Source organism: Setaria viridis, chromosome 1 (assembly GCF_005286985.2).
Source record: "Setaria viridis chromosome 1, Setaria_viridis_v4.0, whole genome shotgun sequence".
Lineage (NCBI taxonomy): Eukaryota > Viridiplantae > Streptophyta > Magnoliopsida > Poales > Poaceae > Setaria > Setaria viridis.
In genome coordinates, this window is record NC_048263.2 from 7,482,550 (window position 1) to 7,622,853 (window position 140,304).

At 46.4% G+C, this 140,304-nt stretch overlaps 11 protein-coding genes, 3 long non-coding RNA genes and 4 pseudogenes across 16 annotated transcripts; 9 read left to right on the top strand and 9 right to left on the bottom strand.

The window, feature by feature from the left end:
• Positions 1–3,454: 3,454 nt before the first annotated feature.
• On the bottom strand, positions 3,455–7,500 carry LOC117858646 (uncharacterized). Of its 2 annotated transcripts, XR_004641016.2 has the most exons (5): positions 7,235–7,500; positions 6,657–6,731; positions 4,443–6,569; positions 3,999–4,350; positions 3,455–3,889 (listed from the first exon to the last, which is right to left on the bottom strand). It is a non-coding gene; the product is annotated as an uncharacterized lncRNA (long non-coding RNA). The 2 variants fall into 2 exon arrangements; XR_004641015.2 differs by having other exon boundaries at positions 4,443–6,731.
• On the top strand, positions 4,340–14,666 carry LOC140222029 (tyrosine-sulfated glycopeptide receptor 1-like). The gene is made up of 2 exons (XM_072292035.1): positions 4,340–5,823; positions 11,327–14,666. Exons 1-2 carry the CDS (start codon positions 4,391–4,393, stop codon positions 14,394–14,396), a joined length of 4,503 nt encoding a protein of 1,500 aa, XP_072148136.1. The 5' UTR covers positions 4,340–4,390; the 3' UTR covers positions 14,397–14,666.
• LOC117851625 (uncharacterized) lies at positions 8,774–14,581 on the bottom strand. Of its 2 annotated transcripts, none has more exons than XR_004639607.2 (5): positions 14,443–14,581; positions 11,534–14,357; positions 11,275–11,446; positions 9,747–10,644; positions 8,774–9,661 (listed from the first exon to the last, which is right to left on the bottom strand). It is a non-coding gene; the product is annotated as an uncharacterized lncRNA (long non-coding RNA). The 2 variants fall into 2 exon arrangements; XR_004639608.2 differs by lacking the exon at positions 14,443–14,581 and having other exon boundaries at positions 8,895–9,661; positions 9,747–10,314; positions 10,388–10,644; positions 11,534–11,688.
• Positions 14,667–16,596: 1,930 nt separating the features above from the next.
• Positions 16,597–28,989, top strand: LOC140222027 (tyrosine-sulfated glycopeptide receptor 1-like). Its single transcript, XM_072292030.1, has 2 exons — positions 16,597–18,186; positions 25,671–28,989. The coding sequence occupies exons 1-2, from the start codon at positions 16,754–16,756 to the stop codon at positions 28,756–28,758; spliced, it is 4,521 nt and encodes a 1,506-aa protein (XP_072148131.1). The 5' UTR covers positions 16,597–16,753; the 3' UTR covers positions 28,759–28,989.
• A 2,534-nt stretch (positions 28,990–31,523) lies between these two features.
• Positions 31,524–35,153, top strand: LOC117842906 (tyrosine-sulfated glycopeptide receptor 1). The gene has a single exon (XM_034723463.2). The coding sequence runs from the start codon at positions 31,781–31,783 to the stop codon at positions 34,958–34,960; it is 3,180 nt and encodes a 1,059-aa protein (XP_034579354.2). The 5' UTR covers positions 31,524–31,780; the 3' UTR covers positions 34,961–35,153.
• A 2,069-nt stretch (positions 35,154–37,222) lies between these two features.
• On the top strand, positions 37,223–46,066 carry LOC117842994 (tyrosine-sulfated glycopeptide receptor 1). Its single transcript, XM_034723574.2, has 2 exons — positions 37,223–38,649; positions 42,361–46,066. Exons 1-2 carry the CDS (start codon positions 37,223–37,225, stop codon positions 45,416–45,418), a joined length of 4,485 nt encoding a protein of 1,494 aa, XP_034579465.1. The 3' UTR covers positions 45,419–46,066.
• Positions 45,249–46,325, bottom strand: LOC117843210 (uncharacterized). Its single transcript, XR_004637681.2, has 3 exons — positions 46,251–46,325; positions 45,983–46,103; positions 45,249–45,385 (listed from the first exon to the last, which is right to left on the bottom strand). It is a non-coding gene; the product is annotated as an uncharacterized lncRNA (long non-coding RNA).
• Positions 46,326–46,963: 638 nt separating this feature from the next.
• Positions 46,964–52,074, bottom strand: LOC117840507 (uncharacterized). Its single transcript, XM_034721022.2, has 12 exons — positions 51,571–52,074; positions 51,358–51,469; positions 50,835–50,918; positions 50,623–50,739; positions 50,305–50,502; positions 50,018–50,221; positions 49,447–49,934; positions 48,531–48,630; positions 48,303–48,362; positions 48,138–48,230; positions 47,938–48,057; positions 46,964–47,688 (listed from the first exon to the last, which is right to left on the bottom strand). The coding sequence occupies exons 1-12, from the start codon at positions 51,633–51,635 to the stop codon at positions 47,314–47,316; spliced, it is 2,016 nt and encodes a 671-aa protein (XP_034576913.1). The 5' UTR covers positions 51,636–52,074; the 3' UTR covers positions 46,964–47,313.
• Positions 52,075–54,416: 2,342 nt separating this feature from the next.
• Positions 54,417–57,429, top strand: LOC117845391 (protein YELLOW LEAF 1, choloroplastic). Its single transcript, XM_034726531.2, has 5 exons — positions 54,417–54,575; positions 54,701–54,816; positions 55,385–55,470; positions 56,608–56,695; positions 57,074–57,429. Exons 2-5 carry the CDS (start codon positions 54,741–54,743, stop codon positions 57,292–57,294), a joined length of 471 nt encoding a protein of 156 aa, XP_034582422.1. The 5' UTR covers positions 54,417–54,575; positions 54,701–54,740; the 3' UTR covers positions 57,295–57,429.
• A 4,148-nt stretch (positions 57,430–61,577) lies between these two features.
• LOC117848746 (DNA-directed RNA polymerase V subunit 1) lies at positions 61,578–76,373 on the top strand. Its single transcript, XM_034730273.2, has 19 exons — positions 61,578–61,826; positions 62,772–62,859; positions 63,255–63,381; positions 63,475–63,590; positions 63,728–63,787; positions 64,428–64,598; positions 64,704–64,862; positions 64,950–65,105; positions 65,229–66,956; positions 67,051–67,226; positions 67,751–67,826; positions 67,897–68,024; positions 69,020–69,186; positions 70,960–71,234; positions 72,905–73,078; positions 73,167–73,307; positions 73,478–75,144; positions 75,281–75,389; positions 75,519–76,373. Exons 2-19 carry the CDS (start codon positions 62,776–62,778, stop codon positions 76,119–76,121), a joined length of 6,117 nt encoding a protein of 2,038 aa, XP_034586164.1. The 5' UTR covers positions 61,578–61,826; positions 62,772–62,775; the 3' UTR covers positions 76,122–76,373.
• Positions 76,374–76,549: 176 nt separating this feature from the next.
• LOC117848761 (uncharacterized protein C23H3.12c) lies at positions 76,550–81,728 on the top strand. Its single transcript, XM_034730300.2, has 8 exons — positions 76,550–76,906; positions 77,025–77,089; positions 77,211–77,309; positions 79,202–79,249; positions 79,346–79,415; positions 79,831–79,902; positions 80,217–80,333; positions 81,129–81,728. Exons 1-8 carry the CDS (start codon positions 76,706–76,708, stop codon positions 81,270–81,272), a joined length of 816 nt encoding a protein of 271 aa, XP_034586191.1. The 5' UTR covers positions 76,550–76,705; the 3' UTR covers positions 81,273–81,728.
• A 675-nt stretch (positions 81,729–82,403) lies between these two features.
• Positions 82,404–85,500, top strand: LOC117848754 (polyubiquitin). Its single transcript, XM_034730287.2, has 2 exons — positions 82,404–82,621; positions 83,935–85,500. The coding sequence occupies exon 2, from the start codon at positions 83,935–83,937 to the stop codon at positions 85,306–85,308; it is 1,374 nt and encodes a 457-aa protein (XP_034586178.1). The 5' UTR covers positions 82,404–82,621; the 3' UTR covers positions 85,309–85,500.
• Positions 85,501–90,500: 5,000 nt separating this feature from the next.
• On the bottom strand, positions 90,501–92,781 carry LOC117846051 (receptor-like protein 2). Its single transcript, XM_034727155.2, has one exon. The coding sequence runs from the start codon at positions 92,706–92,708 to the stop codon at positions 90,516–90,518; it is 2,193 nt and encodes a 730-aa protein (XP_034583046.1). The 5' UTR covers positions 92,709–92,781; the 3' UTR covers positions 90,501–90,515.
• Positions 92,782–95,858: 3,077 nt separating this feature from the next.
• Positions 95,859–100,302, bottom strand: LOC117853490 (uncharacterized; annotated as a pseudogene).
• Positions 100,303–101,020: 718 nt separating this feature from the next.
• Positions 101,021–106,618, bottom strand: LOC117845658 (uncharacterized). Its single transcript, XM_034726725.2, has 4 exons — positions 105,822–106,618; positions 104,991–105,499; positions 102,950–103,191; positions 101,021–101,813 (listed from the first exon to the last, which is right to left on the bottom strand). Exons 1-4 carry the CDS (start codon positions 106,058–106,060, stop codon positions 101,214–101,216), a joined length of 1,590 nt encoding a protein of 529 aa, XP_034582616.1. The 5' UTR covers positions 106,061–106,618; the 3' UTR covers positions 101,021–101,213.
• Positions 106,619–117,012: 10,394 nt separating this feature from the next.
• LOC117853500 (uncharacterized) lies at positions 117,013–119,113 on the top strand (annotated as a pseudogene).
• An 11,291-nt stretch (positions 119,114–130,404) lies between these two features.
• LOC117853509 (uncharacterized) lies at positions 130,405–133,214 on the bottom strand (annotated as a pseudogene).
• A 1,169-nt stretch (positions 133,215–134,383) lies between these two features.
• On the bottom strand, positions 134,384–140,296 carry LOC117853516 (uncharacterized; annotated as a pseudogene).
• Between the last annotated feature and the right edge of the window lie 8 nt (positions 140,297–140,304).

Below are 140,304 nucleotides of genomic sequence, written 5' to 3' on the forward strand. Positions count from 1 at the left end.
TCTCTAATGAACTTTCTAGTTCATTTTGTGTTTTCTGTTATTTTCATCACATGCTTTATGTTCGTTGCTACAAACACAAATGTTTATGCTCCAATTTATACTATCATTTATGTCATATTTTATTCTCTATTTTAAATTAAAATAAACCGGAAAATATCTCTGACTCCAACAATCCGTACCTAAAACTTAAGGTAGGATCTTGTCGGTGAGCGATTGCAAGTCCTTTACTTGGGAGGGAGCAGAGCGGAGAGTTCGCCGAAGCCACCGGGCGCCATGCAAGAGCCGGTGCGCCTGCCGCCCCCCGCCCCCCCGGGCCATCGTGCGCCGGCGCGCGTGCGCATTTCTTCACCGCGCCGCCGCCCGCCGATGCTGCTGCTCCGCTTTGGGACTTGGGAGGCGCCTGTGTGTTGGGAGACGATGAACTTGGGACGGACCATGATCGGGGCGGGGGGACCCAGACTGGGCCGTTTTACATAGCATCTTTGTTCGGCCTTCGAGGCGAGTATTTTGGGCTGCTGGTGGTCTCTCGTTACGGACTGGGCCGCTTGCGGAGCAGTTTGGTCATGGGGTTCTTTCTTTCGTATTCTTTTTCCTTTTTCTGGGACCATTGGCCATCAAGCCTTCATGAGTATATATTATTTGATTTAGTACTTTTAATTTTTCTTCGAAACACATTACGGGTGAAGAAACTGATACACGCATCACTCGATCCCTACGACTGCATGCGCGCACACCTACCGTAATTTCGTCGTGCGCTGCGCCTTGCGTTTTAAACGTGACTCCAACGATTACACTAGCACCACCACGCAGGGTCCCATCGGAGGCGTGCGTGGCGATTTCCTCACGGGTTGCAAGAAAATTAGGTCCGGTATGGCTTCAACTTCACAAATTTTTACTCCAATTTCAAACTCTACCTGGAGCTTACTTCGAGTGGAGTTGAAGCTGTCTGTGTTTGTAGTGTTTGGTTAGAACGGTGCTCTCCACTTCAGAAAAGAGAATTTTGAGTTTGCTTTGCCATTCTTGCCCTTCGTTTGAGGGCCCACCTATCATTCTCTCCATCTCTATTTTTCCTTTTTTATTTTGTCTTTTTGCGCTCATCTTCTTCGTCGGGCCCTTTGAGGGTCGCACGCGACCCTGCTCCTGCAAGGCCTTGCTCGCTCCGCTAGGGGACAGGGTGGCGGCAGTGATGGGATGGGGATGCCGGCGGTGCAGGACGAGCTCGGCGGGAGGCAGCGCGGCTAGGGCACATCGGCGGGGGCGTCAGTGAGGTGAGGCAAGGCACGCGCCGACAAGCTTGGGGTGAGCGGAGTTGGGCAGCGACGGAGACGAGCTTGGGGCGAGCGGCGTCGGGCATGGGGACGACAAGCCTAGGGCAGGCGGAGTCGGGCAGGGCTTGATGAGCTTGGGGCGGCGGCGGGCAGCTGGATCTGGGCAGCGTCCAGGGTCCAGCCTGGGGCGGCGGCGGGCAGCTGGATCTGGGCAGCGTCCAGGGTCCAGCCTGGGGCGGAGAAGAGGTGGCTCCGCGGAGTCCCTGGTCCTCAGATGGGCGGCGGGGTAAGTGAGCGTCGGCTCGGGTGGCAGTCTGGCCGAACAGCATCCTAGCTGAGCGGCGGTCTGGCCAAACAGCGTCCTGGCCGAGCAGCGGTGCCCTTGCCCCATGCACGGTGAGTCGGGAGAGGCGAGGGGGCGGACGGGTGAGAGAGAAGGCGTCGGAAGAATAAAATTAGAACGAACCGGTACGACTGTGTAATGAGCTAGGATCATATTTGAGCGTTCTGGAGTTGCAAATAAGGTGCTCCACCAAAATAAACTAGAGCTCCAAAAATTTTATGAAGTTAGACTGCTCCAAAAAATGGTGGAGTTGACCTGTTTGCTGGCTCGATTCAACTCGGGGCTGAAGTTTGAAGTTAAAGTCATACCAAGCTGGCTTGATTCAACTCGGGGCTGAAGTTTGAAGTTAAAGTCATACCAAGCTAGCTTGATTCAACTCGGGGCTGAAGTCAAATAAGACCAACAGCCTGCTATGGAATGGAACTCCCACATTTTTAGACTGTTCAAAAAGTGATGGAGTTAACCTGTTTAGTTGGCTCCATTCAACTCCGGACTAAAATTCAAAGTTGGAGCCATACAAACAGCACATAGCCCCCCAATTTTTTTTGAAAATAGGAACTCCCACATTTCAAGCATGGCCTGTTAGCTGAAACGGTCCAACGCGTTGATCACACGTTCCAAACATGGGCGGAAGCCTGAAGATGTCCAAAGGTAGGGGCCCACATGTCAACAGCAGTCGTTCCGTTCGTCCGCCCGTGACCGGACGGGCCAAGCAGGCTACAGTTACGGACGGTGGTGCATTTGGATTTTCAGACTTGAGTCGTGCTGTCGCGTTGTGGTGGGGTCAAGTTTCTAAGGGGTGTTGGGAGGTACGGGTTAAATTTTAGCCCATATCACATCGGAGGTTTGGACACTAATTAGAAGTATTAAATATAGACTAATTACAAAACTAATTACACAACCTCTAGGCTAAATCGCGAGACAAATCTATTAAGCCTAATTAGTCCATGATTTGACAATGTGGTGCTACAATAATCATTCGCTAATGATAGATTAATTAGGCTTAATAGATTTGTCTCGCGATTTAGTCTAGGGGTTCTGCTATTAGTTTTATAATTACCTCATATTTAGTCTTCCTAATTAGCATCCGAATATTCGATATGACAAGGCTAAACTTTAGCCCCTGCTATCCAAATACCCCCTAAGTCTGAACCCATAATTATGGACGTCGCCACCTCGCTCTTCCCCATTTCCTAGGATGGATATGATGTCCGCATATCCGAATTATCATCTGCTAAGAATATCAATATGGATATCCATATTTGTATTCGTTTTTAATGTGAATGTGAAATGGATGTATCCGAATTCGGTGTTCAGTGTTTTTCTCTATCCGATTTTAGATTCATATTCGATAAAACTATGAAATATCCGACATTATCCGTATCCACAAAGAATAAAGTAGCCAATGAAACCATCTAAAACATATTTATATTACTAAATGCTAATTACAAATAATTTTAATTTTAATATTGCTAATAAAATAATTATTTACACCATTTAAACTATTAAAAAATGATAGAGTTTAATTAATTTTAATATGACTAATCATATTAAGTTTAAATACATTATATTATTTATTAAATGAATGAATCAACAATAAAAGTATTAATGAACTTATTTTTATTATTAAATGATATATATATATGTATGGAAATACTTATTTTTATATTTATTTTAATGTATTTAGTTATTTATTAATAAATATGTTATTTCAATAAAATATCTATAATGTACTACGCTTATAATTTACTCCCTACTTCTAAAATAATTTTTGATCAATTATAAAACCATCGGTGAAGCAATATTGATACTCGTTATGATACTATGATATAAGTCGAGCAAGTATCTAAATGCAAATTCGAACGATTCATTTGGTTGTATTGAACTTCTTAGCTATTGTTTTGAGGGGGTCCCTGCCCGCCTTATATAGTCAGGGGAGCAGAGTTGCAGGGTGAAGTCCTAGTCGAACATGGTTACAGAGTTCTACTCTTAATCGGTAGAGTAGTTTTCTTGTGTAACTAGTATTCAGGAGTCCGTGCAGATTATGTTACCCTGCGGTGTAGCCTCTCATGTTCTGATCACGTCCGAGTATATCCCTAGGCCGTACAAGATCTATCCGTGGGCCTATGGATGTACGCCGACAGAGGGAGCTGCACCTCGCGTTCCCATTTCTCGATGGGGAGGGGGCTAGCTCGTCGGGTCCGGACGCGTACGGCGCACGCTGCGTGCGCGACCTGCCTGCCTGTCCTGGCTGCAGTCTCTCTCGTTGGCTCTGAACCTGATAAGTGATAACAAATTTTATGTAAGTTATCGCATACTACAAATAGGTACTCTTCCATCGATTCTTGAATTCCGGTCAGCAAGAAGAGCCAAGGTCCATCACGAACCTGTGGAAGAACCGGGACCATGGAAGGCAGCTTGCGAGCGTACGCGTCACTGCATCAGCTGCAAGGATCAGCGGGAAGTAAACGCCTCAGGTCAAGACGAGGGCGATGACTCAGACGACGACTAGGGCGCCAGGTCACCCTCACCCACCACCTTCCATTACCCTGCGCCTTTTTCTTATTTTCTTGCTTCCACTTGCGCCTTCTATTTTTCCAAACAATGTCGACACTTTGACAGCGCCGATGATTGCTCAAAAGTATTGTACGCACCTCCCGGAAATGATACTCTCCAAATACTCTCTTGTCAATCTAATCTTGTAGATCTTCAGTTTCTTTCGAAAGTACCCGCCTTTTCCTGCTTCACCGGAAAGAGTAAATTAAGGCAGAGCACAGCCATGCAGCCACTCCAATTTACATGCAAGAAACACAGCAATAGACTACCCATACCTTTGCTTGGCTTTGCTGTTCTGCTGCTGATCTCCTTGGCCACCCCCACCAGTTGTTGCACAGAGCAGGAGAAGAACTCCCTCCTCCAGTTCCTTGCTGGGCTCTTGCAGGATGCCGGCCTTGCCAAGCTTTGGCAGGAAGGCAAAGACTGCTGCGAATGGGAAGGCATCGTCTGCGATGGAAACAGGACGGTCATTGAGGTCTCTCTGGAATATAGAGGCCTTGAAGGGTCCATCACACCATCTCTGGGCAACCTCACTGGCTTGCAGCGTCTTAATTTGTCCTACAACTTCCTCTACGGTGGCCTCCCTCTGGAGTTGGTGTCCTCCAGCAGCATCATTGTCCTCGATGTGAGCTTTAACCAGCTCAACGGAGACCTGCATGAGTTGCCTTCTTCAATCCCTGGACGGCCTCTACAGGTACTTAATATCTCAAGCAACTTGTTTGCTGGGCAGTTTGCATCCACTACATGGAAGGGGATGAAGAATTTGATTGCACTCAATGCCAGCAACAATAGCTTTACTGGGCATATTCCAAGTCATTTCTGTAACATATCACCATCCTTTAGTGTGCTTGAACTCTCTTACAACAAACTCAGTGGTAGCATCCCCCCAGGACTCGGTAATTGCTCCAAGCTCAGAGTGCTCAAGGCTGGGCACAATTACCTCAGCGGGACTCTCCCTGAAGAACTCTTCAAGGCTACCTTGTTGGAGCATCTTTCTTTTTCCAGCAATGGTTTACAAGGGATACTTGATAGCACACATATAGTCAAACTCGGAAAAATGGCCATCCTTGATCTTGGAGAAAACAAATTCAGCGGAATGATTCCGGACTCCATAGGTCAGCTCACGAGATTGCAGGAACTCCATTTGGATTATAACAGCATGTCTGGGGAGCTGCCATCAACCTTGAGCAACTGCACAAATCTCATAACACTTGACCTTAAGAGCAACAATTTCAGTGGTGAACTCAACAAGGTTGGTTTCTCCAACTTCCCCAATCTAAAAACCTTAGATCTTATGCGGAACAACTTCAGTGGCACAATTCCAGAAAGCATATACTCATGCAGAAACCTGATTGCACTACGGCTGTCTTCAAATAAGTTCCATGGACAGTTATCAAAAGGACTCGGCAATCTGAAATCCCTCTCCTTCTTGTCATTCGCAAACAACAGTTTTTCAAATATAACAAATGCACTTCAGATATTAAGAAGCTCCAAGAACCTCACCACCCTTCTTCTTGGGAGGAATTTCATGAACGAGACCATGCCAGACAATGCCAGAATTTATGGTTTTGAGAATCTTCGGGTTTTGGCCATTGAAGATTGCCTATTGTTGGGGGAAATACCTTTTTGGATATCAAAGCTAGCGAATTTGGAGATGTTGTTTTTGAACGGTAATCGACTCAGTGGACCAATACCAGCCTGGATCAACACATTGGAATACCTTTTCTATTTAGACATATCAAACAACAACCTTACAGGAGAAATTCCGACAACACTAATGGCTATGCCAATGCTAACTTCAGAGAAGACTGCAGCTCATTTGGACCCAAGGGTCTTTGATCTGCCAGTTTATCAAGGTCCACTTCAATACCGTATACCAATTGCTTATCCTAAAGCTCTAGACCTAAGCAGAAACAAATTTACGGGTGTGATTCCTCCAGAGATTGGTCAGTTGAAAGCCGTCATTTCACTCAATTTCAGCTTCAACAACTTGACAGGACCGATCCCCCCATCCATCTGCAATCTCACAAACCTGCAGGTGCTGGAATTGTCCAACAACCATCTGACAGGTGAAATCCCTGCTGCACTGGAGAACCTTCACTTCCTTTCTGTTTTCAACATCTCAAACAATGACATGGAAGGCCCTATTCCGACAGGAGGCCAGTTTTGTACATTTCCGAATTCTAGCTTTGCTGGGAACCCAAGGATGTGTGGGACTGGGCTTCATCACCATTGTACTTCGGTAGAGGTAGGTCTTGTGCCCACTGGCTCCAGAGGACTGTGTGGTGGCGACATCGTCTTCGCTGTATCCTTCAGTGTTTTCGTTGGAGTAGGAGTGCTATATGATCAGATGGTACTATCCAGATACTTCGGCTAGGAAAAACTTGCTTCAGCAATGTGTCCTGGATTGAAGAATGAATATAGGCACTGGATGTAATCATGCAACTGAAGCTCTCAGCAAACAACGGGAACTTTGTAATAGTTAATACCCATATAGAAACATGATGTGATCTCCAGCGTTTTTGCTTGAGCAAGTCCGACTTCGTTGCTCCAAAAACATAATCCTGCAAGCAAATTCAGGAATGGAGCGTTTACTGTCAGTAAACAGAGCAATATATGTATCGACATCTTTTCCAGAGCACGGTAAATATTTTCAAAGTTTACTGTCACATGTGTGAACACACGTGCTAATCAGATTGCTTATCGAGGTGAAAATAGTTGCTTTTTACAGTACACACTCAAAGAAATTAGTAGCTCAGATTGCTTGTTTGGGTGTAGACTACTAGCAGTAGCTTATAATCCAAACTTATCATCCTAATAATTTGTAGAGGCGTGAGATAACCAGCCGGTTTGGTGTTGATACTAGTGTGTCACTTAATCGTACCAAATTACCAATTATACGGGCAGGGCGAGCAAGATGGAAATTGACCTAAAACCAAATTCTTCCATTTGGCACGAGAATTTCAACAAATGGTCGGAAGCATCGCGCAGTAAACTACCAAACCGTAAATCTCCGTACGTAAAACTTAAGCTAGGATCTTGCCGGTGAGCGATTGCAATCCTTTACCTTGGGAGGGAGCAGAGCGGAGAGGTCGCCGAACGTACCACGCCATCGGGCGCCTTGCAAGAGCCGGTCCCCCCCCCCCCCCGGCTCCCCCTCCAGCCCTGGCCATCGCCCGCCGGCGCGCGTGCGCATTTCTTCACCGCGCCGCCGCCCGCCGATGCTGCTGCTCCGCTTTGGGACTTGGGAGGCGCCTGTGTGTTGGGACTTGGGAGACGATGATGAACTTGTGCCGGACCAAGATCGGGGCGGGGAACCCAGACTGGGCCGTTTTAGATAGCATCTTTGTTCGGCCTGCGAGGCGAGTATTTTGGGCTGCTGGTGGTCTCTCGTTACGGACTGGGCCCCTTGCGGAGCAGTTTGGTCATGAGGAGCTTTTCTTTCTTTCATATTCTTTTTCCTTTTTCTGGGACCATTGGCCATCAAGGCCTTGTTTAGTTCCATCCAAACTCCCAATTTTGACACTATGCAAAAAGAAGATTCCCCATCATATCAAACTTGCGGTACATGCATAGAGTAATAAATGTAGACGAAATCAAAAACTAATTGCACAATTTTGTTGTACTTTGCGAGACGAATCTTTTGAACCTAATTAGTCAATATTTGGACAATAATTCACAACTACAAACGAAACGCTACAATGTGCTACAGTGCTACAACAGTAATTTTGGACACCCAAATTCAGGGCAACTAACAAGGCCCAAGCCTTCATGAGTATATATTATTTGAAGCGTGACTTCAGCGATTATACTAGCGCCAAGAAACTATTCTTCTACCATGCAATGCACCGTGATCAAGAAACTAAAACAGTACTGCCTCCCACGGAACTCCACGTTTGAAACATGGCTCGTTAGCTGAACATAAAATACACTATTGTGCACGATATTAAAATGAACTAGCAGGAGAAAACCAAAACAGCACGTTTTAGTTCAAATGAACTAGCAGGAGAGTTAACTGTGGCGCTCTCAGCTCCATCTCCATCTGCACCGTTTCCCTCTCCTCCAGTTTTGTGGCGTCCGAGCCATGACCGATGCGCACCTCTCCTCCGCTCAGATGATGCACCCCTCTACTCCGCCTGGGCGACGTCCCTCTGCTCCGCCCGGCTGACACGCCTTCTGCTCCGCCCGACGGCTTTTTGCTGGCGTGGAGGAGCGTAGGGGAGGGGACGGGGCAAGCTCGGCCACGGCTCCTAGCCGGCGCGGAGGAGCGGGGGTGGGGGTGGGGCCGCAGGGGAGCTCCTCCACTCCAAATCTTTCCCACTGGCGCAGCACCCCTCCTCCCCGCCAAATCTCGCCCGCTGCCGCCCCTCCTCGGCCCCTCCGGCGCCCGGCGCTGCACCTTCGTAGGAGCGCGGAGGTCCCCGACGTCCCCTCCGCCGTCGGTCTCACCTCCAGCCGCTCCCACCCCTTCCCAACAGATCCGGCCGGCATACAAGGTTGAAGAAAAGTCTGACATGTGGACCCCGCAGAACAGACACTCCATCCCACCATTCCAAAAGCTAGGTTATCAAACAGTGTTAACTTTTTAAAAGCTAGCTTTCGGAAAACCACCCTTATAAGGAGCAAAAGCCAAAAGCTCTTTCTGGAAAGTTCGGGGCATAAGGGTGAGCTCCAATGGCCAAAACAGCAACCGGTCGCCAAAACACAGAAAACCGCGTACACCACGGTACAACACGTCGATCACGCATTCCAACACGTGGCCTGATGGAAGCTGGGCCGTAAAGGTTCCCTTTGCTTATTTTTAGCACGTGTCACATCGAATATTTAGATACTAATTAGAAGTATTAAACGTAGATTATTTACATAATCCATTACATAAGTGGAGACTATTTGCGTTGTGGTGGGGTCAAAAGTCTTGCGTTGTTCTCGAGTCGTGCTGTTGCGTTGCGGTGGGGGTCAAGCCTCGAAGTCTGAACCCGCAATTATGGACGTCGCCACCTCGCTCTTCCCCGTTTGCAGCCCGTTTTCAGAGCTCAGATTTTGAAGATGCGAGACGGAAAGGGAGAACGCCTTTTCTCCTTTTTATTTTCCTTCCCCGGAATCCTGAATCGACGAACACGACGGGAACCCCGAACGCGACACGGACAACGCGTCCGTCCGTCCGTCCCTCCTCGTCGCCGTCTGTTTGGCGTCGCCGGTTGGCGGTGTGAACCAAGACCGAGGCAGGCGGCTAGGCGCTGACCGCGTGGAGTGCGGGGCCCGCGTCCACGCGCACGCGCACGCGCACGCCGTCGCCGTCGCCGTTGCCGTGGCTGCTACCCGCCCGCCGCCTCGCGTTCTCCTCGTCGGGTCCGGACGCGTACGGCACACGCTGCGACTGACTGACCTCCTGGCTGGCTGCAGGAAGCAGAAGCCCAAGCCCACACGCCCTCACACTGTCTCTTGTCTCTTCGACTCTTCCATGCTTTTTGCTATGCTCCCGTTGGCTCCGAACCTGATATAAAATTGTGAACGACATATGGATTACGAATATTATTATGAGCGAAATAAACAAACAAGTGTGAAGGGAAGAAACGAACCGAGTCCTACTGTGCAGAAACAAACAGAGAGGGATACAACGCCAGTTCAGCAGCTTCGTCCCAGCGTATCAAACTTTTGCGATTTCGTTCTTCAGAGCCTGGACAGTGCTTAGTGCCACCCACTTTGCTGTTCTGCGATCAACGCCGCAAGGAACGTACAGACACGGAGACACCCGTGATGGCAGGCTATCATACAACCACCACTAAAAACCAATATGAAATGCGCAACTGCGCCCACTAAGCAAGTAGTAAGCACCATCAACATAAATCGCGACTAATAACTAGAATAAGACTACACACCAAAAAGAAGAAAACAGAGAGATTTTTAGCATCACTACCTGAATAAATCTGATTGATATGCCATCTTCACAGGATCAGACATTCAGGCTATCCACACCACTCTTCAAATCACAATCATCTTTATCTTTCCCCATCCACCAGAAATCACACGCTGTCCAGTACACTCTTCGATCGACTCTTGAATTCCGGTCAGCAAGAAGAGCCAAGGTCCATCACGCACCTGTGGAAGAACCGGGGCCATGGAAGGCAGCTGCGAGCGTACGCGTCACTGCATCAGCAGCAAGGATTAAGCACAAAGTAAACGCCTCGGGCCAAGGCGAAGTCGACGAATTGAATCAGACCACCAAGAATAGGGGCGCCAGGTCACCCTCACCCACCACCTTCCATTACCCTGCGCCTTTTTCTTATTTTCTTGCCTCCACTTGGGCCTTTCATTTTCCAAGCAATGTCCACACCTTGACCGCGACGCCGATGATTGCTCTAAAGTATTGTACGCACCTCCCGGAAATGATGCTCTCCGTGTACTGAATCTTGCAGATCTTCAGTTTCTTTCGAAAAATTCGCTCCTTTTCCTGTTCACCAAAAAGGGTGCATCATCCTACAAAATAAATAGTGCATCACAGAGTGATCCTTTGTCAGTACTAATACTATGGTTAAGACAACAGGTTCGTTAAGTGAACCTGGTAGGACAAGTGATGGCAGATCATGTGATCAGGTAAAATAAGGCAGGCTGTGCGTTATGTGTGAACATTGTAGGACAAGTGACGTCACTATATCAGATCAGGTAAATCACGGCAGTGATTCAACAAGGATTGATTCAAGGATGACTAGAAAAAGCAAATATTTCGTAGGGTCAGTTGGACTTCTTTTATGGATTATAGCAGGTAGCCACCAGTGAAGCATACTAGTGTGAACAACAAGCGGCTGCTTTGTCTATTCTATACTGCATTAAAAACGTACAATGATAATGAGGATTCTCCTATAGTAGCATATGATCCTTGACTTCATTTTTTCTTTGTAGTGACCACGACTAGAAGGGATCAGCAAAATGGAGGCAGGAGCCACCTCCTTCTTCTACCTTATGCTCTTCCCTGATTAGACTCAGAACATTGGTATCTCATCTAGACAGGAAACAAGTTAAGCGTCTGGTTTCCATGCTACTTTCGACAGGAAGCCATGCAGCCACTCCAATTTCCATACAAGAACTACAGCAGTAGGTTACCCATACCTTCCCTTGGCTTTTCTGCTCTGCTGCTGATCTCTTTGGCCACCCTCACCAGCTCTTGCACAGAGCAGGAGAAGAAATCCCTCCTCCAGTTCGTCTCTGGGCTCTCACAGGATGCTGGCCTTGCAAAGTTATGGCAGGAAGACACAGATTGCTGCAATTGGGAAGGCATCACCTGCAACGGAAACAAAACAGTTATTGATGTCTCTCTAGCATCTAGAGGCCTTGAGGGGCACATATCACAATCCCTTGGGAACCTCACCGGACTGCAGCAGGTTAACTTGTCCTACAATTCGCTGTCTGGTGGCCTGCCCCTGGGATTGGTGTCATCCAACAGCATCATTGTCCTCGATGTGAGCTTCAACCAGCTCAACGGAGACCTGCACGAGTTGCCTTCTTCAATCCCTGGACGGCCTCTACAGGTACTTAATATCTCGAGCAACTTGTTTACTGGGCAGTTTACATCCACTACATGGAAGGGGATGCAGAATTTGATTGCACTCAATGCCAGCAACAATAGCTTTACTGGGCATATTCCAAGTCATTTCTGTAACATATCACCATCCTTTAGTGTGCTTGAACTCTCTTACAACAAACTCAGTGGTAGCATCCCCCCAGGACTCGGTAATTGCTCCAAGCTCAGAGTGCTCAAGGCTGGGCACAATTACCTCAGTGGGACTCTCCCTGAAGAACTCTTCAAGGCTACCTTGTTGGAGCATCTTTCTTTTTCCAGCAATGGTTTACAAGGGATACTTGATAGCACACATATAGTCAAACTCGGAAAAATGGCCATCCTTGATCTTGGAGAAAACAAATTCAGCGGAATGATTCCGGACTCCATAGGTCAGCTCACGAGATTGCAGGAACTCCATTTGGATTATAACAGCATGTCTGGGGAGCTGCCATCAACCTTGAGCAACTGCACAAATCTCATAACACTTGACCTTAAGAGCAACAATTTCAGTGGTGAACTCAACAAGGTTGGTTTCTCCAACTTCCCCAATCTAAAAACCTTAGATCTTATGCGGAACAACTTCAGTGGCACAATTCCAGAAAGCATATACTCATGCAGAAACCTGATTGCACTACGGCTGTCTTCAAATAAGTTCCATGGACAGTTATCAAAAGGACTCGGCAATCTGAAATCCCTCTCCTTCTTGTCATTCGCAAACAACAGTTTTTCAAATATAACAAATGCACTTCAGATATTAAGAAGCTCCAAGAACCTCACCACCCTTCTTCTTGGGACAAATTTCATGAACGAGACCATGCCAGACAATGCCAGAATTTATGGTTTTGAGAATCTTCGGGTTTTGGCCATTGAAGATTGCCTATTGTTGGGGGAAATACCTTTTTGGATATCAAAGCTAGCGAATTTGGAGATGTTGTTTTTGAACGGTAATCGACTCAGTGGACCAATACCAGCCTGGATCAACACATTGGAATACCTTTTCTATTTAGACATATCAAACAACAACCTTACAGGAGAAATTCCGACAACACTAATGGCTATGCCAATGCTAACTTCAGAGAAGACTGCAGCTCATTTGGACCCAAGGGTCTTTGATCTGCCAGTTTATCAAGGTCCACTTCAATACCGTATACCAATTGCTTATCCTAAAGCTCTAGACCTAAGCAGAAACAAATTTACGGGTGTGATTCCTCCAGAGATTGGTCAGTTGAAAGCCGTCATTTCACTCAATTTCAGCTTCAACAACTTGACAGGACCGATCCCCCCATCCATCTGCAATCTCACAAACCTGCAGGTGCTAGATTTATCCAACAACAATCTCACAGGTGAAATCCCAGCTGTATTGGAGAACCTGTACTTTCTTGCCCTATTCAACGTTTCTAATAATAATCTCGAAGGGCCTATTCCAACTGGCAGGCAATTTAATACATTTCAGAATTCTAGCTTTAATGGGAACCCAGAGTTGTGTGGCTCTATGCTACTTCGTCGATGCAGTTCAGCTCAAGCACCTCCAGTCTCCACAAAAAAAGGAAAAAGGAAGGCAATTTTTGCAATTGCATTTGGCGTGTTCTTTGCAGGAATTGCTATTGTTCTGTTGCTGGGGCGTCTTCTTGTCCTAATCAGGGTAAAGAGTTTAACATCCAAAAATAGAAGGGAGGATAATGGTGATGTTGAAACAACTCCATTCGACTCCAGCTCTGAGCACGAACTGATCATGATGTCACAAGGTAAGGGAGACAAAAACAAGCTCAAATTCTCTGACATCGTGAAAGCTACAAATAGCTTTGACAAGGAGCACATCATTGGGTGCGGTGGTTATGGCCTAGTCTACAAAGCTGAGCTACCTGATGGCTATAAGCTCGCCATCAAGAAGCTTAATGGTGAAATGTGCTTGATGGAAAGGGAGTTCACTGCAGAGGTTGAAGCACTCTCCATGGCCCAGCATGAAAATCTTGTGCCACTGTGGGGTTACTGCATCCAGGGGAACTCGAGGTTCCTCATATATTCTTTCATGGAGAATGGCAGCCTGGATGATTGGCTTCACAACATGGATGATGATGCCAGCACAATGCTTGACTGGCCAACGAGGCTCAGGATTGCACAAGGATCAAGCAGTGGCCTTTCTTATATCCATAATGTCTGCAAGCCTCACATCATCCATCGTGATATCAAATCCAGCAACATCCTACTGGACAAAGAATTCAAAGCTTACGTTGCAGATTTTGGGCTGTCAAGGTTGATCCTTCCCAATGAAACTCATGTCACGACCGAGTTGGTTGGCACTCTTGGTTACATCCCCCCTGAGTATGCGCATGGGTGGGTAGCTACTCTGAGGGGTGATATATACAGTTTTGGAGTTGTCCTGCTTGAGCTGCTCACAGGATTGCGACCTGTCCCAGTCCTGTCGTCATCAAAAGAACTTGTCCCGTGGGTGCTGGAGATGAGGTCTCAGGGAAAGCAGATTGAGGTCCTGGATCCAACACTCCGTGGCACAGGGCATGAAGACCAGATGCTTAAGGTCCTTGAGATTGCTTGCAAATGTGTGAACTATAACCCTAGCATGAGGCCACCTATCATGGAAGTAGTCTCATGCCTCGAAAGCATCGATACTGGCCTGCAGACACAAAAGTCACTCAAGACACAATGCAGTTAACCAGAGAATATTGTAGCTAAATGCATAGAGTAGAATGTAGATGTACCTTTCACTAGGGGTAATAGTTTTGAGTTCGGCTAATGTTATAGTGCATCTTGTACAGTTTCTGGCACATATGAGACCTATGTAACTTTTTGAGGAAAGTATTCATATGGAACATCCCCCATCCCCTTCTGTTCTTGAGGTGGTATGTAACATGTAAGCCCTGCTCAGTTTCTGGGTCATTGTGAAAAAAGAAGCAAGCAAAAAACCGATCATTTTCATTGAGTACCTTTCTAACCCAAGTACTGGCACTAATTCTCCTATGTGCGTTAAGTGTTAATCAGCTTTATGGCTCTGATCCACCGAATTCACAAACCACTGGAGCTTAAAGTAGGACGTGGAATGTATAGCTGCCAATGAGCATAATACGGTGCCGGGTCGTTAATTGGGATAAAGCTGCCACATGCTGAACAGGGTGTAGTAGAACATTGTAGGATGACATGCTGAACATGAAGATGCATTTCAACGATCCAAAGTACGAGAACAAACTATGCAAGTGGAGTAGAGCACGGTGAAGAATCCAATCAATTGCAGAACGCAGCCTCAACCGGTTGCACATGACGAAGCCTGACGTGTCCCTCAGCCTGCTCGATCTTGCGCCTGGCCGTACAAATACGAACCTGAGGACATCCCCCTTGTTGTCAACGAAGTGCCACTTGGGTGTCGAAGTCCGCAGGCAGCATTTCGTCGAACAGCCTGAGCGCGCTGCTTCCGCGGCGCCTTTTTCCTGGCCCCAGGATCGGCATTCCACCGAAGAGCCCGAGGACGTCGATGATGGCTGGCTCTAGGGAACGAGCTCGGAATGCAAGGGCACGGCGCGTGGGTGCTGGTGGTGGTCAGAGGAAGGAGGAGCTACTGCATAATTCCCTTGTGAGATGTGGTGGCCCGGCCGGGCGGCCGGTGATCGGAGCATGGAGCCAATGTTGCGGGCGCCGGCACAACAATTGGGTGTGCTCGGTCTACGGAAAGTTGCGCGAGGCGTGTAGCGATGGCGTTGCCGGCGGCCGCCGATGCCAGCGGGACGCCGGGACCTCGGCAACCGCCGTGCCGTGCCGCCGGACAGGAGATTTAACAAATAATACTATTTTTCAAAAGCCCCCCTGTTTCGGATCGCGATCCGATATTTTCGAAAAGACCCCCTAAACTTTGCAAAAGTACCCCTAATCTCGTCGAATTCATGCAGATAAGCCGTCTTCCACCTCCGTCCTCTGGCTCTCCGTTCCCCCGCTCCTCTCGACGGCGCGCCGCCGCCGCCGCCGCACCACCACCAGTCCAGCACAAGCGCGACATTCAAAGGAAACTCTTTAAGACTCCTGCGATGAGGGCCAAAAATGGGCAATTCGCTGGCGGCTCCGATTGCCAATTCGCCGCCCGCGTGGGACGAGATGGGGCCTCGTCCGGGGTCCAACCGCGTCGTGTTTGCCGGCGACGTGCGGCGGCGGTGTCGGCCTATGAAGGCTAACCATTTTCGAACTCTGAACAAGAATTTCCAATTGCAAGACCTGCGCTCTCTGTGCCCAGCGTGTAATATGCTCTACATCGTTTGTAGTGTACTGCCCAAACCTGTGCTTGTTGCATGCTGCAAGGATTAATCAAATGATCTGGAGCAGCGCATTGTTCTTGTGCCCTAAGAATCATCAACTACTTGATTTCACAAATCCAGCGTATGTTTTCCCAGGAAATGTCTAGTGAATTTGGGGAAAACACGTGTATCGTGATGCCTTCATTTTCCTCTCTGCCCATCTAATTCTCATATCACCATATATGAATGTGTTCTACAGATTTTGTCATGTACTAACTGCTAAGGTTAAGAAAACAGGATGGTTAAGTGAAGCTGGTAGGCCAAGTGATGCCTGATCCTGAGATCAGGGAAATCAAGGCAGGCCGTAATTATCTGTGATGCCTGATCCAAGAAATCACGGCAGATCTCCCCACGTTAGGCGGGAGTTTTCAGTGTTGGGTACAACACCTTTACTGATTCAAGGATGACAAAAAAAAGGCATATATTTTGTACGGTCAGGAAGCTTGGTCAGTTGGACATCTTAATGGATCATATCATGCAGCCATCAATGAAACGTTGAACAAGTTAGATGCTATGTCCGTTACGTTAAATACACTCAGAATAAGATGATTTCCTATAGCATCTAATAGTTGACTTCATTTTTCTTTAAGGTGGCTACGACTAGGAACCCGATAACCAAGATGAAAGCAAGAGAGCCTCTTCTTTCTTCTACCTCATGCTCTTCCCTGATTAGACCATTTGTACTTTCATCTAGACAGGACTCAAGTTAAGCATCTAGTTTAAATAGGAAGCCATGCAGCTAAACCATTTTTCATACAATAAGTCCAGCAGAAGATTACCCATACCTTCCCTTGGCCTTGCTATAGTGCTCCTGATCTCGTTGGCGTCTCCCACCAGTTCCTGCACAGAGCTGGAGAAGACCTCCCTCCTCCAGTTCCTCGCCGGACTCTCCCGGGATGCCGGCCTTGCCAAGCCATGGCAGGAAGGCACAGACTGCTGCAAATGGGAAGGCATCGCCTGCAACAGAAACAGGATGGTCACAAAGGTCTCACTGGCTTCTAGGGGGCTTGAAGGGCGCATCTCACCGTCTCTTGGCAACCTCACCGGCCTGGAGCATCTGAACTTGTCCTACAACTCGCTGTCCGGTGGCCTGCCGCCAGGATTAGTGTCGTCCAGCAGCATCATCGTCCTCGATGTCAGCTACAACCAACTCAAGGGAGACCTGCATGAGCTGCCATCTTCAACCGCTGGTCAGCCTCTAGAGGTACTGAACATCTCAAGCAACATGTTCACAGGGCAGTTTACCTCCACAACATGGAAGGGGATGAAGAATTTGGTTGCAATCAATGCCAGCAACAACAGCTTCACTGGAGAACTTCCAGGTCATTTCTGCAACATATCACCATCCTTTGCTGTGCTTGAATTCTGTTGCAACAAATTCAGTGGCCGTATCCCGCCAGGGCTCGGTAATTGCTCCCAGCTCAGAGTGCTCAAGGCTGGCGACAACAACCTCAATGGGTCAATTCCAGATGAACTGTTCAATGCTACCTCATTGGAGCACCTGTCTTTTCCTAACAATGAGTTGGATGGTGTCCTCGATGGTGCACGCATAGTCAACCTCAGAGATCTGGCAACCCTTGATCTTGGGAGGAACAATTTCACTGGCAATATCCCTGATTCTATAGGACAGCTCAAGAGGTTAGAGGAGCTCCGTTTGGACAATAACAACATGTCAGAGGAGCTGCCGGCATCACTAGGAAACTGCACAAATCTCAGAACCATTGACCTCAAGAGCAACAACTTCAGTGGCGAGCTTGTGAAGGTCAATTTCTCTACCCTGCACAATCTAGAAACTTTAGACCTTCTGTACAACAACTTCATTGGCACAGTTCCAGAAAGCATATACTCTTGCAGAAATTTGGTTGCATTGAGGTTATCTGGCAACAACTTGGGTGGGCAACTTTCACCAAGAATAGGTAATCTGAAGTCCCTCACTTTCCTATCCCTAGGTCAGAACAATTTTACAAACATCACAAATACACTTCAGATCCTTAAGAGCTGCACAAACCTTACGACCCTGCTTATTGGGGCCAACTTCAGGGGAGAATTCATGCCACAGTATGACACATTTAATGGTTTTGAGAATATTCAGGTCTTGGACATTGAAGATTGCCTATTGTCTGGGGAAATGCCTCTTTGGATATCAAAGCTAGCAAATTTAGAGATGTTGCTCCTAGGTGGCAATCGACTCAGTGGACCAATACCAACCTGGATCAACACCCTAAACTACCTTTTCTATTTAGCCTTATCAAACAACAGCCTTACAGGGGAAATTCCAACAGCATTAATGAATATGTCAATGCTAACTTCAGAAAAGGCCGCAGCCCATTTGGACCCAAGGATCTTCAACCTGCCAGTTTATAATGGTCCATCACGTCAGTACCGCATACAGGTTGCTTTCCCTAAAACGCTAGATTTAAGCAGCAACAAACTGACCGGTGCGATTCCCCCGGAGATTGGTCAGTTGAAGGCCCTCGTTTCACTCAATATCAGCTTCAACAACTTAACAGGACCAATCCCCACATCCATCTGCAATCTCACAAACCTGCAGGTGCTAGACTTATCCAACAACAATCTCACAGGTGCAATCCCATCTGAATTGGAGAACCTGCACTTCCTTTCCAGAATCAATGTTTCTAACAATAACCTGGAAGGGCCTATTCCAACTCGTGGCCAATTTAGTACATTTCAAAATTCTAGCTTTGATGGGAATCCAAAGCTGTGTGGTGGCCCTATGCTCGGTCGTCGATGCAGTTCAGCTGATGCACCTCTGGTACCCACAAAAGGAAGAAATAAGAAGGCCATTTTTGCAATTGCATTTGGCACGTTCTTCGCAGCTATTTCCATTCTTTTGCTCCTGGGGTGTCTTCTTGTCTCTATTAAAGTAAAGAGGTTAACAGCCAGAAGTACAATAGATGTAAATGGAGATGTCGAAACAACTTCATATAACTCGAGTCAAGTGCACGCATTGGTCATGATGCTGGGAAGTAAGGCTGAAGAAAACAAGCTCACGTTCTCTGAAATCATGAAGGCTACAAATAATTTTGACAAGGACCACATCATCGGATGCGGTAGTTATGGGCTAGTGTACAAAGCTGAGCTACCTGATGGCTGCAAGCTTGCCATCAAGAAGCTCAATGGTGAAACGTGCCTAATGGAAAGGGAGTTCAGTGCGGAGGTTGAAGCGCTGTCCATGGCTCAGCATGACCATCTAGTGCCATTGTGGGGATACTGTATTCAGGGAGACTCGTGGTTCCTCATATATTCTTTCATGGAGAATGGCAGTCTTGATGACTGGCTTCACAACAGGGATGATGATGCCAGCACATTTCTTGACTGGCCAACACGGCTAAAGATAGCAAAAGGAGCATGTCACGGCCTTTCTTACATCCATAATGTCTGCAAACCTCACATTGTCCATCGGGATATCAAATCAAGCAACATTCTACTTGACAAAGAATTCAAAGCTCATGTTGCAGATTTTGGGCTATCAAGATTGATCCTTCCCAACAAAACACATGTTACGACCGAGTTGGTTGGTACTCTCGGCTACATCCCGCCTGAGTATGGGCAAGGGTCGATGGCCACTCTGAGAGGTGATATATACAGCTTCGGAGTTGTCCTGCTTGAGATGCTCACAGGATTGCGGCCTGTTTCATTCCTGTCGACATCAAAAGAACTTGTCCCGTGGGTGCTAGAGATGAGGTCTCAGGGAAAGCAGATTGAGGTCCTGGATCCAATATTATGTGGCACAGGGCATGAAGAGCAAATGCTGAAGGTGCTTGAGGTTGCTTGCAAGTGTGTGAACCATAACCCTTCTATGAGGCCACCTATCACGCAAGTTGTGTCATGTCTGGAAAGTGTGGATGATAGCCTGCAGACATAAAAGTCAGTCAAGACATGGTTCAGCACTGCAGGCTGCAGCTAGCCAATTAAACATGATAATATCGTAGTTCAGTGCATAAAATAGATGTATTTTTCAGTAGAGGTACTAGTTTTGCGTTTCGCTAGTGTTACCGTGCATATTGTACAGTTTCTTGAACATTTTGAAACTACTTTTGAGAAAAGTATCCATCCTCCACCCCTTTTCTTTTTCCTTGAAGTACCATGTAACATGTACAGTGATCGGTGATCAGTTTCTGGAGCACAGTGACAAAGCAAAAACAAGTGAAAAATAGGTTCGATTGTTCAGTTCGTTACTAACTCAGGTAGTGATACTAATGCATTTAGGTGATTTAGCCCAGATCTTGCCTCTGATCGACATGCTTCAGAAACCATTGGAGATTAAGAGTAGAGATGCAGAGCAAGTATGCCAACAATGTCTGGTTCTATACTTCTATGAAATGGAGCGGCAGTGCAATACTTACATTGTTCACAACCTCGACCTGCTCGGCTAGCCAACTCGCACGAGCCTTTCGACAGACACTGTCTCTGTCCAAGGCATGAGCCCGAATGACGGGTACCTCCGGCGGCATTTCGTCGAACAGCTTGAGCGCGAAACTTTCCAGACGGCGGCGTCTCGTTCCGCGCCCCCCCCAGGATCGGCATTGGCGCATTGCGTCGGACAGCCCAGAGCTTCGCGGAAGCGCTCGCGCGCAGGGGCATGAGCGCCCAACGCGAGGAACTTGCCGCCTTGCCGGAAGCTGCGGCGGACGGTAGAGTTCGCTTGTAACACCTGCGCCCCGCTCATCTCTACGTTCACCTTGGCTGAAGCACACGCTGCTGTCAAGGCCATGAACCGCTCGAGCTCCCCCGGACCAGATGGGTTCGGCCCGACGTTCTACGCAGCGACATGGCAAACTGTCAGGCCGGCTGTCGTGCAGTTGGCGTGGGAGTTTCAGTCCGGGGCAGCTGAGCTTGAGCGCCTGAACAGATCATACATCGTCATGACACCCAAGAAAACAACCCCCCTTGAAGCCAACGACTACCGACCCATCTGCCTTCAAAACTGCTCGCTCAAGATCGTGTCTAAGATGTTAACCACAAGACTTCAGCGCCAGATACCGCGTCTGGTCGACCCAAACCAGACAGGTTTTATCAAAGGGAGATCTACTCTGAAAACTTTGTTTATGCAATGGAGTTGGTTCAGTATTGTTACCGACGTAAACTACCTACACTGGTGCTTAAGTTGGATTTTGCTAAAGCTTTTGATTCTGTAAATTGGGCAAGTCTTGCTGCGGTGCTGAAAGCACGAGGCTTCCCGCAGGAATGGATCACCTGGACCTCTGATCTGCTAACCACCTCGAAGCTATCAGTTCTAGTGAATGGGGTCCCAGGCCCTGGTTTGCTTGTGGAAGAGGCCTCCATCAAGTTGATCCTTTGTTGCCTTACCTTTTCCTCCTGGTAGCTGACATCCTACAACAGATGATCCAGGCCGACTCTAGGATCAGACACCCAGCCGCTGCAGATCAAGCTTGTCCAGTACTCCAATATGCCGACGACACACTGATATTGCTCCACGCTGACCAGGGGGGTCTGCTAGCACTCAAGGATGTTCTGGATAGGTTCTCAGCTGCTACAGGGCTGCTGATCAACCAACTATCATAAAAGCACCATGGTCCCCATGCATGTGCCCAGCTCCTTAGCAGCACTCTTTCAAGGAATCCTCAGCTGTAAACTTGACAAGTTCCCGAAACCTACCTGGGGCTACCGCACTCACATGAGAAACTCCGGCTCGCCGCGTTCAGCCCACTGATTGCAAGAGTGGACAGGCAGCTAAGTGGCTGGAAAGCCTCGCTACTCAACGCGACGAGAAGGACAGTACTCATCAACAGCGTGGTGGATAGCAGCTTCACGTATGCTATGTCTGTGCTTCTCCTCCCTGCCGGCACCATTGATGCTCTTGACAGTAAACGCCGTAGGTTCCTATGGTCGGGTGAAGAGAAAGTAAGTGGTGCTCAATGCCTGGTAGCCTGGGAAAATACTTGCCAATCAAAAGAACATGGCGGACTTGGCCTGAAAGATCTAGCAGCTCAAAACAAAAGCCTACTGCTGAAATTACTGCACCGGCTCCATCATCCAGAGGGGTCCTCGTGGGCTCGCTGGGCACGAAGCATAGTTAATCTCTGCGACCTTCAGGGCGACATCAGAGGCCCCCACTGGAAGGGGATGCAAGAGATGCTGCCTATGTATCAGGCCCTCACTTGCTTAGCAGTTTCTAGTGGGACTAGTACATGTTTCTGGCACGATCGCTGGCTAAGTGTAGGGCGCCTCAGTGATCTGTTTCCCCTATTGTTCAATCATGCACTAAATGATAACGTGAGCGTGGCCGAAGTGATAACGGAGGGCTTGGAACCGCACCTTGCCGCACGCTTATCCACCCAGGCAACTTCAGAGCTCGCAAAGGTAAACAGCCTGCTGCAATAAGTGTTGCTTGGCAACGCAGATGATCAACGCCTTTACCCCGCTAGCCGAGGCCCCCAAATAACCACAGCAGATATCCATGTCAAGCTCCACCACCTTCGTCTGGCACAATCGCGCTCCACCACGAGTGCAGTTCTTCGGTTGGCTTCTTGTGCAGGAAAGGATCCAGTGCTGATTAAATCTCGTCAAGAAAAACATCGTGACCTGTTCATCGTGTGAGCTCTGTGGGCAAGAGGAAAACTGTGATCACATCATCTTCCACTGTCAGTTCGCGTCACATGTTTGGAATTCGCTAGGCTTTCAAATGGGTAACGCAACTGTCACCGCTCTTTGGACTGTTGTCGGGCTGGACTGTAGCTCGCCCGACAACAGTCCCCGCTCGTCACTATTCGGGGTTCCTGCTTCTGCTGGTTGCTTTGGAAACAAAGGAACGCCCTGGTTTTTCAGCACGTACAACCAAGCCATCCAAGTTTCTAGGTGCAATGTAGGGATGAGGCCCGGCTCTGGAGTTTGCACCTCAAGCAGGAAGAACAGTATGTAGCCGACGCATGGTGCTCCTTGTTTTCTTCAATGTAAACCGCATGTTGTATCTGTAAAACCTCCCCCTCCCCTAGTTTTTCTTGCTAAACAAACTATTGTATAAGAATTTTAGCCTTCAAAAGACCCTAATGGAAAATTCAGGTGGGGATCTCCCCCCATTGACCCTAAAAAAAACACCTGCGCCCCGCCCGGCAACCAAAGCATGGGACCGACGGTGCCGGCGCTAGAGCCGCGTCCGCTTGGTCGCCGGACGGTCGAGGCGAGATGTGCGGCATTGGGTTATCGGCGGTCGCCGATGGCAGCGCGGCCTCGTCGGCCGCCACACCGCCGGAGAGGATAGATTTTTACAAATAACCATTCATTTACAAATAGCCTCTTGATTTGGATCGCGGTTATTAGCCGCGATCTGATACTTTAAAAAAAGACCCCTTAATATTACAAATAACCCCCTAATTTGGATCACGATTAATGATCATGATCCGATTAGTTGCAAATAAACCCATATACTTTTCAGAATACCCCTCGTTTAGATCGCGACTATTAATCGCGATCCAATATTTTGCAAAGAAACCCCCGTCCACCTCCGTCATCCGGCTCTCCGGCCTCCCCTGCTCTCGACGGCGCCCGCCTCACCTCCCGTCCAGCACAGGCGCGATGTCCAAAGGAAACTCTCAGGCTCCTGCAAGGAGTGCCGGAAACGCGCGATCCGCCATCTCCTCCGACGTACGCGTCGCCAATCCGCCGCCCTCCCCGAACTCGATCGATGGGCCGGGGCCTCCGAAGTCCGACCGGCATCGTCGTGCGTGCCGGCGACGTACGGCGGCGGCTGCGGAGGTGTGGGCCTCCGAAGACCAAGCATCTTCTGCTCGGTGTGTAGCAGTTTGCACTGCCGAAAATTCACGCTTTCTTCTTCTCTCCGACTTCAATAATGGCGTGCTGTTTGAATTAATCAAATGATCCGGACTCCAGAGAAGCGCATCATAGTTCGTGTGTCCTAAGAATCATCAGCTGATTATCTTTTTCAAATGTCTCGTGAATTTGGGCAAACTCTCTCGTGTGATTTGCAGCCTGCTTCCTCTTGTAGCGCTGCCCTTCCAGCTTCCCTGTGAATATTCTGCATGCACTTCAGAAATCAGGACAGGCTGCACGCTCAAGTTTCCAAATCCTTTTCAGGTTACAATCGCTTCATCAGGTTGATAAAGCACCGTGAAAATGCAGAATCAAGTTGAATTATCTGACTTCACTAACACAATTAAGAACTAGTAGAAAACAACAGACTTTAGAAACCACTGGATTGAATTGAACATTGTTATACGGCCAGTTTGAACCTGAAAATGTGTAGATGCAATTTTGGATGATCCATAGTAGGGCATACGAGATGTACCAACCAGGCAACAAGAAACCACGGCATCCCAGGAGACCTGAACGCAGTGTCAACCTCTACAGCACGCTGTATCCCCGTTCCTGTTGGAGTTCATTAGCCACGCAGGTTTACTAGTCTGCTCCATTTTACTCCAGTTTTACACCGTTCCAGTTGCAGCAGAATAATTCACAGACACAGTCGTATACGTAGCGCCTGATGCAAATTTAAGGAGGAAAAAAAAACACATCGGTTGAACAGCAACAACAAAACGAAGACTTTTCAATGGGTTCCTCGCAACCCATAAAAACACCACGCACATTAGTTAGTCCAAAAAAGCAGCAGTTAAAAAAAACTCAAAACTCGCCCCGCAGGTCACAAGTCATAAGTATCGACTGGAGACGGTAGCATTGTAAGCGCTGACATTGCGAAGCAGGTAGAAGCAAATGTGCCATGTGATACCCCACATCACCATTTGAAGAAATGTATCCTGGTCCTGGACAACTAAATAATCACATGTAAGAACGCTGGTTACACCAAGCAACCGTGTTCTTAGCGCTGAAGGGTTGGGCTCCGTCTCAATATAATATACCAAGCTGCATCAACCTAATCGTGGAGGTCCTGACCGTGTGAACTAGCTAGGAAGAAGCTTGCGACCTTACGTGGCAAATGCGCAGATCACTGTTCCGACGGAAAATCCAGCTCTTGACCTGATACACGCCTTTTCCTGCTCTCGGAAAAAAAAAGGGTGCATCGTCATCCTACAAAAACAAAAGGTGCATCAAGCAGTGATTTTTATTGTATCTCAGATTTTTTTTGTCAGTACTTAATAACCGTATTAAGGGTAAGATTATATATTACGCCTTCGTGAAGTGCAAGTGTGAAGCTGGTAAGAGAATGAAATGATCTCAGTTCAGGTAAATCACAGCAGGCTGTAAGAAATTCAACAAGAATTATTATTGATACAAGGATAGCCCAAAAAAAATCATATGGTCAGGAAGCTTTGTCAGTTGGACTTCTTGATGGATGATTGCTGCAACTATCAAATGTCAAAGTGTGAACAAACAAGCTGGATTTATCTATTGCATAAAATACAATCATATATCATCTTATCATTGACTCCCATTTTTTCTTTGTGCTAACCACGACTAGGAAGAGATCTGCAAGATGGAAGCAAGAGCCTCCTTCTACCAGATGCTCTTCCTTGATTCGACCATTGTTACTTTGTCTAGACAGGACAAAGCTTAAGCATCTGGTTTCCGTGCTAGTTCCAAAAAGAAGCCATGCAATCACTCCATTTTCCATACAAGAAATGCAGCAGAAGATTACCCATACCTTTCCTTGGCCTTGCTCTTTTGCTGCTGATCTCCATGGCCACACCCACAAGTTCCTGCACAGAGCAGGAGAAGGCCTCTCTCCTGCAGTTCCTTGCAGGGCTCTCGAATGATGCCGGCCTAGCCAAGTCATGGCAGGGAGGCACAGATTGCTGCAAATGGGAAGGCGTCACCTGCAACAGAAACAGGACAGTCATTGAGGTTTCTCTGGCATCTAGGGGCCTTGAAGGGCGTATCACGCCATCTCTCAGCAACCTCACTGGCCTTCAGCATCTTAACTTGTCCTACAACTTGCTGTCCGGTGGCCTGCCGCGGGAATTGTTATCATCCAGCAGCATTGTTATCCTCGACGTCAGCTTTAACCAACTCAATGGAGAGCTGCACAAGCTGCCGTCTTCAACCCCTGGCCAGCCTCTACAGGTAATTAACATCTCAAGTAACATGTTTACAGGACAGTTTACGTCCACAACGTGGAAGGCGATGGAGAATCTGGTTGCACTCAATGCCAGCAACAACAGCTTTACTGGGCAGATGCCAACACATATCTGTAACATATCTCCATCTTTTGCTGTGCTTGATCTCTGCTACAACCAATTCAGTGGCACAGTTCCCCCAGGGCTTGGTAACTGCTCCATGCTGAGAGTGCTCAAGGCTGGCCACAACAACCTCACCGGGACACTCCCTGATGAACTCTTCAATGCTACCTCGCTAGAGTACCTGTCTTTTCCTAATAATAATTTACAAGGAGTACTTGATGGTACACGCATAATAAATGTCAGGAATCTGTCTACACTTGATCTTGGAGGCAACAACTTCATTGGTGATATCCCAGATTATATAGGTCAGCTCAAGGGATTGGAGGAGCTTCATTTGGACTACAACAACATGTCAGGAGAGCTGCCATCATCACTGGGCAGCTGCGCAAATCTCATAACCATTGACCTCAAGAACAACAATTTCAGTGGAGAACTCACCAAGGTCAATTTCTCAAACTTTCCCAATCTAAAAACCTTAGATGTTATGCGGAACAAATTCAGTGGCGAAATTCCAGAAAGCATATACTCTTGCCACAAACTAACTGCACTGCGTCTATCATCAAACAATTTCCATGGCCAGTTATCGAAGGAACTAAGCCATCTGAAGTCACTCTCCTTCCTTTCACTTACTGGCAACAGTTTTACAAATTTAACAAATGCACTTCAAATACTAAAGAGCTCCAAGAACCTCACCACTCTTCTTATTGGAAATAATTTCATGCATGAGACCATGCCGGACGATGATGGCATTGATGGTTTTGTGAATCTTCAGGTTCTTTCCATAAGTGAATGCTCATTGTTGGGGAAAATACCTCATTGGCTATCGAAGCTCAGAAATTTGGAGATGTTATTTTTACACAGCAATCAACTAACTGGAACAATACCTGACTGGATCAGTAGCCTAAACTTCCTGTTCTATGTTGACATATCAAATAACAATCTGACTGGGGAAATTCCTACAGCGTTAACAGATATGCCAATGCTAAAATCAGAGAAGACTGCTGCAAGTTTGGATCCAAGAGTCTTTCAACTACCAATTTATGTCGATACGTCATTTCAATACCGCAAGGCCAATGCTTTTCAAAAAGTGCTCAATCTAGGAAACAATAACTTCATTGGTGTGATCCCTCCAGAGATAGGTCTCTTAAAAGAGCTCCTTTTGCTAAATTTGAGCTTCAACACATTACATGGAGATATCCCCCAATCAATCTGCAACCTCACAAACTTGCTGGTGCTCGACTTATCAAGCAACCATCTAACTGGCAGAATTCCAACCATGCTGAACAATCTACACTTCCTTTCTAAGTTTAACGTTTCTTTCAATGACCTAGAAGGGCCTGTGCCGACCACAGGCCAGTTTAGTACATTCACAAATGCTAGCTTTGATGGCAACCCAAAGCTCTGTGGTCCTACACTTGTTCACCATTGCAATTCAGTGGGAGAGCATTTCACCTCCAAGAAACAACATAACAAGAAGCTCATGTTTGTGCTTGCATTTGCTATAATTTTCGGAGGCATTGCCATCCTATTCCTTCTAGTTCGTCTCCTTGTCTTGTTCCGGGGTACAAGTTTCAGGACCAAAAACAGGAGCACCGATGATAACGACATAGGAGCGCTATCATTCAACTCCAATTCAGAGCATTCATTGGTGATGATGCCAGGAAGCAAGGGAAACGAAAACAAGCTCACATTAACAGACATTGTGAAGGCAACAAATAACTTTGGCAAGGAGAACATCATCGGTTGTGGAGGCTATGGACTAGTATTCAAGGCCGAGCTACCCGATGGATCCAAGCTTGCAATCAAGAAGCTCAACAGCGAGATGTGCCTGATGGAAAGGGAGTTCACTGCAGAGGTTGAAGCACTCTCCATGGCCCAGCATGAAAATCTTGTGCCACTGTGGGGTTATTGCATCTATGGAAACTCAAGCTTCCTCATATATTCTTTCTTGGAGAATGGCAGTTTGGATGATTGGCTTCACAACAGAGATGATAATCCTGGAACATTTCTTGACTGGCCAGTGAGACTCAAAATTGCACAAGGAGCTAGCCGTGGCCTTTCTTACATCCATGATGTCTGCAAGCCGCACATTGTCCATCGTGACATAAAATCCAGCAACATCCTACTTGACAAAGAATTCAAAGCTTATGTTGCAGATTTTGGGCTGTCAAGACTGATCCTTCCAAACAAAACTCATGTTACGACCGAGTTGGTCGGCACTCTTGGTTACATTCCACCTGAGTATGGCCAAGGATGGGTAGCTACTTTGAAAGGTGACATATACAGTTTTGGAGTTGTCCTGCTTGAGCTCCTCACAGGAAGACGACCTGTTTCAGTCCTGTCCACATCACAAGAACTTGTCCCATGGGTGCTGGAGATGAGGTCTCAGGGAAAGCAGATTGAGGTCCTAGATCCAGCATTACGAGGCACAGGGCAAGAAGAGCAAATGCTGAAGATGCTTGAAGTTGCTTGTAAGTGTGTGAACCATATCCCATCTAAGAGGCCACCTGTCATGGAAGTAGTCTCATATCTAGAAAGCATTGATGGTGGCCTGCAACACAAAAGTCTGTCTACAAATGATAATATTGTAGTTCAGTGCATATAGACATACAGTAGATGTATTTTCAGTAAAGTTACCAGTTTTGACTATAAGTTTGAATCAGACATAGCGCATCATGTACAGTTTCTTGCACATTTTTAAAGTTCTTTTTCCAAGAGAAATATCCATTACCCCCTCCCCCTCCTCTGGTTTTTCTAGAATTAGTATGTAACATATTCTCTGATTAGATCATGAAGCATCATGACAAAGCAAAAGCAAGAGAAAATAATTGTCATCTTCGTTGAGTTCCTTACTAGCTTAAGTACTGATACAGTGACACTAATGCATTTAGGAGCTGTCACCGAGTTCTTTGGCTATAACCCACATAATTAAGAACCACTGGAGCTTAAAATTAGGATGCGGAATGAGTAAATGCCAATAATGGCTGGCTCAAGTATCCTTATAAAAAAAATGTCTGGATCAAGTATGAAATGAAATGGCAATGCAGTATGATGATTGGTTTTGTGGCTGGAGAAAAGCTGCGCGAGCTGACCAGAATGATCGCCGAATGAATCTGGACATGAATCTAGATAATCCAAAGTACACGAGTACCAACCATGCAGGAGAAGTTTGACACGGTGGGGAAACCAAACCATGCCATCGCAGCATACGCGACTGTGCGCCCGTCGTCGACGACCCGCTCGGCGCGCGCACCCGGCCACACGAGCGTTTCGACAGGACGACAGACATCATCTCCGTCCAAGGCATGGAGCCCAACTGCCCAAGTGACGAGCCCCGCCACTGGCATTTCATCGAGCAGCTTGAGCGCGCTGCTCAAGCTCCGAGACGGCAGCTCCGCGTTCCACGCGCCAGGACCAGCATTGCGTCGAGCCGCCCCAGGAACAAGAGGTGGTGGTGGTGGACTCATCGGCGAGGGAGGAGGGAGGGGTTGCAGCCGAGTTCACTTGGGATGCTTGTGGCCCGACCGTTGATCAAAGCATGAGGCAGAGCAGAGGCGGCTGGGTGTGTTCAATCTGCGGAAGGTTGCGCGAGGCGTGTGGCGATGGGGCTGCCGGCGGTCGCCGATGGCAGCGCGGCGGTCGCCGGCCAGGAGATTTAACCGTGTCCAGTGATTTTTAAAACGACCCCTGTACACCGGATCCGATATTTTTCAAAATGCCCCCTTTGATCGCGATTATTAACCGCGATCCGATATTTTACAAAATACCCCCTGTATCGCGACTATTAATCGCGATCCAATATTTTGCAGATGAGCCCTCTTCCTCCTCCGTCATTTGACCCCTCGCTCTCCTTCTCTCGAGGTCCCGCCGGCCGCCGCACCACCCCATCCGTCCAGCGCAAGAGAGACGTCCAACCGATACTCTTCTACTCCCGTGTCAAGCTCCGGAGACTCGCGATCCGGCGGCAGCTCCGATGCACGCGTAGCCAATCCGCCGCTCTCGTGGGGGCGAGACGCGGCCTCCGGCTGCCGCGTCGTGCCTGCCGGCGGCGACGGCGCGGGATTCCGCATGCCTGGCATTTGCAGGTCCTCCGCTCTGGTGTTTGTCCAGCCTCTGATATGCTCCAATTTCTTCTTCCTCCTGTCCTGCAAACCTCCCTTCATCATAAAGAGAGTAAAATGCCATTCAGGTATTTTCAATTGCCATTCAGCTCTTTGACTCTGAACAACAGAATTCAGAAACCATTCTTTGGAATGCCAATGATATGTGCTTCAAATTTTTGTTTTTCTTTCAAATCAAAAGGCGAGCTCCGCCGCCCAATTAAGGAGGAAAATGAGTTATCCGCTGAAAAGCGGATAAGAGTCTTGTTCAAAGTACAGGGAACGGAACAAGATGTCCGGTCCAAGCATGGACTTCAGAAAGCAATAGGGATGTTTTGCTGTCAATTGGGGATAAAGCTGCGCGAAATGCTGACCGGAATTTCAATTTCAACCTGGAAATGCTTTGCATTTTTGAACGATCCATACGATCACACGAGTTGTACCAACCATGCAAAAGTAAGAAACAACGGCATCTCCATCCAGCACGCAGTATCAATATTCAACTCTACAAAAAAAATTATTAGCAATGAATTACTAACAAGGCATGCACATCGAAACCAAAATGCACTGCTGCAATACGTACAAAACAGGCAGGTATATCAATATCATCATTAAAAAAAAGTATCTTTTAAGAACTCAAAGTCACATAACCAATGGTGCTTGCATAAGCAGACTTTTTTTCACAAAGGAGTTGAACTTTTCAATAGATTATAGCAACCTAACAAGTGAACAGGATTGCTCGGATTTACACCATTTTGATTTTTTTTTCCATTGTACAAGTGGTAGACATCGTACGTTATAACAGCCTAACAAGTAGATATCATACGTTTCAAAACTGGCAGCCGACACCTGATGTCAATCCAAGGAGAACAATGTGTAACCAGGTCCTCACAGGGGGAGAAATAATTAAATGGATTCATGGCTCCATGCACACCACATTTTAGTCAGCAAAACAATCGATGAGAGAAAATGAGAACCAGAAAAGAAAGTATCAGCCTTGGGGGGCCCAAAATGTGGCCACATTAGCACTGAAGATTAGTAGCTGCAATAAGTAGAGACTGAAATAATAAAGATAATAACACAGGTGATGATATGAAATCGCAATCATTATCTAAAGTAATGTAGCATCTAACGACTCAATAATCACAAAATCAATGGGTGGGTGGGTACCAAAGCAGCCATTTGTTTGCGCAAAAGGGTTGGACTTTTTCATGGTTTATTATACCAGGCTGGTTCAACCCAAACGTGAAGGTCTGACCGTGTGAACGAGCTAGGAAGCTGCTACCTGCTGTGGAAAATGTGCCGAAAAATGGTGTGGATGTGTGCCCGCAGCAGCCATGCAGTACTTGACCCAATTTTCTTTTCCTACGGCTGCAATAGATAAGCAGGTAGAATCAAACTGGGGGCTGCTTACTGTCCCCTTCCTCTTCTTCCTCCTCGCGCTCTTTCCTGATTGGACCATTGTCTATCTGGTCAGCATCAGGTTCAAGCATCTGTTTTCATGCTGGTTTCTTTCATCAGGAAGCCATGCAGGAGAAGCTCCATTCCTCATACAAGAAGTTCAGCAATGGATTTCCCGTTCCTTTCTTAGGCCTTGCAGTTGCGCTTTTCCTTGCCGCCTTTCTCCCACCAGCAAGCTCCTGCTCCGAGCAGGAGAGGAGCTCCCTCCTCCAGTTCCTCGCTGGGCTCTCGCAGGATGGCGGACTTGGTTTGTCATGGAAGAACGGCACGGATTGCTGCACATGGGAAGGGGTTGCCTGTGGCACAGATGGGACCGTCACTGATGTCTCCGTGACATCGAAGGCCCTTGAAGGGCAAATCTCAGCATCCCTGGGCATGCTCAGGGGCCTGCTGCGCCTCAACCTGTCCCACAACTTGCTGTCCGGTGGAATGCCGTCAGAACTGATGTCGTCCAACAGCATCATTGTCCTCGACGTCAGCTTCAACCGTCTCAATGGAGAAGTGCATGAACTGCCATCGTCGACCCCTAGCCGACCTCTGCAGGTATTGAACATCTCGACCAACTTATTTACAGGGCAGTTTCCATCAACTACATGGGAGGTGATGAACAGGCTGGTTGCACTCAATGCCAGCAACAACAGCTTTACTGGGCAGATACCCAGCCATCTCTGCAGAAGCTCGCCAGCCTTAGCTGTGATTGCACTCTGTTATAACCAACTCAGTGGCCACATTTCTCCTGGGCTTGGTAATTGCTCCATGCTCAAAGTGCTCAAGGCTGGTCACAATGCCCTCAGTGGGCCACTTCCAGATGAACTCTTCAATGCTACATCACTAGAGTACCTCTCTTTTCCCAACAACGGTTTGGAGGGAATACTTGATAGTGGACAAATTGTCAACTTCAGAAATCTGGTTCATCTTGATCTTGGAGGTAATAGGCTAAATGGAAAGATCCCAGACTCAATAGGTGAGCTCAAGAGAATAGAGGAGCTCCATTTGAACCACAACAACATGTATGGGGAGCTGCCATCAACTCTGGGTAATTGCACAAATCTCATAACTATTGACCTCAAGGGCAACAACTTCAGCGGAGAGCTGCATAAGGTCAACTTCTTCAACCTGCGCAATCTAAGAACATTAGATCTTCTGTACAACAACTTCATTGGCACAATTCCAGAAAGCATCTATTCATGTAGCAAACTGATTGCTTTGCGGCTATCTAACAACAACTTACATGGGCAGCTTTCACCAAGAATAGGCAATTTGAAGGATCTTGTTTTCCTGTCACTTGTTTCCAACAATTTTACAAATATCACAAATACGCTTCAGATCCTAAAGAAATGTAGGAATCTCACCTCACTACTTATTGGGACCAACTTCAAGGGTGAGGCCATGCCAGAAGATGAAACAATTGATGGTTTTCAGAATCTTCAGGTTCTTTCGATATCTAATTGCTCATTGTCTGGAAAAATACCTCTTTGGCTATCAAAACTCAAAAAACTACAGGTGCTGCTTTTGCACACGAATCAACTCAGTGGACCAATACCTGCCTGGATCAAAAGCTTAAATTCACTTTTCCATCTAGACATATCAAGTAACAAGCTCACAGGGGAAATTCCAACAGCCTTAATGGAGATGCCAATGCTAACAACAGAAAAGACTGCAACCCATTTGGATCCAAGGGTATTTGAGCTACCTGTTTATAAAAATCCATCACTCCAGTACCGGATAACCAGTGCTCTCCCAAAATTGCTGAAACTTGGTTACAATAACTTCACTGGCAAGATCCCCAAAGAGATCGGTCAGTTGAAATCACTCAGTGTACTCAATTTCAGCTCCAACAGCTTGTCAGGAGAAATACCAGTGCAACTCTGCAACTTAACAAATCTGCAAGTGCTAGACTTGTCTAGCAACCATCTCACAGGTGCAATCCCATCAGCATTGAACAACCTGCACTTTCTCTCTGCATTGAATATTTCTTATAATAACCTGGAAGGGCCTATTCCTAATGGAGGCCAACTTAGTACATTCTCGAATAACAGCTTTGAAGGGAATCCAAAGTTATGCGGTCCTATCCTCCTTCGCAGTTGTGGCCCAGCAGAAGCACCAACAATCTCGACAAAGCAACCTAGCAGGAAAGCCATTTTTGGGATTGCATTTGGTTCGTTCTTTGGAGTTGTTCTTCTTTTGCTTCTGGTATATCTCCTCACCTCGTTCAAGGGTAGAAGTTTGATAATCAAAATCAAGGCCTCCAACAATGAAGATTTAGAAGCAACTTCACAGATGTCTGATTCAGAACAGTCTTTAGTAATAGTGCCAAGAGGAAAAGGTGAAAAAAACAAGATCAAATTTGCTGACATTGTGAAGGCCACAAATAACTTCCACCAGGAAAACATTGTTGGCTGTGGAGGCTGTGGGCTAGTCTACAAGGCTACTTTACCTGATGGGACCAAGTTGGCCATCAAGAAGCTTAATGGTGAAATGTGCCCAATGGAGAGGGAATTCACAGCAGAGGTTGAAGCGCTCTCCATGGCACAGCATGAGAATCTTGTGCCACTGTGGGGTTACTGCATACAGGGAGATTCAAGGCTCCTCATATATTCCTATATGGAGAATGGCAGCCTGGATGATTGGCTTCACAACAGAGACGACGATGCCAGCTCAATTCTTGATTGGCCAATGCGGCTCAAAATTGCACATGGAGCAAGCCGAGGCCTTTCTTATATCCATGATGTCTGCAAGCCTCACATCGTCCACCGTGACATAAAGTCCAGTAACATCCTACTTGACAAAGAATTCAAGGCTTATGTTGCAGATTTTGGGCTCTCAAGATTAGTCCATGCCAACAAAACTCATGTCACAACTGAGCTAGTTGGCACTCTCGGCTACATCCCACCTGAGTATGGGCAAGGGTGGGTTGCAACATTGAGAGGCGATATGTACAGTTTTGGAGTTGTCCTGCTTGAGCTGCTCACAGGAAGACGGCCTGTTACGGCCTTGACTTCATCGAAAGAACTTGTGAAGTGGGTGCAGGAGATGACATCAGAAGGAAAGCAGATCGAGGTCCTCGATCCAGATCTACGAGGCATGGGGCATGACAAGCAAATGCTGAAGGTCCTTGAAATTGCTTGCAAGTGTGTCGACTACAATGCATGCATGAGGCCGACCATACAGGAAGTGATCTCCTGCCTCGACAGTATTGACCCCAACCTGCAGATGCAAAATACAGTTAGGATAGAACGCAGTTAAACATGATACACTTGTAGTCCGTTATTTTTGTACAGTTTCTGACATATTGTTATTTTAGGCAAATTTTCTGTAATTCATTGATTGCCTTTTTTTCATTTCCCCAAATTATTCTGTAGCATGAGAAACAAAGAAGACCATGGCAGCATGATATGTTGGGAAAACCATGGCAAAGAAGAATTGGCTTGAAGAGTGAGACCTGACATACTCTCAGGAGTTAATTGCATGGCCAAATGCCCAATCACATAAAACTGCTGTGCTAATGCTATCTCAACACAAGTCATTAAAATGAGGAAAAGACAGCTATATCACCAGTATAATCATATGTAAATATCATGCAACAGATAGTGAAAAGGGAAGGAAAACAAGGACTAGCCAGCTACGTCAACATAGATTTTTCTTTACAGAAAACAGACGGCATCGATAGAGGCACTAAAATCTGAAGCTAGCTCCCAAGTTCTAATATAGCCCTTTTCTGCCGCATTTCTGCAGGGACCACATCTGTGTTGGGTTTTATGCTTAAAACTCAATGCCCGCATGGGAGTTCGATTCGAGCTAACCCTTCAGGAATTCTAGGAGAACTAATCCGCAACTAGAAAATGGAGAAGAGATGGGCGAACAAATTCAGTAGTACGAACTACGAAGCTAAGAACACACATGGATACTGGTTCAAGTAGTGAACGGATAAGCTGCGGAGACCAGACTGACCCTTGCAGCTGCGGCCGGGTGCTCGGCGGAGAGACCACGGCGCCGCCGTTCGCCGTCGCCGGCTCCGGCCAGGAGTTTTCTTTTTTCTTTTTCCTTTTTTTAGCGGAGAGGACGGGTTGGAGAGAGCCCAGTACATCATGGGCTCATGGTCCGGCACCATTGGGCCCAGAACATAGACGAGAAGTAGGCCCGCTTAGCCCAGGTTATAATAAAGGGTTTCCGCTGTTACCATTTTTCCTTTCACCGCTTTTTCTCTCCTTTTTCAGTTTTCCTATAAAATTCCTTTGAAATATATTTGCAAAAGTCCCTTGATAGAAAATTCTACAAGAATTTAGGCCTGTCTAAAGGGTAAATTTCTTCTCACAGGACTCGATATCTTTGAAGTTTCTCCAATTTTTAGTTGCCCCTAATATGGAACCATCGTTAGGGACTTAGGGTCATTCTTTAATTTCGCAGAAATCATTTTCTGATTGGTCCCGGAACTGCAAGTGCAAAGTAAATAAATGATACATAGATAAACAAAAGGGAAATGCCAGCTCAGCAAATTTCGGAGAATATCAGCCACTAGCACCGAAAGGCGATAGCAACAGAAACAAGAACAAAATAAAAAGGTACAGTATCAGTTATTCCATCAGCTTCCAAACAAAAACCATCCATAATGACAAAAACATAGCCGCCAAAAAACAAATCCATGCAATATTTTTTTCTTCCGAGCTGTTGGCCTAGTCTAAAACATCAGCTGGTTCCCTCATACTGTAGTTTACACGCCTCTGCTCCTAGCAACAGGTCCTTGTCCAATGTCCACAATAAACCACTGGGACAGGGAGAAAGGAAAATTGCAATTTGCAGACGCATACATCAGCCAGACAGCCCCAGCCGCTCCTGCACCATGGCAACGGCAAGAAAGTAAACGCCTCGGGTCAGGAAGAAGCAAAGAGCACTCAGCGACCATTCCTCCATTAATCCGCAATCTTCTTGTACACCACTTGCCCTTCTGCAGCCTGAGTCGATCGCGGCATCGATGGCTGCTTTGAATTTCACTCGTCCTTTCTTAATGGATGCTTTGCATCGTCGTCACCAATTCAAGACTTGCAAATCTGTGGTGTTAGTTCTTTCCTGAGAAATCATGCCTTTTCCTGGTCGTCAGAGGGAGCACATCCTTGGCTCAAATTTTGTCTGAATTAAATGGTGAAGTGATGTCAGATGAAGTAAAATAATGCAGGCTGTAACAATTTGCAAAGAAAAATGATAGTGGATGATTGTTACACGTATCATTGAACTGTTTCACGCATGGTTGTCAGGCTTACCAAATATACTGTAGCAGGTGGCTCAGACAAAACATCGTGGTGTGGACTGAGAAAACGCTGTAGCAGCTAACCCTTGACCCAGTTTTTCTTTTGGCAACTAGGACCGGAAAGGCCGAAAGGATCAAACAAAACGGAGGCAGCAGCTTGTCCTGTTTGTCCTCGTGCTCTTTCTAGATCAGACCCTGTCTGGCCCCTACTCTCAAGACACAATTTATGCCTCTCATTCCATAGTGATTTCTGGAGAGAAGCCATGCGGGCACTCCATTTCTCACACATGAAATACAGCAACAGATTTCCCACAACTTTCCTTAGCCTTGCTCTTGTTCTGCTCCTCTTCTTGGCCTCTCCCACAAGCGCTTGCACTGAGCAGGAGCGCAACTCACTCCTTCAGTTCCTTGGTGGGCTATCGCAGGGTGGAAATCTCACCTTGACATGGAAGAATGGCACAGACTGCTGCACTTGGGAAGGGATCACCTGCAGTCCAGACAGGACGGTCACTGATGTCTTCTTGAGTTCTAGGAGCCTTCAGGGATTCATCTCACCGTTCCTTGGCAATCTCACTGGCCTATTGCGCCTCAATTTATCCTACAATTTGCTGTCTGGCGGCCTACCACTCGAATTGGTGTCGTCCAACAGTATCATCGTCCTTGATGTCAGCTTCAACCAACTCAATGGAAATCTGCAAGAGCTGCCATCTTCAACCCCTGCCCGGCCTCTCAAGGTACTGAACATCTCAAGCAACTTGTTTTCAGGGCAGATTCCGTCCACTACATGGGAAGTGATGAAGAGTCTGGTTGCCCTTAATGTAAGCAATAACAGCTTTACCGGGCAGGTACCAACAACACTCTGTGTCAATGCACCATCCTTTACTCTGCTTGAACTCAGCTACAACCAAATAAGTGGAAGTATACCTCCAGAGCTTGGTGATTGCTCCAATTTAAAATATCTAAGTGCTGGACACAACAACCTCAACGGGACTCTTCCAGATGGCCTCTTGGATATTACCTCATTGGAACACCTCTCTTTTCCAAATAACCAGTTGCAAGGATCACTCAACAACATCAGCAAGCTCAAAAATCTGGTCACCCTTAATCTTGGAGGGAATTTTTTTGATGGCAATATCCCAGATTCTATAGGTGAACTCAAGAGACTGCAGGAGATTAGTTTGGATCATAACCAGATGTCTGGGGAAATCCCATCAACTCTGAGCAACTGCACAAAGATCATAACTATCGACCTCAACAGCAACAGTTTCAGCGGACAACTCACCAAGGTCAATTTCTCCAACCTTCCCAATCTAAAAACCATAGATCTTATGGGGAACAAATTCAGTGGCGCGATTCCAGAAAGCATCTACTCATGCAACAACCTAACTGCACTGCGACTATCCTTCAATAGTTTCCACGGTCAGTTGTCAGAAAAAATCGGCAATTTGAAGTTCCTCTCATTCCTATCACTTGTTGACATCTCTCTTACAAATATCACAAGTGCATTTCAGATCCTTAGGAGTTGCAATAACCTGACCACCTTGCTAATTGGACTCAACTTCAAGCATGAGATCATGCCACAGGATGACAGAATTGATGGTTTTGAGAATCTTCAGGTTCTTTCTATGTATGAGTGTTCTTTGCTTGGAAGAGTGCCTCCTTGGTTATCCAAGCTCACAAATTTGGAGGTGTTAGACTTACATAGTAATAAGCTAACCGGGCTAATACCTGACTGGATGAATAACCTAAAGTCCCTCTTCTGTTTAGACATATCAAACAACAGCCTTACAGGGGAAATTCCAACAGCCTTGATGGAGATGCCGATGCTAAAGACTGATAATGTAGCCCCAAAGATATTTGAGCTCCCTATTTATGCAGCTCCAGCACTTCAATATCGCATGCCCAGTGCTATTCCTAAACTACTGAATCTGGCTGCTAATAATTTCACTGGTGTGATCCCCGCAGAGATTGGTCAGTTGAAGGTGCTCCTTTCACTGAATTTGAGCTTCAACAAATTATCAGGAGAGATCCCAGAAGCGATTTGCAACATCACAAACCTGCAGGTGCTCGACTTGTCAAGCAATGATATCACTGGTACAATTCCAGCTGCACTGAATGATCTACATTTCCTGTCTCGATTCAATGTTTCTAATAATGACCTAGAAGGGACAATTCCAACTGGAGGCCAGCTTAGCACTTTTACAAATTCTAGCTTTGATGGCAACCTGAAATTATGTGGTCCTATGCTTGTAAACCATTGCAGTTCAGCTGAAGCACCATCGACCTCAAAGAAACAACGCAAAAAGACAGCCATCTTTGCACTTGCAATTGGTGTATTTTTTGGAGGGATCGCTATCCTATTCTTGGTATCTTGTTTCATCATTTTCTTCAGGAGTACTAGTTTCATGACTAGACACAGGAGTAACAGCAAGGATATGATAGAAGAAATACCATCCAGCTTCAGATTGGAACAATCCTTGGTAATGGTTCCAGGCAAGGGAGAAAAGGATAAGATCACATTCACTGATCTTGTGAAGGCTACGAATAACTTTGACAAAGAGAATATCATAGGCTGTGGAGGGTATGGGCTAGTCTACAAGGCTTTTCTACCTGATGGCTCCAAGGTCGCCATCAAGAAGCTAAGTAGTGAAATGTTCCTAATGGATAGAGAATTCACTGCAGAAGTTCATGCACTATCCATGGCGCAGCATGACAATCTTGTGCCACTCTGGGGTTACTCCATCCAGGGAAATTCAAGGTTCCTCATATATTCCTACATGGAGAATGGCAGCCTGGATGATTGGCTTCACAACAGGGATGATGGCGCCAGCTCATTTCTTGGCTGGCCAATGAGGCTAAAGATCGCGCAAGGAGCAAGCCAGGGTCTGTCCTATATCCATAATGTCTGCAAGCCTCACATTGTTCACCGTGACATCAAATCCAGCAATATCCTACTGGACAAAGAATTCAAAGCCTATGTTGCAGATTTTGGGCTATCTAGATTGATCCTTCCCAACAAAACTCATGTCACGACCGAGTTGGTTGGTACACTCGGTTACGTCCCCCCTGAGTATGGCCAAGGGTGGGTGGCTACTTTGAGAGGTGATATGTACAGTTTTGGGGTAGTACTGCTTGAACTGCTCACAGGCCAGCGGCCTGTTCCAATCTCATTTGTGTCAAAAGAACTCGTCCAGTGGGTATGGGAGATGAGATCCAAAGGAAAGCAGATTGAAGTTCTGGATCCAGCACTCCGGGGCACAGGGTACGAGGAGCAAATGCTGAAGATGCTTGAAACTGCTTGCCAGTGTGTCAACCGTAATCCTTCCATGAGGCCAACTATACAGGAAGTAGTTTCTTGCCTGGACAGCATAGACACCAACCTGAGGATACAAAATTCAGTCAACATAGAGTAAAGTACATTATAATTTTACTTTAGTACAGAGTAGATGTATGGTTTTCACAAGAACTACTTCCACTAACTGATCGTGGTAGTTCTTTTTTCACAGCTTAACCGGCCACGTTTTTGTAATCCCTCTCCCTTATATCATGAATTGCCTGAGATTCCACTTGCACATGGAGAAAATAAAAAATATAAATCATATTAAGAGATAAATTGAACCTAATGATATAGTTTAGAGGGTAAATTGAACCAATAAATAGTTTAGAGGGTATTCGAAATTTCACTATACTTGAGGGGACTATAGACCTTTTCCTTTGAAATTTTTAGCAATCTCCATCATGTAGGGAAAAAAGGCTATCTATGGAATACTCAAGTGTTGGAGAGCCTCTTAGCACTCGATTTTTTTTACCACAGGACCCAAAACGGATGGCCGTGATGAAGCCTTCCATCCCTTATCTCTTCCCCCACGTGAAACCTTATCCCGTAGCGCAGACTCGCGAGGCGCGTCTCACCCCCACCGCCGCTAACGCTAAAAAATTGAAGCCCAACGCTCCCGCCGCCTCCACCACCCAACCGGGGATCCTCCACCGTCCGGCTCAGGCAGCGCCTCGCCGCCTCCGCTCCGCCGCCATCTCAACCACCACCACCACCACCGCCGGCCATCAAGCCACCCGAAGCTCCCTCTACGCCCGCAGGTGATAGGTAACCCCACCCTGAACCCAACCCGAGCCCTAACCCCGAACCCCTACCGGAGTTGAGGAAGAAGCTCTCATGGCCAAGAATGGTGACCGGCAAAATTCGAGTGTGGGAGGAGTAAATATGCTCAGAGTGTGATTTAGCAATCCAAACAATCCAAAAAATTATGTAGTTGTGGTGGAGCCATGGAGGGACTGAGGGAGGCAAGTACCTTTCGACCTGGTACTGCACGCAGCACGCATTAAGAGGTAGAAGAGCTGTTGACATCACAAGTAATTTTTGCAGACTGCCCAAACCATTCTATCAGAGCAGACACATTGAAGATTTGGAGTGAAAAGGATCTTTATATGTCCACCGTAATTGCACAAGACTTACAAATTCAATTGGCCACAATAAAAGGAGCTTTACAAAAGAAAGAAAGAAAATGTATGTTCCGGAGATATTTACCGAGTCCAAAACACAAGCCGGCCTGCAATCACTAGTTGAGTCCGACGTACACTTGTACTCTGAAGATCACTTGCTATCATGCAAGTCGTTGTCTGCAGTGTGTCGACGCAACGGAAAATTGCAGTTTTGTAAACACGTGCGTCAACCACAGCCTTGGACCTTGAATTATGTAGTTGGCTAGAAACTAAAAGCTTCGGTCAGCATTCAGCAAGAATCTTCCTGCAATCCACTTGCCCTTCTCCAACCATGCCAATCGCTACATCAATGGATGCTTTGAATTATATTGTGGTAATCTGTGAAATTCGTCCTTCAGAATTGTGCCTCCTCCGTTCAAATTCTGTCTGTAAAGCAGGTTTGTTTAGTGAAACTGGTAAGAGAAGTGATGTTAAATGGAGTAAATCAAGACACGTTGTAACATTTTTAATAGGAACGAATCATGGATGAGTATTACCGTTTCTCACATGGAAATCAGCCGTACCAATGTACACTATCACCATGGTGTGAACTTAGAAAGTGCTGTAGCAAATGTCAAATCCCAATTCACAACAAGGATGTGCCTGAAGCAGCCAATCCTTGACCAAATTTTTGTTGTTGAATAAATTCTGAAAGGTCAAACAAAACGGTTAAATGATGACAGCAGCTGCTCCTGTTTGCTCTCCGTGCTCTTTCTTCATCTGAACCCATTTACCATTATAAACTCTAAGGACACAACTCACGCCTATGCTTCCATGTTGATTTCTTGAGAAAGAACATCATGTGGACTCTCCATTTCTCACACATGATATACAGCAACAAATTTCCCGAAACTTTTCTTGGCCTTGCTCTTGTGCTGCTGCTCTTCTTCACCTCTCCAATAAGTTCTTGCAACGAGCAGGAGAGCAACTCCCTCCTCCACTTCCTCGCAGGGCTCTCACAGGACGGTGGCCTCACCAAGTCATGGCAGAATGGCACAGATTGTTGCATATGGGATGGGATCAGCTGCAGCCCAGACAGGATGGTCACCGATGTCTTCTTGGCTTCTAGGAGCCTTCAGGGGTTCATCTCACCATTCCTCGGCAATCTCACCGGCCTCTTGCGGCTTAACCTATCCTACAATTTGCTGTCCGGTTCCCTACCGCTGGAATTGGTGTCGTCCAGTAGCATCATCGTCCTTGACGTCAGCTTCAACCAACTCAATGGAGGCCTGCAAGAGCTGCCATCTTCAACCCCTCGCCGGCCTCTCAAGGTACTGAACATCTCAAGCAACTTGTTTTTAGGGCAATTTCCATCCAGCACATGGGAGGCGATGAAGAGTCTGGTCGTGCTCAATGTCAGCAACAACAGCTTTACCGGGCAGATACCAACTACCTTCTGTGTGAGTTCACAATCCTTTGTTGTGCTTGAACTCAGCTATAACCAAATTAGTGGAAGTATCCCTGCAGGGCTCAGTAATTGTTCCAACCTAACATCTCTTAGTGTCGGGCACAACAACCTCAATGGAACTTTTCCGGGTGACCTTCTAAATATTGCCTTGTTGGAACACCTCTCTTTTCCAAATAATCAGTTGGAAGGATCACTCGGCAACATCAGCAAGCTCAAAAATCTAGTCACCCTTAATCTTGAACGGAACAGGTTCAGTGGCGATATCCCAGATTCTATAGGTGAGCTTAAGAGATTGGAACAGATCCATTTGGGCAACAACAACATGTCCGGGGAGCTCCCATCAACTCTGACCAACTGCACGAATCTCATAACCATCGACCTCAAGAGCAACAATTTAAGGGGAGAACTCACCAAGGTCAACTTCTCCAAACTTCCCAATCTAAAAACCATAGATCTTATGGGGAACAAATTCAGTGGCGCGATTCCAGAAAGCATCTACTCATGCAACAACCTAACTGCACTGCGACTATCCTTCAATAGTTTCCACGGTCAGTTGTCAGAAAAAATCGGCAATTTGAAGTTCCTCTCATTCCTATCACTTGTTGACATCTCTCTTACAAATATCACAAGCGCATTTCAGATCCTTGGGAGTTGCAAGAACCTGACCACCTTGCTAATTGGACTCAACTTCAAGCATGAGATCATGCCACAGGATGAAAGAATTGATGGTTTTGAGAATCTTCAGGTTTTTTCTATCAATGACTGTTCTTTGTCTGGAAAAGTACCTCCTTGGTTATCAAAGCTCACAGATTTAGAGATGTTATTTTTATTTAACAATCAACTGACCGGATCAATACCTGACTGGATAAGTAACCTGAACTCCCTGTTCTATATAGACCTATCAAACAACAGCCTTACAGGGGAACTTCCAACAGCTCTAATGGAGATGCCAATGCTAAAAACAGACAAGGTTGGCCCAGAGGTCTTTGAGCTGCCTGTTTATCCACTTTATACACCTCAATCGCTTCAATACCGCATGCCTAGCGCTTTTCCTAAAGTGCTGAAACTAGGCAATAATAACTTCACTGGTGAGATCCCCAACAAGATTGGTCAGCTGAAAGGGCTCCTTTCACTTAATTTGAGCTTCAACAAATTATCTGGAGAGATCCCAGAAGCGATTTGCAACATCACAAAGCTGCAGGTGCTTGACTTGTCAAGTAATAATCTCACTGGTACAATTCCAGCTGCACTGAACGACCTAAACTTCCTGTCTCAATTCAATGTTTCAAATAATGACCTAGAAGGGACTATTCCAACTGTGGGCCAGCTTAGCACTTTTCTAAATTCAAGCTTTGATGGCAACCCGAAACTGTGTGGTCCCATGCTTTCTGATCATTGTGGTTCATCTAAAACACCATGGGTCTCCAAGAAACGACACAACAAAAAAGCCATCCTTGTCCTTGCACTTGGTGTAGGTTTTGGAGGTATTTTCATCCTGTTCTTGCTAGTCTGCCTCCTTTTCTTGTTCAGGAGAACAAGTTTCACGACCAGAAATAGGAGCAACAACAAGGATGCCATAGAAGCACTGCCATCCAACTTCATTTCAGAGCAATCATTGGTGATGGTCCCACAACGCAAGGGAGAACAAAATAACCTCACATTCATTGATCTCGTGAAGGCTACAAATAACTTTGACAAGGAGAATATCATAGGCTGTGGAGGTTATGGGCTGGTGTACAAGGCTGAGCTACCCAATGGATCCAAGGTTGCGATCAAGAAGCTCAATAGTGATATGTGCCTGATGGATAGGGAATTCAGTGCAGAGGTTGAGGCTCTCTCCATGGCGCAGCATGACAATCTCGTGCCACTCTGGGGCTACTGCATTCAGGAAAACTCAAGGTTCCTCATATATTCTTATATGGAGAATGGCAGCCTGGATGACTGCCTTCACAACAGGGATGATGACGCCAGCCCATTTCTTGGCTGGCCAATGAGGCTAAAGATCGCGCAAGGAGCAAGCCGGGGTCTCTCATACATCCATGATGTCTGCAAGCCTCGCATTGTGCACCGTGACATCAAGTCCAGTAACATCCTGCTAGACAAAGAATTCAAACCCTATGTTGCAGATTTTGGGCTATCCAGATTGATCCTTCCCAACAAAACTCATATCACAACTGAGTTGATTGGCACTCTCGGTTATATTCCTCCTGAATATTGTCAAGGTTGGGTGGCTACTCTTAGAGGTGATATGTACAGTTTTGGAGTAGTGTTGCTTGAGCTTCTCACAGGCCAGCGGCCTGTTCCAATCTCATACAAGTCCAAAGAACTCGTCCAGTGGGTACGTGAGATGAGATCCGAGGGAAAGCAGATTGAAGTCCTGGATCCAGCACTCCAGGGCACAGGGTATGAAGGGCAGATGTTGAAGATGCTTGAAGTCGCTTGCCAGTGTGTCAACCATAATCCTAGCATGAGGCCAACAATATGGGAAGTAGTCTATTGCCTGGACAGCATAGATGCCAACCTGAGGATGCAAAATTCAGTCACCATAGAGTAATAACCTACATAATAAATTATAATTTGAGTGACCTGCTGACTGATTACGTTACTTCTTTTTGTACAGCTTAACAGGCTGCTAAACATTTGTAATTCGTCTCCTTTTTCCCCTATCATGAACTATGGACCATGAAGAGTCATAAGAAACAAGCTAAACTTTTGTGATGGTGACCCTTCAACCAAGAGTGTCATTCATGATTAGGGTATCAAACTCTGAATTAATTAATTAGTTTGCTTATCCTCTCTCTCCCCCTGTTTTACAATTCTATTGATGTACTTTCCACACAGTTGTTAGGGAATAAAAAATCATCTTTTCCTTTAACATGAACTACGAAAAAACACAGAGATTATGGGCAACGTTCTGTTCCTATTCAATGTTCTCGTGAATTGAAGATTCCTCTTCAGCTTGTTCTCATGAATTTCAGTTTCAGGTAAGAGGACTTGGTCAGTCAAACCTAGAAAACATATTAACAACATTAAGCAGCAATGTACTACACAAGCCAGTGGCCAAAACAGGCAGTGCTCCTAGAATAGAAATATGAGCCGAAGAAAACTAGACACTCACCCACCGACACCAAATGCAAATCTTTCACAGGATCCGAACGTGAAGATCCAATCCCCAAGTAGTCCTGCTGCGCTATCCTGAAGCTGCAACCTCGGATTCGAATTCGAGTCCTGCTCCTATGCTGAACCAAGAACCCTATCAGCTCGTAGACTCTCTAAGTATCCAAACCACTGACGCAGTGGGGCGTATAGGAAAATGTAGCCTCAAGCACAATACCGCGCGCGCATCGCAATCAGCGAGCAGATGGAAAGAACGGTGGCAAACTTACCCGCGTAGGAACGGCAGCGCCGCCGTTCGCCGGTGAGGAAATTCGTCTTCGGGTAAAAATAGAAGAGAGAAGAAGGGGGTGAAACCGTTAAAGCAAGTATGGGCCGGCCATCTGGCCTATAAAAGGCCCATTCTGCAGAGCAGCCGCGTTGAAAGATTTGCATATGGGCCAAGAGGTGGGCTCGTAAGAGGCCTCTAGATGAAGTGTTGGTTTACGAAATTGAGAAACTTTAGCCTCCTTGGCCCAGAAAAGGTCACGCTCACGATATAAAAAATTTAAAATAGCTAACAAATTCAAAAGGAAAATTTTGAATAGAATATTGCAGGTTTAACACCTGTGAGTTCTGACTTCTGAGGATGATGGATTCTCAGTATAAGAACGTGTTTTTTACTCAAAATTTTTCATTAAATAAGAAATTACTACACATAAAACGTTACATGTTTACTAAACAAGAAATACACAAACAATTGAAATTTTATCAAAAGTGTACAGGTTCACATAAGAGTTCGGACATATTATTTTTGTCAACATTATTAAGTTTCATATGGAGGGAGGCAAATCCCTTTCGAGTGCATGCATTAAAAGGAAGGATAGCTGTTGACATAAGCAGCAAACATCGCCAACCACTACATGCAGACTGCTTACTCCATTCTAGAAGTAGCGCTGTGTGGCAGAGAAGGTACGGTAAAGCTTTTGCGGTGAAAACGAACATATACCGAACTGTATGCCCACCTTTATTTGCGCAAAAGTTACAAATCAACTTACCAAGACAAGGAGCTTTACAAAGAGGAGAAAACAAAAGGTATGTAGAAAAATAAAGAACAAAAGGAAGTGTCATCTTCAGTATGAAAGACAACTGAACACAACAAAACCCAATACAACCTCAAACTGTCACGGACTCTGCAGAGAGAATCTGATTCCGCAAACACATCGGATGTTATAAGCTTGAAGCATGTTTTACTTTCCTTCCTCAAAATTTACATCATGTACAACCGCCAGCCCCATGTTCCACTGTGCAAAAGAATGGTTTGTGACCCCAATATACCAACTGAGCTTTTATTATCTATTCTGAACACGGCTCCGGAAGTTTGTAAGATTGTTTTGTTTCTAGCTTCTGGGAGTGGGAGCCACTGCTGTCAGGCAAGAAGAGGTACCGGAACTTCGAGTCAAACGCGAGAACAGTGAAACTTCGCACTCCAAGAAGCCGCTGCTTCCTCTGCGAAGAAGAATCACGGATGACTGCTGCTTGATCAGGTGCAAGGTGATGGCAGATCCAGTCTGCAAGCAGAGAGTCTTCAACAGCTCCCTTGGCGTAGCTCTGTACTAACTTTGGGACCAGCAGTTTCCCTCGGTCATTCGTACTAACAGTCGCCTGAATATAGTCTCTCAAAGATTCCTGGAGCTCCAGCCTGACATTTGCGGCGGAGAAAATCCGTACCTGTACGACAACAGAGCGACTCAGCAATGCAAATATAGAGAAGAAAGTGATTTTTGAGTTCTTATAACCATATAATTCAATCGACGATAAATCAGACAAGAAATCTGATGCATGGCATGTCTGGCTAGGACAAGGATTAGCACAATATAGGACAAGCGTGGCACTAGTTTCTCCAACAACTTATTAAGTGCAGCATTTGCTGAACCATGTGCACATCCTAACAGGAATACAATTAGCCGGCACACTTACAGCAGGGGAAGAGAACATTCCACAGCTAAGTCCAAACAAGACAAGGGGTTCAAATTCATCGATTGAGTACTTCTTGTGATCCTCGGTAATCTTGAACTTATTCAGAGCCAACATCAAAGACTGAAAAAGAGAGAGATAACACTAAGAGACAGTATAATAAAGCCAAAAGGCGAAGACTAGGATGGAGAAACGAGTTATACAAGTTGGGGCCGATGCACTGGGGTCTTCATCTTTAGAATCACAAACTCTATTTCTGCTGCACTGATGGACTGGCCACCAACCGTGTAACAGGCCTGCACAATTCACATGGTTAACACTCTGATGTACGATCTTAGACTAACAGCAGAAGATATACTGGCCAAAACCTTTTGCATTAGAGAAAAAAGCTTGATGTCATTTCGAGGAACTCCATATGCTAAATACGCCTGATGGATTCCAATAAAGAAATGTCAGAGTAAGCAATTGAGTGAGAACATGATACTAATGAAAGAAAATGAGGAACAGATGCAATGAATTGAAACGAGTTCAAATTATAAACAGAAATATAATCCTTGTCTGCAAAACCAGCATCTTAATTAACAAGTCATACTTACATGCATTATCAAAGCATTGTATAAGTTAATCCAAAAGGCTAGCCGCTGATCACGATTCATGGAGCTAGGGTTAACCTTTGACAACTGTTCTACAAGAAATCTGCAAAACATTGAGAGAGAAAAAGAGTGTGCTTAAAATATCACCCGCATTCAAAATAACAAACTAACACATGGTCTAGAATCTACATTGTAGGGCAGGACCACAGGATCATCCACACCATGTAAAACTGGAAAAGAGGGGTAAGAGAATGTTTCTCCATGTAGGGGATTCACTATTCATAAGTTCCTGTTTTAATAGGGACGATTTGGATTGAAATCTCTCAATTCCAAGAGTGTCCTCATCCAAACACCCGCTAACGTCTGTTAACTTTCACAGGCACTTCTTAAGAAGTTAAGATCCAGGGTTCGAACGGGAAGTTTTCAAAAAAAAAAAGGAGAGGGGGGGTGTGTCAAACTGGAACATGAACCACAAGAGCCATGCCAAAATGGAGATGGAAAAGTATGTTCACTAAAGCATTCAGATACTAGCAAATTGCATACTGACTGCAAATCTTTAAAGGCTCAAATGGAAAAGTTTGTTCACTAAAGCATTCAGATTCTAGCAAATTGCTTGCAGACTGGAAATCTTTGAAGGCTCAAATGAGAGAAAAATAATCGCATGTCGAACAAATTTGAAACCTAATTCCTTTACTGCAAGCAAAAGAGTTCATAGAGCATCCTGTTTTTCCCCCAATCCAAACACACTGGTTCAACTGTTTATATATTCCTTTAGCACATTACAAGGTTAACAAAATTTTTAAAAAGTCTACATCGTATTCTAATAATTTTGAATATATGCATTACTAATTGTATGGTTTCTAAACATGTGATACATCTATTGGACTCATAAGGTTTAGCCAAGGTTGCAGCAGCAAACCTGAACATCTTCAGAGCTTCAGATGCATATTCAAGTTGATCCTTTCCAACAGACATCCAAGATACTTCAGCTGCTGAACGATAGTTTCCAATATCTCTTCGGGTTTCCTTTCCATTAACTTTATACGGATCAAAGTTTCTGACTTCCTTCATTGTCTCGTCATTGTGGTTCGAATCAACTGAAGGACTCCGTAGCATTGATGGTATTATGGATGAATCTGAGAAAGATGCTAGTGTAGAGCCTGATAGACGCTCTGCTGAGGAAGATGAACAATCAGAAGATGCCTTTGGCCATATCTTCGACGATTCAGACAAACGTAGGAAAATGTTTCTCATGCAGCGGACCATCTCCTCAGAGAGCTCATTTGGATTGTTCCAAAGATTCCCTCCTTTCATGCTAGTTATCTTTAGAATGGACTGTTCAAAGGATAGAACATCAAGCTTCTCATCTTCCGTGCCTTCTTTTTCCATGGAGAAAGATTCTTGCATCTGCAGGAAGAAAATAAATCCTTGATGCTCTGCTATGTTACAAAGTTAGTTCTTAAAACTATAGAAATAGGCATGAAAGAGACCTCTTCATCCCGGTGCTTTTCAAGAAGTCTATTCAAAGAAGAATCTCGGTGCTTTTCTAGCAGCCTGTTTAAAGAAACTATCTGTTGCCCTTCAGGATCTTCTCCCATATCCTGGTCATCGTCAAGCTCGGGGAATAAGTCCTGTCGCGTTGACCTCATTGACTCAGATCCTCCAAACTTCAAGTCTCTCAACGATGATATGTGCTAAGATTGGTGATCAAGAAACTGTCAATAATTCCCATACCAGAAAGAAGGCACACTGAAATATTTACTCAGATGGTACTTACTTCTTCCCATGTACACGTGCAAGTTGACAATGACTGGTGATCATCTGAGGATGTAGATGGCAAGCATCCTTGATTGTTTTCAGCAAGTAGCCTTTCATTCCTTTCATGACAAAGTTGGTAGTACAGATCATTTAACTCTTTTTCAAGCTTTGAAACGGTACTCTCTAAGGAAGCAATGTTAGTTAGTAGCTCCTGTGCCTGTAGAGTGAAAGGTTAGACAAGCACGGTTACTTAATGCATTAACTGGCTAGGAGATGACAATGAATAAACACAAGAGAACATGTCACATTAATCATCAGAGTTATGCGAACCATGCACCTTGTGTGGAAGCTTCACAGAGGACTTCAATACAGGCACAGCATTTTGCGTAACAGCATCTGCCAACGCCACATGCAGATCAACCTCTTCTTCAAGCTGCCTCTGCAATTTCTTGACCTGTGCAGTTTTCACAGGGTTAGTAAATCACATATCGAGACACCATTACAGTATAGCGAGAGAAAAAAATCACAGAGCTCAAGAGGATAACCCACTTCCTGCTCAAGCTGCGACCTGTACTGCCGCATCCTGTGGCTATCTTCTCCCTTCCCACTACCATTGCTCTTACCTATACCATCCTACAATGGAGTAAACCAAAAACAATCACGGGGCCATTAATTCGATTCAGAAGAAACCAATCCAATAACCAATAAGCAACAAGATAGTTGGTTGACTAAACAGGCTGAGGTAATTAATGGAAAGTAGAGACAAGGGAGGTAAGAGGACAGTTCATCCGGGTCCCCCCCATGAGACTGTGCAGGGGGAGCACAGAGCATGGCCGAAGCGGACACCGGACAGTGCCCTCCGCACCACGGCACCCGCAAAAGGACACAAACTTTGCTCCATTCGCCGTTAGATTTTCGCTTTTGTCCACCGAAAGAAATAAACATTTTAACCTTTTTCTCAACAATGTCGTACCGAATCCAAACAAAAATCGTGATTTCGGTACCCTTGTGATTTCTGTGCGGGGTAAACGCTGTGCCAAAAGGGGAGGAAGCAAGTCAACTGAGAGCTTACCCCGGAGCAGCTGGCCGCCGGCGCCGGCGAGTCGCATTCCCCCGTTGTCAGATGCGCCGAGCGCTGCAGCGCTCGAGCCGAGCCGCCCGACCTCCGGCCGCCGCCGCCGCCTCTGGAACAAACAGAAATCATGGCATTCGCATAACCCAAGAAAGATTCAGCACGAGCAACGAAACAACAAGCACATCAGAGAGCGAAGCGAATCCCACTCACACCGAGGCGGCCGCCACGTCGTCGTCGGCGGGCGAGACGGCGTCCTCGGCGCGCGCGCACGTCATGTGGCCCGCTCCGGCGCTCCCCCTCCACCCCCCCCGCTCCACGGGCGCCGCCGGGAGCTGATCAGGCGGCGATGCCTTGGCGGAACCGGAGGCGAATCGGCGAAATGCCGGGCAATGCGCGTCCCCCCTCGATCGGCGATGCGAGGATTTGAGGGGCGGAAGCGGAAACGGAGTTGATGGCCCACGGACGGGCCCCTGGGAGGTGGTGGCGGGTGCCGCGTCGTCGACGTGGGGCGGCGTTGAATTTGGAGCGATGGAAACGACAAGGGCTTGTGGGTGCGCGCGAGGCGAGGGCTTTATGCCCACGGCGTGCGGGCGTGCGGGCGTGCTGGCTGCGTAGACGCTGCCACCGAGAGGGGAGGGATGGAGGTTGGAGGAGGAAGAGTAGTGGGGGGCGAGTACGCTGGGGAGTGGGGAGTGTGCTGACGACTGTGGATCTTGCTGGTGAGTGGTGACGGCTGTTCTTGCTGAACTGGACTAAAACAACAAGAATGCGACGGACGGTCTAAGTGGTTTTGCTGGCCTGGATGACATACGAATACATCGAGATCATGTAAATTTAGGAAGCGTTTGGTCCTGTTATATTCGGATGCTAATTAGGAGGATTAAATATGGGCTAATTACAAAACTAATAGCAGAACCTCTAGGCTAAATCACGAGACGAATCTATTAAACCTAATTAATCCATCATTAGCGAATGGTTACTGTAGCACCACATTGTCAAATCCTGGACTAATTAGGCTTAATAGATTCATCTTGCAATTTAGCCTAGAGGTTGTGCAATTAGTTTTGTAATTAAACTATATTTAATACTCCTAATTAGTGTCAAACATCCGATGATGCTGTCTCCCAAACACCCCCTTAAATTACGTATTAAGACATACAAACTTGTTTGAGCGTGAGTTTCAAGGTTCCAATTTGATGCTAGCGAGTCTATAAATCTCGCTAAATCCAAGTAAAACGAGTAAGATCTTATTACAGACATATTTGTGATATTGTCGGAGCGGTTATGCGATTAGGGATTCAGGGTTGTAAGTGTAGAGTTAAAGAAAACAGAATCTATGTAGTAGATAAATGATTATGGTGGACAACTAAATGTAATGAGATGAAGGAATAAGGGGCTACCAGGCGGGTGGCAAAAGAAAAGTCGATAGGAAGGGTGGATGGTAAGGTGGGGAATGTTGTCAAGATGAGGAAGGGCGGGCAAGTTAGAGGAAGCATGAGCTAATTGTGGACGGTGGGACATGGTCATCGTCGAACATTGATGGCAAACATGGGTAACGGTGACAATGCAATATGAGAGAATTTAGTGTGTGCATACGGATATACGAATGAATCTAGTATAAGAGTTTACTATGAGAGCAATGAGCTGCGTAATCTTGGTATAAATTTCTTGGGCTACAAAAGTAGTAAAATACATGAAACCTATTGACCTATGCAGGCCAATGTTCAACTCTCAACTTGCCAAAGATTGACATGTGTGATTCTTTTTTATCGGACTTCAAAATTTTGCATGGCATAGTATGATGGCCTTTTCATGAATGGTGAGTTTATTTTATGTTTTTTTATGGCATCTGATTAACTCAAACAGCATGCCATTACCGGAGCGAAGAAGAAAGCGTGGATTCGGCGGCGCGAACGATGCCAAGAAATGTTAGATGCCGAGCAGAAGATGTGGGTCTTCGGAGGCCCACACCTCCGCCGTCGTACGTCGCCGACACGCACGACGCAGTCGGACTTCAGAGGCCCTGCCGCCCGCCCGGCGGCCCATCTCATTCGGGGAGGTTGGGCGGCGGACTAGAGACGTCGGAGGAGACGGCGGATCACGCGATTCCGACGCTCATTACAGGAGCCTGCGAGTTTCTTTTGCACGTCACGCTTGTGCTCGACGGGAGGTGAGGCCACAGGCCGAAGAGCTAGACGACGGAGGTGGACGAGGGGTGTATTATGAAAACTATATCGATTTATATGAAAAAATCGGATCGTGATTATTAATCACGATCCAAACTGGAGGTATTCGTAATATTAAGGGATCGTTTGAAAAATATGGATCGCGAAATAGGGGGTCTTTTGCAAACCAATGGTCACTTGCCAATCCCTCCTGTCCGGCGGTGTGGCGTTCGACGAGGTCGCGCGCGCTTCCATCGGCGACCGCCGACAAACCAATGCCGCACATCTGCTCGACTGTCCGGCGACCAAGCGCACGCGGCGCTGCGCCGGCACCGTCGGCTTCATGCTTTGGTTGCCGGGCGGGGCGCAGCTGTCACAAGCGAACTCTGCAGTCCGGTACGCGGCGGCTTCTCCTCCGACCACTTGACCTCCAACCCAGGCGCCGCCCCCGAGCGCTTGCTTCCGCGGAAGCCCTGGGATTTCCGGCGCAGCGCCGATGGTGGTGGCTGCGGAACGTGGCGCCGCCGTCTCGAAAGCTTCGCGCTCAGGCTGTTCGACGAAATGCCGCATTTGGGCCCATGCCTTGCGCAGAGACAGTGGCTGTCGAAAGGCCAGCATCACGAACAATGTGAGTATTTCACTTCCACTCCATCTCATAGAAGACACTGTTGGCATACGTGCTCCGCATCTCTACTCTACTCTTGAGCTCGAATGGTTTCAGAAGCATGTCGATCAGAGCCAAGAGCTGGTTTGCAGCACCTAAATGCATTAGCATCAGCACAGGTGCGTTGGGCCTGTTTCTACGATGGCCCGCTGGGCTTTCCAACTGCCAGGTTGGCTTGTTACTTGGGCCGGGTAGTTGGGCCGATCGAGCACGTGGTAACAGTAGAGCGGATAACGTTACCCGCTCGTCCGCACACTTGCTTGCACACTGCCACCCCACCCGCCACCGCCATTGCGGCTTCTCGCCCGAGCTCCCTCCTTCCTCTCCCTTCTTCCATCATCTCCCCCGGTGGAAACAGCGAAGGCTCTCTCATCTGTGGCTGCAAGGTATCCATGCTCCCTCCCTCCGATTGCTCGCTTTGTCCTCCTTTCTCCACTTCATTCTTCTGCAAGCGCAATTGGTCCGTCTCATGTCTGAAACTGCTCCATTTTCCTTCGTCGTCGTCGTCCAGGCCACTACAGACCGGCACTAGCATCTTCGCGGTAATCGCCATGCCTCCGATTGCGGCAGCGTCTGCGCCGAGCTCGCTTCTTCCGCTGCGCATTGCGCGCCAGGGGATTAGGGGAGGTTTGTGCTGTTCACTGATCTCGGCGCCGTTTTTGAAAAATTCTTTATTCAGAGGAAAATAAAATATGTGCTGTCACTTGCCGAGCATCGCTTAGGTACATGGACGAAATGTTCAATTCCTTACGAGCGTGTAACCTCCTAGTGTGAACTTTGAGTTAAGTCGTCGGAAAAATGTGCTTGTCAAACTGTTGCTCGTGTTCCGAATTAGAGATAATGTCGGAGCTGCATAGGAAATTGGTTTGGGTGGAATTCTGTACGACTGTACCTTGTACCGCAGCGCTGACTAGCAACAACATTGCTCGCTAACTTGATTTTCAGCATCATGTTAACACTACCTAGAATGTAGGCTTTGGCCAAATGGACAGGGCTAAATTTTGGTGTTCAGAGGATGAGCTGAGTGCTTTGCTGGCAGATTGAGTTTCACCCATTCTAGTTCATTCTGAGAATTACGCGAATAGTTTCTGTCTTATTGTTAACATGAGCTTGTCCTGTTAAGTATTTGCTGTTTAGAATAGCCAGTGTCTTTTGTTTACCAAAGTTAATGCGGAACTCTCATTATCCAATGTAGGACAAGGCTGGGGAGAACGATCTCTGTACGGTTCACAGTCTCGAAGGGCTACGCGTGGCGCCATTATTTCTGCAAGAGCTTCCATGGTAAGACACACCGACGTGCTTGTTTTTTTGTGGTCAAGCAAAAGTTTTCTTTAGTATGTCTGTAAGCCTCTGACATGCTTTTAGACTAAACCATGACATGCATTAGATGACCATGAGATATTTGCTCGTCTGCTCCTCCTTTAGTGTACAGGTTTGTTTCATAGCTGATGAACTTAATAAATATCTTATCTGTTGTTAATCATAGCCTTTAAGATTTCTTGATCTTGCAAGAATTAAGGAGATTTTCTTGAAGCAAGTATGCCAGACATCACCACTGATTTGAAATCAGAACTTGACATTAAGTGTCTCAAAAAGAAGCCAGATCAGTCAACCCTGGGAGCTAGGGATAGGGGGTCTTTTGCATGAGAAATAAAGAATGCAGATCTGGGTAGATGAAAGGACAGAAATGAAGGGCTAGTTATTTTGGACTTTTCAGTTTTCTGATTCACTTCAGACCTATCTTGAATTTCAAGGTAGGTGGTGTATTTATCTCTAGACAAAACCAGTACCTGTCTTGATACAAAGACAGTTCTGAAAACCTCTGAATTCTGATGATCGAATTTGAAATGATAAAGCTGCAGAAGTTGTCATTTATAAGTTACAAGTAATGGCATATAATTGTAATTTGTAAATTACAACCAAGAGCGTATAATTGTTATATGTAAGTTACTAGTAACACTGTAGCAGCATATAATTTGATGGGGAAAATATGACAGCCATCACTGCAAATTTGGAAACCTCCAAATCAGAACGTGACAAATGTATCAATTTGAAATTGGATTGATTAACCTAAGGAGCTGGGGATATATGAAGTTTAGCCCCCAAAAAATAATGCAGACCTTGGTAGATGTAGAAAAGAAAATGAATGGCTAAGTATTTGAACTTCCAGGTTCAGTTTGGACCTAGCTTGAATTTCAAGGCAGGAAATGCAGTTACCTCTAATGAAAACAAATTTGGAATTCCTGCCTTATTTTATAATGCATTCTGATGATCAGATTTGAATTGTTAAAGCTGCTGAAGCTTGTAGTTTATATCTTACAAGTAACCACACCTAATTTTACATTTTTTCTTTGGTTTTTAAGGCTGCAACCTGCAAATCTGAACAAACTAACAGGGCTTGTGTAAATTTCTCTGCAGAACATAACCTGCTGCGCAAACCAGACACAAACTGCACAACGCAAATCGTATTCAGGACCTACCTCTCCACCATCAGGTTCAGTCAAAGGTAATGGAGCCCATCTGTACAAGCCTTGTTTAAGGTTTTGCCCTACCATCTTTGCAGAATTGAAGTCTCTGTACAGCAAAGCTTTGCTTGCATTAACTGGCTTATACCTTCAAATTTATTCATCCGATGATCTCACAAAGCCTTGTTTAAGTTTTTGCCCTACCATCGTTGCTGAATTGAAAGTCTCTGTACAGCAAAGCTGTGCTTGCATTAGTTGGCTCGTACCTTCAAATTTATTCATCTGATGATCTCACGAAGCCTTGTTTAAGGTTTTACCCTACCATCGTTGCAGAATTGAAGTCTCTGTACAGAAAAGCTGTGCTTGCATTAATTGGCTCATATCGTCAAATTTATTCATCTGATAATCTCACATTACAGAGAAGGTGAAGCCAAGGCTTGATGATGGAGGTGTCGGGTTCCCACCGTTCCGGTTCGGTGGCGGTGGAGGAGGTGGCGGCGGAGGGGGCAGCAGCTCCTCCGGTGGGTTCATCCTCTTTGTGATCGTCCTGCTCCTGGACTACCTGAGGGAGTTTGAGAGGAACCTGCAGAACGGGTCACGGAGGGGTAGTGACTATGACAACGGGCTGGCACCACAATAGCTTGCTCTCTCGCAATGGTTCCAAAGAAAACAGAGAAGAGCACGTTGTATTGCATAGACACTTCGGCTAGGGAATGTATCGGAAGAATGTGAATTTGGTTTTTGAGAAATGACAGTGAAGTAGAAACTTCATCCATTTGATCGAATGTGCGATTAAACAACAGGAGTGTTAGCACTTGCACGTCAAAGTAAGTTATGGCTATCGATGGCATGTGATATGTGGCCATGTGGGAAAACGTTAGTAGGATTTAGAGGGAGAGTATGAGGGGAGTTTGGATCGACCCGACGACAGTTGAAGCCTTCAAAGTCGAAATCTCATGTGAAAGCTTGTGAAATTTTTGAAGTGCCTCGTATCTCGTGACAAATGAAGTAGATGATGTTTGATTCGTTCGAATGTAATGTAATTTGAACGTTTGCAGTGGTTTATTATCAATTGACACGTAATCGAGTCCCTTACCTATGCAAGATTGTTACCCCTCCTCTCCCACCGTAATCAGATACAGTATTCCCACCGTAATCAGATAACATTATCAGAGTGCAACCAAACAAGGAGGATAATCACTCATTTTGCTGCCAAATACAATGTAATATGATTCCCTTTGTGTTTACATTATTTAGCATGAACCAAACACTATCAGAGGAGTTGTCAAGTCAAAGTTGGCAATAATTGTTGGTTGAAACTGGAATGAAGGGTAGTGATGAGGAAGAAATTTATAATTGTTACTACCCTACGATCTGGCATGACGTTAATCGATACAATCAAAGTGTTACCGCGCCGATCACGAATACAACCACACAAAATTCCAATCCCGATAATTCAAACATTTCTTATTATACACATCACTATTAAAATAGAAGTAGGTAGACGGTCGCATGTGACAATTAGAACCCACGTGTTAATGCGCACTCTCCCACGGAGAAGTGGTTCCATTTTAGGGGTCCCAGTAGCTAGTCACGCTGAAAGAGGGAAAGCCAGCATTAATGATGGATAAATTTTTACTATCAATCGCTTATGGACTTACAAATAGGATCCAGAGAAAATCGTTGAGTCAAAGCTGGCAATAGTTGTTTGTTGAATTTTGAATGAAAGGTGCTGATGACTAAAAAATTTATGCTGTTACTACCTACAATCTGGCACAGTGTTAATTGATCTAGTCAAAACATTACGTAACAGTTGCGAATACAACCATCTAAAATTCAGATCTCGATAATTGCAACATTTCTTTTTATACACTCTGCTAATAAAATCGAGTAAGTAGACGGTTGCGTCCAAACAACTAGGACCAACGTGTCAGCGTACATTTTTCTATGGAAAAGTGGTTCCACTCCACGGTATCAATGCTCGCCCCCAATAAGCTCGTCACGGCTCCTGATGGGAAATGAGTGTTAATGATGGATAATTTTTTGTTGTCAACGATCAATAAAGAATGAGAGAAATCATCGAGTTAACTGGCAACAGTTTTTGGTTAAAATCTGAATGTGGTGATTGACCTAGAACTTTCTAAACATTACTATCTCACGATCTGGCACGACGTTAATTGGTACAGTTAAAGTGTTACTGTACCGATCGCAAATACAACTACATAATTTTTCAATCCTGATAATTCAAATATTTCTTATTATACACTTCATTATTTAGATAGATATACATGACAACTAAGACCCACCTACCAACACACACTCTCAACAAAAAGTGGTTCCACCTCGCGGCATCAATGCTCTCGCCCCACAGTCAGCTGGTCACGGCCACGGCTCCCGACGGCGAACGGGGGTGCCGAATCGGCCGCCCGTTTCCCACGGCGCACCCTCCACCTCACTCAATAACACGTGGGTCAAGCGCAGGGCAGCCCCACCGGTCAGTGGCACGGGCGGCGCCTCCCGCGCGGTCCGCTCACCAGTTACTTACCCTTCACCTGCTCACAACACAGAGTAACTGGTGGGGGGTGCCGAATCGGCCGCCGGTTACCCACGCCGCAGCCTCCACCCCACTCACTAACACGTGGGTCCGAAGGAGAAAGTAACAAAGATGAGGCCGACGGTGCACCGGCAGCTTGGCCGGATCGACAGCAAGAGGTCCCATGCTACGAGGTATGAACATCTGAGTAATGCGTGCGGCAGTGCAGTGTTACCATGGTACAAAACGATTGCACGTATCCCCCAATCAGTTGCGTATCTTCACATCTGAGAAACACGACGCGGCACCAGTCAATCTTAACGCACGACTGGAACAGCACAGGGAACAAGGGAATACGCGGAGCAGCAAGTTTGTGGGACCAAGGGAAGGGAGATTTCCAAGACTCCTGGACAAACGATCACACAGCCTTCGCTCGTCTTCCTCCAAACAAGCACTTGTCCCGTCAGAGCTGCATGTCGCCTAACCTCTATCCACGTTTACTTGGTTGCCTGCTCAGCCCACTAGCCTGGCTCCGGTAATGCAAAAGGAGCCCCCGAGCCTGGCTCTGGAAACGTGAATGAGCTGCGTTTCCACGTATGCAGGCTGCGCAAGGGCGTCGGTGGCCCAGGTGATGCTTCGGGTCACCACCACCACTGTCTACATCGACCGCGTCCTTTCGCTAGCTAGCGCATGAAGCTCCGGTCATCTCCCTCCTTGATACAAGTTCCGCGCTGCGCTCGTGCGACTCGAGGGCTGAGGCTCCGCTGCGGCAGTGCGCCGGCACGCTGGCGGCCCATCTCACCTCCGTTTCGACTCATGCTGTGCCGTAGGCCGCGAACGGCGACAAGGGCGGCGCGCCGGTGCTGTAGACCCGTCGCTGCCGCGGGCACCGCGCTCGTGCGACTCGAGGGCCGAGGCTCCGCTGCGTCGGCGTGCTAGCAGCCCGGCTCACCTCCCTCTTGACTCAGACAGCGATGCTGAGTTGCCGTGCCGGAGGCCGTGGAAGGCGTGAACGGCGACAAGAGCGTCGCGCGCGGCACGGTGGACCTGCCGCTGCCGCGGTTCAGGTGCTAGGAGTGCCGCATCCCATTGGTTACGGCATAGAGGACGCGTCCTTTTTCTGATCCTCGTCAACGTGGAGCAAGCCAAGCGCCATGGCCGCGGAAGCAGGTGCAGCACAAGCTTTGTGAAAGCGGCAACCAGGCAGCAGGGTGCGATAATTCACCTTCGATTTCTTCTTTCTCCACCAAATCAAGTGTCTCAGTACACAAATTCAACTCACTAAATCGATCAGTTACCAATCGTGGGATCACATGACCCTCAGTCTCTGACTCCTGAACATTGTTCTCTGTTTTTTTTGGCACTGCTCCCATTGAATGTACTCTTCTAAATTAGATCAAGCTCTGGAAATGCTGTTGGACGATCTAGTGTTTTCAAAGTTCAGAAAAAACTTCTGTATGACTATCTCTCAGCACATTCACAACAACAGCATGGCGGCTGCAACATCCTCTGCGTGCTCCAGAGTCCGGAGTGCTGTCGCCAGCAACCGGCAAGGTCTCGGACCAAAAATCAGTAGCCGTAAATGCTGCAGGAGTCGATGGTAAAGAAGGCATGGGATATAGGAGTAGATAAATGAGTGGTAACTTCACCTCCAACTAATACAAGGTCATTATATCACACTACGCGCCCAACCAAATACGAGGTTCGTCGATGCACGCTATCCTAAGCCACGGAACAATCATAGGTAACTTGCATTGAGTTAGCCTGGTGAAGTTTGGCCGGTCAGCTTGACTAGCAAAACCCGTTGGAGACGGTGACTAAAATTTAATCCTATCACATCGAATGTTTCGATATTAATTAGAAGTATTAAATATAGGTTAATTACAAAACCGATTAAATAAATGAAGGCTAATTCGCAAGGCGAATCTATTAAGCCTAATTAGTCCATAATTTGATCATATGTGATACTACAGTTTATGAATTAATTAGGTTTAATAGATTTATATCGCGAATTAGTCACGACTTATACAATTAATTTTATAATTAATTTAATTGGTATGCGGTAATCCGAACTTTTTTTTATTCATGATCCAAATCGCTAGCCTCGGGTAGAAATCGCACCGAACCTGGAACAAGCAGAACAATGCTCTCGGCCCCACCAGTCGGCCGGTCACGGCTCCCGACGGCGAGCCTGGGGTGCCGAATCGGGCGCCCGCTACCCACGCCGCACCCTCCACCCCACTCACTAGCACGTGGATCCAGCACGCGGATGCCCCACCAGTCAGTAGCACGGGCGGCGCCCCCTGCGCGGCCCGCGACCAACAGTTACCACCACTCTTCAGTCTTCACCTGCGCCCCTCTCCTTTTGTGTCCGAGCACGGTGCGCCTCGGCTGACCCGTCCACTTCCTCCCCCTCCTCTTCCTCCGCCTCCTCCCCCACTCCCTTTCGCGGGCGCACAGTGGCCGTCGCCTTCTCGGCTTCTCCGAAGGCGAGGCAAAAACCCTCTCCTCCGCCCCCTCCCGCGGGCGGCTAGGGTTTTAGGGCGGCCGCGTCAGCGGGGGAAGGAGACGGGGGACGCGCCGGACGGACGCCGCGGCGACGGGGGGCGGGCGGCGCCGGCGAGGGGCGGCGCGTCCTGGTGAGTGCTGGGCTTGATTGACGCCCGGGGGGAGACGCGGTCGCGCCTACGCAATGCGGGTTGGGTTCGGGTCCCGGCGATCGGAGATTGCGCGCCTGGGAAATGGGGGGTTTTGGGGGGCGCTTCTGTAGTGTGGGTTTTGGCCTCCTTTCTTTTGAGGGAATTTTGATGGTGAAAAAATGGATTTTTTTGGGGGGTCGGTGGAGGGATACATGGCATGCGAATAGTGAGTGCTGGGGGGGGGGGGGGGGGGGGGGGGGAGCCGCGGTCGCGCCTGGGAATCGGGTTTTTTTTTTTTTTTTTTTTTTTGGGGGGGGGGGGGGGTTGGCGCTGCTGTAGTGTGGGTTTTGGCCTCCTTTTGAGAGTTTTGATGTTGAAAAATTGATTTTTTTGGGGTGGTCGGCTGAGGGATTCGTGGCATGCGAATGGTGCCGGGGGCGGGGGGATTGATCGCTTCGGTGTGTGGGGGGGGGGGGGGAGCGGTTTCGTGTGCGTTTTGTGGGATACATCATCCTCGCCGTGTGCGCACGACTCTGCGCCTGCTGTGGCCATGGTTTTGTGTGGTTTTGTCATGCGACTGCGCTCGGAGATCTCAGTTACCTGTCTCGTTTGATTTCCCTGCTTTTTTTGGATTTTGTTATTTCATTTCGTTCAGCTTGGACAAATGTTTTTTTTTCGTGTGCATTTTGTGGGATGCATCATCCTCGCATGAGCGCATGGCTCTGCGCCTGCTGTGGCCGTGGTTTTGTGTGGTTTTGTCATGCGACTAGACTCGGAGATCTCAGTTACCTGTCTCGTTTGATTTCCCCTGTTTTTTTCGATTTGGTTATTTCATTTCGTTCAGCTCGGACATTGGGCCGTTTTGGTTTGTTGGTATTCTCGCTTCCTTTTTCCCTGTTTGGCGAACAGAGTATGTGATACCTTTCCTGCATTCGCCGGTTGCAGAGAGATGGAGGAGGATCAGTCTGCGATACTGTTTGCTGAAGGTGCTATAAAAAGCATTAAACTTAGCCTGTCTACCGAAGAAGAGATAGTAAGTTCTCCTTCCTTCTCTGGTGCTTTTATCAGCAACTCTATCAAACAGAGATGCATGAAGGATTAGAAATGCCCTAATGCATGGTAGTGTCCTTCAAGTAGAGAGACAGATACAGAGAGGTCTTTTCATGTTTGGAGGTAGGATACTATATAGAAATGCCCTAATGCAGATGTGTTGCTGAATATTTTGTGAGTGCACATCTCACTGACTAAATTAATTAGTGTTGCATTTTCCTCCCATCGCAGCAGATTTTGACCCCTTTTCTTATGCACATTTGTTGTTTGATAGACAGTCATGCAGAATTCTGTTATGCGCCATTCCCAAATATTTTTCCCTATTATATTGCATTTTCTTCAAATATGACTAAAATGCTAATTTGTCTGTTTCCGTAGTGCACCTACTCTATAAATGACTGCCCAGTCAACCATCCTAGTCAGCTTGCAAATCCATTCCTTGGGTTGCCCCTCGAAGCTGGAAAATGCGAAGCTTGTGGTGCCTCGGAAAATGACAAATGCGAAGGTACACAATGGCTTTTCATTCGTTATACTTCCTACATTGTGCTCTAGATAGTGATGCTACCATATTTCTTTGTTAACTTCTCTGATCATATAGGGCATTTTGGGTACATTGAGCTACCTGTACCCATATACCATCCCTGTCATATCAGTGAACTGAGGCAACTGCTGAGCTTGATATGCTTCAAGTGCCTTCGAATAAAGAAAGGGAAGGTACTTTTAGACCAAAATAATGCAACTTTACCTTGTAATTTCCTAATACATGTTTCCCTGATATGTTTGGGACCTATAGATTGTACCTGGATGCCTCACTTTGACTTACTATTTACGGACGTGTTTCACCTTCGCAGGTTAACAAACAGAATGGAAAGGAAACTGCGTCAGCTACATTATCATGTTACTATTGCCGGGTACATGCCGATGTCATCTTGTTTTTTTCCTGTCTTGAAGTAAATCGAAACTGTCAGACTGGTTACTGGTATATACTAGGATATGGAATAATGGAGATAAATGCTTAAGCTGAAATCAAGTATATCAATGTTTCAAGTTCAACTACTTTCCTCTGTGATCTGAATAATATAGTCCATTTGGTGTTACCATGGCTGGAAAAATCCTAGCCTGCGCAATTGACATATTTGTGCTGACCCAGGGTTCTCATTTGCACATCTGCTTCATGTTCTTGAGTCCTTTCTTCTTGTTTTTGAATTCTAGTTAGTATGCATTGCAAAGAATTTTTTGATTTTGAACTTGTTATTTTGGAGAAAGAAAACATAACAGGATATACTATAATCTTTTTTTTGGTTCCATAGATGCCATGTCACATTGAAATTTGAAGTGCAGTTCATCTGATAATATTTCCTGAGTAATTAACTTCAATATAGCTGACAAACATAGCACTAACAGTGAAGTGTCCTTGTTGATTAGTGGATGGCTTCCTAGTTTACAACCTTGCTTGCTGCTGATCTGGTGAAAATTGTTGACATATACCTGTGTAGTCTTGATGGGTGTTCACTCGTGTTTACTGAGTATCTCAGCACTTGTTTCCTATAGGATATTCCAGCACTTTCTTTGAAGGAAATCAAGACAACTGATGGCGCGATTCGTTTAGAGTTGAGAGCGCCGCCAAGGAAACATATGACAGAACGTTCATGGAACTTCCTCGATAAATATGGATTCCACTATGGTGGTTCTTCGCACAATAGGCTACTGCTTCCAGAAGAGGTGATATTCTCATAAAGTTTGTTTTCTAGACTTGTTTGGTAGCTTTGGTGGAAAACCCAGGTTGTTTGAACAACTTCACTGATTCATTCCTCTGTTATTTGTTAGGCATTGAATATATTGAAGAAGGTTCCAGATGATACTAGGAGAAAGCTAGCCGCACGGGGATACACCGTGCAGTCTGGGTATGTGATGAAGTACCTGCCAGTACCTCCGAACTGTCTCTATATTCCTGAGTTCACTGATGGGCAGAGCATCATGTCCTATGTGAGTTTTCTAGTCAATTTACCTGGTAACTTAATTGTTTTACCAACTGGTTTAATCCTGTCTGATGTCATAAGCTTTTCGTATCAGGATATTTCAATAGCTTTGTTGAAGAAGGTGCTTCAGAAGATAGAGCAGATCAAAAGGTCAAGATCTGGTTCCCCAAACTTCGAATCACATGAAGAGGAATCGTGTGATATACAACTTGCTGTTGGGCAATACATCCATTTAAGGGGAACTACAAGGGTATGTCACATGATTCAAGACAATTTGAATCTTGTTTACATTTTTTATTTCTGATCAACCTTTTTATTCTAACAGTATCGTGTTTCTTATTCTCCATGATAACTTTCATATCTTGTTTTGAAGGGACCTCAAGATAATAGCAAGCGATTTGCAGTTGGCACTGATACAGCTGCATTGTCGACAAAACAATGGCTAGAAAAAATGAGGACTTTATTTATCAGCAAAGGGTCAGGTTTCTCATCACGCAGTGTTCTTACTGGAGATCCGTACATTGGCGTGGATGTCATAGGGCTTCCGTCTGAAGTGGCAAAAAGGATTACTTTTGAGGAACAAGTAACTGACATCAACATTAACAGGCTGCAAGAGGTGGTTGACAAAGGCCTTTGTTTGACCTACAGAGATGGTAAAGATACCTATGCCATCACTGTAGGATCGAAAGGGCATACCACACTCAAAGTTGGTCAAACGATCAGCAGGAGGATAGTTGATGGGGATGTGGTTTTTCTTAATAGACCACCCAGTACTCACAAGCATTCCCTCCAGGCCTTTTATGCATATGTACATGATGACCATACGGTCAAAATCAATCCTCTCATGTGTAGTCCCTTTTCAGCTGACTTTGATGGCGATTGTGTACATATATATTATCCACAGTCACTTGCTGCAAAAGCTGAAGCCTTGGAGCTTTTCAGTGTGGAAAAACAATTGATTAGTTCCCACAGTGGTCAGGTTAATCTCCAGCTAGGCAATGACAGTCTGGTAGCTATGAAAGCTATGTCTTCCAGAACCATGTTAAGCAAGGAATTAGCAAATCAGCTGGCAATGTTTGTACCATTTTCACTTCCGGCTCCTGCTGTAATCAAGTCGATTCCAGCTTGGACAATCACACAAATAGTGCAAGGTGCATTACCTGCTAAGTTGACTTGCCAAGGAAAAACACATTTAGTGAGGGACGGTAACATTATAAAGCTGGATCTTGACAAAGATCATGTTCAGGACTCGTTCAATGATTTGGTGTCCTCTGTTCTTTCTGAGAAGGGTCCAGGAGAGGCTCTGCAATTTTTGAATGTGCTGCAGCCATTGCTGATGGAGTTTCTACTTCTGGATGGTTTTAGTGTGACCCTGAAAGATTTTAATGTTCCCAAGGCTATATTGGAAGAGGTACATAAAAACATTCAGAAACAGTCCCTTATCCTTGAGCAGTCAAGGTTCTCTAAAAGTCAAATTGCAGAGATGCGGGTTGAAAACAATCTGAAGGGTGTCAAACAACAGATTTCAGAGTTTGTCATCAAGTGCTCTGACCTTGGATTGCTAATTGATCCAAAAAAGGAAGCTTCTATGTCAAAAGTAGTTCAACAACTGGGTTTTGTTGGCTTGCAACTTTATCATGAAGGAAAGCTGTACTCAAGCCGCCTGGTTGAGGATTGCTTCTCAAATTTTGTGAATAAACACTCAGACATTGGAGATGAGCATCCTCCAGAGGCTTATGGTCTTGTGCAAAGTTCCTATTTTCATGGTCTCAATCCTTATGAGGAGCTAGTACATTCTATTTCCACAAGAGAAGCTATTGTCCGCTCCTCAAGAGGGTTAACAGAACCTGGAACTCTGTTCAAGAATTTAATGGCCATCTTGCGGGATGTAGTTATATGCTATGATGGAACTGTGAGGAACACCTGCAGCAACTCAATCATACAGCTTAAGTACAAGGAAGATGATGAGACAGATTTCCCAAGTGCCTTACCTCCTGGTGAACCTGTGGGTGTCTTAGCCGCCACAGCTATCTCGACACCTGCATACAGGGCTGTCTTGGATTCGTCTCAGAGTAACAATGCTTCGTGGGAGTCAATGAAGGTTGTAATGTTATAAATATTTCTTTGCATTTTAACTGATGGACCTTGTACTTGTTACTGCTTAACAAGTTCATCGTATTATTTTACCCTAACAGGAGATACTTCAGACGAAGGTTGGCTACAAAAATGATATGAAAGATCGGAAAGTTATCCTATTTCTGAATGACTGCTCTTGTCCCAAGAAGTTTTGCAAGGAAAGGGCTGCTCTTACAGTACAAAGTTGTCTTAGGAGAGTCACACTAGCGGATTGCGCTACTGATATCAGCATTGAGTAAGTATCCATAAAATAAAGTTGTTAAAGTCAACCCCCCTCTTTTTGTGGATCACTGTAAGATCTTGTCTTATGACTCCAAGCCAGTTCACCATTCTTTATCAAGATAAACTCAGCTTCTCTTTTCTCTTTGATTGTTTGGCAACCAGATATCCCTCTTCCTTGGAGTTGGACATTTATTTTCCATTTTCAAATAAGCAGTACTGTTAAGCTTCCTCAATCCTCTGATTTCCCATCAGATTATGCTGCTATGTAAAGTAACAGGTCAACTTAGCAATTGACTGTTTACGTATGCAAATATGCAACTGGGTCAGACAGGCCTGCTCGAGATTTTTATGAGCAAACTTAACAGGCTGGTTCATTATTTGATCTAGTCAAAGTAGTTAAATGCATGGTCTAACGGCCATTCTTAAAGTGGGAATTGGGAATAGATATAGGATGCTCTCGCATTTGGTGCATCCTGTTTTGCTTATTTTGTGAGTCAATAGAGGTGAACGCCAAAAATATGTTGTTTGCATTTTCAGGCATCAGAAGCAAATAAATTTAGATGAAACATCTGAAGCTGCCCCAACTCTTGTAGGCCACATTCACCTCGACAAGGTATATGATGTATTCTGGCTTTTTGTCACACAAACTGTTACTGAAAAATATGTGTATATCGTTCTTCCAGGCACAGTTAGAAAGGATAAACATTAGTACTCAAGACATTCTCCAAAAATGCGAAGAAATTTCTGGGAGATATGGAAAGAAGAAAGGACATCTTTGCCACTTGTTCAAAAAGATCACGTTCTCTACATGGTAACTTTTCTTAATTACGTGTGAGCTTTTGCGTGTTCAACTTAAATATCACATCCAGGATTTGTTTAGCTCTGCCTTCTGTCAGAGTATTAGTACTGGCTATGGGATATTGACGTATTGGTGATGCCTTAGCATTACCATCTTTTGTGAGCTCAATCTTCTGGGTTAACCTTTTAGTGCCTGAAACCCATTATGGTACCATTGACAATGATCCCAAGTTGGAGGCCCAGCTAATAATTTTGAAGAATAATTGCAGCCCACTTCTATTCCATTTGAAGGGGAATGGTCTGTATGAAACCGAGATGGAGGTGGTCTTGATGAGGGGTGACATCCTACTTCTAACTTGTTACTACGTTCCATATGCACATCCTTGACTTAAATTGTGTAAAGTGGACAAATTGTGTTGGTTGTAAAATGGGACATATAATTAGAAAGGCATACTCCTGCAGCACATGAAAAGTAATTTAATTTCAGGCCGCCTTGAAAATTGGAGCCATCTCATTTTTTGGCAAAAAGAAAGAAGGGGAAGTGATACTGAACAACTCAGCATTGGAAGCATGAAAATTGGATATTTCCTGTCTCTTCCTTTTGTTAGTTGGCTGTGAGCTTATCTGTTCTCTAACAATCATAGAAGAGCATGCTTAACTGCTTAAGTTATCTCTTAAATTTGAAATTAACAATCTTTTGTTAGTTGCATTGTACCTAATCTTTATTTGCATCCTAGTACCTTCAATGGACAGGGTTTGGTGTTGTTTGTTGCAGAGAGTCACTCCTTAGGGCAGAGGCATAAGTAGTTAATGTATTTTAAGGGGTTTTATCTGGGGACGTGAGGTATAAGTTGGGTGGGAATCAACGACTTTATATATTATATTTATAAATATGACGGTCTTTCCGCTGTAGACTTTTTTAATAACTCGTTGCTGTTTATGTGACTTGATCTTTTAACTTTTATTAATTAGAGTTAATCTAAAGGGTTTCAATTGAATCATTTGCAGTGATTGTTCATTCGCACAGAATACAATTGATGGCTACCTACATGTGGCTCCATGTGTGCAGTTCTCTTTCTCTGATGACAACACCATATTATCTGAATCTGTTGAGAGAGCAGTAAATGTGATTGCGGACTCTGTCTGTTCAGTGCTTTTGGATACAATTATAAAAGGTACTGAGTTGTACAGACTAGGCTTCTCCTTTAAAATTTCATTTATTGAATATCTTCAAATTACCTTTAAACCTGTTAAAATAAAATTCGTTGTTCATATCTTATTGAAAGGAAAGCTTTGAGCCTAATTTTTATTTGAAAAAAGTCTACATAACCCCCCAACCTATCGAGGGTGGACTGCATCACCCCCTCTACTATAAAACCGGGTATTTAACCCCCGGTGCAAATTCTTCTTGTGGCTGGTTGTCCACAACAGTTGTTGGACAGCAGATAGACTTGCAAAAAGGGGGCTGCCTCATCCTGATAGCTATCCTCATTGTGATCAAGAAGAAGAAACCATCAATCACCTGCTCTTATCATGTGTTTTTGCTAGGGAATTTTGGTTTAAACTTTTTCAGAAAGTTGGTCTGCAGCCACTTGCTCCACAGATTGGGGACGAATCCTTAGATGTTTGGTGGGAAAGAGTGGCTTCTGGAGTTGGAGAACAAGTACAGAAAGGCCTCAATTGCCTGATTATTCTGGGCGCTTGGACCCTATGGAACCACCAGAATAGATGCGTGTTTGATGGTGTTCCTCCGAGCCTGTTATAGCCCTTTTGCTCGCTAGCGAGGAGATGCAGTTCTGGGGTTTGGCTGGGGCTAGAGGCATTTCGTACCTCCTAGCCCTTGTGGCAGATTAGGTTGGTGCTGGTTGCGGTCGTGTGATTGTTAGTCACATGTGCTTTTGTAACTTTCACAGGTGATACGCAGCTCTCCTGCGTGTTCGAGAAAAAAAAGCCCCCCCAACCTTTGTGAAACCGTTTAAATGACCCCCTATGGTGGTTTTGTAGAGTGGTTTTGCCATGTTGGCGTACTAAGGTGGATTGAGATGATGATATGGACTGGCTGGCACATGGGCCCCTCTTGTAAGTGGGCAGGTCCCCTTTCTTCTTCTCCATAGTCCACACCCATCGTCTTCGCTGTTGTGCTACAGCGACGCATGAGCTGCGGGCCACATGGCAAAACCACCATAGGGGGTCATTTAAATGGTTTCACAAGTTTTTTTTTTTTTTTTTTTTGGGGGGGGGGGGGTAAATACCCAGTTTTATAGTTGAGGGGGTGATGTAGTCTACCCTCGATAGGTTGGGGTGTTATGTAGACTTTTTCGTTTTTATTTCACAATATTGGCACATGCAGAGGATAGGGAGGTTGTACAGTGCAGTTAATACCTGTGGGGTAATGATACCTGTGGGATAGGCATTCATAGAACATGAGCTTTGGCTTCGTATCCTCTGTAAAAAAAAAACTTCCATCGAAGAGCAATTGTTTCTGATAGACTATGGTTCATTATTTCTAGTCCTATGGCCCCTTTTCTGGAGTTTAAAACTTTTAGCCTGTGTCCTGAGCTCCAGTTCATGGTTATGAGGTACGCGGGCAGCAGGCAAAAGCCACTAACTTGGCAGAATCAGTCTAGAGTATTAGGCAGCTGATCCACTTGTTTTTTTTCCCTTCAGAACATTATAATATGACTTCTGAACTCAGCAAAAACTGTTGATTTTGTTCATTCATGTTCACTGTTGAGATTAAGTGAGGTTCACTTTTGTAGGGCTGTAAACTTTTTAGCACTCTATGCTTTTGGGATTTACTAGTATTATAGGTGGGAAACTACGCTTGAAGCTATACATGTTATCTTGTCAACTCATTAATTAGCCTACATTGACCATTAGGCGTTTGCTATTGAAGGAAGTTGACTTCAGCTTAATCCTTAATTATTTGATGTTCATTTGCTCTGCAGGTGACCCTCGAATTCAATCAGCTAAAATCATCTGGGTTGAATCAGAAGCGACCTCTTGGGTAAAGAACACACAGAACACATTGAAGGGCGAGCCAGCGCTAGAAATCATTGTTGAAAAAGATGAAGCTGTACGCAATGGCTATGCCTGGAGAACAGTAATGGATGCCTGCATACCTGTTCTTAATCTCATTGACACACGAAGGTCTATTCCTTATGGTATTCAACAAGTGAAGGAACTTATTGGCATCTCATGTGCCTTTGATCAAGTTGTGCAGGTTTGCAACTCAACTTCCTGTGTTTTTAGTAAAAACTGCAGAGTTGATTCCCTTAGGGTCCACTGTATGGTGAACATCATTTCAAACTGGGTAGGAGTACACTTTTTTTTTCGTATGCTATCATTTTTTTTGTGGAATGTAAGCATGTTTCCCTAAGGTCATCATCACTAGAATGCAAAATTGACTGTATCTAGGGTACATCAGGAAAACTAGCCGGATTGGCGCGGCGATGTCGTGCCCGTTCGAGCCGTTCCGAAGCTGAGCTGAAGCTCATTTGGCCTTCAGGCTTGGTAACCGACAGGTGGGACCCGTACAGTACTTCTTGCAGAGATAGGCTCTCGAACGCTCTCTCATCTGCCAGGACCCTGCATTGTTGACCAAACTTCGAAACCAAGGGCGATAGCTGTGCTCCCATAATTAACGGGGCCCATGCTACCTTTACTTTTCCTTTTACCATCCAACCCGTTCCCATTTTCATTCGGCTTCCATCTCCGATCTCTTTCTCATCCATATCCGCAGGAGAGATGTGAGGGCCTGTGGGGTGTTGTGCGCAAGCGGGGCAGACCATGCGGGCCGCGCGACGAAGGTTGCCGGAGCTCTGTGTGGTCGAGAAATGGCGGGCTGCTAGAGCCTTGAGCTATTGGCCGCGGTCGCATAGATCCAGTGTATGCGGCAACGGGTTTGGTGTGGCACAGCGAAGCTCGTGGAAGCGGAGGCGGCAGCGCAGGGTGGCGGTTGGCACGTGGGGGCCGCAGAGGGGCACGACATGATCGGGCTGAGCCGCTCGGCATGGTGCTGCCGGTGGAGAGAGACGTAGCATGCCCGAGCAGAGCGGTTGAGCGCGGTCGGGTGGAGTGACAGTCGGCTTGGTGTGGACGAGCAGCTGGTGCTGCGGTAACAACCGGCGCGGAACGCCAATGCCGCATGCAGCTGGCCAAGGGCAAGTCATTGGCGGAACGATTTCCTAGGCTTCGGCCGGTGCCCCTCGACTTCGTCATTGGTCGCCTGGGCCGCTGCACGCTCAGCTGGCATCTCACGGGTTAGTGACTTCAGATATAACGAAAATGGAGACGCTGGAACTCTTGTCCGAAAAATGTTAGACAGTTCTTGAGCCAGGGTCCACCTGTCAGCGACTGCTACAGTAACTTGAGGCCCTCTCCGCTCGTCCAGTCCAGGAGCTTTAATATAGAAGTATAGATGTATATTAATGGTTACATGGCTTGATGTATTAACGTGGTTGGGGGGGGGGGTGACCTTTCATATATAGCCAATATGGCTTGGTATACAAGGAATACAATCATGTATACATGGAAAGCATATAACAGCTATACAATCTCTAATAGTGTGGCCAATCAGGCAACCATTATTTAATATTAATGGTTAAATCAGAAGTTTTGACTGCGACAACACAACAGAGACATTCATTCCCCAACCAAGGACTTTTGGGCACTGGTAGATCTTACCTTTTTTAGGATCAATCTCTAACTATTTTAGTTGATCATAATAGGACAGATTAGATATTCTGAGGCGTGTCACAACTCCACACTTTATTTTGCAATTTGCATCCAGTTGGCACAAGTATTGTATACTACTTATTACAGTGAGAGTTCTTTTCTTATCAGTTTTGCATCATTCATTACGATGTTAAGAATGCTTGCTTATTTGTGCAGCGGCTTTCAACAACTGTAAAAATGGTTGCTAAAGGAGTTCTCAAGGACCATTTAATACTTGTGGCAAACAGCATGACATGCACTGGAAACTTGATTGGGTTCAATACTAGTGGCTATAAGGCAACTTTCCGTTCATTAAAAGTTCAAGTGCCTTTCACAGAGTCCACTTTGTTTGTAAGTTTGCACTTGAAATATCTTGCCCATATTCCATAACAAAAATCATACATTTTCATTGTTCTCACATAGCATATTTCCTTTTTAGACCCCTATGAAATGCTTTGAGAAGGCTGCCGAAAAATGTGATTCTGATTCATTGGGATGTGTGGTTTCATCATGCTCATGGGGCAAGCATGCTGCAATCGGTACAGGGTCATCTTTTCAGATTCTTTGGAATGAAAACCAGGTATGCTTGTTTCCCTGACCAGAACTTACAGCTTATCTCATTAGTGAAGGTTGAGCCCATATCTAATCAGGGCCAAAATGTTTTAGATGTCACTAGAAAGATCCTCTGGTGGGTGATATGGTCTAACCATATGGAAATTTCACTAACATGTTTTGATTTCTTTGTTGCAGCTGAAAAGCAACAAAGAGTATGGGGACGGTCTCTATGATTTCTTAGCTTTGGTCAGGACCGACCAAGAAAAGGCAGGGTACGCATTCTTGGATGACGTCGACTACCTTGTAGAAGAGAATGCAGTAGATGATGTATGCTTATCTCCTGAACCGGATGGGACCCATGGTAAACCCACCTTTGAGGATAATGTTGAAGAGCAAGGTATCCAGAATGGCAGCTCATGGGAAAATGACACAACAATGAACTCGAGTTGGGAACAAAATGCAAGTGCTGGGAATGATTCTGGTGACTGGGGAGGTTGGAGTAATGGAGCTGCAGCAGCTACCAAACCACTGGACCAAGATAATTCTTGCTGGGATGCGCATGCAACAGTGGAGAACAATTCCACTGATTGGGGAGGTTGGGGCACTGAGAAGCAGACAAATGGAGAACAGGCTGAAATTAATACTTGGGCTGATAAGGGTGCTGGAATGGAATCAAGTGCAGGTGATGATAACTGGGAGATGAAGTCCAGTGCTCCTGAGAAATCAAAGAAAAATTTGGATCATGACACATGGGGCAACATGCCAGTACCAGCATCAGCATCAGCATCAGAAAATACGTGGGGCGAACAAAAAGGAGATGGAGGTGATGGTGCCTGGGAGAAGCAAACAGGCTCTTGCAAGGAACAAGGGATGGATGTGGATCAAGATTCTTGGGGTAAGAAGACAATGCCACCATCAAGCAATATGTGGGACAAAAAGAAGTCTGATGGTGTCCATGGCAACTGGGAGGAGCAGCCCAGCAGTTGGAATGAGCAGACGTTGAATGTAGATCAGGACTCGTGGGGCAATGCAAGGGAAAAAAATAATTCACATGCTGGTGACAGTCGATGGCCGGAGCAGGCCAGCACTTACAAAAGGAAGAGGACAAATGCTGATGCTGGTTCCTGGGATAACATGGCTATGGCACCATCAAACAATGCTTGGGATGCTGGCGAGGGATTTGGAAGATCAATTACCAAGTCTGATGCAGGATCCAGTTGGGGTAACAAAGATAAAATGGAGACTGATGAGCATTCAAAAATCCCAAAAGAATTTGACCCATGGAATACAGGGAAATCAAATGAAAGTTCATGGGAGAAAACTGATGCACTGCAGGATTCCTGGGGCAACAGTGCAGCTGACAATAATAACACGCAGGAGGGTTCCTGGGACAAGATAGCTGTAAAGGATACCAATTCACAGCAAGATTCATGGGGTAATGTGGCAGTCCAGAATAAAAACACGCAGAATGGTTCCTGGGACAATGGAGCAGAAAAGGTCCCGACTTCTGATGCACAGCACTCCTGGGGTAATCTGGCTGCAACACCAGCGGGCAATTCAGATGCGAAGCAATCAGATTCTTGGGATGGCTGGAACGCTGCCCCTGCTGAGAACTCACAGGGTAAATGTAATGAGACAACTGATTCTGGTGACAACAAAGGCTGGAAATCAGAAGGATGGGGTGGCAAATCTGGTAACTGGAGTGGCCAAAGAAACAATTCTGGGAGACCCCCAAGGGGACCAGATGAGAGGGGCCCGCCTCCACCAAGACAACGGTTTGAACTGACAGCTGAGGAGAAAAACATTCTACTTGAAATTGAACCCATTATGATGCGTGTCAGAAGGATCTTCCGTGAAGCATGGTAAAATAACTCACCATTACTGGCTCATTTTATGCGCTTCATAGTATACACTCAAGTTTTAAGTTTCTTTTTAACAATGTAAAGAACGATGTGGGTAGTCTTCTTTGAAGTTTATTTGTCTGCCTTAATTTTTCAGTAATGGTGTTAGACTTCAACCAGAGGATGAAAAGTTCATCCTAGAGAAAGTTCTTGAGAACCACCCTGAAAAGCAATCAAAGGTGTCTAGTGCAATTGACTATATAACGGTATGGTTTTTCATGTTACCTTTGGGTTCTACAATTTACCATCTGATCATCTATCTAATATGCCATAGCGAAAAACTTCCAAGTCTTATTTTGTACCATTGTTTGTAATTGCCTCGTTTCATTTGACAGGTCGACAAGCACGAAACCTTCCAGGATACCCGATGCTTCTATGTGGTATCGACAGATGGATCCCGTGCAGACTTCTCCTACTTCAAGTGCCTGGAGAACTTTGTGAGGAAGAGCTTCAAGGAGGATGCCGACACATTCTGCATGAAGTATCTGAGGCCACGTCGCAGGCAAGCACCACCAGCTGATGGAGGGGCGGCACCAGGCGCTCCGGCTGAGGCTCCACCGTCTGCTGCAGCTGAGACCGAGCAATGGACTCCAGTACCCCCAGCAGAGGTTCCACTGTCTGCTGCGGCTGAGACCGAGCAAGTGACTCCAGCCTCTCCATCAGAGGTTCAACAGGAGACTCTGGGTTCTCCAGCATCAGCTCTGGAAGAGACTCCGGAGCCAGATTCAACCGGTGACGCTGGGATCCAGGAGAAGCAGCCTGACCCGACGCATCCGGCTTCTCCAGCTGCGGCAGCACCAGAAGAGGCCCCCGAGCAAGATCCAACCGACAATGGTGGGATTCTGGCCAAGGGGCCTGATTCGACCCCTGCATCTCCAGTTGTGGCCCTGCAAGTGGCTCCGGACCCTGATTCGACAGGGCCCGATCTGAACGACTGATTCTTGCTATGCAAACCAGACCTCTCCACTGAGCATTCCCTTGCTAGCCGCAGTCGAATACTTCCCCTGACCTCGTCTGGAGAGGCAAACATTTACAAACATTTAGACTTAGAAGCCGCATTTCCCGACCTGTGCCTCTTCCCGACGAAACTCTGTAAATTCTGGTGAATGTTACCCCGTCTGCCGTAGCTAGCTAGTTTGTTCCCCCGGTTTGGTACCCCGTGGCTGATGGTCGTCGTTGCTTTGCTGTCACTCTTGTGCAAAACTCTGTAACTTCTCGTTGGTTTTCGTTAGGCAGGTGAATCGCTTTGCCCGTTTATCGTCAGCGTCATCACTCGTCAGCCACGAAGATTCATCTAGCCCTCTGTTTCTCATACGACGGTTCAAACTCGCTCGCTCGGCGGCCCGTCGGGTCCGCCTGGGCCAAACGAACCCCGTCTCTCCTCGGCTCACTGACTCCCCGACCCCACCACCTCCTCCTCCCTCCTCCGGGCTCCGAGTCAGTGCGCTCCGCCTCGCCTCGCCAGTCGCCACCACGCCGCCGCCTCCCACGCCCCACACGCCGACTCCCACAGCGCCGCGCGATGCAGGCCCGCGTCGTCGTCTTCCCCGTCAAGGGCCGGGCCTGGTGCTTCGCCCGCCCGGCGGCGGCGGCGGCCTCGGCAGGCGCCGGCGATGGCGCCCTCCCGCCGCCGACGCTGAGGGACCTCTGGCGCGGCATCACCTCCAGGGGACGCACCGCGCCGGAGAAGGCCGAGTCCGTCGTCGACTTCGTCGCGGACAAGGTGCTCGGACCCCACGCGCGCTGCGCGCGCCCCCTCAGCGCCCTCGCGCGCCGGTCCCCCCGTCGCCTGCATTTGGGTTTTGGCGGGGGTTTTCTGATGGATTGGTTCCGATGCGCAGATGAACCGGGCGTGGATCGGGTTCGGGAGCGCGCCGGAGGGGTCGATGAAGAGCCGGATCCACAGGTGAGTTATTACTCGGGGGTTTAAGGATTGGCCAGGGTTGGGGCTGCGTGGATTCGGAAATTGCGAAATGATGCTGGGTCCCGGGGCTTATGCGCCTTCTTTTGCTTCTGTTGTGCTGCAGCTTCGGGCTGAAGCTGCTCTCGCGGGTGCGGCCGTCGGAGGTGCTCTTGAAGTCCGTGACCAAGGATGTAAGCGCGGTCGAGATCGTGCATCCGGCGAGGTGACCTATGTTGATAATCGCCTGCATTTTTGTTTGCCTTGTGCGGTGCATAGATTTTTGGGGTTTCATTAGTGCAATTGCCGTAGCAATATAACTTGCAATGAGTAAAACTAGCATAGCACATTGAGCAGGAAAACAAAGAAAGCATACATTTGAATCTGTGTTTCCCAGTCAGATACTTGTGTTTTGATACTTCTATCCAATGTAGTTGAGCATCCCAATCATCTTGTCAGCTGGTCCATAGAGTCAAGATACACACTGAATAGTTAATATTTCAATGGATGTGGGCATGTGTCTCTCTTTGCATTGTTTTATGTTGGCAGTCGACATGTATTTATGTTTAGGAATGTATATACTGAGTCGGTGATTGTTTGCTTGTGTTCTCCATGACTGTTGTTTATCTTAGTATGAAGTTATTGCGGCTTTTGGATAGGCTTGATCAAGGAATGTACATGGTCCGTATCAGTTGTTATTTCACAGAATAACCTCTAAATGATCTGTCAAATGACTTGGCAGCAATGACTGTATTAACTTGAACAGATGTGATCGATACTTGAATTACATGTAAACTCCATGGAAATCAACTTTACTATTTATTACAAGTTTTCATATTCAAAAAAACACTCTATTCGGTACTATCTGTGAATGTAACTTGGCATTACTTTTTCTGTCCATTTTAATCCCTCATGCGCTTCTACTGCAAAGTAGCCAGCTGGTGGTTTTGTTGTCTTCACCCAGTCTTGTGAAGTTTTTTCTGATTCTTTTACATAACATAGTTCAGTGCTGTTTTCCTTGTAAGCATAGCTTGTGAATGATATATTACATGTTCACAACTGCATGCAAAGCTGCAACTGAAAGTTCAGCATAGTTATAAGTTATACTGGTTTTGGCATCTTGTAGGATGTGCCTGATAAACAGGTCTTAAATGTCATTTAATTTTCTTCCCATTCTATGGATATATAATTATATATGTTAGATAGACTATCTATTCATTAGTATTTACAATTTGAAAATTGACTTGTTTGTGTTTCTCTGTGAATTGTTTGAAATTTGTAGGTGTGAGTTGCTGCTTTATTTACATTTTAAGGCTTTTAGGGTGTTCATACAACTTTTTGTAAGCTGAGAAGAAGTAATCATTATTTTGGTACAATAGAGTAATTGTATGTTAAAATCTCACTTGTGCTTACTTAAAAAAAAACTCGACTGGCGGGGGAAAGACCGCCCCCACGGCATTGCACTAAGAAGAAATCTCAGCCAATCGGGCCGAGAAAACCCCCGAACCCCGGCTTCACCCTATAGGGCTGCACCGCAACCTGGGCCGACCACGACCAACTGGGTTGGCGACCACTGCAACTACCGCCTGGTAGTAGGGCTCAAACCAACCATAGGTGCCACAGGCCGGCGCTCTGCCACTATTTTTTCAGGTTGCCAGCGAGTTTTTTTTTTCCTGCCACCAGGATATGAACCCTGGTTGGTGTCTCCCTTAACTGGGGAGCTTACCACTACACTACAAGAGTGTTGGCACTTGTGCTTACTTATGCTTTCTTGTTTGTAGGGATACTATGCTCTTTTTGCATCTACTAAGTTTATATAAGCCCAAGAGCCTAGAAATGAGTCATTTGTATTATCATTTTCCTTCAGTCTTTGTTTGTAGTTGTGTACCCTCATGTATGCGGTACTATATCATGTGTTTAATGTGATAGGTGGTCAGCTTTAATAATCACTGCCCTAAAAATCATTAAGAATCACTATGGAACTAGTACTCCACAATCATCACTTGTTAAAGTCTTCTAACTGCCAGGTTTCAGCAGCTTGCTAGCATTTTTTTTAACCTACACGCTTTCATTTATATTTATGCCTCTAAAATTCTAAACCACAAATTCTTACTGCAGCATAAATTCTCGTCTTGTGCGTCGGCGGTTGCGGCATATTGCTATTAGGTGAATTCTTGATGCCCTTCAACACACACTTGCACATTGTCTAGTTTAATTTATATCTTTTCTGATCCTTTTGTCTGCATTGTTTCTGATGTCCAGGGGTGCTTCAGTTCACAAGAAATTTCTTTATGGCTCAGTCTGTTTGCTTCCGGTTACTAGTTTTTTCATGGTAGGTTTGAAGTTACTTGCTTTGAGGGTGGTTGTGTCAACTAGCAATTCATCACAATGCTGTCAGTGGGATGATTCAAATGTTCTGTGCATATATTATTACTCCCTCCGTCCCAAATTACAAGTTGTTTTGGCTTTTTTAGATACATAGCTTTTGCTATGTATCTAGATATGTGTTATGTCTAGATACATAGCTTTTGTTATACACCTAGAAATGCCAAAACGAACTATAATTTGGGACGGAGGGAGTAGTTTCGATTTGGTGTTACTTTTACTGTATGCTGCATTAGCACATTACTTTAAAAATCCTAACGTTAATCATATGATGCACCTTGCAAATCGACATATTTGTACAAGCAGTATAAACCTGGCTAAGACATGTGCAATTGTCTTGTACTTGATTTATTCGATTGCAGGTACTGCCTTTACCAAATATACCATTCTTTTGGGTGTTGTTTCGTGCTTATTCGCATTGGAGAGCTCTACAGGTTTGTGAAATTATCTGCTTAGTCTTCAGAGATTTTGGCTGCTTAGTGTCATTGTTTCCAATTTCTTTAAATTTGTATTTGTGCATGGTGAGTTTATACCCTCTCGGGGTTGCAAAAAGAAAGATCCCCTACAAATTTTGTTGGTGGCGACTAGTGCCTCTAGGGTAGAAAACTGCGCAAGTATTTTACTTTGGCTACACATTTTTCAGTATACGAGTTTAATATGTTTTTTAAACATCCTGATTATAGCACAATTGAGTTCTATTTTGTTGTTTTTTATTTTTTAGGTTTGCCTGATATTTATTTTGGTATAGGGAAGTGAGAGGCTCCAGTTGCTACTTTCTGACTGCTCAGATCAATGGAAAGTTCATGAGAAGGAGATTGGTTCAGCAAAGGATGGTAACCCTAGTGAAAATGCACGGTACCCTTGGGTAAGTTGCTCTAACTCTGAAAATGAGCAAGACCTTCAGATTGTTATATCCTTGGGGCAGTTTTGTACTGAGGCAATTTAATGGACAACTGGAAATTTGATCATCTTTTGAAACTCTACCTGTTCATTGAACTTAATTGGTTTATGCTCCATTAATACCTTGCACATCTTAACATTTATAGAGTTTCCTGAATGGAGTCAAATCTTGCATTACAAATAGAGCATGCTAACCATATAGATCAGATACCTCAAGACTAGTTATAAACCGAGATCCTATCACCTAACCTATTGTAACCATGCTGGACAGGCCTGGAATAAATTTTCAATGAAGTAGTTGTCAAAAGCTGCCATGGTAGCCTCTTAGACTGCTTGAATGCTTGATTGATTTGGCCGTAGTGAGTGTGCTGCATGCAAATGTTCCCAGTGAGCCACCTTTTTAGATGTGTTCTGTGGCTCTCAGAATATGCACAAATGAGTCACATACTATCATTATGGGAGGTAGGCCAATCAAAAGTTTTGCATGTACATCAGAATTTTTTTAGTTGTCAGGGCAATTTGCTTACAGCCACAGGTGGAGTGTACTAAAGCACTACTGCACGTTGCTGCAGAAATTCTACTATTTCTTGCATATGCTATGCACCAATGGTAATGAAACACCCTAAGTAAGTTAGTGTTATATACCTATTTCTCTCCATCAAAATGCAGAGTAGAGAACAGCCACCTCACAATTTTGCCCATATTTAAGATTATAATTTTCTGCATTTGTATCTGATGCTTTTTGGTATTCATTGGACAGAAGTTCCGGCCATCCAAAAGGCTTGATGGATTCCTTGAGAGGAGAAACTTGGATGAAGGTTTGGACTGTGATACCATTTCAAGGATCTGCAAGGAGTATGATTTGGACAAGATTGATGTTCTCAAGTACAGGGATCTGCCTTAACCACATTCAGATCTCTGCTCTGAAGTTCTTTCCATTGCCCACTGATGATCGTACTGTAAAATTCTTCTAGCGCGGCCAAGCTTAAGGATACAGGAGTTGCACTAGACCACTAGCAATTGGTGATCCAGTGCGGACATTTTTTTAAACAGCTTCAATTTTTCTCGTTATGCTTCGCATCAGTCCACTACTAGGAACAAAGAGGACACACCAAAGTGTAGGAACCCAGGGTGGTTTGTTATGTTGAACCCATCGTGTAAATAGCAGTTGACATTTTGCTAGCTGCCTAGCTCTTCCACTTGAACACCTGCCTACGAACTGTGAACAAAAGGAAGCTGAGAGAGTAGGGTTGAGCTCGACCATTCTTACGTGGCTTGCATTTTGTTTATGGTTTAGAATCTTTGGGTGTATCTGAATCTTAAATTGGGATCCAATGCTGAATCTTCTCATTTCGAAGTACTTACAAAGTTTCATCTTTCTGAGGTGCTTTCTGGGAAAGCTACAAGACTAGCTTTTTATTTGCGCTGGTGCACTTGTGTAGTTGCGTTACCCTTCTGATTGCCATTTCGACGTTTGGAAAGACGGCAGTCAACTTAAAGGCATATTCTTTACTATTTATATATTTTTGCCATTTCGGAGTATCAGAGAATTGATTGTGAACTATATTTCATATTTTTGATATATGCTCATTTTTAAGTGTGGTAATTGCTGATGAGATTGGAGCAATTCAAGATGGAGTCAACGATAGCCATCTCCTTTGAACTTTGTCCACACAGTATCACTATGAAAACATCATTTCTTTGGCTATCTTTTACGAAGATCGTGTTCGATGGGGGCGGTGAAATTTGCACTCAAGTAAGAAACAAAATTTGAAGCAACAGCTCTGCACGACCGGTGGCAGCTGAACCGAATATGTAAGCAGAGTAACAGACAGTTTTTTTGACAGTCTGATTACAACCCAAAGTTGTCACACCTCATAACAGAACTTTTGCTTTGACAAAGTTTGGTTAGAATTCGATGGCCAATTTTTAGGTAAAACGAGCGAACCACCAGTCCGTTCGCGTCGGGCTCTCCTTGCGCAGGCGGCTTCCGGAACTTGCGTGGCGGAGACGAGGCGGGCTCGTCTGTCGTCTCGCACGGCACGGAAGACGGAACCGTCACGGCACGGGGATTCCTTCCCCACGAGGCCACGACCCGATCTCTCTCCCTATCGTCCCCGACGCCATAAATTGCCCACCCTCGCCTTCTTTCCTAGTCACATCTCGTCTCGTGTTGTTCGGAGCACACCACGCGATCCCAAATCAAATCGCTCTCCTTCTCGCTAGCCTCGGCGATCCCACCCCCGCTTCAAGGTACGGCGATCCTCCCTCTCCTCCTCCTCTAGATCGATCGGTTCTGTAGTTGCTCGCTCTGATTGATTGGCCCGATGGTTAGGAGTCATGCGGTGAGGTAGCCCTTGATGCTCGCGTGGAATTTTGTGTATATCTGATAGGTTCTGCTGCTTAGCTTGCGGTGCTCGTGCGATTTGTGGGGGTTTTTAGGTCGTCGATCTGGGAATTGCAGGGGTGTTTTTGGGCTGTTCGTAGATGAGGCCGTTCTCATGATTTGCCGGGTAGCTGCCTAGGGTTAGCTAGATCTGCTCGTGCTTTTTCTTCTTCCTGATGATGCAGTTGGCCGTGGCGCTTTTCTCGCTTTTGTATATGTTGTACCCGTACGTCCATCTATGATATGGTTCGATGGTGTTAGCTAGGTCTATGCGCCTGATTCGTCTGGTCGATTTTTGTTAGCATGTGCCATATGATTTTGTTTTAGTCTGATTCATCTGTTGCTGTAGATCAGAACAGAATAAGATTTTCTCAACTATCTTTTGGGGTTATTAAAATTGAAATCTGCTTGTGTCACATCCATGTTCATAATTAAGATGATGGATGGATAAATGATTACATAGTTGATAGATATATGCTGCTGTTTCTCCATGACGTGGTAGCTTTTACCACAACATGTATCCTGCTTTATTGGCCAGATATGCATGCAAATAGATGAACATAAATACTGCTACTGTTCGATGATTCTTTTGTATACCTGATGATCATGTATGCTTTGTTACGTGTTTTGATATACTTGGATGAGTGCTGCTGCTGTTCGTTGATACTATAGTACCTATGTGATGAACACACATGACCCATCAGTATGTGTTACCTGCTGCCAGATACTTGCCCTGTTAATGTTGCTATGTAGTGCTTCCTAAGTTTATCTCTTGATTCATCCTATTGATTTTGTTAGGATGCTTTGGTTTGGTAGTGGTTTCACTGAGTTGATCTGCTGATCACAGTAGAATAAGATTTTCTCAAATAGTTGCTGGGCTTAATTTGAATCTGCATGTGTCACATGTATGTTCATGATTTTGAATTGCTTAGATAGGTGTTGTATGTTGCTTAGCTAGATATAGTTGTACATATATACTGCTTAGTTTATGGTTCTTAGCATACCTGATGATAATGCGTGCTCTTGCTATTTGTTTTTAGAGTTCATTAATCCTGTAGTACTACTGATGAGATGAACATCATGACCTGTTTGGATCTGTACGCATATGTTGTTGATTTTTGCTTCATTTTGTTTGTCTATTGCTAGATACTTACTGTGTTACCTGGTTATTCTTCTGCAGATGCAGATCTTCGTTAAGACCCTCACCGGCAAGACCATCACCCTTGAGGTGGAGTCTTCTGACACCATTGACAATGTCAAGGCCAAGATCCAGGACAAGGAGGGCATCCCCCCGGACCAGCAGAGGCTTATCTTCGCGGGCAAGCAGCTTGAGGATGGGCGCACTCTCGCTGATTATAACATCCAAAAGGAGAGCACCCTCCACCTGGTTCTCCGTCTCAGGGGAGGCATGCAGATCTTCGTGAAGACCTTGACTGGCAAGACTATCACCCTTGAGGTGGAGTCTTCTGACACAATCGACAATGTCAAGGCCAAGATCCAGGACAAGGAGGGCATCCCCCCGGACCAGCAGAGGCTTATCTTCGCGGGCAAGCAGCTTGAGGATGGGCGCACTCTCGCTGATTATAACATCCAAAAGGAGAGCACCCTCCACCTGGTTCTCCGTCTCAGGGGAGGCATGCAGATCTTCGTGAAGACCTTGACTGGCAAGACTATCACCCTTGAGGTGGAGTCTTCTGACACAATCGACAATGTCAAGGCCAAGATCCAGGACAAGGAGGGCATTCCCCCAGACCAGCAGAGGCTTATCTTTGCTGGCAAGCAGCTTGAGGATGGCCGTACCCTTGCTGATTATAACATCCAGAAGGAGAGTACCCTCCACCTGGTGCTCCGCCTGAGGGGTGGGATGCAGATCTTCGTGAAGACCTTGACTGGCAAGACTATCACCCTTGAGGTGGAGTCTTCTGACACAATCGACAATGTCAAGGCCAAGATCCAGGACAAGGAGGGCATTCCCCCAGACCAGCAGAGGCTTATCTTTGCTGGCAAGCAGCTTGAGGATGGCCGTACCCTTGCTGATTATAACATCCAGAAGGAGAGTACCCTCCACCTGGTGCTCCGCCTGAGGGGTGGGATGCAGATCTTCGTGAAGACCTTGACTGGCAAGACCATCACTTTGGAGGTTGAGAGTTCTGACACCATTGACAATGTGAAGGCCAAGATCCAGGACAAGGAGGGCATCCCTCCGGACCAGCAGAGGCTCATCTTTGCTGGCAAGCAGCTTGAGGATGGCCGCACCCTAGCTGATTATAACATCCAGAAGGAGAGCACTCTCCACCTCGTGCTCCGCCTGAGGGGTGGGATGCAGATTTTCGTGAAGACCTTGACTGGCAAGACCATCACTCTGGAGGTTGAGAGTTCTGACACCATTGACAATGTTAAGGCCAAGATCCAGGACAAGGAGGGCATCCCCCCAGACCAGCAGCGTCTGATCTTTGCTGGCAAGCAGCTGGAGGATGGCCGCACCCTTGCCGATTACAATATCCAGAAGGAGTCTACTCTCCACCTGGTGCTTCGTCTCCGCGGTGGGCACTAAACTGGGCACTAAACTATTCGGTCATCGGAGCTGCTGTTCCTGGGTTGTCTGGTCTCTGCCATGAAGGGTGTCGTCTTTGAAGTATCTGTGGTGTTTGTGTAGTTGTCTCTGGTTGTGTCTGTGTTTACCTGAAACAGTTGTTGCGGTGGAGCAGTATGGTATAACCATGAATAAGTGATGTTTGAACTTAAATCTGTGCTTCCGTTTGGTTTACATTTATTTTGGTTTTTGATTATGCTAGTTCTAGCTTATGTTTGCCTGAGATCAAATTCGTTAAATTTCGAGTTCATTGTGTGGCTTGTGATACGTTTCGCCAGCAGGTTCTGGCTGACTCTTGTTTTCTATTCCATGTGTTTAGACTTCTGACTGAATGTTTGCAAAGGGTGCTGAATTCGGATGTTCATGACATGTTGTAGCTTACCATGTTTGGTTTGTTCCTTGATTACTGTAAGTAGATTCAGAAGCTCTTTGTTTTGCTAGTTGTTGTGTAGTCCAGGTGTCTGTGCTGTGCATAACCTTATTTTTTTTTACTTCGTTCAGATTCATAGTTTCGTGTCGTTACTGTCTATTGGAGATCATTATACACTGTTTTTTCTAGAGACAGTGACTTGCTTTTCTGTGTGTATATAGTTTAGTGCTTACCATTGCAACAACTGAAGTAGACAAGTTTTTGACAGCAGACAAAATAATAAGGAAAACGATTTTGGAATCTGTGACATCGAAACCATTGCAAGAATTCCATGGCTCATTAGATTGCACAGAGCAGCTACAAATTGACATGCACGCCATTCAAATCTTTGCTTTTAATCGGCTCACTCTTTCTCCTCCTTTCTTTGCAAGTCTGTTAGATCAGACTTATGCCACCAGATGTGCACCGCCAAAATACCATGCTTAACTCAGAGGAAACATATGGATAACATGATCAAGATGATCCCCTATTTTTCATGCTCAACTCAGAGGAAAGGCATATTATACCCCCTCCCCCCCCCCCCCCCCCCCCCCCCCCCCCCCCCCCCCCCCAAAAAAAAAAAGAAAAGATGATCGTCTGTTATCTTGATTCAGGACTGTTCTGACGATTGTAGCAAACATTTTTTAGGGCTCAAAACTGTTTCCTTCCAGTGGGCTATCGGGCCTGAGAAGGGCCACGTGACTGATCAATAGAACGGCCCAATTAACTCCTGCCGCGCAAAAACACAGGACAGCTGATCATCAATTCAGCTATTGTTGCATGCTTCTCCCCTTCTCCATTTGCAAAGTTACATATGGTTTACAACTATACAAGGAAAATCTTGTCCACTGTAGTTGTTGCTGCACCTCAGTAGGGGAAAAAAAAACCCCACTTGTAAACTCAAACTAGCCAAAATATTTTGACAATATTATCTGATCATACAACACCCCTGCACCAAAGAAAGCACCGAAACAAATCGCAAAGCCAACCCTTTGTCCTTTTGCTCTGCGGAGGGAGCGTAGAGACCAGAGTGGTTTTGGCTGAGCCACAGGGGACAGGGCCGATCCACAACACCACCACACAACTTTGGGTTCCCTCTGAAGCTTGAACTTGCAAAAGTACCGAACTGGACTCCATCTGGAATCGGCCCTTCTATTGGCACAACCAGGCTATTGGGAAAACTGCACAGCAAACGGTTCATGCGAATTCAATGCGAGAATATATCATCTATCCGTGACGCGGTGATGCCGGAGAGAAGGGATGGCGATCAAGCAAGTGAATTTGCAGGGGTGGCGTGCCGCCGTCGACGACCGCCGGCGGGAGGAGGGAGAGCGGTACCCCATTTGCAGAAACCCCCCTGATTCGGATCGCGATCCAATTTATGGGGTTTTACGTAAATGTATGCCTTGGTAGTTTTTAGAAAACCCCATCGCGACCATTAATCGCGATTCCATTTTTTGCATGATACCCCCTGATTTGGGTCCGGTATTTTTCAAATCAGCCCTCGTTCTCCTCTGTAGTGTCCTCCCCTTCTCTTCCGTCGACAGGGCCGGTGATCTGCGGTGGCGCACGCGTACCTCCCGGCCGCACCTAGCCATCCCCCCATCGTGCTCGTCCTCCTGCACCCTCATCCGTCCCCTGCACCCTTCGCCGGCGCCGCGGCCCGCGGAGGGCCTTCTCCCACGCTCGTCGCGAACCACCCCGACCTCTCTTACACCGAGTTTTTATCCCGCCCAGCGGCAGGGCGGCGACCGCCCGTATCCGGCGAGCTCGGCTACCTGCCCGGCGATCTCCGTGGTGTACTGGTGTTTGTGTCGAAATTATGTTGCAGGCTTGTTGCTTGATTACAGTAGTAGATTCAGAAGCTCTTTGTTTTGCTAGTTGTTACTGTAGTCCAGGAGATCAAGTAGCTTTGTGATGTGCGGAACCTTATTTTTTATTTTAGCATTCTCAGATTCATAGATTCATGTCACTACTCTGAACTTGTAGCTATTGGGATCATATATACTGTTTTTACATGGGGATAAAATGTGACTTGTTTTTCTGTGTATATAGCTTTGTGCCTGACCATTGCAACAACTGAAGTAGGTAACCTTTTGACTCACTAAAAAAAAGAGAATGATTCAAATCTTTGCTTTTAATTGGCTCACTCTTATATGTAGTTCTAGCCCCCGCGTCTCTCCCGCAAGCGGCATGGGGAAACCTTCGCCCGCCGCCGTCAGAGCTTCGCTCTCCTCCCCCTCTCCACCTTGCCATCGCCCGAGCAGGGAGGCCGGAAGCCCAGCCCCTGCAAGGAAGGTGGTGGCGGGGCATTTTTCTCTGCTGGAAGATGGGAGACGTGAGTGAACCGTGCAGACGGTACGAGTTTCTTCCTCTGACTGGGATGGCCGTGCTCCGGCGCTCCGTGCCTGGATCCGCAGGCCCTTTGGCCGGATCCATAGCCCCCAAGGGTGGATCTGTGGTCTCCTGCAGCATCGGGCAAGAGGCGGCATGGCGAGGCGCGCGGGTGGAGAAGGTTCTGCAATGGCAGCGGGCCTGCTCCTCTCAGGCGGGCGGCCGTGGAAGGCGGCGTGCGGGCTCGGCGACAGCCTCGCGCAGGAACGAAGAAGCCGTGGCCTGCGGCGGCCGTGGGTAGGCGCAGAGGTGCGCCGGCGACTGCCGAGCGTGGGCGCGGGTTCGACAGCATGGAGGGGTGGCCAGCCTCGTAGAAGCGGTTGCGGCCGTGTGCGGGCGGCGGCGCCCTAGGGACCAGCCCAATGGTGGCGGTGGATGATGCAACAATAGGGAAGCGGCGCGACGCGGTTGCTCGCGGGCATGGTGGCCGGCGGCGACCGCATGCATGAGGTAGTGGCCTGCGGGCGGTAGCGCACAACGCGGAGGTGGCGCTAGTGTGGAAAACAGCGGCGCGGAGAAGGCGTTGAGCGCAGGGCACGTGCGGGGCAGCGCAGGGCGAGATGCGAGGAGGATGATTGCCGTTGAGCGAGCGGAGGTGGAGGTACGATAGCATGGTGCGAGGAGGTGCGGTGGTGATGCCGCCCCGGATGGACTGCAATGATTGTGGCCGGGAGTGCTGAGCCGTGAGCGTGCAGGGGTTGGGATGCTCCGGGCAAAAGCCCTCGCCGATGTTCTTGCTGGTGGAGATGACGGCAGCGCCCTAGGGCGTCGTTCTCCCTGTTGGGGATGTCATTTCTGAGCTACAACCCTACTGCACGGGGTCCTTATGGTGCAAACCCTATCTAGATTCTGGACGAGCGACATCGGTGCCATTGGCGTCGTGCCCTCCTTGGAAGTGTCGTCTCTAGAGACCCATTTCGGTTTGTGCCATTCCTAGTCCATTAGTCATGGACGGCCGCAGCCGGTGGTGGCAATTCCGACACGTGGCAAGCTGGATGGGTGTTATCGAGGCCACGTGGAGGCGATTGCAGTTATGGTGGCGGCCAGGGGTTGTCACATGGTTGTCGGTCTTGACCGCTTGCAGCGGACCACGGCAGCTGGCGTTGCTTGGCAACAGTCCATGCATCGTGGGACTGCGTTGGAGGACGGCACTTGTGGCAACGGCATCGTGGGACAACTAGGCTTGCAGCGGACCGCGACGGGTTGCTCAGCTTGGCTAGGCTACCCGGTGCGGTACATCATTGGAAGACGGCGCAAGCGACTTCTCTAGCTTGCTGACATGGTGGCGGATGCTTTTGCGCGGGTGAAGCAACGAGACGAAGTCGACCTGCAGCACTAGCTTGGCTAATTGGCGGAGATCTTCTGGAGTGGGGCAATATTGCTCACCACTTTGACAGTGATAAAAGAAACGGATCCGTGATGTGGAGTACTATGGCGTGCGTGGCGAGGCCCCCGCACGTAGTGTTTCTTCGAGACGACGAGAGTGAGGTGGAGTCCAACAACGGATGTGGCGAGGCCCCTACGCATTGTGTTATCGCGGTGGCGACTACAAGGTAGCTTGAGTGAGGTCTGGATTCGGTGGTATCACTCAGCCAGTTGGAGTGTGGTGTTGTAGCGGCACTACAGCGGAGGGTCCTGCATGGCGGTGGCCATCTTGGTGCGGTGCAATCTGTTTCTATTGGTTCCCTGTCAACGCCGGGCCACGCTTGGAGGTTTCGACGAATTATGAGCGTGGATGTTGGTGGGTGCCGCCGTGGCAAGCGGAGTGGTGAGGCTATGTTGATGTCCCAATCCAATCGGTAGGGTGTGACAATTTTTGTGTTGAATGGCTGCCCGCATTGATGTCCAATCCAATCGGACGAGTTGTTTTGTTTTTCTTTTCTTATATTTTTCCAGTCTGGAACTCCTTCTTTTTAATATAATCCACATCTTTCCTGCCTGGTTCGTTTAAAAAAAAATCAGCTCCCTCTTCTGTTTCTTTCCTCTGCAAAGCTGTCAGATCAGTCTTGTGCCGCCAGATGTGCACCTCCTTGATTCAGACTGACACGACGATTGTGTAGCAAACAGTTTTTAGGGCTCAAATTGTTTCATTCCAGTGTGCCATCGGGCCGAGAAGGGCCACTTGACTGGCCAATAGAACAGCCCGATTAACTACTGCCGCGAAAAACACAGGGACACAGCAGTTCAATCCAGCCATTTGTTCTGCATATGGTTTACAAAGGCAAAGTTTTCTCAAGAGAGAGAGAGGAGGGGGGGGGGGGGGGGGGGGGGGGGGGGGGAACTATACAAGGCAAAGCTTGTCCACAGCAGATGTTGCTTCACCTGAGTAGGAGCCGAGTATGACAAAAATAAACCCAAACTCAGACTAGCCAAAATACTTTGACAATACTATCTGATCATACAACACCCCTACACCAAAGAAAGCACCAAAACCAATCACAAAGGCAAACCATCTGTCCTTCCACTCTGTGGAGAGCGTAGAAACCAGATTGGTTTCGGCTGAAGCACAGGGCCGATCGACGATAGCACCACACAACTTTGGATTCCCTCCAAAGCTTGAACTTGTAAAAGTACTGAACTGGCCTCCAGCTGGAATCGGCCCTTCTAAGCCGTTATTAGAAACGTTGAATTCAGCGAGGAAGTTGAGGTTGTTGAGCTCCACTGGGATTGCACCTGTGAGATGATTGTTTGACAAATCTAGCACTTGCAGGTTCGTCAGGCTGTGGAGCTGTGATGGAATCTCTCCTGATAGCCTGTTGGAGCTGAAGTTGAGTATAGCGAGCGATTTCAACCGACCAATCTCTTTAGGGATCACTCCGGTGAAGTTATTACGACCAAGATTCAGCATTTTTGGGAAAGCGGTGGTTACCCGGTACTCGAATGATGTGCCTCTGTAGACAAGTAGCAAAAATACCCTTTCATCCAAATCGGTTGCAGTATTTTCTGTTGTTAGCATTGGCATCTCCGTCAGGTCTGCTGGTATTTCTCCTGTAAGGTTGTTTTCTGATATGTCTAGATGGAAAAGTAACTTGAGGCTTTTGATCCAGGCAGGTATCTGTCCAGCGAGTTGGTTGTTGTGCAAAAGCAGCATCTCCAGATTTTTGAGATTTGATAACCAAAGTGGTATCTTTCCGGACAATGAGCACCTAGACAAGGAGAGAAACTGAAGATTCTGAAATCCATCGATTGTTTCATCCTCTGGCATAGCTTCACCCTTGAAGTTACTCCCAATAATTAGGACAGCGAGTTCCTTGCAATCCTTGAGGACATGAAGCGCATTCGTGATATTTGTAAAATTGTTAAAAGAAGCTGATAGGAAAATAAGGGACTTCAAATTTACTATTCTTGGCGAAAGCTGTCCGTGTAACTTGTTGTCGGCTAGCCGCAGTGCATTCAGACTGCTGCAAGAGTAGATGCTTTCTGGGATTGCGCCAGTGAAGCTGTTGAACAGAAGATCCAATGTCTTTAGATTGATCAGGGTGGAGAAATCGACCTTGGTGAGCTCTCCACTGAAATAATTGTTCCTGAGGTCAATTGTTATGAGATTTGTGCAATTGCTAAAAGCTGGTGGCAGCTCTCCAGACATGTTGTTATGGTCCAGATGAAGCACCTCTAGTCTCCTGAGCTCACCTATTGAGTCTGGGATCTTTCCATTAAGCCGATTGCCTCCAAGATCAAGATGAGACAGACTTCTGAGGTTGGCTATGCCTGTACCATCAAGTATTCCATACAAACCATTGTTGGGAACAGAGAGGTACTCTAACGAGGTAGCATTGAAGAGTTCATCTGGGAGCATCCCAGTTAGTTGGTTGCGCCCAGCCTTGAGTACTTTAAGCGCAGAGCAATTGCCTAGACCAGCTGGGATGCGTCCACCGAATCGGTTGTAGCTAATGTCAAGCATGGCGAAGGATGGCGAGGTGATGCAGAAGGAAGACGGCATCCATCCATGGAAACTGTTGTTGCTCACATTGAGCGCAATCAGATTGTTCATGTCCTTCCACGTGGCTGATGGAAATTCTCCGGTGAATAGATTGCTGGAGATGTTCAGTACCTGCAATAATGGCCTGCCATGGGTGGTTGAAGTCGGCAGCTCAAGCAGCTCTCCCTCAAGGTGATTGAAGCTGACGTCGATGGCGGCCAAGCGGCTGGAAGAGGACAAGAGCTGCTCCCATGGCAGCTCACCTGACAACGAGTTGTGGGAGAGGTTGAGGCGCCGCAGTCCGGTGAGGTCACCCAGTGCCGGCGAGATGAGGCCATGGAGTCCTCTACCGGGCAGGGAGATCTCACTGACCACCCCGTCTCTGTCGCAGGCGATGCCTTCCCACGAGCAGCAGCTCGTCGTGCCATTTCGCCACGACATGGCGAGGCCGGCGTCCCATGATAGCTCCGCAATGAACCGGAGCAGGGAGCTCTTCTCCTGATCAGAGCACGGCTTGGCATGGGAGGCTATGGAGAGTAGCAGCACGGCGAGGGCGAAGCCGGAGAATGGCATGGCTGGCTGGTTGCCGCTGCTGATGTGAGCTGCTGCACGTGTTTCTCTCTTGAACCTTACCGGCATGGAGGGACCTAATGAGGCTATGCTGAAATGCAAGCTGTCTAGTTCTGCAATGCATTATGCAATAAGCTTGCAGAACAACATGAAGGATAATACTAAGGGAGTAAGGGCATTGTCTGATTTATAAACCCGGCAGTCCATCAGAGGTTATCCAAGTGGTTGATTTGCAGGTGAGGGCGGTTGTGAAAGCAAGAACTTGATCGCGAGAACACAAAGGACACGGGAGTTTTAGACAGGTTCGGACTTCCGTAATACTCTACGTCCTGTATGCTTGGTGGTTTGTATTGCTGGTATGAGATGAGGTACCCTCGGGGGCTCTCTTGGCCGCCTTATATAGGCTGACGATAGTTATATAGAGGGTAATCGGAGTCGGATTACAGTACGCGTTCTACGATATTCGGACAGATTTGAACGGTCTAGTTGCCTTGTCTTATACTTTAAGTAACGTCATGTTCTTGACCTGCACGTCCTGGTCGGACGGATCCACTCGTCATATCCAGCTAGTATCTTGGCCGGTAAGGACCCATGGGGTACCGTATCCCATATCCCTTAGGCATAAACAAATGCTGACAAATCTGCTGATGCTAGACTGATGACTCGCTGCTCCAAAAGTTTTGCCAGAATTCATGTCGTCTTCACATGAGCCTCCTCCGTTGATCCTATGCCGCGCCGCCAACTGTTGGCGCGCCACCTGACCAACCGGCCGCGACGATTCGATGGGGATTACAAGCAATTCACACGGAAAGAGCTAGTGTGACTGCCTAACCGGCATTATGCGTCGCCAGTCAAGGCAGGAAGGGCTCTCTTTTTGACATGGGTGCAAAAGGCGGCGTTGACATGATCATGATGCCGGTCGGGTCGCTGTAGCTGTGCTTGAAGGGCGTCTCCCCGCTGTGCAAGAAACTAGAAAAGCATGGTCTGATGTTACGGGTCTCTGAATTCTCTGAAACTCTGATGGAACATGGAGTGCAGTCTGTATCTGTGCCGCTATCCCGTTCGTCACTTAGCTCGTTATTGGCCTGGCCGGGCTGCCGATTTCCTTCGTTGGGACCTACAAGTTGGTACGAGGAGGACGAAGCTGAAGGACAGAGGCAGATGATCCGTCAGGAATCAGGCGGTTTCACTCGTGTGTCGTGTCTCTCCTGACCTTGAGATGGTTCAGTCTGAAACTCTGAACCTGAGCTCAGAAAGAGTTATTGTGAAGGAAGGCGCGAGGTCTCTCGTGATTATGTATAAACGAGATGGCACATCTAGCCGAAAATAGGACGACAGTGAAAATTAGCGCGCACTGATTCCTCTGATCTCAGTGACCTCGTTTGTTCGGGAACAAGATCTGGCACCAGCGACAGCGACGGCGACGGCGAATCATGCAAATGGACGGAGCGGGGGGAGTCGAGGTCGGAGGAGGCAAAGAGGACGTGATGGAACAAGATGATCTTGCAGCAACCTGGACCTAGCACGCATGGTGTCTGAACCGACGGTGCCGTCGCCTGGAGCCCGCGCGTTCCACGTGAAGGAGAAGGCGGCGGCGCCCGTGTTCCTCCGAACAGGCGGCGCGGGAGCTTGGATGCAGGTTGCCGCGAGCGGCCCAGCAGAGGACCCCGGCGCCGGCGATGGTGCACTGGCGGGGGCGGGAAGAGCGGCGAGCCAGCCAGCGCGGGGTGGACGGCAAATCAAATACCGTCCAGGGGTGGACGGTGAACGAGATACCGTCCAGGGTGGGTTTGTTTCTTACCGTCTGATCGGGATTTTGCGGCTCAGATTCGTCGAAGAAAAAGTGTACAGGGAAGGAATTTCTTAGAAAACCCCCTACCGAACCATTTTTCAAGACCCCTTCCTCTTTCCCGGGGCACCTCCATCTGACCTCCCCGCCAGGAGCGAGGAGGCGGGCCGGCGGCAATGGCGGCGACAGCGAGCCACGGAGGGCGAGGTCGCTGCTGCTGAGGATTTCAGCGCTTCTACCCAGGCTAGCAGCCGTGCAATGCAACGAAGCATTCTCATGAGCCATGACCCCCGTATGCAGCAGAGCGATCCCGGCTCCTCCCCTTGGCATGTCGACACACCGAAGGAGGTGACCATCGAGCTATGATCTTTCGAACAACTCCCGATTTCATCCACGATGATCTTGCAGCAATACGGATCAAGCACGCGTGGTGTCTGAACCGCCGCCGCCGCCGCCGCCGCAGCCCGGAGCACGAGCGTTCCATGTGAAAGGAGAAGGCGGCGGCTCTCGTGCTCCTCCAAACACGCAGCGCGGGAGCTTGGATGCAGGTCGCCGTGTGCGACCCAGCAGAGGCCGCCGGCGCCGGCGATGACACTGGCGGGGGCGGGAAGAGCGGCGATGACAAAGGGTGGGTTTGTTTTGCACCGTCCATTCGGGATTAAGCGACCCAGATTCGTCGGAGGAAAAGTACAGTGGGAAGGAATTTCTTAGAAAACCCCCTACCGAGCCATTTTTCTCTTGCATAAAACCCCTCTACTCCCCGACCCCTTCGTCTTCCCGCGGCCTTCCATCTCCCCGCCAGATTGGGGAGCGAGGAGGCGGGGCAGCGGCGACGGTGGCGAAGGGGAGCCACGGAGGGCGAGGTCACTGCTACTGAGGATTTTAGTGCTTCTCCCAGACCAGAAGCCGTGCAATACAACGAAGCATTCTCATGAGCCATGATCCCTGCTGCAAGCAGAGCGATCCCGGCTCCTCCCCTTGGCATGTCGCACCCAAGGAGGCGACCATCGAGCTATGATGTTTTGAACAACTCCCATTTTCATCTACGATTGCTCATCTCTCCTGTTCACTCCATGAGAAATTCGGCGCTTCATGCAGCCGTCGCCAGTGAGATCGACACCTACCGTATTATACCCTGTTTTCTAGAGACAAAGTGGCTTAAGTTTCTCTGCGTATATAGTTTGTCCTTTTTCTGTTTTTGTGTACTTCTGTATTGCAAGAACTGAAGCAGATAAGTTTTTGACTCACAAAAAGGAAAATGATGAATGATTTTGGAATTTGTGACATCGATACGCTACTGTAATTGGCTCGTCAGAGTGGACAGAGCAGCTACAAATCGTCATTCACATGTTTCCCAATCTGAGAAAAAAAAAAGGTTTGGTTTCTATAGGGTTCGATGGACAATTCTTGGGCAGAAAAGTTATACACGCCTAGAACCCACGAAGCAAAGTCGACCAAGTCACCTTCACTGAGATCAACGCAAAATCAGTCTTTTTCCTCTGAATAGCATGCCCATGCTCGTTCGCCTTGAAGGAACAACAATGTTCAACAGGGATGGATGAGTCTGCGCCTACCCTGAACTTCAAATCCATCCAAGTGTCCATCACCACGGCAACCACAGGCTTCTTCAAGCCACGTGACTCGCCAATGGCGCCATCAAAGAGCCGGATTTCTTCTGGCATCCCACTGACAAAGCAACCGAGGCGCAGATCGAAGCTGCCTTGCACTTCTGACACGAGAACTTCTACGGTCGCCTCGACCGCATGGTCAAGCCGTGATGTGGTTATGTCGACTGCCCCGTGATCGCCATGGATACGGCTTGTCAATGCACGACGATCACATGTGTCTATGTCATCCATGATTGATACACCAGCGATCAGCTGTAGGTCATCTTTTTCTTGTTTGCCTACCTTGATCTTCATGTCATATTCGATTAGAATAGTGCCATACAAATCTATCCCTTGCTTAGGGCCTGACATGTTGATGAGAGAACCCTACAAAATTATTGTTGTTTAGCTCTCATGTCAATGTAAAAAATATCTAAAGCTGCTGTTTCACTTGTAAAGTTGTAATAAATTTACTAAAGCAAAACTCTTTACTTAAAAAGGATGTTTTACAATTGATGACCAAGATCTTTGTAATGCTTATTTTACAACTATGTATGCCCTTTTTCTTAAGTAGCAATCAAGAATCCCAAACAATTCTATTGTTTCGAATAAATGCTACTTAGTTTCATAGTTTAGATCTATTCTCATAGTAAATCATCATTTCACAATGCAAGACTTTGGTATAATTGTGGCTTACACAATCCAAAGTATTATTTTGCAACTTTTGGACAGGTTTGTCACATGGAAGCATCCTTTTGCAGCTAAACCAAATAATAAATGGGAGCTATAACACGAGAGTGCAAGCTGTGCATACGTCTCTTAAATAATTGAAGATGTAAATACAACATTCACTCCTATAGTCCTATCCCAACTTCAATGATATATAAAAGAGATTGAGTCCTTGTATGCCATCGTTAGTATGTACTCCCTCCGTATAGGAAAAGAAAGTCGTTTTGGACAAGATTTGGGTCAAATATTGGGAATATAAATCATGAATAACTTTTAAGTTATTGTTGAGTTTGGAAATGTAAAAGCTATATAAATAGATTTGTCTTGAAAAATACTTTCATAAAAATATACATATATCACTTTTTGGTAAATATTTTTATAAAAACAAAGAGTCAAAGTAATGCTTTGGAGACCGTGTCGCTGTCCAAAACGACTTCCTTTTCCTATACATAGGGAGTATGATACAATCTCACATGATCTATGCATGTGATTAGTTTGGCCTTATGCTGTGAAATAACTGAAGTAATTTGAAATAAGGAATAAGTCTACTTAACTACCTTAAGTATTGTTACATCTACTTAACCCCTTCAAGTATAAAATCGGGTATTTGACTCCCAAAAGTATCCCGTACCATCTAGATCAGCCCCTAGGGTGGATTTTGGAAGTGCTTTGGCCCACATGGTCTGTTTAATGGACATTTACAATGGCCTGACATGTCCCACATCTCTTTTACCGGATATATCAAGAGCTAAGTGGATGAGGTGTTAACAGACTTATTGCTTGAAATAATTGCATATAAGTATGGATGTGCACCTGCTCCAGGGTGATGGGATCATCCCTGCTAAAAGTTGACCACATAATTAAGTAATGGATCAAGATCATCCCGTGCTGCTACATATCCATACAGTTCGACTGAGGCACCCTCCACAGGAATTTTAGCCAAGTTTAAAGAGAAAATTTGCAACATGCGACGAGGTTTATGCAATGTGCAAGTTCCATTGCTGATATTGCAATCTGTGGGATCTGATTGCATCATTGCCTCCAAACAAGCTTCATACATAAAATTCAAGTTACATTGTAATAAGGAAATCAAACACCACACAACCACTTGCCATACAAAAAGCAAACATGACACTTGAGTATTTTATGGCCCTAATGAAAATTTTCCTTTTCATCTAACTGGTATGTTCTTTCTACGAAGAATTTTGCTACTGCAAAAACTTTTCCGTTTAGGTAGCCGCAAAGGAAAAGAGAGTGATATCTAATCACCCCAGAAAAGAAAAGGTACATTTTACTCCCCCAAAGTATTTCAGAACCTTCTCACCTAAACGATTTGCATAGGTCGGGAGCACCTAAACCTGTTTTAACACCAAGGATACAAAAGGGACAATAAAAAGCTAGGGCAGGATGCCATAAAACCTGTTTTTATGAGGGAAAAATGATAAATATCACCATGGATTGAATTGAATCTACTTTAGTAAAAAAGGAAAAGATGGCTGGGGGGAAGATAGTTTAGAGAGCAATCCAAATAATCAAGAAACTTTGTGGAAACACTGAAGGCATGATGGTTAGATGTGTCCTGTATTGCAAACACCTTGCAGATTTCACTTTAGCTGTAGCAACACAAGAATGGGTGATTTATGTTTGATACAGAGCATGATTCCATGGATAGTTGAAGCCCCCAACATTCTGCCAGACACTGGACAAGGATAAGCTCAGGCATTCAACTAGTAAAAGTAACAACGTAAAGCGAACATTAAACCCAAGATTTCTGCAGAGAATATATCAGCCGATCCTATATATAGGAAGAGATATCAAACACTTACTCTCGTTACGGTCTGCAATACGGTACTCTTTTTCCCAGTGCCCCTGTATATAGAACCATCACGGTGGCTGCTATCTGGAAACATATAGGGGCTACAGCAACAACAGGGTAACGAGGCAGGATCTCTGCTGCACTGCTCACATATTCTTCATCGCCACCAGACAGTTTACAACCACCTATGTCCACAGTTTCCCCCGTTGTATCACGTTCACCATCTATGACGTCCAAATTTGTCGTGGAAGCATCTTTATCGCCAAAAATGATATCCACACTTGTTCTCATTTCATCTTCACTGTGGACAGAAGGCTCCACACCATAAGGAGTCACAAACTCATTCATTTTGCGCTCGCGTAGGGAAATCATAAAATCCTTGGAAGAAGGGATGTGCAGTCGCCTGTCTTGTTTATCTAGTTCCTCCTCGTCTCTTACTCCACTGCTGTCAGAAATATTCCGATATCCATGAGGAAATCTATCACAAGGGAGAAATAGAAGGTGGTCTTAGCAGTCAGGATTCAAATCGTAACGTTAAGCCTGAAATTGATTTCTATCTTTTGGGACTTTTTCTAATGTTTTGGAAGTCATACGTGATTAACTAGCAGATTTTCTTCGCTTTTCCCCTTCAAAATTCAACAACATAAGAGCGGTAAGTAGAAACCCAAACTTGTCACAACCCAGATCCCAGACCATAGCAACTGAATAAAGGCGAAAACTTTAGCATCAGAGCAAGTAAACACACCGTGAAACACGACTAAAAGGTGGGATCGGGAGGCACCGTGAGTGGCGCTTCTTGTCGCGCGAGCGCTGGCGGCCACCAGCGAGGCGGCGAACAGGCCACGAAAGAGAGGACACGTCGCGACGGAGAGGAGAGGCGGTGCATTGAGGCAGGAGAGGCGGCGGCGTAAGGGCGCCGGAGGAAGCGAAGAATCGAGCGTGAGAGAAACTGAGCGCGCGGCGGTGGCGGCCGGCGGGGTAGGGCCGTGGAGGCGCACGAGAAGTTGGTCGTACGACCCGCCGTCCGCTGCATCCGACGCCTCTCGTCCTACGACGGCCCAGTTCGGCCCAGCAACACTGGTGGGTCCATTTCGCCGATTTGCCAAATATAATAAAGGCAAGCCTAGCAACACTGTTGGACAGCTTCTTCTGTTCTGCAGGTCTTCTTCAGTTCCCCACGTGGCCCCATCCCATGATGACAGTGAGCGTTATTGGGCTTCTGGGCTCGTGGGGGTAGCAGTGGCATTGTTGGTAGCAGGCTCGGGCGGGTTCTTTGCAGGCCGTGGTCTTGTTTGCTTTGATTGTTTTGGCGCCAAAATTGTCTTTTGGTTTCTCGCGGAAGAGTGGAGCGGGAATCCTATCCATCTTTCGGAAGAAAGAAGTAAAGTTATCTTTCGGAGGTGAGATTGGTGCTTCCACTACTAGCTGTTGGATCAGCTTCTTCTCCACCCCTCCCTCCTAACCCTAGCACGTTGTGACTCCTGCGCGCCGCCGCTACCGCTGCCCTCCCTCGTGCCGGTGAGAAGCCGAGGGATTAGGGATTCAGGATTAGGGATTGGGATTTTTCAGGATCTGCAGGCTTAGAAAGGAGCTTGGGGGGCGACCGGTTTGCCTAGCAGTGGTGGTGGTGGACGAGACGGTGATTTGCCTCGGTTGTCGATGGGTGAAGTCGACATGGCGGCGGTGGGAGGTGGACGACGGGAGTCGCTGGCCGCGAGTGGAGGAAGGTGAAGGGAGGGCGCGGTGGGGCAGCAGCGGCGCCGGTGAGGTGCCAGAGGCGGTGGTGGGAGGTGGCAGGATGGGTTGGAGGCGGGGCGGCGGGAGGAAGAAGATGATGAAAAAAAAAGATAAATACCACCATGGAGTGAATTGAACCTACTTTAGTAAAAAAAAAATATAGATGGCTGGGGGAAGATAGTTTAGAGAGCAATCCAAATAAACCAGGGAAGAAACACACTGAAGGCATGATGGTTAGATGCGTCCTGTATTGCAAACACCGTGACGGAATTTCATTTTAGCTGTAGCAACACAAGAATGGCGATGATCTATGTTTGACACAGCGCGCGACTCCATGGATAGTTGAAGCCCCCAGCATGCTGCCACACACCGTACAGGGATAAGCTCCGGCATTCAACTAGTAAAAGTAACAACGTAAAGCGAACATAAACCCCAACATTTCTGCAGAGAATATATCAGTTGAATCTATATAGGTGGAAAGAGATATCAAACACTTACTCTCGTTATGGTCTGCAATAGGGATGCTATCTGGAAACATATACGCATGGGCTACAGCGTCAACATGGTAACAAGGAGGGGATCCCTGCTGCGCATGGATGTGTAGCTCGGAAATTCCTCCGTACTCGTAACCAAACCCCCAAAGTGCTGGAAAAAATTGAGAGAAGCTGTATCTGCAACAGGCTGCACGGCACAACGGCAACATAGAGCGGTGGAGCTTGCATGGCCATGTACTCAACGAACCGAATATCTAGGCACACAGTTAAAACACTCATTTATTCTTACACTAGTTGGGGATTCCCATTTTTTTTTTTACAATTGGCACGCCTAAACTTAGAGTACTGTTCCAGTCCTGCTGCCACCACTCTAGACTGCTAATTTCCTCATAGGTCTACCAGTCACGCCCAGCTTTTCAACAAAGCTTGCATAAAGTCAGATGACCAACCACCAGGTAAAACAGACCAAGTCACCTTCACCGAGATTAATGCAAAATCGGTCTCTATCAGTTGATCATCATGTCCATGATTGTGCGCTGTGAAGGAACAGCAATGTTCTGATGATCTGAAAGACCCTGCACCTACCTTGAACTTCATATCCATCTGAGTGCCTATCACAACTGCAATCACATACCTCGTCAAGCAACGGGGCTCACCAATGGTGCCATCAAAGAGCTGGATCTCTTCATCAAACTCACTGATAAAACAGCCGAGACGCATATTGAAACCGCCTTGGACTTCTGATATGACGACTTCTACAGTCGCCTCAACTGCATGGTCCAGACGTGATGCACTTATGTCAATTGCGCCACAATTGCCAATGATGCGACTTGTGAATACACTCCAATTGGGAGTGCCCATGATACCTATAACAGATACACCATCGATCAGCTGTAGATCATCCTTTTCATGTTCACCTGTCTTGATCTTCATATCATATTCTATTAGAGTATCATAACCCAATTTGATCCCTCGCTTAGGGGCCATGGTGATGAGAGAACCCTACAAAATTATTGTTATTTATTTAGTATCCCCTCGTATAAAAGAAAGAAATATGTAAGCTAAATCAGTGACCAAGATCATTGTAGCTGTTTACTTGAAGGGATATTTGACAATCAATGACCAAGATCATTGTCAAATATCAAACTGAATGGTTATAAGGTGCATAACAGTATTAGTGAGGGAAAATTGGTTCCTTGCTATTTATTTGATTTTGTTTCATATCCCAAATATTTAATTGCATAAGCTGATAAGCCTGTGTGAAACGAGAAAGAGACAAGTATTTAATTGCATAAGCTTGTGTGAAATTAAAAGAGAACAGAGAAGAACCTTTTGTATCAAAGGTATCATTCATGCTATGCATCTGCTAAGTGCAGCCAAGAGTCAAAAATATTCTATTTGATTTTGTTTAGACTATGTGACAGTTAGTTTCATAATTTACATATGCTTTTATCATAAATCTTAAATCACCATTCCACAATATAAGACTTGGTATTAGTAGTTTGGGCAGATTAATTACATGGGAGTCATGACACAACAAATGATTATGGCACATCAATCATAAACTAATCCTACTCGTAATTTATTTAGGAAATAAAGAGTGCAAACTGAGCCTAGGTCTGTTAAATAATTCAAGAACACAGTTAATCAAACATTCACAATCTATCCCAACTTTATTGATGTAAAAGGGATTAAGTGCCTGTACTATGGCATACAGATCCAATCTCAGTTGTTCTATGCATGTGATAAATTTGGTTTGCATTTAAGAATAAAGCAACTTGAAATAACTTAACCCCCCCCCCCCAAAAAAAAAATAAAAAAATAAAAAAAAATAAAAGCGTTGAGGTTCTTTTACTTAAACTCAATCATAAAATTGGTTATTTGACCGAAGAAGTATTCCAGTGTCTAAAAATAATCCCTAAGGGCGGTTTTGGAGGTAATTGTACCGTTATGGCATGCAAAATGGTTGCTGGCCCAAAACCACTCGAAAACTGGCTTAGAGGCGATTTAGACGATATTGAATACATCAAAGGTTCTATTATAGTTTTGTACTCAAGGAGATTAAGTAAGAAAACCTCAATACTTAAGCCCGTTAGCTAGACTTATCTCTTGAAACAATTGCAGATATGGATGTGCACCTGCTCCACGATGATAGGATCATCCCTGCTAACATTGACGACATAGTTAAGCAATGGTTCCAGATCATCCCGCGCTGCTATGTATCCATATAACTCTATCTTTCCAGCATCCACAGGAATTTTAGCCACCTTTAATGAGAAAATTTGTAGCATGCGACGAGGTCGATGCCACATGCAAGTTCCATATTCTTCATCCATAACGCAATCCGTGGGATTTGATAACATCATTGCCTCCAACCGAGCTTCACAAAAATACAAATTATATTGTAACTGGAACTTGATAGAGGAGACAAATACTTGCCATACAAAAAAGAACATGCCGCTTCAAAAACTTTCTCTTCATCTAATAGGAAACTATCTATGTTCTTTGCATAAAGAATTTTTCTCCCCGGAAAAGTTTTTCTTCTAGGAAAATCCAAAGAAAAAGAGTGTCTAATCACCTCAGAAAGGAAAGCTTCCATTTTACCCCCCCCCCCCCCCCATGTATTTCATAACACCTGAACTATTTCTCATTGCACTTTTCTCCAAGAACTACTAAAACAGACTAATTCACCCCTTACTGCAGTTTATCTTCCTTTTGTTTCTCTTTCTAGAAGTCCTCTTTTCAAGTTACCTTGCAAGTATCTAGGTTTACCACTGCATACAAGGGCTTTATGGCGTGTTGACATACAACCTCAGATTGACAAAGTTGCAACAAGGCTGCCAGCTTGGAAGGGGAGACAACTGAACAAAAGCCAGAAGGCTCACGCTGCTCAACTCGGTCCTCACCTCACCGAAAAAGTGGGCAATTTGAAAATTGGACAAAATCAGGCGTGGTTTCTTGTGGAAGGGAACAGCAGATGCAAATGTAGGACATTGCCTAAGTATGATGGACGAAAGTGATGTGACCGAAGAAATTTTGGCAGATTGGGAGTTCATGATTTCGATCTGTTCAGTCGTGCATTGCACCTCAGATGGCTGTGGTACGAGTTGAAAGATCCCAATCGACCTTGGGTAGGTTCTGAACTGCCAGTGAATGTGGACAGGCAATTATTCAGAATATAAGTACAAACGTCACTATTGGGGATGGGAAAACAGCAGATTTTTGGAATTCTTCATGGCTTCATGGGAGAGCACCTCGGGACATTGCTCTAGGATTGTATAAGCTGGCTTGGCGCAAGCATAAGTCCGTCAGGGAGGACCTGCATAATCACAGCTGGACAAGAGGCCTTTGGAGAATGTCCTCAGTTCAGTTAATGGCAGTTTGTACAGCTATAGGTCCTTGTTCAGGGAGTAATCTTTACCGAGGAGGCAGACCAGATCATGTGGAGATGGACGGCTGATGGCGGTATACTACAAAGTCTGCCTGCAACCAGTTCCAGGGGTCCTATAGTACATTCGATGCCAAGGCAATCTGGAGAGCCCAATCTGAAGGCAACAGATTCTTTGCCAGGCTTTTGGTGCAAAGCAAACTATTAACCACTGATAAGCTTGCAGCTCGGAATTGGCTGTGTAACCCTCTCTATGCACTGCACAATTCTGAGTAAGAAATGGAAGAGCATTTGTGCCTCCACTGCCCATTCATGCAAGAGGTTTGGAACCTTGCAAGAGCTTGGTCTGATGACATGGTGAAGGTGCCTCTTTTAGGAACCAACATTGAGGAGTGGTGGTCAGCGTCACTACACAACGCAATCTGCCGAAGAACCAACGCCAAGTCACTGCTGCACTTCTCATGTATACAGGGTGGAATATCTGGAAGGAACGGAACTGAAGGGTTTTTTAGGGCGTGTCTGCATCTCCCCTGCAGGTGTTGCAGTTCATCAAGGAAGAGATTGCTTCGCACAGGCAAGCCTGCAGAGGACCGATTGTACCTTAGTTATCATGCTATTGAACTTTCTGAGTTTTTTTTATTTATTTATTATGTAATCAAACCTATGTAAGGCTTTGCTTGCTTCCTCTACTTAAATGGCATGGCAGTGCTCCTGCCGTTTTATTAAAAAAAAAGCTTGACAAAACGTCCCAATAACAAATAAAAATAGGAAATGAAATAATGATCACTTACTCTCTCTGCGGTCCACAATACGGAATTCTTTTTTCCATCCCGACGTGTCCCTGTAGATAGAAGCATCACGGTGGCTGCTATCTGGAAGTATATTCAGAGGGACTACCCTATCAACAGAGTAACGAAGTATCTCTGCTGCACAGCTCATATTTTCTTCGTCACCACCGACCATGATTTGCCCCTCGCGACCCTTGGTTTCCCTCCTATCTTTGTCCACCAGAACTCCCCCCCATTTCCCCCATGTTTCTCGTTTGCCATCTGTGCCCTCCACGGTTTTTCTATGATATTCTTCATCACCATAAATGGCATCCATGCTTCTCCTTCCACCTTCACAGAACTCCTTGGTTGTGTCACTATTCTCAACATTTTTCATGCGCTGGGAGTGCTCGCCCAGGGAAATCATAATGTCCTTTACAGAAGGTATGAGCGGTCTGCTGTCTGGTTTACCAGATTCTTCCTCGCCTCTTACTCCACTGCCGCTGGCCATGCTCCGAGATCCATGGGGAAATCTATCACCAAAGAGCATGAAAAAACAACCTCAACACCCGACACAAATAAAATGGCATCATCAGTGAAGACTGAAATTGTAACGGAATGTTATGTAAGCCTGAAATTGGTTTCTATTTTCAGCCTTTTTTTTCTGTGTTTTGGGAGTTATGTCCAACCAATTAGAAGATTTTCTCCCATTTGCTTTTAAAAATCAACATAAGAACGGTTATATTACTACAAAACCCAAAGTTGGATACAATCCAGATCGAAGACTATAGGAACCAATCAAATGCGCAAACTTTAGCATCAGAACAAGAAAACACAGCGGGAAACACGACGGACGGGTGGATCGGGAGCCGCCACCAGCGAAGTGGAGCTGATGCCATAGGGGAGGGGAGAGGTCGCGAAGTAGAGAAGAGGCGGCGCATCGGGGCAGGAGATGCAGCGACTTTAGGGCGGAGGAGGAGACGAAGGATCGAGTGTGAGAGGATATGCATCTGAGAGCGCGGCGGCGGGCGAAGTAGGGTAGCTGGATTGGGGACGGTGGGTGTTTTTAGGGTGTGATTGGTTGCTCCGGGCATAGGAAGCCGGTATAAAGGACCGGTCCAGGCTCACAGGAGACGGGTTGAAATCGTGCACCAAGTTGTGTTTGGTTGTCTTTGTTGTTGGTCCAGTATGAGATGGAATCGTGTTTGGTTGCATGTATGGATAAGAGTTTTGGGTGTATGTCACATGGGCCCTGCGCACTCACCTGCACCGTGCCATCCCGGCTCGCGAGGGAAGGTAGTTTTTGGACGGATGGAGGGATGCGGGATGGGAGGGGTGGAGTGAACCAGAGGGTGCAGCCATATGATGCGGGAAGAGCAACCAATCACGTCCAAGTACACGAGATGATGCCGGATGGTCCTCCGGACGCCACCATCCCGCCTACCAATCACGCTTGCGTTTACTGGTTTTTTCTTTTCTTTTCTTTTCAGTGCGCAGGTGGTCTTTTTGTTTTTCTTCGCCGAGGCAAAATTGGCCGTGGGACATTACTCAAAGTTAGCTTTCATGTCTTTGCTACTCCCTCCGTTCCAAATTGTAATTCATTCCAAGAATCTTGGAGAGTCAAAGTATCTCAAGTTTGACCAAATTTATATAATAATATTTATAATGTCAACTAAGTATCATTAGATTCTTTATCAATTAGATTTTCATAGTATATCTATTTGATGTCATAAATTTTTATATTTTTCTCTATCATTTTGGTCAAACTTGAGATGCTTTAACTCTTCAAGATTCTTGAAATAACTTACAATTTGGGACGGAGGGAGTACAAAACAGAAAACACTGCTCAGGGGTGGTTGGGAGACAGGGGCTAGCCCCCGTGATGTTTGACATTAATTAGGAGTATTAAACATAGGTTAATTATAAAACTAATTGCACAACCGTTAGGTTAAATCGCGAGACGAATCTATTAAACCTAATTAGTCCATGATTTGACACTGTGGTGCTACAGTAACCATTCGCTAATGATGGATTAATTAGGCTTAATAGATTCGTCTCGCGATTTAGCCTAGGTGTTCTGCTGTTAGTTTTATAATTAGCTCATATTTAGTCCTCCTAATTAGTATCCGAACATCCAATGTGACATGGCTAAAGTTTAGCCACTGTCTCCCAAACACCCCGTACCCCTATTTGCTGTAGGACACTGAACCTTATATTCTATTCAGATTAAATGGAATCCGAGGGGAAATGACTAAAATACCCCGGCTGCATACTAACCGTTTGACACCCCTCCCTGCCGCATCGAACCTTATCCCATCGAGCCCTGCAGGCGGTCACGCCGATGGCCGCCCTCCCAGCCTCCGCGCCCATGTCCGCGCCCGCACACCCGCCTACACGCCCGCCGTCTGCGCCGGGTGGCCGCATCGGGCGTCTGCATTGGCCAGCGTGGGTTTCGCTGGAGCTCCCTCGCTAGCCGGCGTCGGAGCCAGGTTCAGGTCCGGCCGATTTTGCTGTATGAGCTGCCGCTATTGCCGTTGGGAGGGGCCCATATTCCACGGAGGCCGCCGATAGGGGTTTCTAGTGGAGGCGCAGTACTCTTCTGCGTTTCGGGAAGCACCGTGTGGTGGAACATGCGCTAACCATCTCTTAATGGTTAATCCAGTCACATCTATATACCACTTATTAAAGCAGTCTCTGCTAGGATTTTTCGTACGTCGCCCTAATTTTTCAAAAAAGATCCTGATGTTTCGTGAAATCAACCCGCATTCCAAATGCTAAACAGATGAGGGGCTCAGGTGGAAAAAGGAGGGAAGGGAGGGGGTTAAGGCGAAAAAGCTTCTAAAAAGAGAGGGGAGGAGGATTGGGCGCGGGCCGCCGCTCCTCCTGGCTGCACGCCGCCGCACGCCTCCCTGCGCGCCCCGGCCCTATATACTTAGTTGACTCCTAGTATGCAAAGCTTTTGGCTGAGGGGTTTGTTTTATCAGAAAGCAACTAAGAATGGATCCTTACTTTCAAGTTTTAGCATCCAAATTAAAGTTGAGCTAACTATTCTAAGTGAACAATATTTTCAAAACTTTTCAGCGTGGAAACATAATTGATTAGAAACAACATCAACATCATTCTCATTTCTTTTCATTCCACTTCTTACTACGATATGATACAATGATCAAAGTTCTCTTAACCGAGAGCGACGGTGAATCAATTTGATTTATTAATCTTACAAGGTGGACCTATACACACAGCATATGCATGCCCCCTCGAGCCGCATATGGCAAACAATTCCCTTAAAGAGCGATGGCATTTGAGAACTACTGCGACCCTCGAGTGCTAATCCCCACCGGTACCTCCCCGGGCTAGCCATGAGTTACTGACTAGCACACGAATAGGAAACACAACCAACTCAATCTACAATCGTGTAATAAGATACTAAGTTTTACCAGTTTCAACTACCTCTTACTTCCAGCATGTGTATAGTACAGTTCAAACTCAATCAGCAGGGCCACAACGAACGAACCTTAATCGACACAGGCAGAGTGCAACCAACATCACTAACTTCAACTTCATTTCTATCTCCGCCTGGTCTCCAACTTTTCTTCCAGTGATTCGTTCTCGAATAACTTGCCATAAATATCAAAAGATCCTATGTCTCGCGAGTGACAAGCAATCACTCGACTTCTACCGTTCTTAATTAAGCATGGCACTTCTATCGACCTACACATACTAGTATTTGAACTTGGGAGTCACAGGGATCATGCAACTAAGGTTCCATTCAACTCCTAGGAACTTAATACATAAAGTAAACACTTAAACTAAAGTTCCATTCAATTCCTAGGAACTTAATACATAAAGTAAACACTTATTTAAGGTAATTGCATAGTTTTGAAATTAGGGGTCATGCCCCGGGTTTGCCTTCCAAACTAGTCTTGGGCTCTTCTGAACTTTGGTTCAAGTCTTGTGGCGCTTCAACTTGAGAGACTTCGAGATGCTCACTCTCGGACGCGGCAATCAATTCATAAAGACCGTCGACTAGCGGGTTATCTACATGGCAATGCAACCCCGATAAGCTAGGAGTATATCTCCGATCATTTACTGAGATTTACGAACTTGATCGCTGTTTTTGAGCAATTAGTGGCAGGTGTTCTGCCCATTCATTATAGTAGAAAGCAATGTTATTTACAGGAAGGACTAATTGGTCTGAAAAAAACTAGCAGACTAATGTTTACAGTACTATTAACCATCCGACAATAATGCTTACTTGTACATTGCAATGTCATTCCTGATGACAGCAGAAAGATCAGTTGGTGATAGTGCTTTGTTGTCAAATACCCAGTGACAGCGTTCCTTCCAGATGTTCCAAGCAGTGTAGATCATGGTTTGAATTTGTTCTCCTCTTGAAGCAGTCCCAGCCGAGATCATCAGCTCCCACCAGCTTAATAGGCGATGCACATTGGTCAGGGCTGACAATTGACTTGATCGCTGTGTGCGCAAAGCTTACTATCATTTGTTGAAATTCTCGAGTCAAATGGAAGATTTGGATTTAAGTCTCCATCTTGCTCAATGCTCACCTCGCCATACTTTTTTTTTCCAGCGGCAACCCGTCCCCCTTCTTTTTGGGGCTTTTTTAGAGTAAAGTGATCTACAATGTTTTTTGAATGGTGAGCTCAAGTAACATAGTTCCTTTTTCCTAGAAATACCATTACACTGCTAAACCTCTGTATGATATCTATTGTGGAGAATTATGGTCACAGTTTTTAACTTTTTATGATATCATAAAGTTTAGAATTTTTTTTATGTTTGGTGTCTTTTACAGAAGCCGAACACTACAATGTGCGCACACAAGAAAATGCCCCATGATTTTGTTTACATTTGATTTTCACAAGGTTTTTGACACCATCTTGGGGATTACACATGCAGAGCAGAAAGCAACCGATTTCGGCCAGAAGAGAATCCTGCAAACAGATGCTTAAGCCATATCAGATTACTGTAAGTCACATGTCACTGTATCAAATTAGCTAAGACATATCAGATTATCATAAATCCCTTGTCCATGCAACATCAAGTCAAATGCTTATTTTGAACAAGGTTCAAACTCTTAAATGGAGACAATGATATGTCGTAGGATAACATAGCAGATCCATAACAATTATGTTGCCTATCAGTTGAGGTGTCTAACAATGAAAGAAGTCGCAAACAAAAAAGTCAACTAGCCTGCAAATCTTTGTATCCAGAAACTATACCCAAATATGAACTATGGAAACCTAGCAACTCTTGTTTAACAATGAGCTCCATTCAGGCTACAAGAAAACACTAAGTCAGGACAAAGCAACTCTTGGGACTATATCATGGATGCATCCCTACATGTAACTAAGATTCAGGTATAAGCATTAATCAGTCAAAGAATTTTCTTGCAGGAAAACAAAAAATCATTTGGATAACTTGAAGATGTTATCAGCTGACTGCAATTTTTACCGGAACAACTAAGCTAACCACAAAGTATCACTAAGCAGTCAGATCAGCCACAATATACCGGAAACGAGGATCAAATTCTCACCAGGTAGGGGTTAAGTGGATCCTCCCATGCCACTCAATCCCTGTGGGGGTTTTTCCCTAATCCCCGTCTTAGAAATCTCTTGTTCGTTGACTGGGATTGTATACAGGGATTTAGAATAAGAGACGCAGCTTCAAGCACAGGAGAATACATAATTTTTCACCACGGTAACAGACACACAAGTATATTACGGTAACAGGTGTACACAACTAAATTGCCTGGCCAATGCACAACGATATTGGTTCCATGGACTAGCAAATGTGCTGATTGCAGTTTACAAATAATTTAAACAGCTTGTTTAATATACAGATCACAGCTTCTGCTTCTGCTTAGCTTGTGCACCACCGACACCACCTCCTTGTCCTGCATTGTTCAAAGGAACAGCATGCTTAACATCTCTGAAATGGCTCATAATCTGACTCTGTTTGGAAAAGGCTAAAACTTCTTAGTTCAAATTTAAATAATAAGTAGAATTTTAACCCGGGCAAACAAAGTCAAAGTAATTGGAGAGATACAGCACAAAGGTAGAAGAACGCTAGCACGCTCCATGTTAGCGGCCAACAAGACTTGGGTTGAACTGAAGCTAGCTAGCTTACCTCTATAAAATAATAAGAGTGTCATATAAGCATCTTCTGTTTCATTCCAAGATGTGTCTTGACAAAAGCTGACATGGCTCTGTTTTGTCAAACCAGAGTGGGGAAGGCAAGAGAACATTATTTCAAAATACTCTGAAATGGCTCATAATCTGGCTTTGTTTCGAAAAAAAGAAGAAGCTGAAACTACCCTTATTTCAAACTTAAATCAGAAGTAAAATTTAACCTGGGCAAACAAAGTCGAAGTATTAGAGATTGTATTCTTTGTATACCAAGCCATATTGACTATATATATAAGAGGTCACCTCCCTCCTCATTAGGGTGTGGTGTTTCCTCCAATCCTATCTCTCTACATGGTATCATGAGACCGGGATCAATCTGTCCCGGGCCTTTCCTTCAGCACCTCTCCACCCTAAACCGCGCCTCGAGTCCATTGCAACGCGTCCACCTCTTCGACGCGCCGTACTCTAGGTGGCGCTCCTCCCTTCCTCTCTCTGCGCGGTGCCTATGTCCCAGGACTCCACCGCTGAGTCCACAATGTCCGGCACGCTGCTGTTGACAGGTGCCGGCACCATGCCGCCAATCGGCGCTGGCACTTTGCCCGTCACGGGCGCCGACACCATGCCGGTGATCGACGCCGATACCATGCCCGCCACGGGTGCCGGCACCGAGTCTGTGCTCGACTCTGGATCCTCTCCTAGCGGAGGTGATGGCACGGCGCAGGTTGGTGGCAGCGGCTTCATCCTCTACCCGGAGCCACTGACCGTCGTCCACCCCAACGCCACCATCTCCATCAAGTCTCACGTCCCCATGACCTTGACGATGAAGACCTCCGGCTACTCCAAGTGGGCTTCCTTCTTCAAGTCGATGTGCGGCAAATTCGGCCTCAAATAGCACATCGACAGCACGGCAGCACCACGCCCCGATGATCCTGACTAGGATCAAGCGGATTGCTGTGTCCGCTCTTGGATCTTCGACTCCATCGATGACTCCATCCTCGACCTCGCCATGGATGCCAACGAGCAGATTGCCCGGGCTCTCTGGCTCGCAATTGAGGGCCTCTTGTGCACCAACAAGCAGTCCCGAGCAATCTTCCTCAGCCATGACTTCCACTCAATGACGCAGGGTGACTCCTCCATCTCAGAGTACTGCCAGTGCATGAAGAATCTCACCAACGCCCTCCGCGACATTGGCCACCCCGTCAAGGAATCGCAATTGGTGCTGAATCTCCTCCGTGGCATCAATCTGCGCTACTCCAACACCACCGATGACATCACCAACTCCACTGCCACCTTCCCCACCTTCGCTCAAGCCTGGGACATGCTCGCCTTGAAGGAGCTCCGGCTCGCCAACGAGGAGAAGGTCACCAACTCCACCGCACTCCTCGCGGGGACCGGCTCGACCTCTTCCTCCTACAACAGCCCAAGCGGATGCCGCTTGACGTCCGGCTCCATCCAGACCGGCAGCTTCCAGCTGAAGAAGACCGGCGGTGGCGGCGGCAAAAAGAAGTGGAAGGGCAAACAGGCCAACGGTAGCTTCCAGTCGCAGGCCAGTGGCCCGCCTCACCCAACCAGCCCGTGGATCTGTTTCAGCCTAGGGACCGGTGCTTACGCCAACGCGGCCGAGCAACAGCCCGCAAGCTAGCATGGCTCTGGTGGCAGCGGGGACTGGCGCGCGGCGGCTCCTGGGCTGCTTGGGCCGGCTCCGCAGGCCCATACTACCTTCGCCCCTCTTCAAGTGTCCCCTGCAGCCCAAATGTGGGATCAGGCCGGCCTGGTTGCAGCTCTCAACCAGATGGTGCTACAAAATGGCAGCTGGGTTGTGGACTCCGGTGCTTCCGGCCACATGGCATCCTCGGATGGTATACTACTCTCCCGCCTACCCCCCTCCCACTCCTTCATCATTGTAGGCAATGGTCAAACCCTACCCATCTCGTGTCGTGGCAACTCCACCCTATTCACCAACACGTCACAATTTCGTCTCAATAATATTCTTATTGTTCCATCCCTCATCCGTAACCTGATTTTTGTTCGTCAGTTTACTAGGAACAATAATTGCACTATAGAATTTGACGCTTTTGGTTTTTCTATCAGGATATTCCGACTAGACGTGTGATTCTTCGTTGCAATAGCGCCGACTTTACACCATCCCACCAGCCACCAGCACCACTAGCCCCACGCCAGCCTCGCCGTCTCCTCCAACTTGTGGCACCTTCGTCTCGGTCATCCTGGTCCTGCCGCCATCAACACACTTAGAAATAATTCCTCCATTATCTGTAATAAAGGGACTCATACCTTATGTCATTCGTGTCAGTTAGGCACCCCCCTCATTATCTCTCTACACAAAGTAACTGGAGAGAGACAACACAAGTAACTTGACACAATTGTGTCCCAGATTCAGGATTGCCAGTGCATCTTCAGTTCAAGGCCAAGCTGAAAACAGCTGATCTTTCTGAATGCCTTCCTGTTAGGCATTCAGATCAGCAGTTATATCTATGATATGAAACACATGGTCCATACTGATATTTGGTTCAGCAAAAGAGAACAGATCTAGAATGATTAATATTTTGCAAAGTGACTTGCAAATCAGAATAGAGAAGATTTTTTTGTAAGAACAAAATCTTACAAACACTAGGGTATGGACACACAATTGGGTCCTTGGTACGTAGGAAAAACACAGTGAGCACAGATGGATAAATTCGCAGGCACTAGTATCTCTTCCAACTAAAACTGCAGCAGGACAGCTACATTCTTCTGACTATAACTGCAGCAGTGCAATTACATTCTCTGCTAGACATGATTGGCAAAGAAGCCAAGCGGTGCAACCATAAATTATTCTAAGTCAACTACGACTGGGCAAAGTAGCTTTGCATCAATATAAATTGACCTGAGCTCTTGTAAAGCCGTGGACTCCATTTACAATGAGGTGTTTGGTCCTATATATGTCAAACCACAATGAGATATTAAACAATGACAGCTAACAGAAGTCACAGAAGAAGAGCCTTGTGAACCTGTGAGATTGTTAAGGGTGTTTGGTCCTACATATGTCAAACCACAATGAAGTATTAAACAATGACAGCTGACAGAAATCACCCAAGAAGAGCCTTGTGAACCCGTAAGAATGTTAAGGGTTCACAAAAAATATGCCTTCTAGTTAGGATTTGTGCTTATTAAGTATCTTACTCTAAATTTCATAGTGCACGGTAAATGAGTAACTCCCATCCAGGCCGAGCAGGAGCTGCAGCAAATGCTCCTCATAATCCAAGGTTAATCAACCATCACAAGCTTCAGACCTCCACAAGCTTAATCAACTATCAAATGAGGCGGAAGAATCTGGTCACAAGAGAGCAAGCTTTAATCCACCTTCTTTGAAGATGAGGTACTTGAGGATGGTTCCAGGGCGTAACAACTACAAACAATACATATCTTTCAGTTTATGCTAAATCAAGCACAATTAGTTGTACAACAATATAGTAGAAAATTATCTTACCAAAACCAGGCTTCATTTGACAAACAAATGATGTCACTTGTTTTGGATTGGGCCTCACTATTCCATATGACGGAAGAGGTTCTTTGGCAGAAGAGTAGACAGGTCTAGCAATCAAACTCGGCATCTTTGGAAACTCCAAACTTTTTGCTCTAGTGCTGTTGAAGTTGAACATCTTTCTCACCATAGGGAAGTGGTCCAAGTAATCACCCATGGTTAAATCTGCCTGTCCAGATATTGTAGCTTCATTAACTTTCACATCAGATTGTTCTTCCTCACCATTGATTTCTTTTTTCATCTTCCCTTTATCTTTTTTGATTTCATCCATTGCTATTTCCTCATCTTTCAAATCAGAGCCCTACTCATCTAGCAAGCTATAGGAAGGATACCCCCCATCTTCTATGAAAACATCCTCCACCTGAGATGCTTTTTTCTTACCACATTCCTTCGGTTCAATTCTCAAGCGTTTGGGAGATTTCATAACCTTGGAACCATCATCCAGTGGGCCTTCAAACATTGGTTTTGGCCTCTTCTTGTGCTCAAAAGGCCATTTATCATATGCATCTCGAGGTAATATCCGGATTTGTCTGAAAATCTCCACTCCGGATGTTAATGTGATCTTAGCACCAGCAGGGTTCTCAATTGGGGGTGGGGTAAGTCCTTTGAGAAGGTAATGTACTCTTTGCATACCCTCATATCCAAAATGATCCCAATTATTGACAAAAAATGAGTTTGGATTCTATCCGTTAGTTGTATTGCTCTCTAGTGTAGCTACTTCCCACCCCTGGATTGGGCACAACGAGTCACATGCAGTATTCACGACTCCCTGGATCCTCGCCGCCTCTGGGAAGTGCACAGCAATGATTCCGATGGCCCACATAGTGTCACCTGAAATAACCCCACAGCATTTATGCAGTATTTCAAATGCAGCTCGAAGAGCCCAGGGCCCCATCAGGCCATCACTTTCTGACCAACATCATTATTGGTACAAAGAAACCTATAATTAGTGCTGATATCCAATATAACGGGGTCTCCAGCCATGTAACATACAACCTGTGTATCTGACTTCAACTCAAAAGTGCCATGTATGGATCTCCAGCCCATAAAGTACAAATCCCTCCTCGCAAGTGTCAACGCAACATGACGTTTCTTGTACTCAAGGACAATGAAAAATGATCCATCCTCAGGCGTGGTGTATACCACAACTTGGATCCATAAACTCTTGAAAGGTTAATAAGCTTCCCATTAGCATAACACCATAAGCAGATATCTTCGACTCCTCCTCTGTAGCTTTCTTTCAACTCATCATTTGGTCCATCAAGACAAACAAGGCAACTGTTTTGGGGTCTGATACCCTTGATTCGGACCACTGACTGTATCTGCAACAAGCCAACAATGATCAAAGAAAAGGCACATGAATTCAGCAAGCAATTGCAATTAAAGTTTGAAAAACTAATAACATGTTACTGTGTAGTGTATGAATTCGAGTAAGAGAAGTATTTTAAAGGAAATGTACAAAGCATAGCAGAAGTAAAACTACTGTAGGAAGGAATTGGGCTGTGTGTGTCTGAAAGGAAAAAAGCTCAGACAGAAAAATGTTATTTGCAGCAATCTAAGTTTCCATAAAAAAAGATGAGTTCAAATTAAAGTAACCCAAAGAATTGCCACATATAGAAGAAAATCTCACCAAACTTCACATGGGGGTTCTATGGTTATGCATTTACAAAAGTAAAACATGTAGCCAACCGTCGAGCCGTAAGCAAAGTGTAGCTTGTGCCATTGTGCACTGTCTTCATATTTAAGCTAGACCTCTCAATAATTTCTCTGATCCCCTAGCCCACCTCATAAGGCAACGTACATTTCACAATGTAATTCACTGTACATCGTATATCCCCCTATTGTTTTTTTATTGCCTAGATAACTACCTAATTTATTTTTCAATTGCTTTACCCTGGAACTAATAAAATGGGTCACTTCATCCCTCCCTAATGGATTTTGTCCCTTATTTCTCTTTATAAAAAATAATGTTTTATTGATATTTTATCTGAAGATTTTAATGGATAAATAAGTAGATAACCCCATTAAAATATTTTTGTATCGTTTAAATTACTTTTCTCCTTCAAACTACTTTTCAGTTCACTTTACATCTCAATTTCCTGAAAACGCAGCTTCACTTTCTAATGGCGTTTGACCCTTTTACTTCAGTTTATACAAACCACATTCTACATTTGAAATTTTATGACATGACAATGGCTTGATGCCCTGTAGTACGGAATGTGTCCACAATTTTCAAGGATATTAGCATGTTCTTGTATCCAAGGGTTTAAATATGTTTAAGATCATCCCAACCTGTGCAAATAGCCAAGGAAAATTATGAAATATCCTATAACATAGAGCATGGTGTCCTCAAACACCATGCATGTTGCAATTTGTTTCTTTAAAGTTGGCTAAAATTCAAGTGGAGGGTGGCCCAGTACAGTTGTATGGATACATAGCTGCAAGGGATATTCTGGATCCGCTGCTTAATTATGTTGTCAATTTTAACATGGAGATCCCATCCTCGTGGAGCAGGTACATACCCACACTTAACTGCAATTATTTTACATTATTGTATTCATCTCACAATAATGGCCAAACCTTCACATTCATAGAACTGATGAGATATCAGTGAAGTTGGGTATAGTGTGAGAGTTGTTCGAGTTCTGCTATTGATTAGTGAAATAGATGTAGGATAATTTTGCACTTTGAGTTCCTTTTGTTTAGCTATATGATTAGCTATTCTTGTGCCAAGATATATATTCTATGATTATTTACTTTTTCAGTAACATCTGGTGATTTTCTGCAAAAGGATGCTTCTGGCGAGCACGGAGGGGACGCGCCCCACGACGGGAGCCAAGCTGCGAAGGTCCCGCTGCCGCCGTCCTCGCGGCCGCGCGGACTTCTGGCGGCCTGCTCAGGCGACAGCAAGGCGAGGGGAGCAGGGGAGAAGGGGTGGGCGTGGCTTGGTCGCCGCCCGTGTCGCTCTCGGTTGAGAGCGACTTGCTGATCCCTTTAGCAGCGAGTAATACTTTGGGTTGTGTACACAACTACTGTACCAATGCAAGTGTTATGCTATGAATGTATGATTCACTACAAGAACTGACCTAAATTATGAAAGTAATAAGTGAGCATCACATGCTCTAAACAAGGTGAAATGGGAACAGTTTTGAACTGTTCCATAGAACCGAGCAATAGCTCGGTTCGTAGAGCCTGCTGTTGAGAAACTGTCCATCCGTGAAAATCAAACACGTCTTCTCTTCCACACCCCCTCCTCCCTTTTTTTTTGCGACGAGACGTCTTCTCTTCCCATGGCTGCGTTTATTTATTTTTGTTTAGTACACTGCAAAAAATGGTTTTAACTTGTGCACTTTTATGATGTTAATTGTCAATTGTAAATGTCCCTTTAGTATAGTATTGTTTCAAGTGAAACACTATAAGGAAGTTTTAATCATTAGACTATATATCTTTGCTTTTGTATGGCGAGCTACTAAATACTACCATCTTTGTAGGGTTCCCTCATTGAAATGACTGGCCCTAAGCGAGGGATTGAGCTTTAGTACACTACTCTAATTGAATATGACATGAGGATCAAGATAGGAAAGCAAGAAAAAGATGATCTGCAGCTCATTGATGGCGTATCAACTATAAACGAGATGACCATAACTACTAGTGAACCATCCGCAAGCCGTATCCATGGTGACCGTGGAGCAGTTGACATAACTGTATCACGTGTCGACTTTGCAGTTGAGGCGACGGTGGAAGTCGTTGTATCAGAAGTGCGGAGCAATTTCAGTTTGTGCGTCGGCTGTTTCATCAGCGGGTTACATCAAGAAATCCGGCTCTTTGATGGCACCATCAGCGAGTCGCGTGGCTTAAGGAGGTCCGTTGTTGCAGTAGAGATGGATGGATTTGAAGCTCAGGGTAGGTTCAGGTCCTTGCTACAACAGCGATGATGACGCGGAACATCGTTGTACCTTCAAAGCGACCAATCATGGATACACCAGCCAACTGGTAAAAGCCGAGTTCACCACGATCTTGGTGAAGGTCGACGCTGTCCATGTCAACTTAATTAATCCATGTACGTATACATCCTCAATGCTATACACGTCATTACAGTACATATTCACTTGGTAATTTTTGGTCTGGACACATTACTAATGTATAGTATGTATTTGACAATTGTTTTTTCTTTCTTTCTTATCTGCATCCCATCTCCCAGAGTCTGATGGTGCCTTGGAAGAAGGCAGCATTGGCAGTGCAAATGGCAACTTCATGGATCTGGTGGACCGGTGCCACTGTTTGAATGTAACATCGTGTCGTGCACAATGATCTGGTGGCCTGTTAAACCTCTAGAGATGTGTTGGTGAACTGAGCACAATGATCTCATACTCGATCAGTTTCTGATGAACCATGGAGCCATCATGCACGATCTCGAGCTCGTCCTGCTGCTCTCTCACTCATGTGTGGGAGTGGTGCTGTAAAGGCTCAAATCACACACGTACAAACACAGTTAGAAAAAAAACATTATTGTGTATCAAGTACTGTATTTGGTTGATTGTACGCTACCATGAGTCAATACAAAGTGAACGTATGCCAAACGACGCCACCGGCCGGCCCTAACGTTTTAGCCCTCCCCTCCGATATACTTAGTACACCGCACAAGATTGGTTTTCTTTTGTTTACAGGCTTTTGAAGATGCATAGCAAAAATGATGTGTTGAAATATGCATTCATACTTTGAAGCATTCTAGAAGATTGTGGAGATCTCAAGAGACTAACTTTGCCATGTATAAGGATAAGATTATGGCAAGGTAAGAAAGCTCTAAAAATTGGAGAGAATGCATGAGCCATAGTTGCCATGCTTCATGGCAACTTATGAATACTCTGTAACAAGATATTTATATGGTATGATAAGGATGAAACTTCTAGAGTTAGATATTTGTAAAGAAGAGTGTGGAAGTTGCCACATGGCAACACCACAATGATCATGAGCACCTATAAATAGAGGTGCTCCCCTCCCTCCTAGCCATACCATGGCATAAGAGGTCTAAGTAGGAGGATTGCAAGGTAGTCATATAGTGTAGTGTTATAGTCCCACTGCGTGAAAGCAATATATGAAGAATGAACCCACTATGTGAAAGCAATATAAAATTGCTAGGAAAAACCTAAAACAAAGCTCGTAAAACAGATAAAACTCCAAAATACATATGCATGGGCAGAGAAAACTTTGTCCTGCTGCATGGTAGAGTAGAGTGAAGTCTCTGCATGAGTCAATACAAGGTGAACAATGATCAAAGAAAAGGCACATGAATTCAGCACGCAATTGCAATTAAAGTTTGAAAAACTAATAACATGTAGTGTATGAATTCGAGTAAGAGAAGTATTTTAAAGGAAATGTACAAAGCATAACAGAAGTAAAACTACTACAGGAAAGAATCGGGCTGTGTGTGTTTGAAAGGAAAAAAGCTAAGATAGAAAATTGTTATTTGCAGCAATCTAAGTTTCCATAAAAAAAGATGAGTTCAAATTAAAATAACCCAAAGAGTTGGACAACACATTGAACAACCACAAAGTAAACTGTGTTCACAGTTATAGCATAATCAAATAGAAAGGATATATTGTCATTCATAATATGAAACAAAAAAAGTACTGACTACTAAGTTGGATCTAAGCTGAGGAGCGTACCACTATTTTGTTCAATATTGAGGAAACATTAGCAGAAACTAGTGCTGGAGTAGCATCACTGCCCTTGGAGAAAAACATCATGCATAAAAGGCGCACCATTCCTTTGCAGTTGGAATTCTCAGAAAGCAAATTGTCCACCGTCCCTTTGGTGCAAGCAAATCCACAACTAATCCACCATAAGCCACAATATAGCAAACCAAAATTCCCAATGGTAGTCCCACCATAATCAGCCAGTAAAATCTCTGAGTCAAAATACAGAGACGTTGCACCTAGCAAGAGCATAATAAAAGGTAAACATTTATTAAGGATGGCCAATGCTTCTCACTCAGACCAAAGAAATTGAAACTTCCAAACAACATACCAGACCAATGCACAACAAGGTATTACATGGTCAATACACCACAAGATTATTAAACATTAAGAGAAGAACTTTAACCTAAAATTCCGCCTGTCTTGGAACTAACTAAAAAATTGCACTTAGCAGCTCCATGACTGCATATTTACAAACACCAGTTACTTAATCTTATTGAAGTACCCATGAATAAAAAATACAAAAGCATTGCAGCAGAAGTCTGGCTGTGCCTAGGTGGCAGGCCCGAGACCTCACCTGTCCATCAAATCTATGCCCTGCGCCCCTGCCACGCATTGGCCGCGCTGCGCTTGCCCGGTCCCCTCCCGGCCTCCCCCTCACGGCCCTTACGACTAGGCTGCTCGCCACGCGCCAGGTGCGGTGGCGCCCCCTCGCCCTCGCCGGCATCACGCTTGGCCGCCGTCCACCCACGCGCCGTGCGCCGCCCACCACTATTACTAGTGCGAAGAGCAGCAGCAGCCCAAGCCCAAATTCGAGCTGGGCCAACTTCTAAGACCAATTGTGATGTAAATGGGCCCTCGATTTTTGGGTCCCAAATGCTAATCCCACCTTCCTCTCAAAAAAAACAATCCCACCCACTTCACCACGAATCCCTCTCTCTCTGACTCCTAGCCTACGGTTTCTTCCTTCTCACAGATGCTGCAAACCCCGCCGCTGCCGGCCGCCCGGAGCATAACTCCGACGATTGATGGGGGCATCTTCTCTGATTACCATGGACAGGAGAGCACGCCCAATCGAACACAATAAAACTCACGCACACTCCCACGTTGATCTAATTAAAACAACTAACACCTCGCCGAACCGACACAGATTGAAGAACAAAGCATAATCCGCCATCAATCCTCATGCTGCAGTGCCCAAAACCTCACAGAAATGCGCAATTAAACAACGGAAAGCAACCGATCCAAGTCCAACCAGAAAACACGCAGGAAGAAATCACAGTAGGGGGGAAAAGTAAAGAATACCATCAGCATCGGTTGCGTTTGGGTTGTCCTGGACTAACACCTTGCACATCTCAAGGTACTTGGTCGCCGCGGCAACGTGGAGCGGCCCGTGGCGCTCACTCTTGGGGTCGGCGATGGCTGCTACCACCGTGTCCGGGCCCGTTCCCCTCACCCTCAGCATTTCCGCTAACTCTGCATGAACCAACAACTCCAAGAGCTAGTAATCTCGACCGATCACAACCCCACACCGGACCTGGAACCCCAGAGCGAGAAACCGAAACACGATCAGATCAGTAGTTCAGAACAACGCTACCGAGTCGAGAGGACTTACTTCTGGCGCCATCGATGTCGAACTTCATCACCGCACGCCGAAGGTCCCGGAGCGCCAGGTCGTTCGCATTTGTGTAGGTCGCGACCGCGGGCAAGTCCGGCCGCGGGGAGCGCGCACCTGAAGTGGAGGGTCCGTCGTCGGAGGAAGAGGACGCCATGGCGGGCGAGCTCGAGCACACGGCCTCTGGAAGGTTCGAGAGGCTAGGGTTGAGATGGTGGTTTGGTTCGAGGCGAGGCGGAGAGGGGAGGAGGAAGAGGAGGGGAGGAGGAGCGGGGGAGAATGGAAACGAGCGGGAAGCGTGAGGTGCGGTGCCAGGTTGGAAGCCAAGTGGGTCGAGCCGATGAAACTTACGTGCCAAGGCAAACGAAGTTGGGGTGCTTGCATTGGTTGGTTGGTTTGCAGAGCACCATCACAATCTCTCTTGGGCGATCACTCTTGGGTCTTGCCTGTCTGACCCAACGAATGAAACCCTGTTTGCAACTGCGTCGGCTTGCTTAAAAAACTTGTTCGTTCTCGCCATTTTCCAATGCGAAGGGACCTGCTGCTCCTGATATGGCCATCCGATCCGCTCCGTTATCCAGAGGTGATAAGCAATCTATGATTGGACGCACGATTTACCATTGTCGTCGTCGTTGGTCCTTGGCTGAAGTACGTGTTTTTGAAAAAAGAAAAGAAAAGAAGAAGGCAACCCAGGAATGAACGGGTACGGGAGTACTACAGCAGCAACGAGCCAGGCCATAACTGTATAGTCCAGCTCCAGCTCCAGCAGGCAGCAAGCCAGCAACACAAATTAGCACGACATAGGAGTACGAGTACCGAGTAGTACACACAATGCCATGGCATGCATGTCTTGGAGGCAAAGCCCAAAAACAAGGACCATATTGCTCATGCATAATCATGAGGTTCTCATGATTCAGAAAAGCATGAACACACACTAGTCTGTGTGGTGCAACACAGCAAATAAAAATAAAGTGAACCCGTAGCTGATTACATTTCATCGGTGTATTACTGAAATGCATATGCATGAGGCAGACCAGATGCCACAAACGCCGCTGTGCGCATGCATGCTTAAGTATGGTGCGCTCACACTGAACACACAAATAGCTTATGAAGTGCTTCTTAAATTGTAGATTCACTCCACAAACCATAAAGGGATTGGACCCAAAACTCAAATTCCTATATATCTTATTAATTCCCTCTGTCAACAATGACGGGTAATTCTTCATGCCCACCAGTAGAAAACTGACTTTCCATCCAACCCCTTTTGTTCCGGTTTAAAGTTAGCCCGTGACTAAAGGGTCTTTAATCCCGGTTTAAAAATGAGGGACCGAAAGGACACCAACGGGAGGGACTTTAGTCCCGGTTGAAAAGATCTGGCAGTGACGCCCTCCCCTTTTGTCCCGGTTGGTAATTCCAACTGGGATTAAACCCTGCTCCCCGTCAAAAAGGACAAGCCGCGGTGCAGATCGATTTATCTTCTTCTTTTCTCCTCCCCTCTCTCTCCACACATTTATGTTCTTTTTCTCTCCTCTTCCCTTTGTATCTTATCTCTCCTCTGACTATATCTATCTCCTCCACTCCACGCGCAGGTCCTCCAGGCGCAAGCGGGGCGGGCGAGCGGGCGCAGCGGCACGGGCAAGCGGCGCACACGGGCTGCGGCACGGGCAAGCGGGGCCAGAGCAGGCACACCGGCGCGGGTGAGCGGGGCTGGAGCAGGCGCACCGGCGCGGGGGCGAGCAGCCGGCGCGGACGGAGGGGACCGGAGCGGGCGGCCGGCGCGGACGGAGGGGCCGACGTGGGCGGCACGGACAGAGGGGCCGGAGCGAGCGGAGCGGCACTTTTTTTTTAATTTTTTTTGAAAATTTTTAATCCCGTAACACCAACCGGGACTAAAGGGGGCCTTTAATCCTGGGTGAATGACTCAGGACTAAAGGATCCCCTCTTTTGTCTCGAACAATTACTCCTGGATGGCTTTTTGGAAGATTTGACCCCTACGAACTGGGACTAAAGATCCATTTTCTACCCGTGGCCCTTTCCCAATTGTTGCCAAACTTAGTACGCACAACTACCAGTACGTATTATTGTTCATCATCTATTGATCCAGACACGCGATCTACGACTCCATGATGCATCAAGGACACATTAAGGGGGTGTTTGGGAGCACTCCACTCCAGGAAAAATTGCTTCACTCCACCAACTCCAAAAATTTTGCAGCCAAACGCGTCTAGCTCCAGCAACTCCGGCTCCAGGAAAAAGGTGGAGCAGGGGGTAGATCCACGTTTTTTATGGAGCACCTCAAGAGGTGCTCCAAAAACCTCCTTTTCAGACCTCCTCATGGAGTTGGGGTTATTTACCCACCATTGCCCCTTGTTACACATGTTACCGATTCGTTTCTATTTTTCTATCTCCTCCGTTTCCTTCTCCCACGGCACCCTCCCTCATCTCCGTTTACTTCTGGGCGAGCTCCCCCGCGGCGGCGCGGCCGGGGCGCGGCGCGGCCGGGGGCGAGGTCCCCCGCGGCGGTGCGGCCGGGGCGAGGTCCCCCGCGGCGGCGCGGCCGGGGCGCGGCGCGGCCGGGGGCGAGCTCCCCCGCGGCGGCGCGGCCGGGGCGCGGCGCGGCCGGGGCGAGGTCCCCCGCGGCGGCGCGGCCGGGGGCGAGCTCCCCCGTGGCGGCGCGGCCGGGGCGAGGTCCCCCGCGGCGGCGCGGCCGGGGCGAGCTCCCCCGTGGCGGCGCGGCCGGGGCGAGGTCCCCCGCGGCGGCGCGGCCGGGGCGAGCTCCCCCGCGGCGGCGCACCGGGGCGCAGGCCGGCCGGGGGCGAGCTCCCCCGCGGCGGCGCGGCCGGGGCGCAGGCCGGCCGGGGGCGAGCTCATCGCGCCGGCCTGGCCCCCTGCGGCGGCGACGCCGGTCGGCGCGTCCTCTTCTGCAGGTCGTGAGGCATCTCGTCACCGCGGGGCACGACGTGCACGTGGTCACCGCCGCGCCGGAGTTCGTCTTCACCACCGAGATCTCCCCCTGCCTCCACATTTGCAAGGTCATGCTGGACTCCGGCACCATCCAGGCCGACGCCCTCACATGATTCAGGCTCACAATGATGATGAGTCAGGATCTATCGCCTAGCAAGTTGCTCCTAATCGATTTGTTTTGTTGTGTGATCTTTGTAACTGTGAGGCTACAGGAGCCACCAATTGTTGTAAACTGTAAGCAAATGCTGGTGTGTACAGGAGGAAGAGAAGGGGAGGAGAGACAGACATGTGGGTCCGTTTACAAAGGGTAAAATAGGCTATTCACAACAGGTGTTCATGTTTTTGGAGCTGGAGCATTGCCACTAACCAAACACGTGCAGCAACTTCATGTTTTTCTGGAGTTATTGGAGTGGAGCTAGGAAAGTGTGGAGCTGGTGGAGTGGAGCTGGTTTTTCTGAAGTGGAGTGCTCCCAAACAGGCCCTAAATGATCAGTAGTGATAAGCAATCACAATCGAAAGTGTGTACGTATAGTATATACATGATGAGTGTCTTGTATTGTGTTTTGGGGAAAATAAGGTCGAATTCGCCGGACATCGTCCTGCTCGCGGCCGGAGCTCCCAAAGCGGCATCGCCGCTGATCCCGGCCTGCCCCAGTGCCCCTCGCCGCCGCGTATGTCGCACCCTCCCCGAGCCGTACAGGAACCCGCACGTTTGCAAGCTAGGAGTCCCCCGCGCGCGGCCGGGTCGCACACGCCACGCATCCGACGACGCACCGGCCGCTCCCCGAGGCCATGCAGGAGGGAGTGGCCGGTCAGCGGAGGCCGCCGCCCCTGGCAAGGACCGCAGCCGGAACGCCCTCCAGCTCTCGTTCCGGTGGATGCCATGCAGTGGCCTGTGTGGATATATAGTTTGTTTTACCTTGCGCGGCGGTGTTCTACGAGACCTGCATGCTGGTAGCAGCCGAATTGGGTCGACCGATCGATCTCTCTCGGTAGCTAGTGGAAGAAAATCGAGTGTGCCGCCAGGTTCCTCCTTCCGACGGCGACAAAGAAGGCATGCAATGGAAATGCAAGCATTCGTTTGCTCTTGCCGTTGACCTAGTGTGCGTACAAGGTGACGGTGGGTAAAAAAAAAAAAACATGCCGAGGCAACGAAAAACTAGTCCACACTGATCTACTCGATCCTTCTTCATGGTGGCTTCATTTATTAAAGATAAATCCCGAAGCATCTTTTTTCCACATAAATTCCGATGCGAATCCGCTATAATGACAAGAAAAATCACAAGGAAGTAAAAAAAATAGCCAGATTTCTACAGTCAGCAGACTAAATACACCCGTTCAAAGGAAGAAGATTTAGTCTCCGTTACCGCCGGCCCCCAAGAGTCATTCGTATATGCCCCCTAAACACCATTACAAAAATTTGGCTTCCCGTCATCATCTACAGCTCGTCGTGGTGGTCATCGACGCCGCCCGAGACCTCTGTCTGGTACACGGCTGAGATGAGATGATGGGGTTGCACACGGCCTCCACCTCCTTGAGCTTCTCCTCGTAGTCCTCCTTCTCGGCCGACTGGCCACTCGAGGTCCTCGTCCATTTTTCTCCTTCTCCTCGCTCTCCAGCAGTCCAGCTTGTCCGCCAGCAGCTTGTCCTTGTCGCCGATCGCGTTCTTCATGTTGTACACGTACGTATCAAGCAGCTGGTTCCGGGCGTCGAGCTTCTCCTTCACCTTCACCTTCTTGTCCTCCTCAGCAAACTCCTCCGCCTCCCGGACCATGCGGTCAATCTCTCCTCCAGGCTCGATCAGGCGGCCCTTCTCTCGTTGGTGATCGTGATCTTCTCTGACTTGCCAGTGCCCTTGTCCTCCGCCTTCGCGTTCAGGATACCGTTGGCGTCAACCTAGCTAGCTCCAAGGCCTCCTTGATCGATCTGGGGGGCGCCCCTGCAGAATTCACATATCACCATCGGTCGGATAACACTGGATTCATCATTCACTAGTTCAACAAACAGACGTCTACTACTCTGGATAGCAGCTAACGCACGCACCTTGGAGTGGAGCTGGTGGATAGCAGCTAACGCACGCACCGATAACGGCTGGATTCCTAGTTACCTGCGCTTGGAGGCATGGAGCAGTGGCAGTGCCTGACGGTGGGTCGGTGGCGTGGCCCCGTACCTGCCGCCGCCGCCGTTCTCCGAGTGGGCGTGCTGGCGGCACCTGCGCTTCTGCCTGGCGCCGGCTGGAGTTCGACACGCTTCCGTCGCCTATCGTCACCGATGACAGGAACGTACGCTGGCCATGCCGAGCCGCTGATTCTTCTTCCTCGTGTGCGCCGCCCGCGGCCACGCCGCGCACTGGAGGACCTCGGCGAGCGCGCGCATCGCGGAGGACGGAGGCGAAGACGCTCGCATGCGGACAGCAAGGCGCCAACGACGTGCGCGCCTGGTGGAGAGGCGTGAGCGAGCCGTCGAGCGGCTCGAGGTCCAGTCGCAGCGCTGCTGCGGCGGTGTCCTTGGCGTTGCCGTTGAGCGTGGCCTGGAGGCGGTTCACCATAAGGGTGGCCCACATGTCATTCTCAGATCTAGCCTTTAAAAGCGTGACTTAACGGATGGAAACTGATTGAACGCAAATTAAACCCAAGTAAACACTGTATTTTGGATGACCTATAAGGAATATCCGTAAATTTTTAGGATATTCCTTATATGTCAACTCGAAACGCTCCTAGTGCGGCGGGGCATTCCCTGCTTTTTGACTCTGACAGCCTGTGGACTATTTTGTCAGCGAGACAGGAGGGAGAACCGGTGTGGGCCCACATATTAAATTCCACTTCAACAGAGGGTCATGATGCATGTCAGCCTGCACAAAAATCCCAATAATCCAGACCACAGCAGCACATCCCCTTTCCTCCATCATGCTATCCAATTTTCCACTGCTCCAATTTTCCCTGCACTTCCTCCTTGCAATTGGATGAGACACACATATACATCGGAGATTACCAGCATGTCTTGCATGTGGTCGGCCCCGGAGCTGCAGGTCTTGCGGGGACACCAGTCAGTTCACCGAGGCCTCCTCGTCGCCGCATTTCGCCGGTCACGTCCTGGCCTCAGAACCTGAAGGCGAGGACAACCAGTGGATGAACGTCATACCAGCTGGTGCAGCACTCAATTCCCATCCACGACGAGAACACGCCCAGTTGCTCCTCTGACAGTGCCGCGCGATCCGCCGCCGAGGCCGGGAAAAGCACGAGCACGGCAAGGGCCCCGACCCGCGTGAGGAGCGCTGGTGTGACGGCCGGGCGCGCGACGGGAGACGAGACTGAGCTCCGAAACGCCGGTTGCGTTCACCACCTCCTCGTCCAGGTTAGCAATGCAGGATCGGAGGAAGAAAGAGAGAGGAGGAAAGGACAGAGAGATGAATAGAGGAGCAAGAAGAGACATATGACATGTGGGCCCGTGCCACGTTGGATTTGACCTGTGGACTGGTTTTGGAGTCGAGGGTGAAATCACGGACTCGGCTTATAGCCTAGGTGGCTAAATAGGATTTTTTTTCCCTGACAAAATAGTCCCACTCAAAGACTAATGCTACCTGATTATTGGGCCAGACTAATGCCCTTTTTCATCCGCGACTGCTCATCTCCCCTGTTCACTCCATGAGAAATTTGGTTTCGATACCTATTCCTACTCTATTATACTCTGTTTGCTAGAGACAAAGTGACTTGTGAAAAGTTTGTGATACTTCTGTTTTTTTAGTTTTGTGCTTGACCATTGCAAAAACTCAAGTAGTAGTTAAGTTTTTTGACTCACAAAATGAACGGAAAATGATTAATGATCTTGGAATTTGTGAAGCAACTTCTCTGCACGACTGTTGAGCATGCATAGCAGCTGAACCAATATGTGAGCAGAATAACAGACAATATTTTTTTTTACAAAGTCTGGTGAAAACCCAAAGTTGTCAAACCCCGTAACAGAACTTTTTTTTTTTGGATAAAGTTTGTTTAGGATTCGATGGCCAATTCTGTGGCAAGAGTCATATGCTCAGCTACAAGTCTAGAACTCACGAAGCAAAGTGGACCACGTCACCTTCACTGAGATTAACGCAAAAGGCAAAACAAATAAATGTCTTGTGATTACGTGTCATTTTTTTAAAATAAAACATAAAACTGATCCACCACTAAAATGGTAAGATTTCTGGCATCAATTCCTCGGATTTTTTTTATTTTTTTATTTTAGTATTTTGCAAAAATATATATCCTAATAAAAAAATTGCAAATTCAATTTTAGACCTGAAACTTGTATGGATTATTTGAGCACCAAGATAGCTCTAAATGAAAAAAGTTTGAACTGCAAAGTTGTATATTTCGTAGATATCAATAATTTTCATATAAAGTTTATCTCCATCCAATTTAATATGAATTCGTTATGATTTTTTGAAAGTGTACTGCCCAGAGGAGGGAGATTTCGCCAGTTGAACTGGTGGTAAGGTTGCTACAGTGTACTTTCCGACGTTTTATTTGGCTATAACAGTTTCAAACGGCGGTATAAGTATAGATTTATAATTTTTTTATTAGGATAGATATTTTTGTAAAATACTAAAATATAAAATATAAAAATCCCAATGCTGCCTCTGTACTAAAGCAGTTTTGGAGCAATATTGATGGTACCCAGACCTGCCTGAGCACTTTGGTGGGGGCCCGGACTGTGAATCACACAGTCCAGGGAGCTGATCATGGGCTCGTTTCGTCTCTGGGTACACAGGCCTGCGTAGCGTTGCTGGGCTTTCTGGGCCAGTTCGTGTAGCAGTCATGGGCTACTTGGCAGGCCGGTTTCCTGGTTCGCTTTGAATTCTTTGGCGCCGAATTTAACGGTAATCATATCGGAGACCACACAGGAAGCAACTCGAAAGGATTTATATGTAATTTTAATTTTCTATAGGATTGCCCTTGTATGAGGTGGATGCAAAAGCACTTTTTTATCTCATCAATAAATCCAAACCGTTCTAAAAATAATCAATCTTCCAGGGAAAAAGAAGTCCACGTATCTTCCGATGTCTAAGATTTTTCGTGCAGCTTTGTTACATCGTCCTATTAAAAGTGCTGCTTCGCAGTGGGAGGTCATGAGTAGGAGAGCAACACGTGCACACGGCTCTAGACGACGACCTGTAATCTATTCTTCACGCCACTGTGTCTCGATCCTCTCTGCTCATAAATGGCCTCGCCAACATCCATTCAACACCTCTGATCCCTAACCAGCAGCGACGGTACGAGGAGATCAGGCGGACCCTCAGCCCAGAAGATGAAGCCAACGGAAGAGGAGACCCAACCCCAAGTACCTGGGCCCAGAGTGGCAAAAGCTGTAAGGGCTAAGAGCAACTCCAAAAAACTTAAATTACCTCTAATACATCGTATCCAAACATCCCTTTAGACTAGTGTTCCAGTGCTGCTGTCACCACTCTAGTCTGCTTACTTCTTAGAGTATCTTAGTAGGTTCACTTGTCATGCCCATAGCTTTTTAACAAACCTTGCAGAGAATCCCAAGGGCAAGGTAAAACAGACCAAGTCACCTTCACCGAGATCGACGCAAAATCAGTCTTTATCAGTTCACTGGCACGTCCATGGTTGCGAGCCTTGAAGGAACAGCAATATTCTGAGGAACCGTAAGGCTCTGAACCTACCTTGAACTTCAAATCCATCTGAGTACCCATTACTACCGCTACCACAGACCTCCCCAAGGCACGGGACTCAACAATGGTGCCATCAAAGAGCTGGATCTCTTCATCTAACTCGCTGATAAAACAGCCAAGACACATTGAAACTGCCTTGGACTTCTGATATGACAACTTCTACATTTGCCTCAACTGCATGGTCGAGACGTGATGCACTTATGTCAATTGCGCCACAATCGCCAATGATGCGACACGTGAATACACTACAATCCCATGTATCCATGCTGCCTATGACAGATATACCATCAATCAGCTGTAGGCCATCCTTTTCATGACCTCCTGTCTTGATCTTCATATCATATTCGATTAGAGTAGTTCCACCCAAATTGATCCCTCGCTTAGGGGCCATGTTGATGAGAGAACCCTACAAAATTATTGTTATTTAGTATCCCCTCATATAAAAGAAAGAAACAAGTCAAGCTAAATACTTCCTTGTAACAATATATTTTTGTGAAGGGAACTTGTAGCTACTTACTTAAAAGGGTTATTTAACAACTGATGACCATCTTCACTGTCACATATCAAATTGAATGGTTACAAGGTGCATAACAGTGTTAGTGAGGGAAAATTGGGTCTCTCACTATTTATTTGATTTTGTTTGAGTCCCAAATATTTACTTGCATAAGCCTGTGTGAAATGAAAAAATGATTTTGTTTGGACTATGTGATACTTTGTTTCATGTTTTAGATCTATTTTCATGATAAATCTTAAATCTCTATTCCACAATTTAAGACTTGGTATATAGTAGTGGCTTATACAATCTTAAGTATTATTCTGCTACTTATGGGCATACATGGGAGCTATAACGTAATGAATGTCTACTATGGCACAGCAACCATAAACTAATCCTATTTCAAGTGATTTAGGAAATCAAGAGCACAAACTGAGCCGACATCTACTTAATAATTCAAGACTAGAGGTTAATCAAACATGTGATCCCATCAAACATTCACAATTTATCCCAACTTTAATGATGTACAAGGGATTGAGTGGCTGTACTATGCCATACAGATCCAATCTCATCTGTTATATGCATGCGATAAATTTGGATTTATATTTAGAAATAAATAAAGTAGTTTGAAATAATCTCTTGATTGTCCATGTTCATCTACTTAAACCCCTCAAGTGTAAGATTGGGCATTTGACCCAAGAAGTATTCCACACTGTCTAGATAGTACCTTGGGGCGATTTCGGAGGTGGTTTTGCCCACATAGCATGCAAAATGGTTGCTGGCCCAAAGCCATCTCCAAAACTGACCTAGGAGGTGATTAGACAGTATTGAATACTTTAAAGGGTTCGAATACCTGGTTTTGTACTTGAGGGGGTTAAGTAGATAAAACCTCAACACTTGGGCCTCCTAGCTAGACTTATTCCTTGAAACAATTGCAGATAAGTATGAACGCGCACCTCCTCACGATGATGGCATCATCCCTACTAACATTGACAACATAGTTCAGCAATGGTTCCAGATCATCCTGCGCTGCTAGGTATCCATACAACTCTACTAAGCCAGCATCCACTGGAATTTTAGCCAACTTTAATGAGAAAATTTGCAACATGCGTTGAGGTAGATGGCGCATGCAGGTTCCATTGCGCATGGTGCAGCCTGTGGGATCTGATAACATCATTGCCTCCAACCGAGCTTCACAAAAAAAGTTAATATTGAAATTGGAAGTTAAGACAGTAAACAAAATGCTTGCCGTACAGAAAAAAAAGGAAACATGTTGGTTGGAAATTTTCCTTTTTCATATAATTGGAAACTATCTATGTTTTTTGTACTAAAACTCTTTCTACCACAAAAGGTTCTTTTAAAGAAAACCATTGAAAATAGAGGGTAACATCTAATCAGTTCAGGAAGGGAACTTCCACACTTCAGCTAAGAACTAAAACTGGTCATTTCACCCCTTACTGTCTTCTTTTGTTTCTCTTTCCAGAAGTCTTCTTTTTAAGTTTTCTGATGATATATAATAACATCATACCCTACGTTACAAAATATTTTCATATTTTCTCTATAATATTTGCATATGTAAGGAGTAGGGAGTGTAAAACTGTTTAACATTTAGCGCACAAAAATACATGCTAAAATTAATGAAATGTTATGAGCATATTCCGTAGTATAGAGCATGATTGAACAGAGGATAAATCAGATGAACCTATAGCTTGAAGAATGTCATAATAACAAATAAAAACAGGAAATGAGATATTGATCACTTACTCTCGCTGCGGTCCACAATACGATAGTCTTTTTTCAACTTATTTGTGCCCCTGTAAATAGAGCCATCACGGTGGCTGCTATCTGGAAGTATATTAAGAGGGACTACCCTGTCAACAGATTAACGAGGCATCTCTTGCTGCCCGGTTTGCATTTTCTTCATCGTCACTCACGACGTTTTCCCCCCTGCGACCCTTGGTTGCCCTCCTATCTGCGCCCACCAGAACACCACCTGATTTCAGCCATGTTTCTGGTTTGCTGTCCGTGACCTCCACAGTTGCCCTACGAGCTTCTTCATCACCATAACTGACATCCACACTTGTCCTCCTCCCATCTTTTTCACCACCGGAAGGACGGCCATAGCCATAACAGTCGATGAACTCTTTGGTCGTACCACTGTTTTGTAGATTGTTCATGTGTTGTGAGTGCTCGCCCAGGAAAATCACGGTATGGCTGAAATTGATTTATATTTTCGGCCTTTTCACTCTGTTTTGGGAGTCATATGGGATTAACTAAAAAAATGTTGCCTCATCTTTGAATCAATGTGGGGACGGTTGTTAAAAACCCAAATTTGGCCATGATCCAGACCCAAAACTTAACCAAACCAACTAAAGGCGCAAAATTTAGCAAACGCACTGGGAGTCCATGGATAAGCACCAGCGAGGCTTTGCAGAGGCCATGAAAGAGAGGAGTGGCCGTGAAGGAGCGGAGAGGCGGTACATCTCGTCTCGAGAGGGGCGGCGCGTCGGAGCAGGAGGGTGGCTGCGTTAGGGCGTCGGAGGAGACGAAGGATCGAGCGTGAGAGGGTTTGCATCTGCGCCATCTCGTTGTCGACTCCTGGCATTTTCCTCTTCCGAGATGAGCGCGCGCGGCAACGGCGGTGGCGGCCGGAGGGTCATGGGTGGAGTAAATTTCTTCTTCGTTTCTTTCCTTTTCTCAAGTTACTCATGCGAACGGGCCTGGACCGATTGATCACCAGAAACCCAACCCAAATAGCACCGGTTTCGGAACCTCCGGATTTTGGGGAATATTTTAAAATTTTTCCTGGAATGCTGAAGACCATCTCTTTAAGACAGGCATGTGAGTGGATATAGGTTTTAACTTGCACATAATGTATGGGTTGTGTGTGGAGTGTGTCTGTGTGTAAGTTCATATATTATATATGTTTAAAAAATTACTCTATTTCATTTTGAAGTGTGAGCATTTTATTTGCTGATAAAAGCGGATGCAATCAAGATGGGACAAATGGCCATCTCACTTCAGGCAAAACATTGCTATGCATGGCTCACATGTACCGAGGCCAAAAATTTAACTTTTTCTATAAAGACGTAATCCATAGTATAGAACTACTATACTACATTACTGCTAAGACGTATCGCTTGCATTGCTGAAAATGTGATTGAGAGAAGAAACAAAATGTAAAGCATATAGCAACTGCACCGCACGAGTATGGAGCATGCATGGCCGCCGAACGGAATATGCAGACACTGCAGGCACTTACTTTTATAATATGTCTGGTAACAACCCAAGGCTGCCACCCCTAAATTTAGGCAGCCAGAATACAGTTAGCCTGAGTGTTCGACTGCTGCCACGACTGCCTAGTCTCTCTTGGCCTCCTCATAACAGAGGCAACTTTCTTGCTGTGTAAAATTACTGCCTAATCTAGTCCGAGAGGCAAAGTTGACCAAGTCAACTTCACTGAAATCAATGCAATATCAGTCTTTATCTCTTGATTAAATATATCCGTGGCAAAATCGACCAAGTCACGTTTACTGAAAGCAACGCAAGATCAGTCTTAATCTGTTGATTAACGCACCCGTGTTGTTTCGCCGTGAAGGTACAACAATGCTCGTCGGATACGGATGACTCCGAACCAACCTTAGAACTTCAAATCCATAGAAGTACCCATCCTTACAGCAACCACAGATCTCTTTAAGCCACCTGGCTCGCCAATAGCGCCATCAAACAGCTGAATTTCTTCCTGCAGCCCGCTGGTAAAACATCCGACATGCAAATTGAAGCTGCTGTACACTTCTGATATGAGAACCTGTACAGTAGCCTCAACTGCATAGCTAAGACGCGACATGGATATCTCAACTGACCCACATTCGCCATGGATTCGTCTTTTGGATATGCCAAGGTCCCGGGTGCTCATGTCGTCCATGAATGACGATGCGCCATCAATCAACTGTAGATCATCCTTTTCCTGTTTGTTTGTCTTGATCCTCATGTCATATTCGATTAGAATAGTGTCAATTAATTCGATCCCTCGCTTAGGACCAGCGATATTGATGAGAGAACCCTACAAAATTATTATTGTTTAGTAGATCTTCATATAGAAGTAATAGCTAGAGCAAACATGTTTAGAACCAGCCATGTTCCACTTGTACTTAAAAGGGATATTTTACGATGGATAACCAAGAGCATTATTAATTTGATTTTGTTTCAAATCCCTAATATTAAACTAGATAAACCTATTTCAGATGAACAGAGAAAAGAAAACAAAATTTGTAACCATCATTTTGCAATCTAAGACTTGGTATGTTAGTGGTTTATACAACCCAAAGAATTATTGATCACTTACTCTCATTACGGTTTGCAATACAAAATTCTTCTATATATCCAGCAATCTGTGCCCCGGTATATGGAGCCATCACGGTGCCTGCTCCTCGGAATTATATACATAGGGCGTGTACCGTCGATACTGTGATGAGGTATCTGTACTGCCCAGCCCTCTTCACCATCACTGTCCAGTTCACGATCAGAGACGTAATGCATTTCCTCAGTTCTATCACGTTTGTCGTTGGGTGAAGGAATGAGGAGGTGCCTGTCCGGTTTATCCAACTCCTCCCCTTTTACTCCAATGTTCCAATATCCATGCGGAGATCTAACACAAAAGGACCTAAAATTCCAATTCACAAATAGTATGGTATTATCCGTTATGATGGAAATCATAAAGTAATACATCCAAGCCTGAAAATTGATTTTTTTTTTGTGCAAATCACACGGTACAACTATCCAAGCCTGAAAATTATACATGCCCATATATAGCTTAAACAGGCGCAAATTGCTAACACTATTAAATTTGTACAACTACGGTAAAAGACATGCTAGTCAGTGAGTACTATTGCTAACTGTTGGCGCTAGAAATCGGTCACCCGAATCCCCAGCGTCTGACACACGACCCGGGAGAATCTGCTTAACTCCTGTTCGGGTGATTGCCCTGGTGCGGTTCGCGCGGCGTGCCAGCCAATCTGACCTGTTGATTGGCAAGGAAGGATACGTGTCAGGTCCAGAAATCACGATCGGCTAAGTTTCCGATCTCGAGAGAGCTTATCAGCGAATCGGTCGATTTGCCGTAATAAAGAAATCGGTTATAAGGCAGCCGATTATTGTAGCCTTGTAGATGGAAAACTACTAGAGTAATCGACACAATGCTTATGATAACAACACTAGGAATAGATCTAATCGGCAATATAAAATAGATGAATTTAATAGCAGAACGTAAAGAAAGCCGAGACCACCGATTCCTAGCTGGATAACTGGTGATAAAACTAGAAAGATAAGTAAAACCTATGATTCTAGTAAATATCGATAACTAGTGAATAAATCTAAACGAAACAACAGCGATACGCCCGAAGTTAAAGCTTAGAATTTCTTCGGTAAACGGAACTTACAAGATCGGCCGGAGATCAAGTTGATGCAGCCCTGCCAACCCGTACGAACTCGTGAAAAGAGAAAGTATTTGGCGAAGTCGCCTGCTTGAAAGTAAGTACGAGGAAAAAGTAGTTGGTTGTATTGGTTTGTTGATGATTAAAGATTTACAAAGGTAGCTATTTATAGCCCCGTACGGATGACTCCTTAACTGACTAGAATTCTATCCCTAATTCAAATAGAAAACGAATTTTTACAAACACGATTCGTGCTAGGTTGGTTATTATACGCTTCATGGGCTGATCTTCCCCTTATCCTTCTATTCCTTTCCAAGCCCATACAGGCCCAATTAACCCAACCTCCTAACCGGCCGATTCCTTATCGACAAAGGGCAACCGATTGGGAGCCCGGCGCGTCCGATCCGGAAGCGAGGCAGAAGCCACTGGCCGATCCCGCACTGTAGCGTTGGCCGATCTAGAACTGTAGCGCCATTCGGCCGATTCCCAACTGTACTTTTCCAATTTCCTCTTTTCTTGGCGCCGATTCTACTAGTGACGAAATCTGGCGTCAACACATGCCCCCCAGTTTCGGAGTAAAACATAGTCTTTTACTTCAAAATTCTTTTCAACTTCTGCTCCGAAACAGACGCAATGAGAATATTCTTCCGTTTCGCGGTCTTCCAGCTGATGATTGCAATCTTTTCGAAACGGGCGCCCACGACAACCACTACTCCCGAAAAACTCGAAACGCCGACGCGGTAAAAATTCCATTTTTACCCCTCTTCAGACGCCCTTTAAATAACGGTTCACCCCGCACTTTATCTTCAAGCTCACGTCTTTCTTCCTCCGCGCGCGCGCTTTCTTCTTCCCTCGGCACTTTTCCCTTGTCACCGAAGCTTTCTAGCGCCATCCTCCTATTGCTTCTTCTCTTCCTCTCCAATGGCGGCTCCTTCTGGCAGCTCTCCAGCGCGCGATGCTCCAGAAGTAGCACCTCCGGCGATAGTGGCGACGGCAGTTGCTCCATCAACAGAAGAAGGAGCTTCATCGGAGATCCCAATGGCGATCCCCATCGTGGCCTCATCGTCCGCATCTGCACCGGCGACCACGCCGACCACACGGAACTTCATCCCAGAGGTTATTACCGAATCCTTCTTCTATCGGCAATACATTTACTTTAGATCTATTTCTTACCCCCCTTCCTTTTTTAGGCGGTTAGGCATTGCATTACTATCCATCTTACGGGAAATCCCGGCCTTATTTGCCTCGGACCTATGGGGAACCCAGATCCAATAGAACTTATCAATTTAGAAACCCACAGAATTCCCTTCAAACAATCCGGCATGGACCTGGATCACTGGCTGGGCACTTTTAGGTCCTGGCCGAATGAAACCCCAGGTTGGAGGGAGTGGTACCAACGGGTAGCCGCGTCGAAGAGTGTCTCATGGGACGAGCTCGAAATCGGCCAGTGTATCAATCTGTCTTTATCCCAGATGGAGAGAAATGAGCCGTTGGTAATAGCGGCTTCTTACTTTTGGTCTGACGCCCTCAATGCTTTCTTATTTGGTCATGGACCTATGACCCCAACATTGGCCGATGTGGTTCTGTTGACCGGCCTTGACATTTCTTCCCCGGACACACCTTTCCACCTCTTAGCCGCAACGTCACATCGGCTGGACACAAGGGGAATCGGCGGGTGGAAAGGATTCATCAGATGCAATAAAAGAGTTGGGTCTGTCGAGAATAGGGAACATACGGCCTTCTTAATGATGTGGTTAGAAAAACACTTCTTTTGTGGAAGAGCAGCCGGCCCATCAACCAACACCTAGGCTTTAGCCGAAGCATTGTCCGGAGGAACCCGCGTTCCCCTTGGGAAACACTTGCTAGGGGCGGCGTAGCACATGCTCCACCAAATCGGCATCAAACTATCCAAGGGAGAGCCGATCGGAAATCCAGGCGGACCCTGGTGGTTCATCAACTTATGGCTGAACCTCTATATGAGCAAGATCACCCAGCAGAGGGTGGACCGTATGATGTTCCCCAACATTGAATCGGCAGAAGATCCTACCGATCGTCGCCGATGCATGTCTTTTGGTGAAGCAGCATCAGCCTTTCCAGGTTGCACGTATTCCGCTACAAAAGTAGCCGAGTACTTCCGATGCTTTTACAACGGTTTTAATGAAGATGCAACCGTTTGGTTTCCTTATCAGCGGGATGACCCAATCTTTGAACTCCCAACCTGCTTCGACTCAAGCACTGGCCGATTCGACGAAGAACTCAACGACGAGTTAATCAAGCCAGGAATCTTGCCAGCCAACTTCTTCTCGGGGAAAGATGCCCCCACGTACGAGTTCTACAACCCCTTTGTTGCAGCACGTCAGTTCGGCATGGGTCAGCTGCCGATTCAAGTGTATTTTGCTGGCCGAGTCAAGTTCAGAGATGAGCTCACAACCTGTCTGGACTACAGTCGGGTACGAGACCGGATTCCGGACTCCAACACCATTGACCTGAACAACTGGATAGTAGCTCCCTTTGCTGTCCAGCCATTCAAACTTTGGTGGGCCGAATGGAAACAATTCCTCTTCTGCAATTCGGCATCGGCATACTGTAACCTCCTGGATCCAGCCAACATTGACCCAAATGCCGAGGTATTTTCCTCAGACGATTTTTACTCCTTTTTTCAACGCGACTGAACACTAATGTTTTACTATTTCTTCAGGCGGAGAATCGCACTCCTCCAACACACAGCCGGAGTGGTCGGTTAATAGAGGGTCATCATCCATACACCTCCTACCCTCTCATCGGCTATGATACTCCGTCCGTGGACGTGATTGCTGGCCGATCGAAACAAGCTCAGAAAAGGATCACCAAGAAGACCAGTCGCCGAGTCCGAGCCCGCATAGAATCGGTGGATCCTCCTATGCTCGTATCGGCAGAGACTCCGGCCGCGCCACCCCCTCAGGCCACCAGAGATATCGATACTCAAGTCGTCACACAAGCTGGGGCAGCCGCCGCGTCATTGTTGTTAGAGGCCGTTCAGGTAAACTTATGTTTTATTCTTCCTGATTGTTGTTTTGATATTAATCCTTCTTATCTTAGACTGCACAGAGCACTCCCATGGACACCCAACAATCGGCAACAACCCAATCGGCCATCGACGCGCCCCCGCTTCCATCCGTTGAGGTATAGCACTATTTCACCGATTTTCCCTGGTATTTGCATAATATACTTATTCAACCTTCTGACACAGGCTATCGGTACGCCAAGCGCTCCTCAACCACTGGTCCCCTCTCAGGGAGCTGGTCCAAGCATCGCGCCGATAATCGTGGAATCTTCCTCTTCCGATGAACCCATGGTACAAGCCCCTGAGCAAGGCATGATGGCTTCCCAAATGCAACATGAAGAAATTCGCTTCAAAATGGTAAGTTATCTTCCGGCTTTACTTAGCCGATTTGCTTCCACCATCAGCCGATTTATTTTTTCTCTTTATTATCTTCAGGAACAGGACACCCCCGACAACACCCTCTTCTCTTTTGCGGTTGCCCTCTCCGACGATGAAGAAGTTGCCTCTCGTCAAATCGCCCTAAGCTCCATCCCTGACGATGTCCGAGCCAAGCTTACCACCATCCGATCCCTTCTTCAAGGAGATATCGGCCGATTGGTAGAAGATGCTTCGCCGATTCGTCAGCTGTTTGGTGACGTCAGCGGACGAGTACCCGAAGAAGCGGAGGAAGCATTGGCACCGGCCGCTTTTATTGAGTCCATGAGGATCCCAGTCTTCCGAGCCCTTCATCACATGGC

Coding starts and splice junctions, on each gene's coding strand:
- LOC117846051 (XM_034727155.2), bottom strand. CDS start 92,708: ATGCCGGTAAGGTTCAAGAGAGAAACACGTGCAGCAGCTCACATCAGC.
- LOC117845391 (XM_034726531.2), top strand. CDS start 54,741: ATGCCTCCGATTGCGGCAGCGTCTGCGCCGAGCTCGCTTCTTCCGCTG. Junction 55,471..56,607: donor TTTCTGCAAGAGCTTCCATG/GTAAGACACACC, acceptor ATTTCTCTGCAG/AACATAACCTGCTGCGCAAA. Junction 56,696..57,073: donor ACCATCAGGTTCAGTCAAAG/GTAATGGAGCCC, acceptor CTCACATTACAG/AGAAGGTGAAGCCAAGGCTT.
- LOC117840507 (XM_034721022.2), bottom strand. CDS start 51,635: ATGACGTGCGCGCGCGCCGAGGACGCCGTCTCGCCCGCCGACGACGAC. Junction 50,222..50,304: donor GCACGTGTACATGGGAAGAA/GTAAGTACCATC, acceptor CACCAATCTTAG/CACATATCATCGTTGAGAGA. Junction 48,058..48,137: donor CAGTGCATCGGCCCCAACTT/GTATAACTCGTT, acceptor TCTCTTTTTCAG/TCTTTGATGTTGGCTCTGAA.
- LOC140222029 (XM_072292035.1), top strand. CDS start 4,391: ATGCAGCCACTCCAATTTACATGCAAGAAACACAGCAATAGACTACCC. Junction 5,824..11,326: donor AAGCTAGCGAATTTGGAGAT/GTTGTTTTTGAA, acceptor CACCCTCACCAG/CTCTTGCACAGAGCAGGAGA.
- LOC117848754 (XM_034730287.2), top strand. CDS start 83,935: ATGCAGATCTTCGTTAAGACCCTCACCGGCAAGACCATCACCCTTGAG.
- LOC117848761 (XM_034730300.2), top strand. CDS start 76,706: ATGCAGGCCCGCGTCGTCGTCTTCCCCGTCAAGGGCCGGGCCTGGTGC. Junction 76,907..77,024: donor TCGACTTCGTCGCGGACAAG/GTGCTCGGACCC, acceptor TCCGATGCGCAG/ATGAACCGGGCGTGGATCGG. Junction 80,334..81,128: donor AAAATGCACGGTACCCTTGG/GTAAGTTGCTCT, acceptor TTCATTGGACAG/AAGTTCCGGCCATCCAAAAG.
- LOC117845658 (XM_034726725.2), bottom strand. CDS start 106,060: ATGCCCGGAGCAACCAATCACACCCTAAAAACACCCACCGTCCCCAAT. Junction 103,192..104,990: donor TATTGTGGACCGCAGAGAGA/GTAAGTGATCAT, acceptor ATTTTTGTGAAG/CTCGGTTGGAGGCAATGATG. Junction 101,814..102,949: donor ATCCTATCATCGTGGAGCAG/GTGCACATCCAT, acceptor ATAATTTTGTAG/GGTTCTCTCATCACCATGGC.
- LOC117842906 (XM_034723463.2), top strand. CDS start 31,781: ATGCAGGAGAAGCTCCATTCCTCATACAAGAAGTTCAGCAATGGATTT.
- LOC117848746 (XM_034730273.2), top strand. CDS start 62,776: ATGGAGGAGGATCAGTCTGCGATACTGTTTGCTGAAGGTGCTATAAAA. Junction 67,827..67,896: donor GCCACATTCACCTCGACAAG/GTATATGATGTA, acceptor TCGTTCTTCCAG/GCACAGTTAGAAAGGATAAA. Junction 73,308..73,477: donor TTCTTTGGAATGAAAACCAG/GTATGCTTGTTT, acceptor TCTTTGTTGCAG/CTGAAAAGCAACAAAGAGTA.
- LOC140222027 (XM_072292030.1), top strand. CDS start 16,754: ATGCAGCTAAACCATTTTTCATACAATAAGTCCAGCAGAAGATTACCC. Junction 18,187..25,670: donor AAGCTAGCAAATTTAGAGAT/GTTGCTCCTAGG, acceptor CACACCCACAAG/TTCCTGCACAGAGCAGGAGA.
- LOC117842994 (XM_034723574.2), top strand. CDS start 37,223: ATGCGGGCACTCCATTTCTCACACATGAAATACAGCAACAGATTTCCC. Junction 38,650..42,360: donor AAGCTCACAAATTTGGAGGT/GTTAGACTTACA, acceptor CTCTCCAATAAG/TTCTTGCAACGAGCAGGAGA.